Source organism: Mustela putorius, unplaced genomic scaffold (genome assembly GCF_011764305.1).
Source record: "Mustela putorius furo isolate JIRA1106 unplaced genomic scaffold, ASM1176430v1.1 tig00003845_pilon_pilon_pilon, whole genome shotgun sequence".
Classification (NCBI taxonomy): Eukaryota; Metazoa; Chordata; class Mammalia; order Carnivora; family Mustelidae; genus Mustela; species Mustela putorius.
The window spans coordinates 80,847,661-80,991,839 of NW_025421998.1; the positions used below are offsets into that span (position 1 = coordinate 80,847,661).

At 36.4% G+C, this 144,179-nt stretch overlaps 1 pseudogene; it reads right to left on the bottom strand.

Annotated features, from left to right (window-relative positions):
- Nucleotides 1-10,896: 10,896 nt before the first annotated feature.
- Nucleotides 10,897-112,709, bottom strand: LOC101680518 (annotated as a pseudogene).
- Nucleotides 112,710-144,179: the final 31,470 nt, after the last annotated feature.

Here is a 144,179-nt window from a genome sequence, read left to right on the forward strand (position 1 = left end):
TTTAACGACTGTGGTTTTTAATCTTATTTTCCACCAGAAAGTATTATTGTTTCTTCTATATGCCTTTTGTACATGCTTTTTCCCACAAGATGGTTAACTGACTGAGCCAGGAGTTCCTATATATTTTAAATATAAAGCAAATTGGGCAAAGTATAATAAAATAAGCAAACATTTTGTTCACATCCTGTTGTAGAAAGAAAGGAGATGCTTCTCAAAGTCAATCACAGTCAGGTGGTGTCAATGTATAGTAGCACAGAAGAGTCTTTAGGGCAAATATAGAAAATAGCTATTCAAGGATATCATTGTTTAAGGAATGTAGTGTGGATTGTATGAAAGCTAAGGATTTTCTCTACATCTATGTCCCGAGCCCCTAGGCATTCATGTCAATTCTCCCAACGTTGCAAAATTTTCATCACTAAACATGTGTCCTGCTATCCTTTCCTATTTTCATATTTTCCCCTCTGGAAAACTAAAATGCTTTAAGATTCAAAGACCAATTTCATTGTTTTTAAGAAGAGCTGAAGGATTTTAAAAGTCATGCTCAGAATTAAAATTTGGACATATATAGCCTTCATTTTGTTTATTCCTGGTTATCACCCAGATTGTTGAGGCATTCTGACAGGCATTCCTAATTTTCTTTTGATACTTATGTGGAAAAACACACTAAATAATCTTTTAATCCTTCCCAATTTTAACTAGAACCCCCTATTCAAGGGATGAGGAAAAAAAATAAATATGTATATAGTATCTAGATAATCATCTCAGGGTCTCTTTCATTTGTTTTGGCAAAACTAATAACTTACAGGACATACTTTCTTAGAATGGTAGTATTCTTTAGCTTTTCAACTGAGGTTTAAGCTCAGTTGTACTTAACTGCTCTACTAAATTCCCTGAAGAGTCTCAAGGAAGCATTTGATGCTGTATTTGATTTGTAGCCAAGCCATTCAGCAAAATTCTGTTCCAACATCCTCTAAGAACATGTAAGTAAAGTAAAGTAAATGTCTTTTAAGCTTATTATCAACAAAAGTGTCCTCATCTAATGCATTAGCAACAATAATAAAAACAAAGCACACTCAGATCAAAGGCACAGAGCCACAGGCCTTCTCTGGAAGCTCTTTTCGTAAATCAATTCATGATGTCTTTACTATGGAGTATCCAATTAACTGTAAATAAAACTCCAGACATGCTTAAAAATTGTCTCTTTCCCCAAGAAATGATGGTTAGAAATAGTTTCCTGATAGCAATCATTGCTGGCTTTTACTCTTTAGGACAAAAGGCCTGACCATGGTTAAAAGGTTTAATTTTTATGTTTCAGTGGTCACGAAGTCAAAAACATGGATTTATCTGCCATGGCAAAGATAGCTATAAATTGTAGTACTGGTGACGGCAATTTTTCCTCTGATACCTCAGGCCTAATGTAACTTTATTGCTACTTCTAGGAGGGACTTAGAGGCAATTTCCATTTTACAGTCTCTGTGAGTTCAACTCACAATCCCAAACAGCAGTCATTGCAGATTGGTGCATAATTTAAAGAAAGAAACATTAACATATGGATTGTATTATCCAGGCCGGCACTTGCCTCCCTGTCCTGGCTGCTTAATCTTCTGCCAGCACTAGCCAATCAATATGTCTGGACTGTCAGGGTCAGATTGACAAGGTGCTTGCTATGCCAATTTCTATATTGCATTCACTATTACCTTCACATAGGGATTTCACATTTCCCTGGTGGGGGTAGTCTCAGTATCAAAATGCAGCTGACACAAATGGTTTGCAAATAAACCATTTTGTAAATGAGAAGTCACTAATTAGAGATCCCTCTAACAGAGTGGGTGCACACATGGCATAATAGCCACTTTTCCCAGCAAATACCAAAGTTTTAAGAGTTTATAAGAATTGTTTCTGGGGGCACCTAGGTGGCTCAGTGGGTTAAAGCCTCTGCCTTTGGTTCAGGTCATGATCCCAGGGTCCTGGGATGGAACTCGCATCAGGCTCTCTACTCAGCAGGGGGCCTGCTTCCCTCTCTCTCTCTCTGCCTGCCTCTCAGTCTACTTGTGATTTCTCTCTGTCAAATAAATAAATAAAAATTTAAAAAAAAAATAATTGTTTCTGGATACCAGATTAATAATAGAGCTAGCGTATCTTGGCCATATCTTAAAGAACAATGTGTCCTTTATGTAAAGCGCTTTATAAATTTATGTTTATAAATTCATTTGTTAGAGAATGAAGGTACAGAACTATTATGTTTTCACTTCGAGTTGGATATGTGACAATATCAGCAGAGTAAATACCCAGCTGAAAGGGTCTGAGTAGAACAAACACTTAAAGTTGTTAAGATAGTATTACTATTACTAGGAAAATCTCATCCATTCTCTTAAAGCAGGTATTTGAAGGCATCAAATCATCTCAAAATAGAAAGAATGTGTAATATATGCTCATATTACATAAAATTGTGCCAAAGCTTAGAATATAAAGTGACTTATTCAACATTACACTAAGAATTTAACCAGTCATGTCATGGATGCTGGTAAATATCAGAACAGGGACCAGAACCCAGAAACGGGTGTGATGATAATTAATGTCCCATAAATGACTGGGACTAAAGGAGTATCTATTATTTTAAATATAAAGTTGAAGTTGCAAAAAAATTTCCACTTACAGGTTAGCCTAGTTAATTATTCTCCTTTGGTTCTAGCCATTGCTTATGTCAGATAAAAGATTTCTTAAAACATAGATCTCTATAAAAAATGATCTAAGATAGTTAACTTACCAGTTATCCTAAACTTGTTTCCCATCTTTATTGATGTTGCATTCGAACCAAATATAAAGATGCAAAGCATACAATTTACTCAACCATTCATTTACTTCATTTTCCCTGACATTTGGTATAAATGACATTTATAAATGTATTATATGTGATCTGCTTCTGTAATTCAATATTTGTGTCATGTATAGTGTTAAAAGCAGATGACAAACAGATGTGCAAACATATGAATAGTGAGAAAATATTGAGAAAAAACATGTTTATAAAATTCAAAATCAAAAGCTTTAATTAAAAGTTCAACAGATGCCCCAATCTGTTCACACAGTTTTGTTCTTTTTACTTCTTTTGGAAATTTTCAAAATGTTAAATTACTTTTAATCTCGGTGAAATTTTTATTTTTTGGCAGATGCAAATTTTATGTGTAGGTATAATTTTACATAATGCATTTGGATACTTTACTTCACTCCCACTTTCAAATGTCTCATTTTATTAGTTTTTTAAAATCTCCAAAGGTTTCAATTTGCCTTTCTAATTTCTGTTGTCTCGCATCCACATGTATTACCCAGTAGACAGAACTGTGTGTCTCATTAAGGAGCTACTCAGTAAGTGCCTCTGGAATCTGCTCTGAATTCTCCCCTTACACACCTTATGCTTCTGTGCCTTTGCATAGTAACTCATTTCTTTGTCCCACAGTCTAGAATGTTTTCTAAGAATTTTAGCACTCCAGATGCTAGAGCCGGATTGCTTGGGTACAAACCCCAGCTCCATGGCGACATCTTGTGACCTTGGGTAAATCTTTAAATTCCCCTTTGCCACAGACTCTTCACTTAAAAGCTGGTTCTAATGCCTGTAGCTTGCACCTACATCATTCAATTGTAGAGACAATTAAGTGAGCTATCAAATGTCATTTGTTGAGTCAATCCTCCATACTGGTGGTTATTCTAATTCTTATGACTCTGTTGTTTACCTTTCATAAACCTCATCAATTTTATTTTTTATTATTATTATTTTTTAGATTTTATTTATTTATTTGACAGAGAGAGATCACAAGTAGATGGAGAGGCAGGTAGAGAGAGAGAGAGAGGGAAGCAGGCTCCCTGCTGAGCAGAGAGCCCGATGCGGGACTCGATCCCAGGATCCTGAGATCATGACCTGAGCCGAAGGCAGTGGCTTAACCCACTGAGCCACCCAGGCGCCCCTACCTCATCAATTTTAAAATGTGGGTTTTATCTCCTTTATTCAATTTCTCATCACCAAACTAAACTGTGTATTTCTTCTTTTGAGCTTTAGAATTTGATTTTCCATTTACTCATTTAACATTTATGTAATGTCTAAAGTGTACTAACTCTTCTGCTGGACAGTTGTATAGAAATTAATTAGTTTTCTAGTTTTTTAATCTTATTTAAATTCAATTAATTGACATATAGTGTATCCTCAGTTTCAGATGTAGAGTTCAATAATTCAACAGTTGTATTTAACACCCAGTATCCATTATATCACGTGTTCTCCTTAATGTCCATCACCCAGTTACCCCATCTCCCCCCACCCCCCTCCCCTCCAGCAACACTGTTTGTTTCCTATAGTTAAGAGTCTTTTATGGTTTGTCTCCCTCTCTGCTTTTGTCTTATTTTTCCCTCCTTCCCCCTATGATCCTCTGTTTTGTTTCTTAAGTTTTCTGTTTTAAAGGACTCACAATCTGTATGGAATAGGGAAATAAAATGATCAAATGAAGTCAAATTTAGTGGAGACTAAATTGAGAAAGAATAAGGAAGTATCAAGGTAGGTAAGTTCAAACAGTTTAACAGGTCACTAATGGGAATATTTTAAGTGTAGATTTTTTAAAATCAAAGGTCACCTTATTAGCCAAGTGCCTGTTACCTATAGTTTAAAAGTCAAAGTGTCAAACATTTGGTATTTAGTATTTTATTAGTAACATATTACATTTTCCATTGTTGAAAGTATTTCTATTTTTATTTTCAGAAACATCTTTATAGTTATAATTTTATAAGCATCAAAAAAATTTTTTTCTTTTACTTTTTTTTAAGAGAGAAAGGGAGCAGACTGAGGGGGTGGTGGGAAGGGGCAGAGAGGGAATCATAAGCAGGCTCCATGCCCAACATGAAGCCTGACTTGGGGCTCAACTCAGGATTCTGAGATCATGACCTGAGCTAAAATCAGGAGTTGGATGCTTAATCAACTGAATCATCTAGGTGCCCCAAAGATAACTTTATTTAGACAATTTGTAACAGGTATTTCTAGGTATAAAGCTCTGTAAGAGTCTCATATTTTTCACATCTATGTCTAAAATACTTAGAATTATTTTTACAATACAGGTTTTTAACAATATTTGTAATCTTTTCCTACCATTTTATCAACACTGAAAGTTAATACTTAAAAGCTATTTTTCAATTAAAAAAACCAAAATGACGAGCTGTTTTTCTGAAGAGATAAAATTAATAAACTTTCAGCAAGACTCATCAAGAAAAAGAGAGAGGACCCAAATAAAATAAAAAAGGAAAGAGAAGTAACACCAATACCACAGAATACAATGGATTATATGAGGCTACTATGAAAAATTATATACCAATGAACTGGACACCTAAAAAGACACAGATAAATTCCTAGAAACATACAATCATCCAAAACAGAATCTAGAATAGAAAAATCTGAATGGTTCAATTACTAGTAACAAAATTATATCAGTAATCAAAAGCTCCCAAAAAATAAAAGTCCAGTACTAAATGGATTCACCGGTGAGTTCTCAACTAAATATTTAAAGGGGGAGTCAATACCTATTCTCCTAAAACTATTCTAAAAAAAATAGAGGGAAAGTTTCCAAATACATTCTATGAGGCATCACCCTCATACCAGATAAAGACACTACAAAAAAATAAATAAATAAAACTTCAGGCTAATATTCTTGATGAATATATTTGCAAGAGTCCTCAACAAAATATTAGCAAACCATATTCAACAATACATTAGAATGATCATTTACTACCATCAAGTGAAATTTATTCCAGGAATGCAAGGTGGTTCAACAGCCACAAATCAATGTGATACAATACAGTAACAAAATGAAGTATAAAAATCATATGATTTCAACAGTTGCAGAAAAAGCATTTGACAAAATTGAACATCTATTCATAAAAACTCTAAAAAGTAGGTTTAGAGGGAATATACCTCAACATAAAGGCCATATGCGAAAAACTCATAGCTAACACCATATTTAGTAGTGAAAAATGGAGAACTTTTCCTTAAAGATCAGGAACAACACAAGAATGTCCACCCTTACCACTTTTATTCAACACAGTATAGCAGTTCTAGCCATAGCAACCAGACAAGAAAAAGAAATCAAAGGCATCCGAATTCATAAGGAAGTAACTGTCACTATTTGCAAATGACATACTATACACAGAAAACCCTAAAGACCCCACCAAAAGAAACATGGTTTTTAAATTTAGTAAATTTGTAGGATAAAAAATTAATGTATAGAAATCTTTTGCCCTTCTACACACTAATAAGAAAGTAGCAACAAGAGAAAGAAAACAACTGCATTTATAATTGTACCAAAAACACAATATACCTAGGAATAAACTTAACCAAGAAGGTGAAGGACCTATACTCTAAAAACCAAAAAATACTGATGAAAGAGATTGAAGATGGCACAAATGGGGAAAAAAATCATGTTCATGAATTGGAATTAATAGTTGAAATGTCCATACTAGCCAAAGAAATCTACAGATTCAATTCCTATCAAAATACCAACAATATTTTTCACAGAGCTGGAACAAATAATCCTAAAATTGGTATGGAACCACAGAAGACCCCGAACAGCCAAAGGAATCTTAGGAAAAAAAAAAAAAAAGCTGGAGAACTCACAATTCTAGATTCCAGATAAACAGGAGAAAAACAAATTTTGTATATACAGAAGTTCCATAAAAATATGAGACAAAAGCAGTCAGGCAATTGTGGCTTACATACCATCCTGAGCTAAAAAGAAGGGGATAGGAGTCTGGAACTTCAAAGGGGAGGGAAACAATTCATAGGAAGATGAAAAGAACAAATGTTTGGTCAAAAAGTGTTTGCCATGTCACACAAGTATTTCTGATATAAGAAGTTATCTCTGGTAGTAGCTCTCTACCTGGTACAGAACACCCCTTGCCCCCACCCATACACACCATACATACAGCTAACTTCTTTTAGGCAGTTAAAGGAGATGGAAAAGCTTTTCCCAAGTATGCCTGGTCTTAACTACCTTCAGCCTCAAAACTAACCATATGCCAAAGTGGCACATTTGAATGGTGTATTCATTTCCTCCCATTACATGCTTTCTAAAGTATACTGTTCTACCTACACCTCTCTTTTATAGCACTGAATTGATTTTGGTTTATCATCTAATCTGAAAATTAGCATTTTGTTCAACCAGTGAATTAAGCCCATTGACACATATTAAACTGAAAGACATCTTCCATATTATTTTTATTCCACTATATTTATATTTTAAATAACACTACATAGATATTTTTAGTCAACATTGGTTTTCCTGTCACTTCTTACTCAAGTCCCTAAAACTCTAATTCTTGTGATAGTTTCTATTATTTCCCTCATATGAACAATGATAAAGTTAGGCCGGCTCTTCCTGTCCTCTACTGTGACTTCAGTTTGAAATTATTAAATTTGCATTTTCTTACTCAATAAACTTCTAATTTCATCACTTAATTTGCTATCCATATATGATATTATTTGACTCTAGCTATTAAGATAGACAGAATTTCCTCACTTTTAATATTTTCCCTTTTTGCCACAATATTTGAGGTTACATAATTTGATTTATCAGCTTACATTATAAACATTATACTGCTTCCCAGGATTTTTATTTAGTCTTTCCCCCACTAGAAAGAAAATTGTATCTGATGCTTATTGGTTTTCTTTTTGAAAACATTTTCCCAGTATTTCTTGGGTTTGCTGAAGTTTGTCCCCTAGGTAGGTATCCCTCTAGAAGAATTCACAAAAACATTTTTTAAATGTTTGCATATTTAAAATTGTTTAACTGCTACTATTATACTTCCCAAAATGCTTTGTGTGTAAACCCTTGAAACATAGTTTAGTTTCTTGTAAATCTAGGGTATTTCAGTAATTGTGTTTTGAGGATGTCTGTCAGCCTAATTTTTTCATCATTATACCTTTATAACTGACATCTTTGCTATAATTCCTAAAAGTACTTTTTCTTTTTCATTTATCCACTGTAAATTTAAAGGGGTAATATCCCTTCTTTCACCATTCTTGGTCAAATTTACTTGAGGAATAGGTAGAATTTCAATGTGAAGTTTCAAACATTTAATCAGGGAAACTTTGCTAAATTATAATTTTAAATATTTCTTTTTTCTATGTTATTGGCTTTAGTGTTCTTAATCAAGGACATTAGTGAAACATATGGCTGATTTCCCTTCCCTGATTTCAACAGTTTATAATATTCTTTTCTTAACATATAGTTATGACTATTTTCTTTTACTTGCTTCTCTCATTCCTGTCCTCCAAATCATTTGCTATGTTCATTTGTGTCTACTCCCTTTGTGTCCATCTCAGTTTTATCTCTTTTCTAGCAGTTTTAATTTTTTATATTCTTGAGTTCAGCCCACTCATGTTTTACTTCTTTCTAGTGCAATCTTTCCTATATGCTCAAGCATTTCTAAAATTTTTTTCTCTTACTCTATAAAGACATTTTCTTCATCTGTCCCCAGGTAAAAATTTGGAGGTAAATATTTTTTAACTGCCATTTGCCAATTCTGTTCCTTTTTACTTTTTATCATATGGTATGCACCTATAATCTTGGTGTTAATAACCTTTGAGTTTGTTGCATATTCTTGGATAAGCTAATTGCTGGAGTCCTTTGTTGGGGAATTATACTAGTCATTACTCAGAGGAGCTAGAATTTCACTACGCTGATTTTAGGGTTTTGTATTTTCCACCCAAGGAAGAGAGACTATTGAAAGTGGATTTCTTCAAACTCTTCTGGTTTTCCCAAAAATGTAGTTTTCTAGGTGATTCTTTGTTTAGTTCTGTCTTCTCTCCTTCCAGGATTAAATTAGCCAGGTGAGTCTTTCTCACTATACTGTATGCTCCCTCTTTACTATTAAAAATAAGGAATTGAGGTTTTATCCAACAATAATACCTCTCAACTCCAACAATATCCCTTGAAGATTCTTTCTGAAACATGCAATGCAGACATCCTTTCTTTGTTTCCATCCTTCTTTTAGTTTTTAAACGAAGTGTTATGGGCTAAATTTTGCTCTCCCCACCAAATTTATATGTTGAAGACCTACAGCAAGTACCTTGGAATATGAATATATTTGGAGATAGGCTTTTTAAAGAAGTGATTAAGTTAAAACGAGGCCATTGGGGGGGCTATAATCCAATCTGATTGGTGTCCTTATAGGCAGAAGAAATTCAGACAGAAACCAAGACAGTAGGGATGTGCACACACAGAGCACCATCTGTAAGCAAAAGAGAGAAACTTCCGATGAAACCACCTGTGATCTCAGTCATCTAGCTTCCAGAATTGTGAAAAAATAAAACTTCTTTTTAAGCTACCCAGTATGTAGTACTTTATTATAGCAACCCTAGCAAACTAATACATTTAGTCATGTTTCTAAGTTAATAATTCTAAAAACAATAAAATAAAATAGAATGAAAATCAAGGTGTATTCAAACTATTGATTGTATGTTGGCTATAAACACAGCCGTCCTCTTTGGTCTATAGCCATCACAAGTAAAAATGTCAGTTCATTTTTTAAAAAGAAGGTACATTTATAAATATAAAAATTAGTTAATAACCACTTAGAGTTTAATTGTGAAATGGTAAGCTGCTACTATGTATGACTAAGTAGAAAGTATTTCTGATTTTAAAAATATTTTTTCCCAATATACCTCTGAGGGTTCTATACTCTCATTTTCTTTTTTTTTTTTTAATTTTATTTATCTATTTGAGATAGAGTGAGAGAGGAAGAGAGAGAGCATGCAAGCAGGGGGAGCAGCAGGCAGAGGGAGAAGCAGGCTCTCCTCTGAGCAGGGACCCCGATGTGGGGCTCAATCCCAGGACCTGGGATCATGACCTGAGCTGAAAGCAGACACTTAACTGACTGAGCCACCCAGGCACCCCTATACTCTCATTTTCAAAGCCAACTCATGAGCAGTTTACCCAGATGCTTCTACATGGAAAATTCAATTATTTTTCACTGTCCTAAGACGAATGCTACAGGCTTGAGGTCAGGGAAGTCACTTTGTTCAACCTGAACTCTGAACTTCCCGCTCATGTCAGGAACCATAAAGCATAAGAGGAGCACAAAAAGAGTATTCTGGATCAGGGTCTCTGCAATCTTACTATTGACTCCCTGGAGAGATGAAGGAAATGGATATTATCTCCCCTATTCTTCTAGCTCAATGCAAACTACATTTGTGGAGCCATTAGCATCCCTAGGACTCTTGACAATGATGGTGAGCCCTGCAGTGTGTCAACAACTGTGCCTAGGAACAGGTATCACTTCAGTCAATGAAAATTTGTATGAAGAATATCTGTGGCTGTGGAGATAAATCAAGCAACCAAGGAACATAAAAAATATGAAAGGATGATGGCAAGCTACAAGCAGATTAGCACATATTTATTCAGCAGACAAAGGGACAGAGCTTAGACTTGGCAGGCCTTTTCTATAGAAAACCTCATGGGCTCTTCCCTCCAGCTATTCCCTAAATGAAAGAGAAGAACAGGGTTTTCTGAGAATGGTGGTCAGTCTTTAAAACCTCATTTTTTAAATACAAACCATCTCCCCTTTTTCCTTTATGATTAACTTTGTGGGGAGGGGGGTGCGGCAGGTAAAAAATTGTATTTTGCAGTTGTCTTTAAAGCCACAAAGACACTATGTTCTTCATCTAGAAACATTAGCACAGATAACTATATTTTTCTAGAAAATGATTATATATAGACCCTCTCAAGGAAAAATGCACATCACTATATGGTTTCAGATGAGTTGCTGGGAAAACATACCTGGACTGGTTCCTAAAACACACCCTAAGACCACCTTGCATCTTTGGGTTCAAAGTATAGATTATTGCCATCAGTATGTGTTCCTGCATTCTTACATATTTGAAAATACACATATAGATGGGTTTGTAACTTCATATTCTGTTGGTTCATTAGCAGGTTGAGCAGGCTGTGGTCTTTTTTCAAGTCCTTCCAGGAACAGAGACACATCATCATCAACATTATCATAATCATAGATTGCAAACTCAAGTCTTTACCAACAGTTCCAATGGAGACTTTCTTTGTAGTTAGGTACTATTCTGCAGGAAGTGTTTCTCGTAAGACATGTAGACCATGTTTAATCAGTTCATTCAAATTGCACTCCATAAACCCAGACATATGTCTCTCCAAGTAAGTATGAGATGATTGAGAGCAGGCTGCCATGGACATGGCTCTACAGTCAAAATAGTTGGCAGATGGACAGGTTTGGAAAATGTGAGGGCCCGTATCATCATAACCAGCAATAAGCAGTCCAACACCATATGGTCTCCAGCCATATCATTGTGTTGGTGTTTGGGTCTTACTTCCAATTAGAGATACAAGATGAGACCCAGGAACATGTCTGTCAAATACAAACCCAGAATCCAAACACTTCTGGCACATAAAATTACATAACAGTCCGGCATCAGAAGTAAGTCCCACAGTTGAGATACCAATATGGTTGTTAACATGGAGAATTATTTTCTGATGAGCTGTAAGCTCTGACTGTGCTCTCTTCAGTGCAACCAACATTGCATGGGTTTTTGATTTCAGACCAACCACAGCCGAACCTTGCTTGACAGCTTCCATTGCATACTCAATCTGATGAATCCTGCCCTGAGGGCTCCAAACTGTGACATTGTTGTCACAGTTTGTTGTGAGACACGGTTCTGGATTGGGTCCAGCTGCAGCCTCCTGCAGAGGTGTGAATTCAGGAGGGTCCTGTGATGAACTTTTTTTTTTTTTTTTTAAGATTTTATTTATTTATTTGACAGACGGAGATCACAAGTAGGCAGAGAAAGGCAGAGAGAGAGGAGGAAGCAGGCTCCCTGCTGAGCAGAGAGCCCAATGCAGAGCTCGATTCCAGGATCCCGGGATCATGACCTGAGCCGAAGGCAGAGACTTTAACCCACTGAGCCACCCAGGTGCCCCCATGATGAACTTTTCATAAGAATAAACATATAGGGAAAATTATCCTATTCTGCTGTTGATAGTGTGGACTAATTTCTTGGGGGAATTGCTATTGTAAGGAATTATATGCAATAATTCATCTGCTAATAAAAATTCACAACACAAACAAGTGTATCTATTATAGGGGTGCCTGGGTGACTCAGTCAATTAAGTATCTGCCTTTGGCTCAGGTTCTGATCTCAGGGTCCTGAGATCGAGGCCCGCATCAGGCTCCCTGCTCAGCGGGGAGCCTACTTCTCCCACTCCCTCTGCCTGCCACTCCCCCTGCTTGTGTTCACTCTCTCTCTGTCAAATAAACAATTAAAATCTTAAAGAATATCTGTTATAATAGCTGTTAGTGAAAAATATCATTAATGTGTGAATTGTGAGGCTCATTGATTTTTCCACATCAACAATCAGATCATTCCTCATTTATTTAAAAATTCTGTCAGTTACAGTAGTTCTCTTTCTTAATGAGTCTATTTCCCTGCTGTCTCATTAGGAGAGCGCAGAATGTAGAAAATAAAGTTTCTTGTGTTTTTGTGTTTATTTGTTTTTGTATTTCCACATCTTCTAAAATTCCTTAACAGAAGCCTGAATAAAGGTGTCCTCAACATCCATCTTCCTCACTTTTCCATCCATACCCATTACAAACATCTGTACATACATATCCCACAAACACATGTCCCTTATGGCTACATACAGCTCAGATCTTTCCAGACCTTACTTCAATAAATATGCAGCTAATAAGAGCTTGATCTAATCTGCCTTATTCAAATTGGAAAATATATTTTAAAATCCATGTAAGAAACCTATTTTAATAGAAATATAGAAATATCAAACCAGAAGGAAAAAAAGAATAAAAATATGCTGAACTTATATAAATATATTTATCATTAAAATATTCAGCATTAAAATGTCCATTCTTCTCAATGTGACCTATAGATTCAAGGTAATCATAATACCAGTATGTTTTTCAATATAAATAGACAAAGTAACTTTAAATTCATGCAAAGGACCTAAAATAAAAGAGGAACAAAGCTGGGCATCAAGTATACAGGAAATTTACAGTAATCTAAATAGTGTAATACCACAATAAAATAAACAGATGGAACAGGAATGTATTCACACATATATGGTTGGTTTACTTTTTAAGAAAGTGTCAGAGCAACTTGATGGAGAAATGAAACTTTTTAAACAAATGATGCTAGAAAACTTGAATATCCATTTGGGAAAACAAAAACAGGAAATAATTCACATGCCCATCTCATATCATCTATCAAAAATTAGTGTGATGTGATCATTGACTTAAATGTAAAAGCTAGGTATATAAAGCTTCTAGGAGAGGACACAAGAAAATAGAGTCATGAATCAGAAACAAATAATGATTTTCTTTGAAATAACCCAAAAGCAACAATTGATAGGTTAAACTATATAAATATTAAATCCTTTCTGTTATCAAAATACACTATTAAAAAAATAATGAGGCAAGGTATTAACAGAGGGGAAAATATAACATATATATCTGATGAAGAACTCTTATCATATACATAATGGAACTTTCCCAATTCAACAGTTAAATGACAAAAAAAAAAAAATCAATAAGGAAATGATCAAAAGACTTGAACATGCATTTTCCAAACTAAGAAAAGGGAAGTAACAATAATCACATAAACATGAATCAAATCAGGAAAATGTAAATTAAAACAATAATGAGGTAGTACTACTCAAACACCAGAAGGGTGAGAGGATGATGGACATCAAAAGTTGGTAAGGATAAGACACAAATGTAACTGTCCTATATTGCTGGTGGGGGGGCACTTTCTAACAAAAATAACCTGACAACATATTACTTTGAAAGTACTGTCCTACATGTTCATCCAAGAGAAACAGATGTCCACAAAAAGACTGATTATGGAAGTTCATAACAACTTTACCCATAATATTATAATATTCTTAAACTTAGTATTACACAAGTGTCCACCCACAGCAGAATGGATAGCTAATTGTGCTGTATTCATACAATGGAATATTAATTGTAAAAATTAGCAAATCACTGATCCATAAAACAAAATGGATGATTATCAAAGGCTTTATGATGTGTGAAATAGCTAGGAACAAAAGAGAACATAATGTACATTTTCATTCAGAGGAATTTCTAGAATAGATAAAAATAATCTGTGCAGAAAGTTTTTAAAAATGGTCACCTCTGAGGAGATATTTGTCAAGAACAAGAAACAAGAGAATAATAAGAGGGGATGAAATATTCTATATCTGAATAGGAGTTATTCAGATCCAGTTATGAAAAATATGAAATTAAACACTGGAGATATGTATTTTAAAGTACTTACATTTTATATCAAAGAAAATCTGCAAGCAAACATCAAATTCTAATTAGTAAGGCATGATTTTCAGTTTTGTTATGAATTCTAAAACACTTCCTGTATTTTTTGAGGTTAAGCAGATATAGTAGAAAATGGGAGCTAGATATATCACTACTCACAAAGAGAATTACACATAAAGAAAACCAGAGAGCCAGATTGTACCATGTGCTCCATGAGCCATGAGTTACAACTGGTGGTATTTACAATAGGTTCACAAGAAAAAATGACTATATATGTGTATGATGTATTTTTTTAATAAATTAATTTATTTTCAGAAAAACAGTATTCATTATTTTTTCACCACACCCAGTGCTCCATGCAATCTGTGCCCTCAAAATACCCACGACCTGGTACCCCAACCTCCCACCCCCCAACCACCACCACTTCAAACCCCTCAGATTGTTTTTCAGAGTCCATAGTCTCTCATGGTTCACCTCCCCTTCCAATTTCTCCCAACTCCATTCTCCTCTCTAACACCCCTTGTCCTCCATGATATTTGTTATGCTCCACAAATAAGTGAGACCATATGATAATTGACTCTCTCTGCTTGACTTATTTCACTCAGCATAATCTCTTCCAGTCCCGTCCATGTTGCTACAAAAGTTGGGTATTCGTCCTTTCTGATGGAGGCATAATACTCCATAGTGTATATGGACCACATCTTCCTTATCCATTCGTCCTTTGAAGGGCATCTTGGTTCTTTCCATAGTTTGGCAACCGTGGGCATTGCTACTATAAACATTGGGGTACAGATGGCCCTTCTTTTCACAACATCTGTATCTTTGAAGTAAATACCCAGGAGTGCAATTGCAGGGTCATAGGGAAGTTCTATTTTTAATTTCTTGAGGAATATCCACACTGTTCTCCAAAGACACTGCACCAACTTGCATTCCCACCAACAGTGGAAGAGGGTTCCCCTTTCTTCACATCCTCTCCAACACATGTTGTTTCCTGTTTTGTTAATTTTGGCCATTCTAACTGGTGTAAGGTGATATCTCAATGTGGTTTTAATTTGAATCTCCCTGATGGCTAGTGATGATGAACATTTTTTCATGTGTCTGATAGCCATTTGTAGGTCTTGATTGGAGAAGTGTCTGTTCATATCTTCTGCCCATTTTTTGATATGTTTGCCTGTTTCGTGTGTGTTGAGTTTGAGGAGTTCATTATAGATCCTGGATATCAACCTTTTGTCTGTACTGTCATTTGCAAATATCTTTTCCCATTCCATGGGTTGCCTCTTTGTTTTTTTTTTTTTTTTTTGACTCTTTCCTTTGCTGTGCAGAAGCTTTTGATTTTGATGAAGTCCCAAAAGTTTATTTTAGCTTTTATTTCCTTTGCCTTTGGAGACATATCTTGAAAGAAGTTTCTGTGGCTGATATCAAAGAGATTACTGCCTATGTTCTCCTCTAGGATTCTGATGGATTCCTGTCTCACGTTGAGGTCTTTTATCCATTTTGAGTTTATCTTTGCGTACGGTGTAAGAGAATGGTCGAGTTTCATTCTTCTACTTATAGCTGTCCAGTTTTCCCAGCACCACTTATTGAAGAGACTGTCTTTTTTCCACTGTATATTTTTTCCTGTTTTGTCAAAGATTAATTGACCATAGAGTTGAGGGTCCATATCTGGGCTCTCACTCTGTTCCATTGGTCTATGTGTCTGTTTTTATGCCAGTACCATGCTGTCTTGGTGATCACAGCTTTGTATTAAAGCTTGAAATCAGGTAACATGATGCCCCCAGCTTTACTTTTGTTTTTCAACATTTCCTTAGCAATTCGGGGTCTCTTCTGATTCCATACAAATTTTTGGATTATTTGCTCTAGCTCTTTGAAGAATACCAGTGGAATTTTGATCAGAATGGCATTAAAAGTATATATTGCTCTAGGCAGTATAGACATTTTAACAATGTTTATTCTTCCAATCCAAGAGCATGGAATGGTCTTCCGTCTTTTTCTGTCTTCTTCAATTTCTTTCATGAGTGTTCTGTAGTTCCTCAAGTACAGATCCTTTACCTCTTTTGTTAGGTTTATTCCCAGGTATCTTATGGTTCTTGGTGCTATAGTAAATGGAATCGATTCTCTAATTTCCCTTTCTGTATTTTTATTGTTAGTGTATAAGAAAACCACTGATTTCTGCACTTTGAAGCATAAGGAAAACTTCCAGACTCTTTCTATGAAGCCAGCATTACCCTGATCCCCAAACCAGGCAAAGACCCTACCAAAAAGGAGAATTTCAGACCAATATCACTGATGGATATGGATGCTAAGATTCTCAACAAGATCCTAGCCAACAGGATCCAACAGCACATTAAAAAGATTATCCACCATGATCAGGTGGGATTCATCCCTGGGCTACAAGGATGGTTCACCATTCACAAATCAATCAATGTGATACAACAAATTAATATGAGAAGAGAGAAGAATCACAGGGTCCTCTCAATTGATGCAGAAAAAGCATTTGACAAAATCCAGCATCCGTTCCTGATTAAAATGCTTCAAAGTATAGGGATAGAGGGAACATTCCTGAACCTCATCAAATCTATCTATGAAAGACCCACAGCAAATATCATCCTCAATGGGAAAAAGCTTGCAGCCTTCCTGTTGAGATCAGGAACAAGACAAGGATGCCCACTTTCACCACTCTTGTTCAACATAGTATTAGAAGTCCTAGCAACAGCAATCAGACAACAAAGAGAAATAAAAGGTATCCAAATTGGCAATGAAGAAGTCAAACTCTCTCTCTTTGCAGATGACATGATTCTTTTTTTTTTTAATATAATTTTTTATTTTTTATAAACATGTATTTTTATCCCCAGTGGTACAGGTCTGTGAATCACCAGGTTTACACACTTCACAGCACTCACCAAAGCACATACCCTCCCCAATGTCCATAATACCACCCCCTTCTCCCAAACCCCCTCCCCCCAGCAACCCTCAGTTTGTTTTGTGAGATTAAGAGTCACTTATGGTTTGTCTCCCTCCCAATCCCATCTTCCTTCATTTATTCTTCTCGTACCCACTTAAGCCCCCATGTTGCAACACCACTTCCTCATATCAGGGAGATCATATGATAGTTGTCTTTCTCCACCTGACTTATTTCGCTAAGCATGATACGCTCTAGTTCCATCCATGTTGTCGCAAATGGCAAGATTTCATTTCTTTTGATGGCTGCATAGTATTCCATTGTGTATATATACCACATCTTCTTGATCCATTCATCTGTTGATGGACATCTAGGTTCTTTCCATAGTTTGGCTATTGTGGACATTGCTGCTATAAACATTCGAGTACACGTGCCCCTTTGGATCACTACGTTTGTATCTTTAGGGTAAATACCCAAGAGTGCAATTGCTGGGTCATAGGGCAGTTCTATTTTCAACATTTTGAGGAACCTCCATGTTGTTTTCCAGAGAGGTTGCACCAGCTTGCATTCCCACCAACAGTGTAGGAGGGTGCCCCTTTCTCCGCATCCTCGCCAGCATCTGTCATTTCCTGACTTGTTGATTTTAGCCATTCTGACTGGTGTGAGGTGATATCGCATTGTGGTTTTGATTTGTATTTCCCTGATGCCGAGTGATATGGAGCACTTTTTCATGTGTCTGTTGGCCATCTGGATGTCTTCTTTGCAGAAATGTCTGTTCATGTCCTCTGCCCATTTCTTGATTGGATTATTTGTTCTTTGGGTGTTGAGTTTGCTAAGCTCTTTATAGATTCTGGACACTAGTCCTTTATCTGATATGTCGTTTGCAAATATCTTCTCCCATTCTGTCAGTTGTCTTTTGATTTTGTTAACTGTTTCCTTTGCTGTGCAAAAGCTTTTGATCTTGATGAAATCCCAATAGTTCATTTTTGCCCTTGCTTCCCTTGCCTTTTGCGTTGAACAGAATAGAGAGCCCAGAAATAGACTCTCAACTCTATGGTCAACTAATCTTCGACAAAGCAGGAAAGAATGTCCAATGGAAAAAAGACAGCCTCTTCAATAAATGGTGCTGGGAAAATTGGACAGCCACATGCAGAAAAATGAAATTGGACCATTTCCTTACACCACACATGAAAATAGACTCAAAATGGATGAAGGACCTCAATGTGCGAAAGGAATCCATCAAAATCCTTGAGGAGAACACAGGCAGCAACCTCTTCGACCTCAGCCGCAGCAACATCTTCCTAGGACATGATTCTTTATATGGAAAACCCAAAAGACTCCACCCCCAAACTACTAGAACTCATACAGCAATTCAGCAACGTGGCAGGATATAAAGTGATGTATTTTTTTTTTATTCCCAATTTTGTCTGCTAAATTTGCCCCAAACAGTGACCCAGCAGAAATAATGACCATATCTGGGGCCCCTGGGTTGTTCAGTTGGTTTAGCAGCTGTCTTCAGCTCAGGTCATGATCCCACGTCCTGGAATCGAGCCCCACCTTGGGCTCCTTGCTGAGCGGGAAGCCTGCTTCTTCCCTGCCCACTATTCCCCCTGCTTGTGCTTGTTCTCTCCCCCTTTCTCTAATAAATAATAAAATTTTAAAAAATCAGAAATAATGAAATCTAGCACCAAGATCTTGGTTGCTAAATGTAGTTTTTATAAGGAATAAGCAAGCTCCTTGGACATATGGCCAATTCCAGGGTTGGGACCAGGAACACAAGGTTGGCCTGGAATATCTTGTCCTATCAGAAAATAAAGAAGGGTTCTGAGAATGACTGGTACACAAAAATGAACATAAGGATTAGCTTAGTGGAACTTCCACTGACCAAAAGTAGAACATTTTGAACATTAAAGTAAATAATGATGGAAATAAATTATAACTCACTGCATAAAATAGCAATCTCTAGGCTTATGCCGTCATGAATAAATGAGTGAATAAATAAATAGAATAGAGGGGAAAATCTTTCAGCAAGATGCTAATTAAAATATATAACTGGAATGATGAAGTTCTAACATTGATTAAAGGAAGCTAGAAGCTCTTGGGTGAAAATTAATGAAGATAGGATATTTAACATAGTCTCAACATCTCTCTAAAAATTATTATTAATTCCAAATGGGGAAAATAGACTTGATTATAAAGAAAACCAGTGGCTCCATCATAACCAAAGTCAACATACCTCTTCAGACAAACCTATGTCATTTTCTTCCTAACATGATGCACTGAGAATGACATAACACTAGTTATGTGCTTTCCATGCCAAAAGTGCATAGCTTGCATCTAAAATGTAATGCTAGAGACAGAGAAGAGAGACTATAAATGATAAAGCAACTGGGCCACATGTTAGCAACTGGCTACTTTAGGTAAAGATTACGTGTCTTTATTTACAACAGTGTTACATTCCCCCAAACCCATCATAAACTGAAAATATAGAAAATCAAAATTATATGTAATATACCTAACCTACTGAGCCTCATTGCTTAGTGTGGCCTCCCTTAAGAGTGCTCAGATCAGAGGCACTTGGGTGGCTCAGTTGGTTAAGTGTCCCTCTTGATATTGGTTCAGATCATGATCTCAGGGTCCTGGGATTGAGCCCCAGGCCAGACTCCATGGAGTCAGTTTGAGATTCTCTCCCTCTTCCTCTACCCCTCCCCCTACTCACGTTCTTTCTCTCTCTCAAATAAATAAAATCTTCTTTTTAAAAAGTGCTCAGAACCCTGATATGAGCCTACAGTTGAGAAAAATCATCTAAGACAAAGACAATTTTATAATAAAATAGTGAACATTTCATGTCAATTATAATTTTCATGTTATTTATAGTATCTGAAAAAGAGAATGGTTGTGCCAGTACAAAATAGTTGAAGGATTATTGGTTGTTTACCATTGTGATTGTGTGGATGACTGGGAGCTGTGTCTGCTCCCATATTGCTATGGTCCTTCGTATTGCTAGCCCAGGAAAAGATCAAAATTCAGAATTTGAAGAACACTTCCCCTGAACGCACATTGCTTTCGCACCATCATAAAGTTACAAAATCATTAAGTTGGCCATCTAAGAAGTTATAAAATACCTATTAGCCTTTGTTTTTATGGAACTTAGGTTCTGTAGGGGTAAGACCCCAAATTATTTATGTCTATATGTATATTTGTATATGTGTGTATATATACATATATATGTGTGTATGTGTGTATATATACGTGTTTGTGTATATATATGTATGTATATATGTGTGTGTATATATATGTGTGTACATGTGTATGGGTATATATATCCAATATATGTGTGTGTGTGTATATGTGTGTGTATATATATCCAATATATGTGTGTGTATATATGTGTGTGTGTATATATATATATGTGTGTGTATGTGTGTGTGTGTGTGTGTGTGTGTATAGATCTAAAACAAGCCACTAAACTACACAATTTCAGATGAGGATAATTTCTTTATCTATGAGAGGAAGGAAAATGAGATATAAAAGAATACATATTCTTTAAAGAATAATATTGTTCTAACAGGGTTGATATCTATTGTCTTGGGGATAATCTGGTCTTTATAACCTAATGCTAAATATGTTATGCATAGTTTCTGCCTGATAAAACTTAATTAAATGACCGAAGGTAGTATACCTTAATATTCTAGGAAATATTCTTAATATTTAATATTCTAGGAAATCATTGACAGCACTTTGAATGCACCAGGAAATTATGTCAGGGTACCAATCTTAAAGTTTAAAAAGTCTGCATCCAGAATGGGAAAGCACTCTTTCCCGCCTAATTTCATTTTTGTATATTGACCTAGAAAAAGCACCTTAAATTTTACAAAGATCACACATTTCGCAATGAAAAATTATGCAGAAACTTTGAGAAAAGGGACTATTTGTTCTCAGGCCATCTCAAAGTGATGCAGGACCCTACTTAAATCATACCTCATTGTTTAGTATCACTCACCCGTTTCTTCTAACTGGAGAGTTAAAACGATCATATGAGAGGCTGGTAGCATAAGACAGATTACCATCGGTTTAACTTGCCATCACCCAGTTAGAATATAATGAAGGGAAATGGGAACAGAGGCTTATAAAATATTGCATATAAATAGGTGTTTAGGTATAGTTATGGAACAGAAGTAAAAACATATAAATATAGATGAAATCTTTTTTTTTTTTTTTTTAAGATTTGTTTTAGAGAGCATGCACGTGCAAGGGAAGTACAAAGAGATAGAGAAAGAACCTCAAGCAAACTCCCCAGTGAGCATGTTACTCCATAGGGGGCAGGATGCCATAATCCTAAAATCACGACCTGAGCCAAAACCAAGATTTGGGCCCTTAACCAGCTGAGCCACCCAGGTGCCCCGAAATCAGTTTTTATGTGCACATATATTAGATCAGTTTTATCTTTCAAATCTCCTACAGACTAAAAATATCAATCACTACACTGAAGAAATGAAAAAGACAGTGTTCAGAAAAGCAAATTAAATCCTGTCATACGTAAGTGACATTCCTACCATCCCACTAACGAAACACTGTTGCCAATATCTTCCCACCCACTTTCTTTTCTTCCTAGGAAAAAAACTCAAAACTGAAAATTGTATGGGGTGAAGAATGGTGGTTTTTTTTTTTAAATTTTTTATTATTTTTTTATTTGACAGACGGAGATCACAAGCAGACAGAGAGGCAGGCAGAGAGAGAGAGGGAAGCAGGCTCCCGGCTGAGCAGAGAGCCCGATGTGGGGCTCGATCCCAGGACCCTGGAATCATGACCCGAGCCGAAGGCAGAGGCTTTAACCCACTGAGCCACCCAGGTACCCCAAGAATGGTGTTCTTAATGGATACTGAACTTTTTTTTTTTTAAGACTTTTATTTATTTATTTGACAGAGAGAGAAAGAGAGCATAAGCAGGGAGAGTAGTGGAAGGAAGAGGGAGAAGCATTCTCCCGGCTGAGCAAGAGAGCCTGAGGCAGGACTCGATTCCAGGATCCTAGGATCATGACCTGAGCTGAAGGCAGATGCTTAACCATCTGAGCCACCCAGCAGCCCCTGAACTTTATTTTAATAAGTTAAATGATACAGAGCTTAAATTGAAGCCTGCATTAAGTGATGAATAAATGATCCGTTCAAAGATGGAAAGATAGTATATTATATTTACAAAAACCAGTAACTACGGTGCTTTATTTTCTACCTATTCAACATCATGAACTAGGAAGCTATGCCAATTTAACATTTTTTATTGATTCTAAATGCTATTATCTTCCACTTTATTACATGTTTTGGATAATGGAGGGGGAGATCTACTTACCTATCTACACACACACACACACACACACACACACACATAAAGTTGCATAAAATACAGGAAAAAATTAAAAGGGAAAAATCATTTATGGTTTGGTTTTAGGTCTTTTATATCTCTATGCATGAAGAGAAGCTGAACAATGCTATCTGAAGAGAATATCGTCCTATAATAAAGCAATCAGATAAAAAAGGAAAGTATAAATAAATCATAACTAAATCATAGTTATTCTGATATGCACGTTTTGTAATTCTTTAAGTGTATGTTGATGGAATTATTTCAAAGGGTCACAGACTTTCATCTAAAGGATTTAGAGATTATATTCCATATATAACAGCAAATATAGATTCAGAATAGAATTTGGGAACAAATCATTGTTCTCTAAAAATAATGAGGTCTATTGCATTATTAACTTCAAACACTTCATTTTTACCTAAAAAAAAAAAAATCCTTCTGTACTGAAGAACAGCAGAAGGTGAAATCTTTAATCCAGTTATAATACAAAAGAATAAATTGCAATATGTTATCAGCATTTCTCAGCTTCTCCTTGATGCTGTTTTTATAGCCCATTGTTCAAATTTTTTAAAATTTTTTAATTAAAAAAATTTTAATTGCAAATGGTTTTACATGGTTTGAAATATAAACTAAGTTTAATTTGGTCTTGGAAAAGGAAAATCCTTGTTTCTTATATATTAAATGTGTTGCCATTATAGTGAATGGGATTTTTGATACAGGTATTGTCAATTAGGGAAAATCTTTTGTTAGGCTAGGGAAGAGAAATGAGGTGGGAAACCTATTCTGGCAAAGATAACTCCAGAGTTCTCCTGGACACAAATAGTTTGCCCAGGTGACCATGTCTTAATGTGTAAAGTAGATTAGATTTGCCATGCCTGCTAGTTCCATCTTTTTTTCCTTCGAGGAGTTGTGACAGACAGTGTATGGCCTGTGGGGGATTGTTCGTATCCTCCCGTTGGTGATATCTGTCAATGTATCTTGTTCCTGTTCCCTGGCTTGACAGGAATCTGCATCAGGGTTGAGAATGGTTGGGAACCTAGCCCATTTATGCCTGTCAGCCTCATTGACAGGTAGACACTGGAGCTGCCCCCTTCTGTGTCATCTAAGCTCAGTTTCTAGGCACACGAGAACAGGGCGTTTTCTTTTCCAAAGAACAAAGGGAAACCCATGACACAGAACTGTGACACTTCAAATACTGCCACTCTATTCTGGTATGTTGCTTGAACAGACTGTTCCTCCAACCATTCCCAGCTTTGTTCAGCACTTAAACAGCATGTAACTATAAATTAATCCTCTTGATTCGAGAATACTGAGCATTTCACTATACACTGTATAGATACGTACTCAATGGCTAAAGGAGTCCTCCCCCAAACTTATCCCACTATTAAACCCCTATCTTAGCTCAGGCTGCTGGAATTGGGGGGCTTAAACAACAGACAAAACTTCTGGAAGCTGGGAAGTCTGAGATAAGGTTGCCAGCTGATTCAGTTCCTAGCGAAAGCCCTTTTCCTGGTTTGCTGGGGACCACCTTCTCACTATGTCCTTACATGGCAAAGACAGAGAGAGAGCTCTATTTTTTCTCTTTATGAGGACACCAACCCCACCCTCATGGCCTCACGTAAATCTAATCAACTTCCAAGGCCCTCACCTCCTAACATCATCACTTTCTGAAGTAGGGTTTTGACATATAAATTTGAGGGAGACATAAATATTCTGTCCATAACACCCACACCTTATTTTAAACTAGTCATTGAAACTGACATTAGTATTTAACATATCTAATTTATTTTGTGTAAGGATATTAATTATTAGATCATGGCAATTCAATTCAGTTTTTGTAAAATGAGCTATTTGCTCATTAGTTGTGTTCAGTAGCATAACCAGCATTCTTTAAAACACTCAGTTATAAATGTGGCAGAATTGATTATTCTCCAGTTTCTATTACCTTTGCAATGTGTATATTACAATATAGCTTTTGTTATAAAAAAAAATCTGCATGTTGTTTACATGTCAATTTCCCTGTTATACTTGGAGCTACTTAGAGGGCAAAAAAAACTTATTAATCTTTGACCACCTCGTTTAGGACAATTCATGGAAGATGGTAGGCGTGCCCAGTTAATGTGTACAGGATATTGAATGAATGTAAGCTTTATCAAATATATAATGTGGAAAAAAAAGTATAACATGGAATTTAGCATAGGTTTATCATAATTATATAAATTATAATTATGGTTTTGTAAAATTTCTGTTCACATTTGGATGAAGACTGAAAGAACAGCAGGGAAAATGAGAAGAGCGTGAGTTGTTGGAGATGGTAAGAATGATTCTTTTTATGTTTTTAACTTGTTTATATGATTAATAAGTCATTTTGGCAACAGGCAATATGTAGGAGAAATGCTAGCTATGAATATTATATGAGATATAATGAGCTTCATCTCTATATTATTTAACTGTTTCTATTTCCTCAAGATCAGCTTGGTGTGATTTTTTTCCTCTTGATCACCTAGCCAATAAAATTGTAACTATCTAATGGATATGAGAATACTCTATTTATAATGAACATTTATACTGACAGGCAATGGATTTTTAAAATATCATGCTTTCCTAAGTGTGTACATAATTGTTAAATTTGGAAGTTCTACCATATTTATCTATAAAGATATATATTGTATAGTTTGTAAAGTTGTAGCTTAAAGATAATTATCCTTAGAACTATGTATTGCATGATTTTGTGTTAATATAACATATGAAAGTATTTATTTTTAAAAACAATATGCAAAGCATTACTTTTTTTGGATTTTATTTACTTATTTGAGAGAGAGCAGAGCAAGAAAGAGCATGATGTGGGGCAGAGGGAGAGGAAGAAACAGACTCCTCACAGAGCAGGGAGCCCAACGTGGGGCTCAATCCCAGGACCCTGAGATCATGACCTGAGCCTAAGGCAGATGCTTAACTGACCCGTGTGCCACAATTTTTAGAGTTATTCTACATAATCATAACATGTAATATTGCATTATATTATAATATGATGGGGATAAGAATTCAATAAATCGAGTAACTACAAAAATGCTACCATGATTGAAAGGTTTTACTTATCCTGACTGTGACAAGTACTGCATTTTGAGAGCTGCACAAGGGAAGGAGCAGGGTAGGAGCAGGATAAAGCACAGCAGAGGACAGATACGAAGTTATAATTTGGTGATGACATGCGTACACATGGGTCTTAAAATTAAATCACATCATGTTGCAAGTATGTGTTTTTCCTTCAAGAGTTCTATTTTTTAACTTAATTTGTATTATATTTATGGAGAATAAAACTTAATTTGCATGTAAAGAACCGTGATTAATAACATCCACTAATATTTTATTGAACATTAAGATCTAGCGTAATAACATATGTCATTCTAATCCCTTAGCTCTTCCATAGGTAAGTACAGTGCTATGTGTATTTTTGAGGTAAGAATTATGTTATTTGGAGGAAATTCTAGTCACATAACTCTGAGTAACAGTAGAATGGTATTAAATAGATCTTTTCATCCAAATATTTATATTTATGGTTACCTTTCTTCCTTACATATTTTTTTATTTACTGTTGCAGGATATATGTTTTTAGTATTAAAATTTTAAAATTACATGTTTTATATATGTTATATTATTATATAATAGTATTTTTTAACAATAAATTATGTAATATATAAGAAATGCATAACACTCAAATTATAGTTTATTCATGTTCATTTATAAATTTTTAGCTCTTTAATGAACTTGATTTCTTAAATAATCAATTGTGGCAAAAAAGAATTATTGTCTTTTTTACTCTTTTCCCACTCCTAATTCCAAAGTCCTAATTGACCTTTTCTCAAGTCATTGTTGTTTCAATGATCAGAAGAGCAATTATAATCTAAGGATGATTTTGATCAATTTCCTGATAAGTTAATAGGAGATTAAAATAAATGTACATGCATGTTGATAAATTCTCCGAGCCTTCCTCCTTAGCTCCCACCTCACAGAGATCTTGACGGCATCAACATTGGCATGCAGGAGGTACTGGGAGTGATTTCATGGCTCTGTCCCAATATTGCCTATCATGCTGCACAGGGATTACCATGCACCTGAGAGTAATAACAAAGGCTTAAAGCAATCACATGCTTGGCCCAGACAGTAGTGAATAAATCGTGATCACTCACTGGAATTCAGAAACAAAATACTATGGAAATTTTAACTTCTATATGTAAAAACTATTTACAAGACAAAATAGTACATAACACATAGAAATCTGCTAAAATAAAAAGAAATATATATTTTTAAGATTTTATTTATCTCACAGAGAGAGAGAGAGATCACAAGTAGGCAGAGAGGCAGGCAGAGAGAGAGGGGGAAGCAAGCTCCCCGCTGAGCAGAGAGCCAGATGCAGGGCTCCATCCCAGGACCCTGAGATCATGACCTGAGCCGCCAAAGGCAGAGGCTTAACCCACTGAGCCACCCAGACACCCCAAAAAGAAATGTTATCTTAATTACCTTTTCCTTTTATAATCTTAGCATTGTTTGAATTTCATGTTAATTTCTTGAAATACATTTTTATCAGTAAATCAATGACTAAGTAGGTATTCACTTTGGTTCATTCAATTATATTTTTGAGTACCAAGCATTGCTCCAGCTGTTGAAATTACTTGGCAATGAAAAACAAAACAAAACAAAATAAAACAGACAATCCCTGTCCTCATGGACCTTACAAGAAACCATAAGTAAGGGGTGCCTGGGACTCAGTTGTTAAGCCTCTGGCTCAGGTCATGATCCCAGGGTCCTGGGACTGAGCCCCACATTGGGCTCTCCCTGCTCCAGGGTCCTGGCATTGAGACCCACATCAGGCTCCCTGCTCAATAAGAAGACTCCTTCTTCCTCTCCCTCTCCCCCTGCTTGTATTCCCTCTCTGGCTGGGTCTCTCTCTGTCAAATACATAAATAGAATCTTTTAAAAAAAAAAAAGGAAAGAAAAGAAACCATAGCAAATAGAAATAAGAAGAATTCTATATGTCAGGATTTGATTTATTCTCTGAAGACAATGAAATTGGAAAAGGACATTAACAGTGACAATTTATGTAGGTGTGCTTTTTACAAAAATTAATCAGAAAAGATCTCTTTGATAAGGTGATAAAAGCAGAAGCCTAAAAAACATGACATTAACCAAGCAGGTATCCAGGAGAAGAAAGACAGCACTAAATCCAGTGTGACTCGAGCAATATGAGTGAAAATTGGAGGTGTAGTCAAGGGACAGTGACTTCTGATTTTGTAGGTCAGGAGAAAAACATTGAATTTTACTCTACATAAGATGAGAAATCATATGAGGTTTTGATTTCAAATATTGACTTTCATTTCTAAAAGATCATTCTGACATTGATGTAGAGAAATTACAAGAAAGGATAAAGTTGGAGCCTGGAGACCAGTTAAAGCAGATAGGAGAGTAGCCTAAACCAGATCGGCAATAGTGCTTGGCATGCCTATTAGCCCAGTGGAGAGACTGAATAGGCAACTAGCTTTGCTTTTGAAAATTTTGGGAGCCTGCTTCTCCATCTGCCTGCTACTCCCCCTGCTTGTGCACGTGCTCGCTCTCTCTGACAAATAAACACAATCTTTAAAAAGAAATAAAATATACTATACACACACACACACACACACACAGGGCGGTATTCCTTCTGTTCGTCACTATGTGTTGTTTCTCTTTCTCATTCCTTTTTTTTTTTATTTATTATTATCTTAGTCACCACACAGTACTTCATTAGTCTTTGATATAGTGTTCCAATCCTTTTCCTTTTCTATTTTTTTTTTCTTTCCCCACTTATTCTAACTCACCCACTAGTCTCAAACCAAAAGAACAATCGTGTGAGTAAAAGACATTTTGTAGCATGTTTTTCCTTCATATTTTAAGGTAGGCATATATGTCAACAATCTGGAATGTGGAGGACACAATCACAATGCAATTTAAGCAAAAATAAAACCAAATGCAGCAAAATATCCAGTCGGCAGCCTGTGGTAAAGAATGTAGAGTAAGATCAATGCAAGAAATTCTCTCAGCAGTCCAGGTAGGAACATTTATGAGGTGAAGTGCCTTTACTATTCCAAACATGTGGTCAAATGATACAACAGTTTATGGAAAGCAATTAAACAGCATGCTTTGCAAAAACTTATAAACATTTTAAATTTTGTGAGTGGGACAGTTACATTTCTATGAATATTAATTATATATTTCTGTCAATGACACCAAGAAGCTGCTTGGTATTATTTCAGTTTAAAAGGTAAAGTGCCCAGATTGGTAAAATGCTATTTAAGAACTAAGACTATATCACATGTTTACAAAATTACTTTGTTTAATAATATTTAAATTCTATTGGTAGGAATTATCATGTAGTGATTATTAACACAGGTGCTGGGTGTTCTAGTCTTTGTTAGAACTGATTTTCTCCCTCAGGAAAATAAATACTGTTATCACATGAAATATAAAAGAATGTAGTTTCAATAATAAACATAGTCTTCTCTGTTTTTATCATTGCAACTCAGACTGCATTTAAAGGATGTCGACATAAATGCATGTTATTTAACTCAGTCTTTATGCTGTTTACAAAATAGGATAACGTATTACTTGAAGATTAAAACTTAAATATCATTAAACCACTAAAATATACAAAGATGTTTCGCCGCATTCTGTACAAGTTAAAGAAACAATTCCCTGTTCGCTAGAGTTTATGTTAAGCAATGGCCACATCTATATTCAAATTTTTAGTAAATTAAATATTTACTAATTATGGAAATGATGCTATTAAAGTAGAATTTGGATGAAATTTAAAACTATAGGAATTTAAAACTGGAGTTACTTATAAATTATTTATACATAAGATTTAAATATGAGAAGAAACTTTAAGAGCTTTAACATAATTTTACTTTTTACTTGAACTTTGTGAACTACATTTTTTCTTTTTAAATTAATTTCAGTTTACTTTGTTATTTAGCCTAAATTCAAGCTGAAAGAAAAGTATATCCAGGGCACCTGGGTGGCTCAGTCAAGCATCTGCCTTTGGCTCAGGTCATGATCCCAGGGTCCTGGGATCGAGCCCTTCATCGGGCTGCCTGCTCAGTGGGGAGTCTGCTTCTGACTCTCCTTCCTTCTCGTGCTCTTTCCCTCTCCCTATCTCTCTCAAATAGATAAAATGTTTTAAAAATATTTTTTTTAAAAAAGAAAAGCATATTCAATAAAGTTGATGGTTGCACTTACCCCTGGAGTTTACTTTTCTTTTTTTTTAAGATTTTATTTATTTGATAAAGATCCTAAGTAGGCAGAGAGGCAGGTAGAGAGAGAGGAGGAAGCAGGCTCCCTGCTGAGCAGAGAGCCCGATGCCTGGGACCATGACCTGAGTCAAAGGCAGAGGCTTTAACCCACTGAGCCACCCAGGAACGCCCCCCTCCTAGAGTTTACTTTCAATGTAAACTCCCAGGCGCAGAAGATGTTGGGATGCCATTCTTTCTTCCTTAAATTCTTTTTTTTTTTTTAAAGATTTTATTTATTTATTTGACAGAGATCACAAGTAGGCAGAGAGGCAAGCAGAGAGAGAGAGAGAAGGAAGCAGGCTCCCCACTGAGCAGAGAGCCCGATGCGGTGCTTGATCCCAGGACCCTGGGATCATGACCTGAGCTGAAGGCAGAGGCTTTAACCCACTGAGCCACCCAGGCACCCCTCTTCCTTAAATTCTTAATGTAGTTAACCTATAATTGTAATTAACCTAGATTATATCTCTAATTATCTAGAACTATGTTGTTGAATAGGCCATCACTACTCACTTATGGTCATGAGTACTTGAAAGATGGACAGTCAGAATTGAGATGCACTGCTAAGTATAAAATACACACTGGATTTCTAACATCTTGCAAGAAAAAAAGAATATAAATTATCTTGCTAAAAATTTGATACTTATTTTATGTTGAAATATTTTGGTATATCAGTTAAAATACATATTATTAAATTTGAATTTACCTGTCTCATTTTACTTTGTAATATGGCTATTAGAAAATGTGAATCTGAAAAATATATGTACTCTAGCAGGCTGACATCTAAGATAGCTCCCAAGAGCCCAGCCTCTGGTATACATACACCTTCCTGTTATCCAAGTAAGCAACAATCTAGATGTTGCTCTGAAGGGATCTTACAGGTGTAGTTAATTAAGACCCCACGTCTGCTTGACCTACTACATGAACCCTTAATTTCCTTTGCTTGCTCATAGAAGAGGACATCAGAGATGTTCTTTGGCTGGCCAGGGAAAAAAAGCAAACATCATTGCCGTGAAATGCCTATGGGAGTGTCTTACCTCAAGTTGCCATAACAAAACACCATAGATGAGGTGGCTTAAAGAAAGGTTTTTCACGGTTTTGGAAGCTGGAAATCTGAGATCAAAGCTCAGTCAGGTTCTGGTGAGAGCCCTCCTCCTGGCTTGCCAGTTCACTTCTTTCCATAAAGCCACCAATCCTATCAGTTTAGGATCTGGCCCTTATGGCCTCATTCAATCTTAATTACTTCCTAAAAGCCTTATCTTCAAGACAGCCACGCTGGAGGTTAGAGCTTCAACATCTGAATTTAACACAATTCAGTCTATGGCAGGGGGTCACGTGGCAAGGAACAGCCTATAGTAGCTGAGAGCTGGCCCGGCTTATACCTAGCCAGACAATAACCCCCATTCTACGACCTCAAGGAAATAAACCAGTGAGTTTGGAAGAGGATCCTGATCCCACCTTGGAACCACAACCACAGCTGACTCCTTGATTTTAACCCAGTCAGACCCTGTGCAGAGTATCTAGTCTACCCACATCCAGATCTCTTACCCACAGGATTACAAAATAAATCAGTTTCAAGTGGAGTTTATGGTAATTCCTTATGCATTAATAGAAAATAATACATGCAGCTCATATTTTGGCTTCTACTGTATTTTATTCAAGAGTAGTTATCCAACAGCTACGGCCTGGTTAGAGAGCTATAAAATTTTTCAATGATTTCCTAAACTTGAAGTTCAGCAAAAAAATGGAAGCGGCTTCTTCCTCAGTATGGGGTCTGCCCTGAATCTTTTCTTCCTTTCTCCCTCCCTCCTTCCTTCCTCAAACATTTATCAAGTACACTGTATCTGCCAGATGTGAGATAGTGACTGGGGACTGTAAGCTTGAAAAAGTAATGTGGATTCTGTTTAAGATTCATTCTTTCTCTCCCTCTCCCCCTTCTCCTCACACCCCTGTCTCTCTCTTTCTAAAACAAATAAAAAAAAAATAAAAAGTCATCATCCTGTACTCGTGGAAATCAATGTATAAAATCTATGTTTGGATGTCATGAAGTTAATATTTGCTTTAAAATTTGTATTTTAAGATATGGTTGATTGTATTAGCTCACCTTTATATCCGAACTCAAAAATCACTTCAATTATAAAAATTCATTATATTTAGCCAACCACAGCATATTAAAATGGCAAAAAAAGAATCATATTAATGGAGGAAACTTAAGCACAGCAGCCTTCTACAGTAGTCTAATATTGAGAGTCTGCTGGACAATCAAAATACTTTCAGGGTTTTAGGTGCATGAAAACTAGCCTTGAAGAAGCTATCTTCCCCCCGACTGCCTTACCAGTAAATTTCTTAAAATTATTCCAAGAGCTGTAGAAAATGTCTCTGAAATTATCTGCTTATGCCAAAAGTCATGGGAAGAAAGAAATCAGCACTGGCAGTTTTGCCCATTAATCTATCAAATGAATGCTGAGATGTCAGAATCAAGTGATAAATACCTAAGGACGTGTGCTTCAGTTCATTCCTTCGAAGAGAGAAAGTAGCTTGAAGACGAGAGGTTAACAGCCTGAAAGTCTGTTCACCTTTTCCCTGAATTAAAATGAGGTGCTAAAATAAAAGCAACGGAAAACAATGAAATCTTAAGTTATTGCTGTTCATAGGTCTCTATTCATTATACCAGCATTCTTCTCTTCCAATTTTCCTATTTTAGAAATATTTTTTTCATCGAAAATATTTAAGAAACTCATTCTTAGATTAAGCTATTATAAGGAGTGTTTAAACCCAAGAGCGTCCCCAAATTGGTTTATGTTACATGTTTCTAAAACCACAAACCCAGTGATTACATATCAAACTTTCACAAGGTTACTTCATTCCACTCTGCCGAGATGGGAAATTATCTGCTCAATTAATTGCCTTTCCTAACCCTCACTGAGGCTGTAGAAATAGAAGGGATTACAAATGTGGAGGTGATCATAGCCTTGGCTAATAAAGATGACAAGAACTAGGCATCACTAAAGCAAAAGAACAATCAGATCTACAAAATTCTATCTGCAGAATTAGTATGAAAAGATGAATTGCTCAAAAATAAAAAATAAGAACAAAACTAGGGATAGTAGGATGACTTCCTTGCATCGGAATGGAAATCCACAGTCTATTCGTTGATATAAACACAGAAAAGACAAAGCTCTATAGAAAAGTGTTTGCAAGGTGTTCTTGAGAAGCGAGCCCAGAGAGCAAGAATTTGGCAGTTTCTACCACTACTGGGCAGAGTAGACCCCTTAACAAGGTGGTGAATCATAGCATCATTGTTCGCCTTCAATATTGCCTGGATGTTTTTCATGGAAATTTGCCTCCATCTTTCCCCAAGACCAGACACTAGAAGGAGAGTGTCTGCATGTGTGGGTATGTATTTTATGTATTTCAGATCTTGCCTTGATGAAAAAAAAAAAAAAAAAGAGTTTCACCAGGGATACAAGTAAATAATCTGCTCACAGGGAAGAACTCACTTGCTAAATTAATTAGTCTTCTAATTTATACTTCATTTCCTTGTAAATTCGAATATCCCATGGCAGTCTTCCTTTGAATAAGCTTTGGCAGAGATAATGCCATGTGTTTAAGACATTTTCCTGAACTCAGAAAACTGTACTTAACACCTTTGCAGTTCAGCAGGTATAAGTACTTGCCTTCATCCAGAAAAACTCTATCAAAAGTGTCATATGTCACTTCCATGGGGCTGTGAATGTCCTCTGATGCTCAGGGTCTACCATTCCCATGTCATGTGGTACAGGAAGGTCTTGTGTTGTGAAGACACAGGCACGAAGACCATGCAGAAGGACAGATCCCCTGGAGAGTGGCAGAGCCCTGCTATGGACATCCCATGTGATTCAGAGACCATATTACTGTAAGTTTCATGAAAAAGAGAAAAAAATGTGCTGAGAAACTCGCTGCTCATGGTAGAATGATGAACAGAAATAATAAAACCAACAAGTTGGCAATAGCATAAACAATGGACAAAAAAAAAAACCCAATTCTACTATAAATAATTCAGTTAAGCTATATTGTAACAAAACCCATGATGAGTTTGTAGATGGATATTCTTTTTCAAACCCCTTCATTACTTTAATGAATGACATTAATTAGATCACATGTAAAGCATTTTTTAAAAATGATCTAGCATCAATTATATACATGTTTTTATAGAAGACCAGGAATGAAACTGGTTTTGTTTTTCAAGTAGACAGTTACATTTTCACTAGATACAAATAAGTTTCACTAAATGTCATGAAATTTCTAAAGACTAGGACTCAGGGAATATAAAGTACTGAGGTACGGGGAATGTACTTTCACCTGGAAAGTACTTTATTTTAATAAAAAACTGTTATGTACGGAGGAAAAGACTTTCCCAAATAACAGTGATCAATGTAAATATACCAAGCCTTAAACATTAACTTGTAGTATTTCATAAAAAGTCTTTTCTTCCCCTTTGTCAACATCTGCCTTCCCACACAATGGCTAAGACTTGATATTTGTATTGCTTCTGGAAGATTTTAGGTGATTGTAAAGTCATGTTAATTTCTGACCCAACTGAATTGTGCAAACAAAATATGATGTTTTGTGTAGTCACTTCCAATACCATTATAATGCATTTTGGCCATAAATATTTTTAGAAGTCTGTATTTATTACCTTTTTAAAGGCACCAAATATACTCCTCTTCTGCCATCTTGATAATGTTCTTTTTTTGATTTTTGGGTTTTTAAAAAAGATTTTATTTATGTATGCATGAAAGAGAGAGAGGCAGAGGAAGATGCAGAAACAGGCTCCCTGCTGAGCAGGGAGCCAGATGTGGGACTCCATCCCATGACCTGAGCTGAAGGCAAACGCTAAACCGACTGAGCCACCCAAGTGTCCTCTTAACAATGTCCTAATGGAAAATACGTCCATTACTATATATTCTCCATCATTATATTAATTCCTTATTATTAGAAATGATTGGTATACATGATAGAGTGGCTACTCAGGGAAAAGAAAAGGGTGGGATTATCTCAACTCCAGAGCTTAATTTTATGCCCAATTACCTAAAATTTAAGCATATATACTAGTACCAACTGTACAGATTATAAAAATCTCTTACATTAAAAAGCATCATAAGAAAAATAAAAAATAACCTATGAACATGTGAATAAACTACTTGGAACACATACAGAAAAATATCTAAAATATATAAAAAACATCTACCACTAATTGGGAAAAAATGCTTATTATATAGTGTTTATTTTTTTATTTTTTTATTTTTTAAAGATTTATTTATTTATTTGAGAAAGAGAGAGAGAGCCTGTGGAGAGGGGCAGAGGGAGAGCGAGAGAGAGAATATCAAGTAGACTCCATGCTGAGCAAGGAGGCTGACATTGGGTTCAATCTCAAAACCCCAAGATTCTGACCTGAGCCAAAATCAAAAGTCAGACACTTAACCAACTGAGCCACCCAGGCACCCTGAAGCATTATGGATTTTTAAAGATGGAAACCATGGTATGATTGGCTGTGCTTTTATAAAGGATTCTTTTTTTTTTAATATAATTTTTTATTTTTTATAAACATATTTTTATCCCCAGGGGTACAGGTCTGTGAATCACCAGGTTTACACACTTCACAGCACTCACCAAAGCACATACCCTCCCCAATGTCCATAATCCCACCCCCTTCTCCCAAACCCCCTCCCCCCAGCAACCCTCAGTTTGTTTTGTGAGATTAAGAGTCACTTATGGTTTGTCTCCCTCCCAATCCCATCTTCTTTCATTTATTCTTCTCGTACCCACTTAAGCCCCCATGTTGCAACACCACTTCCTCATATCAGGGAGATCATATGATAGTTGACTTTCTTCGCCTGACTTATTTCGCTAAGCATGATACGCTCTAGTTCCATCCATGTTGTCGCAAATGGCAAGATTTCATTTCTTTTGATGGCTGCATAGTATTCCATTGTGTATATATACCACATCTTCTTGATCCATTCATCTGTTGATGGACATCTAGGTTCTTTCCATAGTTTGGCTATTGTGGACATTGCTGCTATAAACATTCGAGTACACGTGCCCCTTTGGATCACTACGTTTGTATCTTTAGGGTAAATACCCAATAGTGCAATTGCTGGGTCATAGGGCAGTTCTATTTTCAACATTTTGAGGAACCTCCATGCTGTTTTCCAGAGAGGTTGCACCAGCTTGCATTCCCACCAACAGTGTAGGAGGGTTCCCCTTTCTCCGCATCCTCGCCAGCATCTGTCATTTCCTGACTTGTTGATTTTAGCCATTCTGACTGGTGTGAGGTGATATCGCATTGTGGTTTTGATTTGTATTTCCCTGATGCCGAGTGATATGGAGCACTTTTTCATGTGTCTGTTGGCCATCTGGATGTCTTCTTTGCAGAAATGTCTGTTCATGACCTCTGCCCATTTCTTGATTGGATTATTTGTTCTTTGGGTGTTGAGTTTGCTAAGTTCTTTATAGATTCTGGACACTAGTCCTTTATCTGATATGTTGTTTGCAAATATCTTCTCCCATTCTGTCAGTTGTCTTTTGATTTTGTTAACTGTTTCCTTTGCTGTGCAAAAGCTTTTGATCTTGATGAAATCCCAATAGTTCATTTTTGCCCTTGCTTCCCTTGCCTTTTGCATTGCTGCGGCTGAGGTCGAAGAGGTTGCTGCCTGTGTTCTCCTCAAGGATTCTGAAGGATTCCTTTCACACATTGAGGTCCTTCATCCATTTTGAGTCTATTTTTGTGTGTGGTGTAAGGAAATGGTCCAATTTCATTTTTCTGCATGTGGCTGTCCAATTTTCCCAGCACCATTTATTGAAGAGGCTGTCTTTTTTCCATTGGACATTCTTTCCTGCTTTGTCAAAGATTAGTTGACCATAGAGTTGAGAGTCTATTTCTGGGCTCTCTATTCTGTTCCATTGATCTATGGGTCTGTTTTTGTGCCAGTACCATGCTGTCTTGAAAGGAACAGAGACCATATACAGTAACAGTCACCTTACAGGCAAAACAATGGCACTAAATTAATATCTCTCAATAGTTACCTTGAATGTTAATGGGCTAAATGCCCCTGTCAAAAGACACAGGGTATCAGAATGGATAAAAAAACAAAACCCATCTATATGTTGCCTCCAAGAAACTCATTTTAAGCCCGAAGACACCTCCAGATTTAAAGTGAGGGGGTGGAACAGAATTTACCATGCTAATGGACATCAGAAGAAAGCAGGAGTGGCAATCCTTATATCAGATCAATTAGATTTTAAGCCAAAGACTATAATAAGAGATGAGGAAGGACACTATATCATACTCAAAGGGTCTGTCCAACAAGAAGATTTAACAATTTTAAATATCTATGCCCCCAACGTGGGAGCAGCCAACTATATAAACCAATTAATAACAAAATCAAAGAAATACATCAAAAATAATACAATAATAGTAGGGGACTTTAACACTCCCCTCACTGAAATGGACAGATCATCCAAGCAAAAGATCAGCAAGGAAATAAAGGCCTTAAACGACACACTGGACCAGATGGACATCACAGATATATTCAGAACATTTCATCCCAAAGCAACAGAATACACATTCTTCTCTAGTGCACATGGAACATTCTCCAGAATAGATCACATCCTCGGTCCTAAATCAGGACTCAACCGGTATCAAAAGATTGGGATCATTCCCTGCATATTTTCAGACCACAATGCTCTAAAGCTAGAACTCAACCACAAAAGGAAGTTTGAAAAGAACCCAAATACATGGAGACTAAACAGCATCCTTCTAAAGAATGAATGGGTCAACCGGGAAATTAAAGAAGAATTGAAAAAATCATGGAAACAAATGATAATGAAAATACAACGGTTCAAAATCTGTGGGACACAACAAAGGCAGTCCTGAGAGGAAAATATATAGCGGTACAAGCCTTTCTCAAGAGACAAGAAAGGTCTCAGGTACACAATCTAACCCTACACCTAAAGGAGCTGGAGAAAGAAAAAGAAAGAAACCCTAAGCCTAGCAGGAGAAGAGAAATCATAAAGATCAGAGCAGAAATCAATGAAATAGAAACCAAAAAAACAATAGAACAAATCAACGAAACTAGGAGCTGGTTCTTTGAAAGAATTAATAAAATTGATAAACCTCTGGCCCGACTTATCAAAAAGAAAAGAGAAAAGGCCCAAATAAATAAAATCATGAATGAAAGAGGAGAGATCACAACTAACACCAAAGAAATACAAACTATTATAAGAACATACTATGAGCAACTCTACGGCAATAAATTTGACAATCTGGAAGAAATGGATGCATTCCTAGAAACATATAAACTACCACAACTGAACCAGGAAGAAATAGAAAGCCTGAACAGACCCATAACCAGTAAGGAGATTGAAACAGTCATTAAAAATCTCCAAACAAACAAAAGCCCAGGGCCAGACGGCTTCCCGCGGGAATTCTACCAAACATTTAAAGAAGAACTAATTCCTATTCTCCTGAAACTGTTCCAAAAAATAGAAATGGAAGGAAAACTTCCAAACTCATTTTATGAGGCCAGCATCACCTTGATCCCAAAACCAGACAAGGATCCCACCAAAAAAGAGAGCTATAGACCGATATCCTTGATGAACACAGATGCGAAAATACTCAACAAAATACTAGCCAATAGGATTCAACAGTACATTAAAAGGATTATTCACCACGACCAAGTGGGATTTATTCCAGGGCTGCAAGGTTGGTTCAACATCCGTAAATCAGTCAATGTCATACAACACATCAATAAAAGTAAGAACAAAAACCATATGATACTCTCAATAGATGCTGAAAAAGCATTTGACAAAGTACAGCATCCCTTCCTGATCAAAACTCTTCAAAGTGTAGGGATAGAGGGCACATACCTCAATATCATCAAAGCCATCTATGAAAAACCCACCGTAAATATCATTCTCAATGGAGAAAACTGAAAGCTTTTCCGCTAAGGTCAGGAACACGGCAGGGATGTCCATTATCACCACTGCTATTCAACATCGTACTAGAGGTCCTAGCCTCAGCAATCAGACAACAAAAGGAAATTAAAGGCATCCAAATCGGCAAAGAAGAAGTCAAATTATCACTCTTCGCAGATGATATGATACTATATGTGGAAAACCCAAAAGACTCCACTCCAAAACTGCTAGAACTTATACAGGAATTCAGTAAAGTGTCCGGATATAAAATCAATGCACAGAAATCAGTTGCATTTCTCTACACCAACAGCAAGACAGAAGAAAGGGAAATTAAGGAGTCAATCCCATTTACAATTGCACCCAAAACCATAAGATACCTAGGAATAAACCTAACCAAAGAGACACAGAATCTATACTCAGAAAACTATAAAGTACTCATGAAAGAAATTGAGGAAGACACAAAGAAATGGAAAAATGTTCCATGCTCCTGGATTGGAAGAATAAATATTGTGAAAATGTCTATGCTACCTAAAGCAATCTACACATTTAATGTAATTCCTATCAAAGTACCATCCATTTTTTTCAAAGAAATGGAACAAATAATTCTAAAATTTATATGGAAGCAGAAAAGACCTCGAATAGCTAAAGGGATATTGAAAAAGAAAGCCAACGTTGGTGGCATCACAATCCCGGACTTCAAGCTCTATATAGTGTTAAAAGAAGACAAGAGATATGTCTAGGAAAAAGAAACAAATCATAAATGAATAATAAATATATGTTGGGTAAATGAAGTTAAAACCACAGTGAGGGGGCGCCTGGGTGGCTCAGTGGGTTAGGCCGCTGCCTTCGGCTCAGGTCATGATCTCAGGGTCCTGGGATCGAGTCCCGCATCAGGCTCTCTGCTCAGCAGGGAGCCTGCTTCCTCCTCTCTCTCTGCCTGCCTCTCTGCCTACTTGTGGTCTCTCTCTGTCAAATAAATAAATAAAATATTAAAAAAAAAAAACACAGTGAGATAGCTTTTAATATTAAGCTATTATAAGGAGTGTTTAAACCCAAGAAAATGAAAAAGTCTGAAAATATCATGTATGAATGAAGATGTTAAGCAACTCTGATTTTCATTTATTTTAATTAAGATAGCTAAAGTATTAAATAATTCAATGAATTTAAGTATAAAATTATTTTAAATTACTTAAATGATCAAAAATAATTAAAAGTAAATTATAATCAGACTGTTCTTACTTGTTATCAGCAACAATGAACATAGACTACAGTAATCCTTCCACATCCTTCAATATTTTGAAGAAAATGATATAAAACTAAGAAATTATTATTGATATAGGGACATCATAAAAGCAACACATTTTTAGACAGCCCTATACACTTTTTAGGAATTATTTGAGGCGTAATTTTCTAAAAATGTGTCAATAAAGAAACTAAGAAGGGTAGAAATACAGAATCCGGCTCAGGAAAGGAAAGACAAGATATCCTCGGCTAGCCATTCTGCAGAAGGTTTAGAGGGATGGCAGTTTAGGTAAGAACTAGAAATGGAGGATGTGAGGAGGGTGGGTCGTATAGGTAATCGGGATAAAAAAAGTAGAGTTTCATAGATCCCATAACTTCAGGATATAAAGGCTTATTACTTAATAAAGAAGAAAGGAAACTCAGAGCGGAAGGGGAATTTACAAAAGAATTATAGGCCAAAGAAAAAGCACATTAAAATGTTCCCTGTCTTAGCAACCGATAGAATGCCAAGAAAAGTGAATCTATTTAAAATTAATTCTACACTGCTTCCTCATATCAGGGAGATTAATCCCACTTACAGCAGTATTTGATTAGAGGCACTGACCATATAAAAAATACGTATTACTGGCTTAATTTTTCCATGACCATAATGATGTAAATGCTATGTGTTGTTTTAAAAAAATTGAATTAGCCTAAGAACAGAGCATATACATCTTGGCGTCTGATTTTTAGATTAGAAGGTAAATGACATCAATCTTTAAAATGCAAAGGTAAGAGAAGACACAGAACTAAAAGTGGAGTATAATGTAGAACTGTTACTCTTATTTTAGATGGTAATCAAGAGAACAATAAAGAAAAAAACAAAGGAGTTAGTACATTTTCTAACAGTTTAAGATAACAGGAATTAAGAATCCCATTAAACTATTAAATGTTATTCATCTGCTAAGAATTGAAAGTGAAGTAGAAAATATCCCAAAGAATTATGTAAGTCCTCCTCTCTTAGAGAATGAACAGATGTTGTATAAAGTTACACATAAAAATTAGAGATATGCAAAACAAAACAAAACACAACCAACACATTGGTTCCAAAGTACCTAATTTAGAATCTTTGGTAGCCAGTCTTTAAGATGGCAGCCAAAATTCATACTTCTTGGTGTTCATCTTGTTGTGTTGTTTCCTTCCAACCCGAATAGGGTTCATATATAGAATAAAGTATCATGCAAACAACAAATTGGGACATTCAAATATACATCATAAAAGACATTGCAGTCTATACCTTGCTCTCTTGGGTCACTCACTCTGGTGAAGCCAGCTGCCTCCGGGTGAGGACACAAAGCCCTGTCAAAATAGCCTTGAGGTGAGGATCTGAGGTTTCCTGCCAAGAGCCATCATCAGTTTGCCATTTACATCGTTAGTTAAGGAAGCACCAGGGGTCCCAACTACTCAGTTATATCCCCAGCTAAAAATAAAATGTCATTTTGCTATTCTTTGATCCACATCAGGTTGATATCCTCTCTTTGTCCCCGGGAAAGGGGATGACCGAGACAACTAAGGGTCTAGGTATACATGAATCTCTAAAAAAAAATTATTCACCTCACTCTCATATTTATTTCCTAAATGTTTCAGTATTAAAACAGCATTTGCATTTCTTGATTGTCTATAAGTGCAATGAGCTATTTATAATGTATTGATATTATTTTATGTGATACTTTAAAGTATATTTATATATGAAGTGAGTATAAGCAATTATTTTCATTATGAAAATTCCAAAATTATTATTTTTAGATATCTTCAGAATAAGTTGATTTTTTAGACTTTATTTCATAAGAAATTGAGCATTTTACTTTCAAATTCTGAAACAGTTTTTATTTATAGTTATATATATTTATATATTATATATTTATAATTATTTATTTTATACATACCATCAATATTATTAAAAGATGTAAAAGTTGTTATAACTATTATAGAAATGGAAATGTATTAATTCAGGGTCACTAAATAATGAGAACAGAGCTCCTCACTTTGCAGAAATTATATATTTTGATGATAGACAAAAATCTATTTCGCATCCAAAAATATCATCAAGGATACTTAGGCTGAAAACTGAAAGATACACAAGAAACAACAGTACCACTAAGAAAAAGTAGGACAAAATAAAGCTTTCAGTGCAAACTGAGAAGTACGAAAAAGATTCTAGAACTGTTGCTTCTTTCTTCTTACTAATCATATTTAACTACTGTAAATAACAATTCTAAGAGGTTTCCAATGTTATAAATGACTCAAATATTTGAAGGTAATTTAGGAAAACTATGGTTAAAAAAAGTATTCACACACAAAATTAAGCCTAATAAATATGGAGTCTATGAAAGTATTTATTATTGAGACTAAATATGGAACTTGAGCTCATATGAGGTTAACTCCAGACATTTCCACTTGGAAGTACAACAGAGCTCTGAACAATTAATGCTTCCTAAACTGTAATTTGCTACTGTAATGCTATCTCTAAATTCCTTTATCTTTTGCATTATCTTACATTAAATAATGAGAATTGCCTGTACAGGGTGCCTGGCACATATGATTTCCCTCGTTTACAACATCCAATTAACTTTGAAACAATCCAATTTTATCCATCAGAAGTGTCATTCAGTTCAGATTCAGTGTCCTTTCTTTCTGGATTTGGATTCCCACCAGATCTTTCTACCTCCAGAAATACCCACTGCAGAATACACAGTCCCCAATTATCCTTTGAAAGCATGAATATGATTATACCATCCTCTGATTAAAACTCCACAATGATTGTTTATTTTTTCTAAACTATTTCTCTTTGGCCAAATTCCTTAATACGGCTAATGAGTCCCCTTTTGTCTTCATCCCACACTTTAACAATTTAAAATTGACTTGCAGTTACCCAAATGTGCAATACTGCATCTAATCTCAGATTACTAATTTCTGCCTACAGTACCCCTCAGTCAGTCCACTCCATTGGACCTTTTCTGTGTGCGTGTGCCTGTGAGAGAGAGAAACAGACAGACAGACAGAAAGGTGGGGTTGGGACAGGAAGAGAGAGAAAGAAAGAAATAGAGTTTCTAATTCTTGTATGTTTGGTAAATGTTTCTATTGGCAGAATATGAGTTCAGTAGATTGAGTCAATCTCCTTGTCCTGTTTAGTTTTCAAAATTAAGTTTTTATTATGCATTGCTTTATATTTGTGACTTTCCCTCGTGTTGTTCAGTCTCTGCCCAAGCTACTACAGCCAGGCTCATTTCTATTTAATTACATTTAAAAATTGTTTTGAGAGAACTAAACAAATATCCAGGTTTATTTAAATAAAATATATTCTTCAGATATTGAGGCAACTTCCCCCAGGAGCTCAGTGGTTTTTAGAACATTTTGCAAATACACAAGTAGTACATAATGGCCCCAAAATATGGAATGACCAGCAGGTCGAAATATCATCTTATCCAAAAGAGATCTTATTGACTTAAAATTTTAAAAAGCTTGCTATAGTACAAATTGATCACACATTAACTTTGTGATATGTGGCCTTCTATAGCAAAGGAAAAGAAACTGTTAACATTATATGACATTCTGCATGGGACCAATTACATTTAAGATTCAAAAATAACTTTTTGCAACCTTCTCAGAAGATCAAGATACAAAATATCGCTTTATCTAATTATTCCGCTGTTATTAGCCATTATCTTATAAACTTTTCCTGTAAGTTTCCTCTTCAACTCATGTCCTCTGTGCATTATCCTAAGGTCATAAATTTCACAACCTTACTACCTGAAATTAGTTCCAACATTTATTTGTCATAACTCCCCAGCTAATTTCTAAACCTAGATGAATTCACAAATACACTGTCTCTGGTCTGGTCTGTGGTCTTAAATGCAGACCTTCAAAATCTCTGGCCTGAGAATTGAAATAGCTTTCTAAACAATTAATATTTTCTGTCCAGTCTCAGTACTGCAGCAACGTTAGCATTCCTAAATGCTATACTAATCTCCCAATATGCCTTTATTTATTTATTTATTCATTTATTTTTTAAAGATTTTATTTATTTAACAGAGAGATCATAAGTAGGCAGAGAAGCAGGCAGAGAGAGAGGAGGAAGCAGGCTCCCTGCAGAGCAGAGAGCCCGATGTGGGGCTCGATCCCAGGACCCTGAGATCATGACCTGAGTTGAAGGCAGAGGCTTAACCCACTGAGTCACCCAGGCGCCCCAACAATTCTTTACTATTTTTTAAAATGAAGCCCAAACTTTTAATCAAGGTATACAAAAATCCCTTCATAATTGGTCCCTAGGCAACATATCCAGAATTATTCTCCCCTTCATTCACCTCCTTACACTCAGTCCTCATACACAATTAATTGGTGTTCATCTTTCCTGGAAAACTCTGGTATTAAACAAAATCTTCAAACTTGATCACAATGCTTCTCCACCCACCCTACCTCATCCCACATGAGCCCTTCCTTTTTCTGTTCTCTTGCATATTCTGGAAGTCTCTACCTAAACTGGGCTATTCTTACTGTGATTTTCCCACATTAAATTTTATTCATTCAACCAATGCTACCCTGTCCCAAAGAAAATATAACAAAAAAGATATACAAATTAATACTTCATTATAACTGTCTAACAAAGGAAATACATAGAGGTTTATAAAAGCATGACAGACATCAAAAAAACATTTCCTCCAGATGACAGGAGCTGAAATTTAGTCAGTCTCTCTTTATCACCAAGGACAAGGTCTCAATTAATATTGAATTTTTAAAAATCTGAAGTGGGGGGAGGAGTCAGGATGGACGGAGAAGTAGCAAGCTGAGACTGCTTCAGCTAGCCTGAGATCAGCTAGATAGCTTATCTAAAGATTGCAAACACCTGAAAATCCATCGGCAGATCGAAGAGAAGAAGAACAGCAATTCTGGAAACAGAAAAACAACCACTTTCTGAAAGGTAGGACCGGCGGAGAAGTGAATCCAAAGCGACGGGAAGATAGACCCCGGGGGGAGGGGCCGGCTCCCGGCAAGCGGCGGAGCAACCGCGCACAAAATCAGGACTTTTAAAAGTCTGTTCCGCTGAGGGACATCGCTCCAGAGGCTAAACCGGGGCGAAGCCCACGCGGGGTCAGCGTGGCCTCAGGTCCCGCAGGGTCACAGAAGGATCGGGGGTGTCTGAGTGTCGCAGAGCTTGCGGGTATTGGAACGGGAAAGCCGGCCACAGAGACAGAGCCGACAGTAAGCTCGCAGCTCCGTGTTACCTTGAACCGGTCTCAGGCTCGGTGAGCTCGGAGCGCGGCCGGAGGTCAGGCAGACGGGAGTAACTGGGCGCTGTTCTCTGAGGGCGCACTGAGGAGTGGGGCCCTGGGCTCTCGGCTCCTCCGGGCCGGAGACCAGGAGGCCGCCATTTGTATTCCCGTTCTCCGGAACTCTACGGAAAGCGCTCAGGGAACAAAAGCTCCTGAAAGCAAACCTGAGCGGATTACTCACCCCGGCCCCGGGTAAGGGCGGTGTAATTCCGCCTGGGGCAAAGACACTTGAGAATCACTACAACAGGCCCCTCCCTCAGAAGATCAACAAGAAATCAAGCCGAGACCAAGTTCACCTACCAAGGAGTGCGGTTTCAATACCAAGGAGAGCAGCAGAATTCCAGAGGAGAAAGCCAAGCACGGAACTCATGGCTTTTTTCCTGTGATTTTTTTTAGTCTTGCAGTTAATTTAATTTTTTCTTTTTCATTTTTTTTTTTTTCTCGCCTTCGGGTAAAATTTTTTTTTAACTGTTACCTTTTTCTTTTTTAACGATTTTTTACTAGTTTATCTAATATATATATATTTTTTTTACATTTTTCTTAGGTGTTTTCTTTTTTAAAAAATATTCTTTTCTTGTCTTTTCTTTCTTTTTTTTTTTTTCTTTTTTCTTTCTTCCTTTTTGAACCTCTTTTTATCCCCTTTCTCCCCACTCACGATTTTGGATCTCTTCTAATTTGGTTAAAGCATATTTTCCTGGGGTTGTTGCCACCCTTTTAGTATTTTACTTGCCCCTTCATTTACTCTTATCTGGACAAAATGACAAGACGTAAAAATTCAACACAAAAAAAAGAACAAGAGGCAGTACCGAAGGCTAGGGACCTAATCAATACAGACATCGGTAATATGTCAGATCTAGAGTTCAGAATGACAATTCTCAAGGTTCTAGCCGGGCTCGAAAAAGGCATGGAAGATATTAGAGAAACCCTCTCGAGAGATATAAAAGCCCTTTCTGGAGAAATAAAAGAACTAAAATCTAACCAAGGTGAAATCAAAAAAGCTATTAATGAGGTGCAATCAAAAATGGAGGCTCTCACTGCTAGGATAAATGAGGCAGAAGAAAGAATTAGTGATATAGAAGACCAAATGACAGAGAATAAAGAAGCTGAGCAAAAGAGGGACAAACAGCTACTGGACCACGAGGGGAGAATTCGAGAGATAAGTGACACCATAAGACGAAACAACATTAGAATAATTGGGATTCCAGAAGAAGAAGAAAGTGAGAGGGGAGCAGAAGGTATACTGGAGAGAATTATTGGGGAGAATTTCCCCAATATGGCAAAGGGAACGAGCATCAAAATTCAGGAGGTTCAGAGAATGCCCCTCAAAATAATAAGAATAGGCCCACACCCCGTCACCTAATAGTAAAATTTACAAGTCTCAATGACAAAGAGAAAATCCTGAAAGCAGCCCGGGAAAAGAAGTCTGTAACATACAATGGTAAAAATATTAGATTGGCAGCTGACTTATCCACAGAGACCGGGAGGCCAGAAAGAGCTGGCATGATATTTTCAGAGCACTAAATGAGAAAAACATGCAGCCAAGAATACTATATCCAGCTAGGCTATCATTGAAAATAGAAGGAGAGATTAAAAGCTTCCAGGACAAACAACAACTGAAAGAATTTGCAAATACCAAACCAGCTCTACAGGAAATATTGAAAGGGGTCCTCTAAGCAAAGAGAGAGCCTACAAGTGGTAGATAAGAAAGGAACAGAGACCATATACAGTAACAGTCACCTTACAGGCAATACAATGGCACTAAATTCATATCTCTCAATAGTTACCCTGAATGTGAATGGGCTAAATGCCCCTGTCAAAAGACACAGGGTATCAGAATGGATAAAAAAACAAAACCCATCTATATGTTGCCTCCAAGAAACACATTTTAAGCCCGAAGACACCTCCAGATTTAAAGTGAGGGGGTGGAACAGAATTTACCATGCTAATGGACATCAGAAGAAAGCAGGAGTGGCAATCCTTATATCAGATCAATTAGATTTTAAGCCAAAGACTATAATAAGAGATGAGGAAGGACACTATATCATACTCAAAGGGTCTGTCCAACAAGAAGATTTAACAATTTTAAATATCTATGCCCCCAATGTGGGAGCAGCCAACTATATAAACCAATTAATAACAAAATCAAAGAAACACATCAACAATGATACAATAATAGTAGGGGACTTTAACACTCCCCTCACTGAAATGGACAGGTCATCCAAGCAAAAGATCAGAAAGGAAATAAAGGCCTTAAATGACACACTGGACCAGATGGACATCACAGATATATTCAGAATATTTCATCCCAAAGCAACAGAATACACATTCTTCTCTAGTGCACATGGAACATTCTCCAGAATAGATCACATCCTCGGTCCTAAATCAGGACTCAACCGGTATCAAAAGATTGGGATCATTCCCTGCATATTTTCAGACCACAATGCTCTAAAGCTAGAACTCAACCACAAAAGGAAGTTTGGAAAGAACCCAAATACATGGAGACTAAACTATCCTTCTAAAGAATGAATGGGTCAACCGGGAAATTAAAGAAGAATTGAAAAAAATCATGGAAACAAATGATAATGAAAATACAACGGTTCAAAATCTGTGGGACACAACAAAGGCAGTCCTGAGAGGAAAATATATAGCAGTACAAGCCTTTCTCAAGAAACAAGAAAGGTCTCAGGTACACAACCTAACCCTACACCTAAAGGAGCTGGAGAAAGAACAAGAAAGAAACCCTAAGCCCAGCAGGAGAAGAGAAATCATAAAGATCAGAGCAGAAATCAATGAAATAGAAACCAAAAAAACAATAGAACAAATCAACGAAACTAGGAGCTGGTTCTTTGAAAGAATTAATAAAATTGATAAACCCCTGGCCCGATTTATCAAAAAGAAAAGAGAAAGGACCCAAATAAATAAAATCATGAATGAAAGAGGAGAGATCACAACTAACACCAAAGAAATACAAACTATTATAAGAACATACTATGAGCAACTCTACGGCAATAAATTTGACAATCTGGAAGAAATGGATGCATTCCTAGAAACATATAAACTACCACAACTGAACCAGGAGGAAATAGAAAGCCTGAACAGACCCATAACCAGTAAGGAGATTGAAACAGTCATTAAAAATCTCCAAACAAACAAAAGCCCAGGGCCAGACGGCTTCCCGGGGGAATTCTACCAAACATTTAAGGAAGAACTAATTCCTATTCTCCTGAAACTGTTCCAAAAAATAGAAATGGAAGGAAAACTTCCAAACTCATTTTATGAGGCCAGCATCACCTTGATCCCAAAACCAGACAAGGATCCCACCAAAAAAGAGAGCTATAGACCGATATCCTTGATGAACACAGATGCGAAAATACTCAACAAAATACTAGCCAATAGGATTCAACAGTACATTAAAAAGATTACTCACCACGACCAAGTGGGATTTATTCCAGGGCTGCAAGGTTGGTTCAACATCCGTAAATCAGTCAATGTGATACAACACATCAATAAAAGAAAGAACAAGAACCATATGATACTCTCAATAGATGCTGAAAAAGCATTTGACAAAGTACAGCATCCCTTCCTGATCAAAACTCTTCAAAGTGTAGGGATAGAGGGCACATACCTCAATATCATCAAAGCCATCTATGAAAAACCCACCGCAAATATCATTCTCAATGGAGAAAAACTGAAAGCTTTTCCGCTAAGGTCAGGAACACGGCAGGGATGTCCATTATCACCACTGCTATTCAACATCGTACTAGAGGTCCTAGCCTCAGCAATCAGACAACAAAAGGAAATTAAAGGCATCCAAATCGGCAAAGAAGAAGTCAAATTATCACTCTTCGCAGATGATATGATACTATATGTGGAAAACCCAAAAGACTCCACTCCAAAACTGCTAGAACTTATACAGGAATTCAGTAAAGTGTCCGGATATAAAATTAATGCACAGAAATCAGTTGCATTTCTCTACACCAACAGCAAGACAGAAGAAAGAGATATTAAGGAGTCAATCCCATTTACAATTGCATCCAAAACCATAAGATACCTAGGAATAAACCTAACCAAAGAGACACAGAATCTATACTCAGAAAACTATAAAGTACTCATGAAAGAAATTGAGGAAGACACAAAGAAATGGAAAAATGTTCCATGCTCCTGGATTGGAAGAATAAATATTGTGAAAATGTCTATGCTACCTAAAGCAATCTACACATTTAATGCAATTCCTATCAAAGTACCATCCATCTTTTTCAAAGAAATGGAACAAATAATTCTAAAATTTATATGGAACCAGAAAAGACCTCGAATAGCCAAAGGGATATTGAAAATGAAAGCCAACGTTGGTGGCATCACAATTCCGGACTTCAAGCTCTATTACAAAGCTGTCATCATCAAGACAGCATGGTACTGGCACAAAAACAGACACATAGATCAATGGAACAGAATAGAGAGCCCAGAAATAGACCCTCAAATCTATGGTCAACTAATCTTCGACAAAGCAGGAAAGAATGTCCAATGGAAGAAAGACAGCCTTTTCAATAAATGGTGCTGGGAAAATTGGACAGCCACATGCAGAAAAATGAAATTGGACCATTTCCTTACACCACACACAAAAATAGACTCAAAATGGATGAAGGACCTCAATGTACGAAAGGAATCCATCAAAATCCTTGAGGAGAACACAGGCAGCAACCTCTTTGACCTCTGCCGCAGCAACATCTTCCTAGGAACAACGCAAAAGGCAAGGGAAGCAAGGGAAAAAATGAACTACTGGGATTTCATCAAGATCAAAAGCTTTTGCACAGCAAAGGAAACAGTTAACAAAATCAAAAGACAACTGACAGAATGGGAGAAGATATTTGCAAACGACATATCAGATAAAGGACTAGTGTCCAGAATCTATAAAGAACTTAGCAAACTCAACACCCAAAGAACAAATAATCCAATCAAGAAATGGGCAGAAGACATGAACAGACATTTCTGCAAAGAAGACATCCAGATGGCCAACAGACACATGAAAAAGTGCTCCATATCACTCGGCATCAGGGAAATACAAATCAAAACCACAATTAGGATATCACCTCACACCAGTCAGAATGGCTAAAATCAACAAGTCAGGAAATGACAGATGCTGGCGAGGATGCGGAGAAAGGGGAACCCTCCTACACTGTTGGTGGGAATGCAAGCTGGTGCAGCCACTCTGGAAAACAGCATGGAGGTTCCTCAAAATGTTGAAAATAGAACTGCCCTATGACCCAGCAATTGCACTATTGGGTATTTACCCTAAAGATACAAATGTAGTGATCCAAAGGGACACATGCACCCGAATGTTTATAGCAGCAATGTCCACAATAGCCAAACTATGGAAAGAACCTAGATGTCCATCAACAGATGAATGGATCAAGAAGATGTGGTATATATACACAATGGAATACTATGCAGCCATCAAAAGAAATGAAATCTTGCCATTTGCAACAACATGGATGGAACTAGAGCGTATCATGCTTAGTGAAATAAGTCAAGCAGAGAAAGACAACTATCATATGATCTCCCTGATATGAGGAAGTGGTGATGCAACATGGAGGCTTAAGTGGGTAGAAGAATAAATGAAACAAGATGGGATTGGGAGGGAGACAAACCATAAGTGACTCTTAATCTCACAAAACAAACTGAGGGTTGCCGGGGGGAGGGGGTTTGGGAGAAGGGGGTGGTATTATGGACATTGGGGAGGGTATGTGATTTGGTGAGTGCTGTGAAGTGTGTAAACCTGGTGATTCACAGACCTGTACCCCTGGGGATAAAAATATATGTTTATAAAAAATAAAAAATTTAAAAACTCAAAAAAAAAAAGAATCTGAAGTGAATAAGCCAAGTTCACAGAAAATGCTACCCTTAAACAGAATGTCTGAAAAGAAACATTATTTTTTTTTTAAGATTTTATTTATTTATTTGACAGAGAGACATCACAGGTAGGTAGAGAGGCTGGCAGAGAGAGAGCGAGAGAGAGGGAAGCAGGCTCCCCGCCGAACAGAGAGCCCAATGTGGGACTCGATCCCAGGACCCTGAGATCATGACCTGAGCCGAAGGCAGCAGCCTAATCCACTGAGCCACCCAGGCGCCCCAAGAAATATTATTTTATTAACTGTGCTATGTCTGAATGGTGGCTAGTGCAGTGCTTGGACCCATTTTTTTAAAATAAGAAAAAAGAAGTTACTCTCTTAGCAATGGTATTTTTTCAGTTTTGAGTTACTTTAATCTGTTACAACTTTAGATATTTATTTTTGTCTTTAGAGGCTTCATTTTAACACTGTTAGCCTTATAACACTTCATAAAATGTAGAGAAAAACTTATTTATTTTTCTAGTGCTGATTTTAGATTGTGTCCATATTGCTTTTCCATGACTTGCTTTTTTTAAGAGAATAAGTTATCCCACCCGCTCTCCCCCAATTCCCCAGCTCTTTACAAGAGAGCAGTACAGCATCACTACAAGCCACTAATGAATACTTCTACGATATGGACTGATGAGCCATCGCACCTTCCCTGAAAGTACGGTAAGTCTTAGGATTTCCATGATGGCATGATGATTATATACATGTGATTTAAATTTCTGGCACAATGCCAAACTTAAAAAAACATGCATTTGTTTAGTTGTAATCATAAATACAAGAACTATATTCAAGGGACGTCTGGGTGGCTCAGTGAGTTAAGCATCTGCCTTCGGCTCAGGTCATGATCCCAGGGTCCTGGAATCGAGTCCTGCATTGGGCTCCCTGCTCAGCAAGGAGCCTGCTTCTCCCTCTGCCTGCTGTTCCCCTTGCTTGTGCGTTCTCTCTCGCTCTGAAAAATAAATAAATAAAATCTTTAAAAAAAAAAAGAACTATATTCAAAATTTTTATGCTATCCAAGTTATTTCTAACATTCAACTGGTAAGTTCAGCATCTCATGATGCATGATTACAGACTTAATTACAACTTCTTTCTGGGGGGGTCTCACTGTATTTCCTAGTAAACCAAACTTATATTCATGAACATTACAAAGGAGATAAGGAGAGGCAGATGTGTGTGGAGAACCCAATAGTAAACAGTCACTAAATATACTTCTGAACAGAAGACAAGTGAAAAGATAAATTTGTCACAGTAGTGGTATAACTGCTATGCTTTCAAAGAAATAAGGTATTTATCTAGAAGTTTCACAAACGTGCTGTGGCTTCCACTGAATGCTTTGCTGTGGTTGTTTTGCTACCTACTCAGCACGTAATTTTGCAGGACTCTGTTCAGTACTTGGTGATAATGACGCTTTGAAGTGAGGGCAGTAAACTTCCTTTCACTCTCAAGAGTATTTAAACAGGAGCTGCTTCTTAGTCTTCTGAGGTGGGACCTTTTAAAGCTATCATCCTTGGGGGAGAGTAGTTATGCTACGTAATGAAATTACATCGGCCAGACCCTAGTGAAGTAACCTTTGATTCTTCAAGTAGAATTAATTTTTTTTAAATATCAAACTGATATAACACTGAAAAATTACCCCCATGTTTATACATACCATGTTATATGCAATGCATACTATTAAACTTAAAAGCCTAAGCAAAATCCAAGATTGAACCTGGGATAGAAACCAGAATCGGGTCAGGGATGAACAATGAAAGGATGACTAGGCTGCGATGCACTTAGAACAGTAAACTGATCATCTGGGGTATGTTTTATTGAAGCAATAACAGGACCCATTACCTCCAGATCTCTTAATTCCGTAACTCTATAGATTCTAAAGGAATGTGACGGCCAGTAGAGACTAGATCTTTGTTGTTCATCTGTGGTTCTGTCCTACTCAGCACAGCATCTGGCACATCAAAGAATAAGCTATTAAAAATATTTTTGGAATTGTCTTCTGTAATAAAAAATGAGACAGATTTCTTCATATCAATTATATGCTAAATTATGTCCTTTGTCCACCTGTTTCAGTTTTCCTTAAAAGAGATTGCAGAGGATATATAACATTTAGCTTTTTCTTGAATGTCCTAGGCTAGTACTTCATATGAAAGATTTACATGCTTCAGCTCTTTAGTAAGTATTGGAAATTATGAAGACAGTGTAGTGAAATGTGATAATCATCAGTTTTAAAAATTAGGTTTATGTGTTGACTTTATGACAAACCAGTTGTATGGCAATTATAGCTACTCTTGAGAGCAGATGTGCATGAATATTTTATTATTATCTTATTTAATACAATTATATAAATGTGGCAATCCACTGTACTCTTTGATTTTTTCTGCTTATGCAATATTTCAGATGCTTGGGCCTTTCATTCTACAGATCACTGGATTTTTTTTTAAGACTTTATTTATTTATTTGACGGACAGAGATCATAAGCAGGCAGAGAGGGAGGCAGAGAGAGAGGGAAGCAGGATCCCCGCTGAGCAGAGAGTCCGATGCAGGGCTCGATCCCAGGACCCTGGGATAGTGACCTGAGCTGAAGGCAGAGGCTTTAACCCACTGAGCCACCCAGGTGCCCCCCACTGGGTTTATTTCTTAATAATGATTTGATATCAACTCACTTAAATTTAACCTATCTTTTAAGATTTTTTTTGTTCTGATTTATCTTTAGCAATTTATAAACTTAGGAATGAAAATGGAAAGGGAAGTATGCCTTTAAAAATGTATTACAAAAGAGTCTAGTAGTTTAATTTTTGTCTCATATAAGTTTCACATCTTGCAAAAATCTGTTGAAAGTACATAATGGCAGCTAAAGTGTATAATATAGGTGAGCTTCAAAGAAGTATTGTGCTTTATGCTTTAAGAATCTGAAATGTTTAACAATACTATTAATATTTCACAAGAAATGTATGACAAAGTGTAAGACTAACTTTTCTCTAGTAAATTAATAATTTGTAGATAGAAGTAACTGTTCACAAATATACATATTTCCCCTTTATTCCCTACCACTTAATGGCTGTTATCCTAGTTTATTTTCTGTATTAACTTTCATTTTTTAAATATCTTTGTATATCAGAAAAGCAATACATACACAAATGTATACAAAAAAGTAAAGAACTCATTACCAGCCTCATTATGATTCACATAGAAAGCTTTTACTTGTATATATCTACTTGCTATGTATAAGTTTGGAAATATCCTTTGTAATTTATGTATACTTTCAAAGCAGGAAATGAACAACCAAAAACTGCTGAGTGATTATTTAGGCCTATATGTGATTAACTTGATCTTAATTCAGATAGCAACTCATTAAACTATGTAGCATACTAATAAATGGAAACATTTCTGATTACTTACAGAGACACTATAGCATATTTATAATACACAATAATGACACATTTTAGCAGCTTCCAACAAAGCGGTCCAATTAAATTTGGCTTCTAGGAACTTAGACTTAATTCATTTTACTGAAGTCCAGGGAAGATGGTAGAATTCAAGGATCCTAAACTCATGCCTCCCACAGATACAACTAGATAACACTCATATCAGTATAAATAACAACAAACAACCCATAGACTGACAGAACAGACTCTCCACAGCTAAACTAGAGGAGAGGACACATCAAAAACAGTAGGAAGAATGGAGACACAGCATCAGCACAGAGTGACCACTCCTCACCTAGCTTGCTAGCAATGCACCCCACCCTCCTGCTCTTCCGTGGACTAGCCCCCTTCAACCCAACCTCAATAGCTCTCCAAATCAGTGCCAGGTATCCTCCCATGGCGGATCTGCAGAAACCTTGCTAACAATGTATGCCACACTCCTGCACTCTTCTGTGAACTTAGCAGGAATATATTCAAAACAGCTATGGGTACCCTCTCCCAATGTACACTAGTGCAAATCTTGCTAACACTGCATGCCCCATTCCTGTGTTCTCCTGCAGACCTGGCCCCCTCCCAATCTGCTCTCAGCAAGAGTCCATCCAAAGTAATACTACAAGGGTGGCATTGTGCAGACAACACCAAGAGGGTCCAGCCCCACTCTAACACTCTAACCCTGGCCACAGGGAAAGGGGAAGATAACCACACACACCAGTTTAACTGCAGTCCCAGCAGTGGGCTGAGGGAAGACATCTTGTCTTATTTCAGGCCCCACACACCAGTGAAATCTTTTCAGGGGACAAAACAGGAAGAGTGCCCTGCAGTTCAGTGTACCACAGGCCTGGCAAACATCTGGTGTGACTTAGTTTAAGCCCAGAGCAACCCAAGACTGTCCCATTAACAACACAAGGGCCAAACCCTGCCTGCAACAGGCAAACAGAACCATTTCAGTTAACTAGACTGAAGGCAAACATGACTCAGGCACAATAGTAGGGTACACACAGAAAACACCACTGATGTGCCAGGTTCTGGTGAACCAGGGACATTGCACTACCAGACGTCTTCTTCATGAGGTGACTACTTTCAAGAAAGAGACACAGTGTAAGACAAAATGAGGAACCAGGATACTACACTCCAGATGAAAGAACAGGACAAAATCACAGCAAGAGAGCTAAATGAAACAGAAATAATATGTCTGATAAACAATATAAAATAATGGTCATATAGACACTGGACTTAAGAGTGGAGGACTTCAGTGAGAACCTCAAAAGGAGACAGAAAACATAAAAAGAACCAGAGATATAATTAAAAGATATAATTAGAGGGAATAAATAGTAGACTAAAGCAAGCATAAATGGATGAGCAACCTGGAGGACAGAGTAAGCAATCATGCTAAACAGAAGTAAGAAAAAAATATTAATAAAAATGATAATATATTAAAGCAACTCAGTGACACCATTAAGTGTAATAACATTGCATTATAGGAATTCCCAGAAGGAGAGAGAAAAGGGATAAAAAAAAATGTATTTGAGGATATAGCAGCTGTAAATTTCCCTAATCTGGGGAAGGAAGCAGATATCCAGATCCACGAAGCACACAGAGCCCCCAACAAAATCAACCCAAGGAAGTCCACATCAAGATACAGTAGTTAAAATAGCAAAGTAATGATAAAACAAGAATTTTTAAAGCAGCAAGAGAAAAGAAAACAGTTATACACAGGGAAACCTCATAAGGCAATCAGCTGATTTCTCAATAGAAACTTTGCAGGCCACAAGAAAATGGCACAATATATTCATAAAGCTGAAAAACAAAACAAAACAAACCCACATCTAGGAATACTATATCCAGCAAGGTTCTCATTCAGAATAGAGGGAGAGATTTAAAAGTTTCCCAAACAAAAGTTAAAGGAATTCATGACCACTAAACCAATCCTATAAGAAATGATCAAGGGAACTCTGAGTAGAAAGGAGTAAGAAAATTAAGAAGCACAAATCAGTAAAATTAAGTATATTCACAAAAATCACCTAAGAGATTCTATTACAAAAAATATAGACTTTTAAAAAGGATATACAGTATAATACCATATACCTAAAACATGGGTGGATGAGGGGAAGGAATAAAAATTTAGTGCTTTAGGATAGGTTCAAATTTTTTATAAAAAATATTTCTTAGAGAGAGAGAGAGAGAGAGAGAGAGAACATGAGTGTGGGGTGGATGGGAAGACTCTGTGTTGAGTAGGAGCCCAACCAGGGCTTAATTTCATGCCTGAGATCACAAACTGAGCCAAAACCAAGAGTTGGACACTCAATAGACTGTGCCATCCAGGCACCCCAGAATAGGGTCAAACGTAAGTAACCATCAACTTAATAGAGACTGCTATATGCAGAGGATATTACATATAAGCCTAATGGTAACCATAAGTAACAAGATGGCAATCAGTACATACCTATCAATAATCACTTTGAATGTAAATGGACTAAATGCTCCAATAAAAAAATAGGGTGACAAAATGAATGAAAAAAGCAAGACCACTCTATATGCTGCCTACTGGTGACTCATTTCAGACCTACAGACACATGTAGATAGAAAGGGCAGAGATAGAAAAAAAATTATCATACAAATAGAAGTAAAAGAATGTGAGGGTAGCAATACTTCTATCACACTAAATAGACTTTAAAATAAAGATTACAACAAGACACAAAGAAAACATAATACATCACCAAATAGATCTAACAGATATATTCAGAACATTCCATGCAGAAACAGAATACACATTCTTCTCAAGTGCACACGGAACGTTTTTCAGAACAGATCACATGATAGGTCACAAAATAAATCTCAACAAATTAAAAAAGATCAGAGATATACCATGCATCTTTTCCAACCAGTGATATAAAAATAGAAATTAACCATCACCACAAGAAAAGAATCTGAAGCAATACAAATACATGGAGGTTAAATAACATTCTTCTAAATAATGGGTCAACCAAAAAAATCCAAGAGGAAATCAAAATATACATGGGAACAAATAAAAATGAAAACACAATCATCCAGAATCTTGGGAGACAGTACCCCAAAAACACATGACCCAATTAAAAAATGGGCAGAAAAATATGAACAGGCATTTCTCCAAAGACACACAGATGGCCAATAGACATGTGAAGAAAATGCTCAGCATCAGTCCTCATCAGGGAAATGCAAATCAAAACCACACCTGTCAGAATGGCTAAAGTCAACAACACAAGAAACAAGTATCAGCAAGGTTGTAGAGAATAAGAACTTTTTGCATTGTTAGTGGGAATGCAAACTGGTGTGGCCATTGTAGAAGACATGGAGGTTCCTCAAAGAATTGAATCACCCCATGATTCAGTTATTCCACTACTATATATTTATCCAAAGAGTATGCAAACACTAGTTCAAATATATGCATCACTATGTTTTTTTGCAGCATTTACAATAGCCTGAATGTGGAAGAAATATAAGCATGCATGGATAGATAAACGGATAAAGAAAAAGTGATATATACATATAATGGAATATTACTCAACCATAAAAAAGAATGAAATCTTGCCATTTGCAACCATATGAATGGATCCAGCAGGTATGATGCTAAAGGAAATAAGTTATTCAGAGACAGACAAATAGTATGATATCAGTCATTTGTGGAATTTAAGAAACAAAACAAAGACAAAAGAGATAAACCAGAAAACAGATTCCTGACTATAAAGAACAAATTGGTGGATACTGGGGGTATGGGGGGTGTGTGTGAATAAGTGAAGGAGATTATGAGTAAACTTGTCATGATGAACACTAAGTAACGTACAAAATTGTTGAATCACCAAATCATATCTGAAATGAGTATACTCTAAAATTTAACTGTACTGGAAATTTAAAAAAAAGTAAAAATTGATTCATTTCATTGTTCACTTGTCTCTGAAATCCAATTTTATGAAGAAACGTTTAGTAACTAAAACTGAATTTAAATTTTTGTATGAAATATAGAATCACATAACTATTTTTCTGTTTGAGGGAAAGAGAGAATGTGCACATACACACACTAGAGAGCAAGAGGCAGTCGAGTGGGGGGACTGGCAGAGGGAGAAGCAGACTCCCTGATGAGCAGGGAGCCCAAAGCAGGGCTCCATCCCAGGACCCCAAGATCATCACCTGAGCCAAAGGCAGACACTTTGAGCACCCCCCAGGCACGAGAATCACATAACAATTTTAAAACTAATCTTGTAGAATTACATTTTATTTATTCTCTGAAATTAAATTTTCAGAGTATATTTTCTTCAGCATCATATGAAGAATCCACCTATATTAATTTTAACCGAAAATAAGCAGAAGAAATAGTGTAAATTGTATCAAGCTTATTAATAGCCACTCATGGTGTTTGAATTTAAAATGATGAAAATATCTTCAGTTTCCATTGTTGCCTGATGTAATTAGTTTGGTCTAAGATACAGCATGACGCCTATTGAAAACTTTAAGTTTCATTCCATTTCAAATATATATTTTTAAGAGTTTATCTATTTATTTGACAGAGACACAGCAAGAGAGGGAACACAAGCAGAGGAAGGAGAAGCAGGCTTCCCGCCAAGCAGGGAGCCCAATGCCGGCCTTAATCCTAGGACCTTGGGATCATGACCCAAGCCGAAGGTAGGTGCTTAATGACTGAGCCACCCAGGTGCCCCTCAAATATCTTTATTAATACATACTTTTATATCCCTTTCCGTTTTTACTGGAGAAGCATTATAAAAGTTGGTGTATGTTCAAATCCTTTATTCACTCCTGAGGAAAAGATCCTTCACCTTAAGTAATAGGTGAGAGCCAAACACAAAACACAACTAATAGGTAACTTTCAAATCCATTTAAATATATTTTCATAATGGTTTAGATAAAAAATACAATTACCTAATTTTTATCATCAGTTGTTGAATAACAAATCCTTTCAACATAATAGCACATTCATTACTTTTAAGATGTTTTATTGTTTTAGTTATATTTATCACTCTGTATGTTTGAGGATAATCCAATTATTTTAATTATCCTCTGTTTGCAATATATTACAGTTGCTTTTATATCTTGATTACTTTATAATAAAAAGTAACTTTGCGTTAATGTATTCCCGGAAGAATCCAACATTTTTACAAAACTTCTCAAAAAGTATCAAAATCTCCTTAAACCTGATTATTTTCCAAAAAAAAAATTACATCTTAACTATATTCAGTGTGCCCACCAAGAAATAGGACTTTCTGCATTATTAAATCCTTTGGGTTTTGTTTTTTAGCAGTTTTTTCCTAATAATCTTCAACATGATCAATAAGCTCTATCATCTGACACAACCTTATTTTATGCTTGCTGTTGAATCTTCCTTGGACTACAAATTATATCTTAAAACATTTCTGTATTAACTCCCAGTGGTTATATAGCTTTCGATCACAGAATTTGACATTGTCACATAATCTGTGGCTCATCTGCTCTGAAACGTGCTTATGCAAAATACTCGGGATTTACTACTCCATTACACACAGATTATGTCCCATGGCCCTCCAGGTATATGAATTTATTCTTACCAATTTTTTAATAATCTATGAATGTGCTTAGGTTTATTTCATACCTAACTGAATATTTTAATTAATTCCAATAAAACTTTTGGATTCAAATGTTATCAAGTACAAGTTTGATAACTGTATCTCCCACTTTCTCATAATTACACTTGATACATAACACTGGTCAGAACTTTCAAAACGATGTTTTATTGTGAAATCTGGAAAATAGAAACTTGTGTAGGATATTTTTTTAGTCCACTTCTTTGATGTGACAAATTACCTGTAAAATGACTAAACAAAACATAGGATGATAGCCACGTGCCAAAAACACTCTGAATAATGTATACTCTAGTGCAGATGAATTTGACTGAGGAAGGGCTGATGGAACACCAAACTGGTGTGGCCATTGTAGAAGACATGGGGGTTCCTCAAAAAATTGAATCACCCCATGATTCAGTTATTCCACTACTATGTAGTTATGATTTACATGGAAAATTTAGAAGAGACCTTATCAAAATTTGAATAATAGATCTCGAAACTTTGAAAAAGAGATACTAGTAGGTCTTAGAAGGGATGGAGATCTTGGCTATTTATCAGTAACCAAGATAAAGCAAACTAAAGACTATGGTACCTAGGATTAGCAAAGTACCAAAAATAAACCTACAGCTCAGTGCTGCTGAATGCATGGAGAAGTATTCAATAACATTCATTGAATTTAGGAATATACATTGTTGATATGGATGGATAGCAATATATGTTAGACTAAAAACATTGTTCTCTTATTCTGGTTCCATCATTTTGTTATTACTCTTGCAAAACACTAAATTCTAATCTCATACAACTCACAGATCCAAAACTTATATGGCCTCCCACATGTCTCAAGACTGTTCCATGGCCTGCATGTCTACGTAATTTAGTACAACAGGCACCCTACTTTTATGGCCAGCAACTTCAGATTATCCCATATAGCCTATTACTTTGTTAAATTTGTCAAGCATTTTTACATTGCACAAGCATTCTTGTTCTCAAATTCAACGTTATAATAAAATTTTTATCCAGTCTCATTTTTAGGTTGATGTCAGCTCTACCTCAAAAGGAAAAAGTGAAATGTCAATATCTGTTTAATATCCACAATACATTACATTTACTCATCATTTCTCCTTAGGCTTCTCTTGTTATGACAGTTTCTCACATTGCTCTTTTCAACGACCTTGACAGTATTGAGGAGTACAGGTCAGGTGTAATAATTATAGAATGTCTCTCAGAGGAATTTGGCTCATGTTTTTTTCTCATGATGAAAGTGGTGGGTTATGGGCTTGGGGGATGAAGATCACAGAGTTAAAATGTCATTTTCATCATATCACATCAAAGATGTCTATTATCAACATGACTTAACGATGTTGATGCTGATTTTGAACCCCAGGCTGATGTAGTGTGTATCAGTTTCTTCACTGTGAAGTTTCTCTATTTTACTCCCCTTCCATGCTATGCTCCTTAGAGAAAAGGCACTATGCACAGTCAACTCTTAATAAGTGCAAGTTATTCTCACCAATTGCTTTCCCAAATATCAACCAGATCATTAACATCAGTTTGAACATATTTAAGTGTCTCCCAATTGGATATTGTTTATATGCATACATATACACAAACACCACACACTGAGATTTCCCTCAGCCATTTCTTTCCTTCTCTTCTTCCAGACATCTTGGAAGGTTTTCCCAAGGCTCCACCTTTGTTAATTTTTTTTTTTTTTTTTTTTTTTTTACTTTGAGAGAGAACATGAGTGATGTTGAGAGAGAAAGAGAGAGAGAGAGAAGTAGATTCTCTGCTGAGCAGGAAGCCTGATGCAGGGCTGAATCCCAGGACCCAGAGATCATGACCTGAGCAGAAGGCAAATGCTTAACCAACTGAGCCACCCAGGGGCCCCAGGCTCCTTACTTTGAACATGTGCAAAGGAAGCCATGCTCCATTGAAGGATGAATGAAATAAACCTTTAAATATTTCCATTAGCTATAGTAAACCATATCCCAACTAGAAAATTTTTGAAGATGCTGGTCATCTCTCTTTAGCAAACTAACACAATCTCATAAAAAATAGTGGTCACAAGTTATTCCCCCATGCCAAAGAAGTTTCTGTCAATAAATGATCAGCCTGCAATGTATGGTATAGGCATAGGGAAAGAAAATTATATCAGATAGTTCCTGAGAGAATATCAGCATATACTACTCAAGTATTTCTAGTACTTTCATATTTGAATAATGGCAATTCTAAAAAGACTGGCTAATTGCCAAATAAATTACAAAACGGGGTGCACTACTAATTGTGGAAGAGGAGAGAATTCGCACAATAGAGTGGAGTTGAATGGACTTGAAGAAAGCTATCAAATAAGTCATTCTTATAATCTCATTTGCTTTGAAAATATTGTCCTGCATTTATATTTTCTTCTGGGATTATATCTATGTATGATGGTACACCTGGTTTACTTCAATTCTTTTAGTTTACTTCCTATGTGCATGGCTCTAGGGTCAGTGCAATTAAGGACACTGCTACTTTTGTTCACCAAGAGATTAAATTTAGAAATTTAGATTTCTTTTCCTCCTTCCCTCCACCTCTTTTTCTTGCTTTATTTCTTTTCCTTTTCCTCATGTTCTCTTTCTTCTCTTCATTCTTTGCTTTATAAAATACCTTTTGACTTAAATTACAAGTTTTTTTTTCCCATTTGTTAGGATGTACATATATTTGTAGCAGGATACCTTTCTTAATATGTGATCTTGCATAGTATAGAAACTGAAATCCTTCTACCTAGCAAGAAAAAATAAAACCATCCCACCTAGAAAATACTTGTTCTAAAACATTCATTGTAATGAAGTTTCCATCCATGGAAAATATTTATTAATTAATTCATAATGAATTTATTCTGTCCTAACTCATAGTGATTCTTACTTAGCTTAAACTGATCACTTTTTAATCTCTTTACTTTGGATTTTTTCAGCATTTGATTCCACAAGGATTTTAGTGTTTATTTTCTGTCAATAGCTCACTTGTATTTCTGGTATTTTATTTCTCTGATAAACAGAAAAATCTTTAAATATTTTTCAACCATTACATGCACAATTTTCTTTATAGCTAAACTTGATTTGTAACATTATACGTTTGTTGAAATCGTTAAACATTGTTTCCAAAGTCTCACTTTGGTTTTTTTTTTTCTTTTTTTGACAATGCATGTAGACATTTTCCTTCCCGTAGCTGACCACAATCATTGGAGACCTGACTGCTATAGAATATCATTTTTGATAGTACTAAGATATTATATAGGAAATGTGGGTTAAAGTAATATTTCTGACACTGAACTGTGATTATCTGTGGATTGTCTGTTTGAGAACATGAAATAGATTTTCTAAGCTTTTTCTATTACAGTACATAAGACTCTGACTTTCATCTTAGATAACTGAAGTAAAGAATTGCTACAGATCACATTACTCAAAAGAAAAATTTTTTTCCTCATCGGGGTCAAAATATTATTAAAGTAACCTAGACAAGTACCTATGATTGCTTTTCTGCTTGCTCCCAGGAGAGTAAGCAATGTAAATATGTTTTATTCCAACATGTCATTCATCTAGATCTCAGGCTTCTTGTTTATTTTTGTCTGTAAGATAGGTTCACATCAAATTACACATATGAAGAATGCTTCTATTAAAGTCACAGCTCAAATGTTTTATTGTAAAATAAAATGCAGCTCTAAAAATAATGTTTTTCTCAGATAGCAAAAAAATTGGCAAAATGACAAATTTTATATTTCTAAAACCACTGCAAATTTGCAGTTTAACGTTGAAGAATGAAAGTTTAAATTTGGAAATACAATTTTAAGGATTTAGTGATGCATTTGCATTTGTCAGATAGCATTGATAAACAAATGCTTATTTACAAATGCTATAATTCTGAAAATACTTTTTAATCAAATTATGCTGATCTGAATTTAAATCATGTAGTTTTCCAAAACACTCAAGATATGTTTGCATATATATATATATATATATATATATATGCACACATATATGGTAATTACATATTACTATGATTGTACCTGTATATTAGTGATTATGATGCAATTCAACCAAAGCTATTGAGAAAAATACTAGCATATTAAAATGTGCCCCTGCTTGTAAATATTTATCTTTAAAATTTAACTTTAAAAAATTATTAAAATCTACACTTATTCATTTTTTTAAAAGATTTTATTTATTTGGCAAGAGGGAGTATGCACATGTGTGAGTGAGCAGGTACTAGCAGGGGGAGAGGGAGAAGCAGGCTCTCCACCAAGCAGAGAGCCTGATGTGGAGCTGGATCTCAGGACCCTGAGATCATGAACTGGGCCGAAGGCAGATACTTAACAGACTGAGCCACCCAGCTGCCTCTACAATTTTAAATAGGAGATCATTTTATATGATCAATATCCTTTATATATATTTAAATTAATTGTTCAGGAACATCTGTTATATTTATTTTGTTTATAAAGCCTGTCATTAGTTATGGACAAAATAAATCCTACTCTCAAATTTAGGATCTTTTGGGTGAGACTGAACATACACTTTTAGAAGGTAATACCTACTAAAGAGAGAGCATATAAATAAGATACATCATTTTCTTTCAAATTAAGTACATTAATGCTAAGTGAGTTCCATTATCAGGGTAAATTTAATCAAGATAAATTGTTTTTATAATTTGTAATTCAAAGCTGCTAGGACATTGTACATTTTATACTTAAAACAGACTGGTTTAACGGGCATGTCTTAGTCACCTATTGTTCCAGTTATCACACAACCAACCTCTCCCAAACTCAGTAACTTGAAACAGCAAATGGATTGCCTCCAACACTGTGTGTGGTCTGACTGGCTTTCATGTAGGCTGCATTTCATCTTGGATGCAGGCTTCTAGTTTGGGTTCCCACGTGTTTCTACAGTCTCCTGGGAGCAGCAGCTAATTAAAGCAGGGTTTTCTCTTTATAGGTCACACGAGTCCAAGCAGATAAGCAGGAGCATGTGAAAACTCTTAATGCCTCTGCCAAATTGACAAAGTGTCACTCTGTCAATAGCCCATTGACAAAATGGAGGTATGACAAAGTGCAGAAGTACTGTGTCTCGCGGACCGGGGAGGCAGCTCACACAGATGTAGCTACCTGGGCAGTGGTTTTGTTTCGATGAGCCACTGTCAGTAAGAAATGGATTATTCAAGTCGCAAGCACAGTGCCTCAGAGAAAATAGTTTCTGGAGTGTTTCACTTTACAAAATCAGATTCTTTGAAGTGCCATCCAGCGGACTGGGTTGTTCACTATTTGTTTGATGTCAACATATATTCTCTAAAGATAATAAAAGGATGGAGGAAATGAAAAAATAAAAACCACATAGCTAAGTGGTTACATGCGGTTTCCAGGGAACAATCAAAAAATGATTTGTGTTCGTTAGCATTTTTCACAGACGTCTTCTGATCTGGAGCATTTCTTTACACTCAGGTAAAACAGTCTGATGATAACGACCGCATTGCAGCAGAAACTTCAGAATTATTTAACCTGCTTGAAAATATCTGACTAAAATATACAGGACACCAAAAGGTCCATGTAAGTAGCAATTACCTGACATTCGGGACTTGAGAGGGCCTTTCCTCTGGAATGTTGTACAGCCAAGAAAATTAGGAATACTGCCATCAGTATAGTCTGTAAAGAATCTGTAAAGTAGAATCTGTAAAGTTGAATCTGTGTAGAAAGCTTCCTTAGTGAGTTAACTGGTTTAGGTATGCATGCTAATCACCTACCTCGATGCTGTAGTGCTGATCTATACGCGACGTGAGCTATGTCAGAAATAGGTTTCTGATGCTTTAATTTTAAAAAGAGAAAGAAGGAGAAGCATAAAGTATACTATTTGGTTTGTGATCAATCACAGATTTCACATAAGTGGAAGGTTTTTTGTTTTTTTCAAGTGAAAAACTGCTCTCTTGTCTCCGATTTTTAACTTTTTTTTTTTTTTTTTCCTTCCAGCATCATTAGTCAACAACACACGGCCAAGGGTTAAGTTCTGACATTTGAAAGGCCATTATAAGACCTTCACCTCTGTGAAAATCACTGTAGCTACAGATCACAATCAACTCATGCAAGTGAGACCGCACAGAATGTTGTCCACGAGGGTGCAATTTACATGTTGAAAAGAACGTGTACTTCAGTTGAAGCCATAACGCTGCAGGGTTTCGAAAGCAGAATTAGAAATGGCAGCCTAAGGGACAGATGTGTCATTTTGACCACTGGCTGGTAATGTCAAGATTTCTTGTGAAAGGGAAAAATCATTCTTTGATAAAATTAAAAAATAAATATGCTAAATGTTAATGAGCAAAGAAAGATTAGAACACACGTATAATAACTTGAACTAAATCGTTCAATCCTATGTTTAATGTGTACTGCATGCCTTACTTTGATCGGCACAAAAGATTTAGAGCATGATAATCCATAATAACATGGGCATAAGTATAAAGAGTATAAAATTTATATGAAATGTAATTCTTAGTGAATTTGAGGTTGTTTCTAGCATCTGGCTATCCTGTCTCAAATATTGATGATTTGATTAATTAATGGCACTTAGTAAATTCTATATTATACTTATTATCCCTTTGGTCTGCTCACTTCTTTTTATAAACCATTTGCTCAGTTTTTAAAGCTCTCTCTTTAAAGCATTTTACTTTACCAGTTAATGAGTATAGCCCAGGAGTAAAATAATACTAGCTATGCACATTTAAAAAATAGTTTGGAGAAAGAGAGAAAAATATTTGATGAAAACAAATGGGGAATTTTTTTTTTAAGATTTTATTTATTTGAGAGAATGAGAGAGAATGAGTGGAGTGGGGTAGGGGCCGAGGGAGAGGGAGAACCAGACTCCCCGCAGAGCAGGGAGCCCCATTTAGGGCTCAATCCCAGGACTCCAGGATCATGATCTGAGCCTAAGGCAGATGCTTAACCTACTGGGCAACCCAGGTGCCCCAGCATGGGGAATTTTTATTAGGAAAATCTTAGTAAGCCAATTTTAAAAAATTTAAATTCGATTATTAATATAGAATGTATTAATAGTTTCAGAAGTAGTTCAGTGATTCATCATTATATAATACCCAGTCCTCATTACATCACATGCCCTCCTTAATGCCCATCACCTAGTTACCCCATCCTTCCAACCCCCTCCCCTCCAGCAACCCTCAGTTTGTTTCCTATGACTTAGAGTCTCTATGGTTTGTCTCCTTCTCTGGTTTCATCTTGTTTTATTTTTTCCTCTCTTCCCCTACAATCCTGTTTTGTTTCTTAAATTTCACATATGAGTGAGATCATATGGTGATTGTCTTTCTCTGACTTATTTAGCTTAGCTTAATACCCTCTAGTTCCATCCACATTGTTGCAAATGGCAAGATTTCTTTTTTTTCTTTTTTTTTTTTTTTTTTTTTTTTTTGGTGGCTAAGAAGTATCATCAAGCCAAGTTTAATATTTCAATTGGATTATTTTAACTAATGTTAAAAAGAAAATCCCCAATATTAAAATACTAGATTTTTATTAACTTGTAAATAGCACATTTTCTGATGCTGCATAGTCATTGATCTGTGTCATATTTTGAAATGCACTGTTATGATATAAAAGTGTATCACTTTGATAACTAAATAAAAAGAGAGAAAAATAGCTTTCCTCAGTCCTCAAAGAACATTTTCCTTTTTATAATGCCAAATAAGGATTTCACAAACCTGACTGGCCAAAATTGACATTTGGGTTTGAATAATTGTTTGCTCTAGGGATTTTCCTATATATTATAAAGAGTTTAATAGCACGCCTGACTCTTTCATTGCTAGATGCCAATAGCAGCCACACAAACATGATAATCAAAAATGTCTCCAGACAAAACCAAACACTTCACAAGGAGACACGACTGACCCAAGGTTAGACTCACCTTTGCTAAGTGATAACATTTAAGAGGCATTCAATAAGGATATATTAGTAAGAATTTTAAGTAAATTAAACTGAACATTAGGTGGTTATTTAAACAGAGTTCACACTTACTAAGAAACATTTCTTACATCTGCACATAGAATATTTATACCCTATATGTGACCTATTATTTCTGAGAAAAATATCCAGACATCAGAATTAGCTTAATATTAACTGTGAAGTATTTTTAAAGAGTTAACATGGCATGTGTGTGGGTAGGTGAATATTTTAGATCTGTGTTATATAGATTTGGCAAGCTTTATATTTTAATATTTTTTTTCGGCACAAGAATAAATTAATATCCTCATATTTGAAAAATGTGAACACTTATGTGTGATTTGTAAATATGAATGACAATATTTTATATTAAAGTTTAGGCGTAAGTCATTTGCAGATAAAGTAATTTCAAATGCATTTACCATATAGTGAGAAGAACTAATTAACATATAAATGCTTGATGTTTATACATTTAAAAATAAAAGCAGAAACTGGGGTACCTGGATGGCTCAGTCATTAAGTGTCTGCCTTCCACGCAGGTCATGATCTCAAGGTCCTGGGATCAAGCCCTTCATGGATCTCCATGCTCAGCGTGGTGCCTGCTTCTCCCTCAGTCTCTGCTGTTCCCCTACCTGCTTATTTTTACTCACTTACTCTTATGAATAAAAATCTTTAAAAACAAATAAAAATTAAAGCAGAAATCTTGTTTTACACCCTTTATCAAAGTCCAACCTGCAAGGTAATTTGGATGACCAATATTTGGTGAATGATGAGTATCTGTTTGTTTAATCAATAGACTGCTTTAAATTGACTTCATTGTGCCCATCACAAATTCTACAAACCCAGTCATCTGCTCAGTAAACTTTTGGCAAGTCCTCTTCAAAGATGAAGGTGTGCAAAGTCTGAATACCAAATCATAAGACAAAGTCACCAAACAACAATATAATACCAACTACATGTCTTTGAGTTCAACGTGATGATTGGAGGAAAGTAAAATTAAGAGGCTTGTGAGAGTATAATCATTATCTTTCCTACTGTCCAAATAATCTTCTGAATTTTACTGTACTTCCATTGTCATATTTAAATTATCCTGGGATTAATATGTACTGGAAAAGGAATTCCGGATAGTCATTAAAGATACGGTCTTGGAAAGGAATATTGGGTCATTGTTGGGAGAGAACGACACAATTTATATATGTGTGTGTACATATAGATATGAATTATTTTGAGAAATAGGGAGCTCATTCCTAAGCAAAACATAAACATAACAGATAGTGAGAAATTATCTCTATAGGTAGCATTTAGCTATAACTAAAAAGTAAAATATAGGAAATTTATGATAATTAAACTTTCCTCCCTTTTATTTATGAAAAATATAAGTTATCTTGTTGGTTTTCCACTTTGGGTTCATTACTAAGATGATTACTTAAATAGTCACTTCACTTTCACTAAATACAAGAGATAAAATTATTTAGCTGAGTTATTAAAAATTATCCAGTTTGATCCCTCACTTTATAGTTGGGAAACTTGTATCCAGGGAAGTTACTTGACTTAAAAGCTATGGTCAGCTAATGTCTGGGATAGAAATCTAGTGTCTTAACTATAGGCTCATTGTTCTCCATAATAGCACACTTCAGGAATCTAAAATAGCAGCCAGAGGACAAGACAATGAGTAAAGATAAATTAAATTATCCTCAAATCAGACATTAAGAATAATTTATATGTATAAGAAAGATAGGCAAGGGAAGGTATTGACCACTAATCCATGCTAGTCCCTATAAAAAGCAATTAAAGTGACATAGTATGTGTATGGGCAAAGGATAAGTGGGAAATCTCTTTACCTTCCCCTCAATTTTGCTATGAACTTAAAATGGCTCTAAAAAACTTTTAATTTCAAGGAAAACTGCAAGTCATTTCTCTTAAAATTATAGTAAAGCAAGTAAAATAAAAGTAACTAGAATCGGAGGCAAAATATGTGGTAAGTCCTCTTAATAGCACTAGGAAGTATAAGCTAAGTTCAGAGAAGGAACATAATCACGCCTACAGAACAGAAAGACACCAATGATCTAAAATCTTGGAAGGGATTTGCAAACATGGAATGGTAGATATGCAAGAGGGTGATTCAGTGGAGGAAAAACAACTATTGAACTATGGCCCTATTCCTTAATTATTCCATGACCATAGGACTTTATTGCTTATGTAGAATTATCAGGTGTCATGAACTCTACAGAGGGCTTAGAATAGAATGGAACCTAAACCTCGTATTTTAACATAGCAATAGCTCCAAGTTTATGAGACCCTACCAGGGGGCAGACACTGTTTGAAGTTTATTGGTATGTAATGAACCACCCTCTGACAAAACAATCTATTCTTTTTCATGGTTCTGTGAGTTGATTGGGTCTAGCTGGGTGGTTCTTCTGCTCCATGCGGTGGGTGTCAGCTGTGACTACAGTTGTCTGGATGTTCAATTTAGCTGCAATATCCAAGATCACTTTCTCATATGGTTAGCACTTGGTATTGGCTGTTGGCTGAAAGTTCAGTGGAGGTTGTGGAACTGAGCACTTTGATTCCCCACCATTCACCAGCCTTCTACTTATGGTTTGAACTTCCAATTGTACCGAGACTATGTACTAATAAGACATAACCCAAGCATGTGAAAGTAGAATTTTTTTTTTCTTAAAGATTTTTAAGTCATCTCTACACCCAGCGTGGGGGTCAAACTCACAACCCTGAGATCGAGTCAGATGCTCTACAGTCAGTCAGCCAGGTGCCCCCAAAACAGAAGAAATCTTAGAGCCCAAGTTCAAAAGTAATACAACATCACTTTTGCCACATCCCATGTGTCAAGGAGATTCAGGACACTGCAGAATCTTAAAGAGAGAAAATAGATTTCACCTTTTAAGGAGAGGAAGATACACAGCCATCTTTAATCTAACAATCTTATACTACTCCAATCAGCACTCACAACTCTTAAATACTCAAACTTGAAGCACAGAGAGGTTAATACACAAATTTTCCAGTTACCAGAACAAAAAATTAGCAGAACAAAGTAATTAAACAAAGATACTCTGGCACAGAGGATTACAAATAGCATTGATATCATGCTAAACACAAAAAAATACAAACTATTTCCTAATGGTAAGTCAATTTGATATTTTCTGGTATATGGAATTTCTTTCTCTAATTACAATTCTAGCCAACAGGAGTCCCAACTCAATTTTTTTGTTTGTTTTAGATATTGTGATGTTTACATGTCCCAAAACTAAATATTGTTATAGTGGTGAATTTTCAATGATCTGTTGAGCACTTACAGTTCTTTAAATACAGAAACTCCATTACATGGATAAAACAAGAAATATCCATTGCAAAATTCTTTAAAAAAAAAAAAAAAAAAGCACATTTTCAGAATTTTGAAATGTTGTCACTTTCTTTACACAAAACTGAAACATACAGAATCTGTGAAGGTGCCACAGCTTTCAGAAATTAAATCATGGATTTCAGGATATTTTGAATTCCCTCAACATAAAAATTAATGCAAATATGATACCACTGTTTACCATTAAATAAGGTGATTTTTATAGTTTTCAAAGTTTATACATTCACTTCCTCACATTCAGCTCAACCTATCTAAATCCTGCATTTTCTCCAGTACTTTGTGTCTCTTCTGCGTGGGAACGGTCATCCAATGTTCACAATTATGATTCAGATGTCCATCTTGTATGCTCAACGGGGACCTGGTCATAAGCCTATTGGAGCCTGGATGGTAGTTCATGGTTTGTCAGTTGATGCCACTAACACATAATGTCCACATGGCTAGAAACTTGATCTTATTATTTTATCCCCAAAGCAGTTTCTTTAGCTACAGAGTTAAGTCTGGCTTTCATGTTACATCTTCAACAGACACATTCATTTTCTGTCTATTCTGCTCTCTTTTCTCGGTACTTGTAATCTTTTCTCTCATAAGATCATCTTTTTTCTTAAAGGATCTCTCAAGTTATCCTTTATGTTGTTGTTTCAACTGTCTGCTTTGTAGATTGTAAACTTGAATCTCTAAGGAATTTTTTTTGATCTGAAATGTATACTCTCGTTTTTCACAAGTTTACTTTAGAATTAAAATCTCCCATTCTTACTTTCCAATTTTTCACAAAATGAGTTTATTTTCCTTATGTTTATCTTATCATGCAGTAATTTCATGTCATTTCATTTGTAAAGTTTAGTTAGTAGTGCACAGTAGAGTCTTTCTAAAAATTTAGTTACTTGTATAACTAAAACTATTAAACTGTACTTTTTTGTACTGGAGAGGTATTTGTGAGACCTGTATTTCTTTGTGTTTTTATCCCCCAAATGAGATGAGGTTCATAAAGGATTTTTTTTATAATAAATGTATATTATTGTCTTGTCTTTCTGTCTCTCTTGTCTTTCCTGTATTCCAAATGATTCCAAATGATTGTTTCCTTGTAAATATTCCTTTATTCTACTGGTCATGTGTCTTCCTTTTAAGGAAAGAGAGATAAGAATACTTTTGAGTTCTTTTTAGAAATAGTGTATTCATTTCACAATTAGTATATTTAATATTTTAAAAGGTTCAGCTTAATGTTTGAAAAGAAGTAGACAGACTCTTAGGTGAGCTTGTATATTCTGGTTTTCTGTCTTTTCCTTCCTTCTCTCCCTCAGTACCATTTCTCGCTTCTCTTCCTACCTTCTTTTCTTCCTTTTTTTACAAAATAACACAACTATAAATGCAGAGCTCCAAGATCAAAGCGGCATCTGAGTATATTGTCAGCACGCAGTATATTCTGTATTCACAAAGTATTAGGAATATTCAACTTCTCTGACTGATATTTACTGTAAAGAAAGGTATTTAAGTGACTAAGAAAATTGCTTAAAACAGAGCAAAAGGTATAAATTGTATATGTTATTACACACCGTCTCAATATACATGCTCAAACATACCTACAGAAAAATTCTCTATGATTCAAAAGAACATCTAATTAACTTAATTTCTTTTAAACTTATTTCCTTTTCACAACTTGTCCCCAGAAGCTATATATGTAATGTCTTATGATAATCTCCAAAATGAGCGATCATTTAACTTGGGTTTAATATGCCATTGGATAATCAAAAAAATATTGATTGCCTCGCTGTACAATCTACCTCAATCATTTATCTCTGATTTGGGCAAAATGCTTAAGATCCACATACTTCAGTTTTCCTTATACATAAAATAGGGAAGCTGAAAGTAAGTACCTCAGGGTTTTGGTGAGGACTCAATAGGATAGTTCATATATTTGAATTGTGTCTGTCACATCTGTAATTGTTTGACAAGTAAATGATGAAGACGATTATTAGCTAGGCTTAAATTCCATGCCGTCTAATTTCTGGTTCTCATTAGTGCATACCATTTGTTCTCACTCATTCATATTAATAAGCTAGCATATTTGAGTTTTGCAAGGGCAGGTGTAACAAAGCACCATGGACGGAATGGCTTAAATAACTCTTTTCTCACATTTCTGGAGGCTGAAATTCCGAGCTCAAGGTGTCAACAGTTTGGTTTCTTCTGAGGTCTCTCTCCTCGCCCTGTGGATAGCGGTCTTCTTCCTGTGTCTTCACATATATACCCTCTGTATATATCCGCATCCTAATTCCCTCTTATTATAAGGGCACCAGTCATAGGAGGCCAGGCCCACCCGAATGATCTCATTTTAACTTAATACCTCTTTAAGGACCCTACCTCCAGAGGTGCCTGGGTGGCTCACTCAGTTAAGTGGCTGGCTCTTGATTTGGGCTCAGGTCATGATCTCGGGGTCCTGGGATCCTGCCCTGCATTGGTATCATTGTCACCTAGCTCTGTGCTCAACGGGGAGTCTGCTTCAGGATTCTCTCTCTCCCTCTACATCTTCTCCCTCTCTTCCTCCCACTTGCTCTCTTTCTCTACAATAAATAAATATTTTTTAAAAAAGACCCTATCTTCATATACAATCACCATTTGAAATCCTGGGGGAGTTAGAACTTTAGCACATGAATCATTTTGGGGGAGGAAGTAGACCTAATTCATCTAAATTATATTTGACATCATTTTATATTTTTGAAAAGTACTAAAGTTGCCAACCTTAAATTATCATGCTTACTGTCCTCTTTTTGTTTAGCCTTATTCTTAAGGAATAAGTAAAAAATCACAAATTCTATAATTTCCCTAACAAATACGTTTGAGTTTACCTCAAATATAACAAAAAAGGGAAAGAGAGTCAATATGTATTCAAAACTGAGATACAAGGAAGAGAAGGCTCAGAGGGCTTTTGAGAGTTTCATATTTCCACCTCCTGCAAAAATATGACTGCTCCTCACTTGTTCTCAAACTAATAAAGTGTCTTCTATGTGAAAAGTTTCATCCAGCCATTTGCTTATCTCTCTTAAGTGTTCATTAAGAAATACAAAATTTTGTAGTAAAAAAAAAAATCTTTGAAAATTCAACAAATTACTAAAAATTGAAAATAGAAGTGTTAAGTTTTTAATAATGTTAGTTTTTATTATCCTGTAAATATCAATCGTTTCAGGGAAGCTACCGTTCTTTTTTTCAGAAGACATCACATTATTCTGACCACAAATGCCTCCTTAAAATCCTTTTCTACAGTGAAGTTAAATTCAATATTGCATTATGGAGAATGGGCTTCACTTTCAGAATAATTTAGACAATAGCCATGTTCCTCTAATATATGAACCTTTAGAACTTCTGTTCCTTTTAAGAATCTCACAGAATTTGAAGATAGACAAGAAGCAAATATTCTTATCTGTATTTTGCAGATAGACCAGCTAAGCTATTGAGAGTGGCAGGAGTAGCCTAAAGTAACAGAAGAATTTTTTAAATCCTCTATTCCTTTGGAATTGAAACCTTTCTTTTTTTCTTTCTTTTTTTTTCCCCCCATTTTTGGCCCCTACTCCTCCCTCAAACCAGCAAAACTTTTTCTTTGCCATATTGCTTCCAGGTGTACAACACTATGGAACAGTATCAAAGAAGTCCAATGCAGTAGCTCTAATTCCACAAAGAATTCAGAAATCACTACGATTGTCTTTGAACACTATCGGCTGAGGGTCTGAGATACGATTTTGCTATCTCTGCACACCCCATTGCCCACTAGGACTTTCTGAATCAATTTCCGTTCACAATAAAATATTGTTTTTCAGAGATCTTTGATGTTTGAGTAAGTACAATATCAACAAGTTTCAGAATAAATGGCACACAGCCAGTTTAATTTAAGGAGATTAAGAAAGTATCAAATACACTGCTTTATTGAAGTCAACTTTAAATTCCCCAAATGGCTCAATGTCCATGCATATGCCTGAAAATAAGTTTCAATGAATCTAAAGCTACATGGTAAGCAAAATATTTGAGAAAATGATTTATAAGGCCATTTCTTACAAATGCATACCTCTTTGGCCTATTTCTTTTCTGTTTTTATTTAAATTCCAGTTAGCTAACATAGAGTATAATATTAGTTTCAGGTGTACAATATACTGATTCACTGCATCCATACAATACCCAGGGCCACCTTGACAAGTACATTCCTTAAATCCCCACTGCCTATAGCACCCATCCCCTCACCCACCTCCCCTCTGCTAACCATAATTTTGTTCTCCATAGTTAAGACTGTTTCTTGGTTTGCCTCCGTCTCTCTTTGGTATGAATATTAATGATGCACTAGCTGTCAGTTTCACCACAGTGAGTAATGGTTTTGTGTGATAACATGATTGAGAAACAATTAAAATAATTGAAGTACTGGGCAATAAAGCAATAGGTAGACATTACTAATTATTAGAGTTGACCCAATATGACCTTTGTGATAGGTATATGCCAAAATGTCTTTGTTAATTTCTTTCAAAATCTTTTATATTCCACTCAACAATTAAAGTAGCAACCTTGCTAGAGGTATAGGATTACTCCCAATTTCTTTCAGTAATAAGAGCCTAAAGGAGGAATAGGGGCATGTTGCCACAATAACACATGCTTGTCCCCAACCCCTTTTGGTTCACATTGTCCCACGAAGTTTACCAATGAACACACCACTTTTCTTTTTACTAGCAAGGTAGCTACCTATTCCCATGCAATCACCTTTGATACAGTTTTATTCTTTTGAGCTGACCTTTTACTAAATTAAATATGGGCAAAACCAAACAAATTTAGTTGGGAGTAAAACAAACAAACAAACAAAACACACATATAAAGTATACACGGAAACAGAATGGGAGAAAGGGTCTTCTTTATTTCTAGGAAATAAGGACTAGAAAACTAAAAATTTTTCATCACTAGAATTTAGTCAAGTTTATTTAAATGTTCAGTTGCTAAAACATATTTAAAGTTTTCTGTATTAACTCTAAGGTTTGAAGGAATCATAAATATCAATTTGATTCCAACTCCCACCCTCTGTCTTATATTGTTGAGTTTAACCAAATTGTCTCATTTCATTGTTATGATGACTGATAGGTATAGATCCTCAATATGTCTGCCTCATTAATAAATTCATACATAAATTCCAAATCACGAGTTTTATCTTCATCAAAACTATCTTATGGACTATAAGTCTCTGCTTTAAAAACATACAAGAATGGCACAGACGAACTACAGTGAAAAGTCAGATAATCTACCTGATTATAACTTTTCTTGAACACATCTGAGACCTGAGGTCACACAGAAACTATTCACCTGAAGGGAATATGTTCATCTAAGGGAATATGGCATCACCAAGGAGGGATGGGACAAAAGAATGGATTTACCTGGGGCAGAGCACAGCAAAAGATGCAGCCAACTTACAAGGGAATTACGTGAAGCCAACTAAAATTGTTAAGAAATCGCTGAAAGTTGAACACAGGAGAACATGAAAAAGGAGAACCCTTGGAACAGAACCCAGGAAGAGGAACTGATGTTGGTGTTGTCACACTTCTACCAGCTGGAGTGGCTGGTAAACCCTAAAAATTCAGGACATTTCTACATGGAATCACGTGTCTTGATTCTTCTGGCCAAACAAAAGTGCTGTTTCTTTGATTCCTGATCACCAAAAATAGGAACCCAGAGACTATTAGGTTCTTTGATGTTGCAAACAATGTGGACTCTGTGACTGATGATTTGCCAGTTAGAGCCTCCAGTGGAACAGTGCCTCCACCAGGAGGCACACTTTGAAAATTAGGGCTTGTGGCTTCTCTGGCATAACTACTAATTACCCTCATTTTGAAAGGCAACTACTAGTTCAATACTGAACACACTTATCAAAACTGCACACTTACCCCATGGAGGACTTGGAAAACTCTTGCCTCATGCTCCCATTTTGGGGTTGGCGAATTCAGAGTCAATGACTAACAAACTGGGAAGAGGCTCCAAAATCTTCTGTTACCGCAGAGAGATTGTATACTCAAGAATGCAGTCATCCTTCTCGGAAAAAACGGTCTTCCACTCTGCCACCTAAGGCAAAGCTACTAAAACAGGTTCTGTAGAAGCCAGATTTACCTAGTGGTCTCCGAAGCAACTACTCAACTCTGATGTTGCTCAAGAGCTACCACAGATTATACACATATGAATGAGTGGGTCTGTGTACAATAAAACTTTGTTTACAAAAACAGGTAAGCACCCCAAGATCCAAAGTTCAACTCCTGAACTAATTACCTGGTCTGGGTTCACTGCCCTTTCAGCAAAGCAAAAACTCCCATCTAGAGCCTAAAACAGACATGGGTAGAACTCATATTCTTTTTTTTTAAGATTTTATTTATTTGACAGGCAGAGATCACAAGTAGGCAGAGAGAGAAGGGGGAAGCAGGCTCCCTGCTAAGCAGAGAGCCCGATGTGGGGCTCTATCCCAGGACCCTGGGATCATGACCTGAGCCAAAGGCAGATGCTTTAACCCACTGAGCCACCCAGGTGCCCCAGAACTCATATTCTGAGGCTGCTGACAATGGTTTAGTTTTGTGTACCAATTGGAAAAGCACAAGATGGAAAATTATGGAATTATTTGGTAGTAATTTAGATAGGATTAGTAAACTGGACAATAAATCAAGAATATTTATGCAAGGAAAAGAGAATGATAAAACTTCTTAAGAGACACAGGAGGCTTGCTAAAAATGTCTCACATGCATGCAACTGGAATCCCAAAGAATAGGAAAGAGAGAATTGGTGTCATCAATATTTGAAAAATATTGATTCAGAACTTACAAAAAATGATAAAACACAGGGAGCCCTTTAAGAAACTCTCTGGATTCCAAGCAGGATAATTAAAAGATAATCTCCAACCAGTCACATGATGAAAAATCTGCTAAAAACTAAAGATTAAGATAAAACTCTTAAACTTGCAGGGGGCAGGTGGGGAAGGCACATTATGTACAAAGCAAGAAAACATACAAACTGACTTTTTCATAGAAACCATAAGAAAAGACAATTGAATGTCCTCTTTACTCTATAATCCACTGTTTTCTGTTTCTTGGGTACTCCTTATGGAAGATTAATCTTTTCTGAGGTTTGCTTGGCCACAGATAAGGAGGGACATGGAAAACATGCTTTTATGGGAGAGTAACAGCAGGATTCTATACTTCTTGGTGAAACTCTTGCTTCACATAACAAGAGTGTTAAAGCCTTGTCAGTAGTCCACAGCAACATAGAGAAGGACTTGTTGCAATTCCAACCAATGAAAACAAACCCTACACACTCAAATGTCCACATTTGGGGAAACAAATTTGATGAGGCCACGTGTGTGGCATATCCAGACTTAATTCTAACAGGCCGTCTAAAATCAGACAATACAGATGTGGAGCCATATGTGGTGGATGGACAGGTGTACCTTGCAGAAGTCTCCAATGGCCTTCACAAGCATTATTACTGGAAACCAACTTATGGAGAGGTTTGCAGGTACTCACCTAATGCAGATTTTACTCTTGTACCAGTAGGTGGACATCTATGAAAAGCAAGCTCTAAAACAATTTTCACATATTTGTTTTATGCTAATATTTTATTACCTATTAAATTTTTCTTTCATAAAATATGGTTCTAGACCCAAGGATCAGTTCAAGTCTCTCAAAGTCAGCCAATTTGAATCCAAGATCTTGATACTTAGCAGTGAATTTCTCTCCAAAAACAGAGCCAATTCTATATTTGATTACAGTTTGCTCCATGAGCCGATAGTTCTACACATAACTGAGAATAGTCCTTCCTTCTAAAATTATTTGCAGGTAACTTGAGTTTGTCCAGCTTCCTTAGGAAATACAAGCCCTTATTTTCTTCTCCTTGAGCAAATTTGCCTTACTGGAAAATAACTTAATACACTTAATTATTTTAATCAGAATTTTGAAATCCAGACCATCACAGGCTATTTTGCCATTGAAGCTAAATTTTAGTTATGCTTTTTTATGAAAATCATTTATTTTTAAGTTTTATTTTTCTGGGATAGAATATGTTACAATTCTGAAAGTCTGACGGTCTAGTTTCTCTATATTCCCTTTAAACTTGCAGACTTGCTGATTGGGAGATTGAATCAGAATTAGCCAATCAAGACACTCCATTACAATTTGTTTCCTAACTGGTTTGTTAGAACTATAACTTCAAAGTTACAAAATACAACATCCAAATATTTGCAGGCAAAAAATTTACCAAATGTTTAACCACAGTTAATATGAATTCACATTTTGTCATATTTTTTCTAGCCACCATTAACAGATTTCTCTCCATCAGCCTTCTGTTCCCAAAGTCCAGGATCTAGAAGTTTATTTTATTAGGGTAACTCCACTTCTATTTAGGTCAGCCAGCTCCTGCTAGGCTAAACTGCAGTAACACGTCAAAATTGTACAATGCAGAAATCTCACAAAGGTTATCACTTGCTCACAATATGTGTTTTTTTGTACATCAGCTTTGGTTTGTTCCCATTGCCTGTATGTCCAATAGGGCCTCTGCTTCATGTATTTATACCATTTCGGGATATTGGCTAAAAGCATATTCTGGACCTGGGACGTGACGTCATCATGGCAGAGCAAAAAAGAGCACAGGGTGGTAGTTATTAATACTTCCAGAAGTGGCCTTAGGAATTTATGTTTACATTGAACTGGTCAGAACAAGTGAAAGGGCCACGCTTGCTATCCGTTAGAGGAGGCTCTCTAAAGGCCCCGGACTCAACACCCACTGTAACTAGAATATGTCACCCTCGTGTTATACTCCCACCTAAATATGCATGTTAAAAGCTATAAATATTTTAAGTACATATAAGAAGAGTATAATGTCATAGAGTCCTTGGCTGTAAGTAGACAAATTAACAGATAGCTTGCATCATTTATCTTCAAAGACAAGCCACAAGATCTACAAGAGGTTTTAGAACCCATATTCCTACACAGATGTCCAAATAAGACTTTTTAAATAAGAAAAGTTCTATTACACTTTAAAGAGGCTGCTTAAATAAAATAAATCCTATCATCTTACCGATTACAATATAGCATGCATCAGGACTCGCTAACAGCCAATTAATTAGCTTGCTTGCTGGAACTCAATGAAAAAATAACTGAACTGGCATTTTCAGAGATTGCATGGATTTCTCCAAGATCTCTAGCATAAAGAACTTACTCTACAGAACATAATGAAATCGGTGTACAGCACTGAAAGCTAAGATGCAGATGGAAATTCAGAGGTGATTTTAACTTGAAAGCCAATTATACTACTCCACTGCCCCATTTTTACCTTCAAGGTTCAAGGATACGTTTTTTCTTATTTTACTATATAAAGCAGAAAAGACACGCAAAATACTTGGAAAGAGATATATAAATGAGAAAATAAATCTCAGATCCACTCCTGAAAAATATTAAGGAAGTATCTTATTTGCGGAGGATCAAAGCTTTAGAGTATAAGACCTTTTCGGTGAAGTCATTTTCACTATAACCTTCAAACCTAAGACATCTGTCGTTAGGGACTAGAGAGAATGGGATCAGCCTCAGCAACTTTAGAAACACATTCTGACACATGTAGCGCAAACCATCCTCCTCCTCCTGGTGACTTAAAGCGAATGCGCATCTGGCTGTACCAAGGGGCAGGGGGGACCACAGCAGCAACGTAACCACCAGCAGTGTTCATAAATCACTCGGCCTACAGGATAAGGCTCCACTTCTATTACTAGCCTAGGACACTTAAAAAATATAACTGTAAAACTAAATTAAAATGTTTCTTTAACTCTAGGTTATTTTGTCATCTTAATTCTGTAACGGTGATCTTCTGATAAACACCGATTTTAATGCTTGCCATTCAGCACGTGGCTGAACTGCTGGTTGGTTGAACCTTCACAAAGTTCCAAGCCGATTCACTGCGTACTTATAATTGATATACATGCGCAATTAGTGTGGCTCTCAATACCCTTTTTTAACCTTCGTATTTGTCAAGAGTGTTCATGGGCAAGTCAACAATATTCTCTATCTACCACTGCCTCACACAGTTTTTCTTTTATGTCACATCTTACTACTTTTCCCCTTTTTCTTCCTGCCCATCCAACTCATCTTCCTGCACTTGGCTTAATAGGCCGTGGTCTTAGAACCTGGGTGCTCAATATTTCTTTTGGCTAGAATACAACAAACTTTCCCAGATATTTGCTTGGTTTTACACTTCACTTCCCTTAATCAAATTCCATATGCCAAACGAGATTGACCCTGGCACCTAAAGAAAACCTCTGCTCTCAACACTTATTCCCCCAACCCTTATCTATAATTTCCAAATTTATACTGTATGTATCGTCTGAATTACACGTTTTACATTTTTGTTATGTTTATTGTATATTGCCTGCTTCCTCTCCCATTCCAAAATAAGTTCTTCAAGGGCAGGGATCTTAAACTGTTTTGTGCCTACTGTGTAGTAGTTTTTCAATAAATATTTCACAGTGGAGTGAGTGAGCCATAAACTAGGGCTCTGAGTACTGGAGCATTGGAGATGGTGACTGTAACTGCCCATAATTCATCCACTCTAAAGAGCTTAATTCCCTATAAACACTCTAAAGCTGCAAGAAGAGCTCCTATGTAGATGCCAATACCATAGATTTTATACCAATACCCATCACTAAATACATTCTTCAACAAAAAGAAGGTGAAAGATCCTATCTAGGCAGGGATTTCCCCCTGGGTAGATGTGCACTAAAATGTTACAGTGTAAACAAATTCAGGATGTGATGGCAACGATTGAATTATTTTTTAAGTTACCATATCCTAAACTTTTTCAACAGCAATAAAGTTGTTATATGAATCCAAATCTTCTCTTTCACGTTAGGGGAGCAAAACCCAAAATGAAAACAAGTTTTTTTCCCCAGTTAAATGATATGAAAAGAGTTCCTCCATAGATCACAGGCATGCTACATTGATTTATGCTAATGATAGTAATAAAGTAGAGCCTGTTTTTATGATATTATAAAATGACTGAAAGGACTACTTATCTCCTCCATGCATATCTATCATAACTTGAAATGAGAATTTTAGTTCATAGAAAAATGTGGGTCCATTCACAAACCATTCACTTTCAGTAATTGTAGATGCTGCCCTAATGTTAAACTCTTTATTTTATGACAGACCAAGTTAGCAATACAACTGTATTTTTCTTATCATGCACAATTTGTGCATTTCTTACAACACTGAAAATCGATATGGAAAAGCTCTGTGTCTGTTGTGTTCCTTTCTAAAACAAAGGGTCAACTGGCAAGGACTCTCATAGTTATCACAAGTTAAATCTGAAACAATTTGATAAATTTTAGCTTCACTTGTGTTTTCACATAGAAACTTCCAATTAGTTTTGTTTTTTAAATGAGGAGTTTTATTTAGAAAGTGATACGATGTATGCCAGTACATTCTGCTTTTGTAACCCATAGGCTGTCTCATTTATGCATATTATTTAACCTCATTTATCCATAAAATTAGCATAACATCCGCCTCATAGGACTGTCAGGAGATTGAAATGGAGTAAGCCTAAGGCACCATGCATTAAATATGCAAAACATCTTAGTTGGTACTCAAAATTAATTTAGGCAACTACATATAAAGTTTAAAGCAATCCTTTCAGCCTCCATTGTATAGACCAGAGCATAAATCCCTATGCAGGACAAACTAGAGCATCAGGAGGAATTGACAAGTCAACTCAGTGAATTTTTCTGTAAGTAAATAGAACCACATGAGTAGATTCAGACAAGGAATATGACCAGTGCCTCCAAAAGACTATTTTATGATCCCACTAATGAGCACCAGTTAACATCCCTCCCACCAAAAAAAGTGGGAAGACCTAAATAGACATTTTTCCATAGACAACATGCAGATGGCCCACAGACAACATGAAAATATGCTCACCATCACTCATCATCACGGAAATACAGATGAAAGCTGCAATGAGTTGCCACTTTGCACCCGTCGGAATAGCTAGAATCAAAAAGACAAGAAATAACAAGTGTTGGCAAGGACCTGGAGAAAAAGGAACCCTCAAGCACTGTTGGTGGGAATGCAAACTGGTACAGCCACTGTGGAAAATAGTATGGAGGTTCCTCAAAAAATTAAAAACAGAAATACCGTATGATCTAATAATTCCACTACTGTGTATTTATTTCCCCAAACCCCAAAACTCTAATTTGAAAAGAAAAATACACCTATGTTGATTGCAGCATTATTGACAATAGCCAAGATATGGAAGCAACCCACGTGTCCAATGATAGATAAATACACACACATACACACACATACTCACTCACAATGAAACATTATGCAGCCATAAAAAGGAGGAGATCCTGTCATTTGTCACAACATGGATGGATTTAACGTATCCTAGGTGAAATAAGCCAGAGAGACAAATACCATATGATTTTGTTTATATGTGGAATCAAAGCAAACAAAAAGCAGAAACATACTCATATATAAAGAGAACTAAGGTTGCCTGGGGAGAGAGTGGGGGGATGGGCAAAATGGACGAATGGGAGTGGGAGATACAGGCTTCCACTTGAGGAATAAGTCACAGGGATGAAAGGCACAGCCCAGGGATGTACCTGTCAGTGGTACTATAATAGTGCTGTATGGGGACAGTAGCTACACTTGCATGGAGCGTAGCCTAACATATAGAGTTGCTGAATTACTATGTTGAAAAATGTACACTGTGTGTCAACTATACTTCAGTAAAAAATACTAACTTACATATGCTACCATTTTTGTAATCTCTAGGGACAGAAACTTTAACCTTTATCTTTCTGTCTTAATAAGATTTATTATTTGGGTATGATAAGGCCAACAAAGCAAGTGAGACCACCACTGGAGAGAGTTTGTTATACTACCAGATCTCCACAGAGAGAGTACATATAATGCCATGGTGGGGAATAGACAACTAATCACTGGGGTTGGTCCTAATGTGGGTGGGGTGGAAATTACCAAATGACCAAAGCAATGTGGGCAAGAGCCTTCGTTGTGCATTTCCTCAGGAAGCAGCCAAGCTAGTCTGAATAATTTTCAGCTGGATCTGAGGCATTGGGACTGTCCTTGGTTGTTTGTTACCTGTCCCAGGGTAGTTAGAGCAGGTGTTGAGTGACCCTAAGTGTGAGAGCCAGAGGGATGTGGTTGGGAATGTGGACTTAATTGACCACTTGAGGTAGTCGATTCAGTACTTCTGATGAGTTGTATAAACATTATCTCTAAGTGAAATAATAAAGGGTAAATATAAAGTATTAAATTATTGAGTGCTAGGTTGCTTGGTAGTGATTATGCAATTAGAATTCTGAACCAAGGGCAGATAGTTGTGTTGAAAGGTGACTGAGGGAAGACTATAGATAAGCTAGGACATAAGAGGTGCTGAGAAAGAATATCAAGAAATAGAATATGAGAAAGAGCAAAAAGTCTTAACAGAAGACAATATAAACTTATTACAAGAAAATGGAAAGTTCTTCCTTCTGACAGAATAAAACTACTTTACTTAAATTTAATGACAGAAGGGAAAAAGTCGCCATTTGGCAACCATCACAAAAACAATTGACTTAGGCAAGAATGAAAGAGTGTAACACCAGTAATTTTATTTTATTTAATTTTTAAGATTTTATTTGTTTATAGCTGAGAGAGAGAGTGAGAGAAGGAGAAGCAGGCTCCCTGCTGAGCAGGGAACCTGATATGGGGCTCGATCCCAAGACACTGGGATCATGACCTGAGACGAAGGTAGACGCTTAATGACTGAGCCACCCAGGCTTCTTCTTTTAGAAGAAATAAATTATGTACACATTCTCAAAATACTTTCCCATGAGATACTAGTAACAAAGGAAAATACACTAACTTCATATTGTAGAAAACTGACAGATATCATCTAAATCAAGTGATCAAAGCAACCTTTATTTTTCAATGACCAGTTATTAGTATTCATAAAGGGCATCACAAATTAAGTGTACATCTAAAATTGCTAGAGAACTTAAAATGGTAGAAAATGACTAGCATTATAATTCTGAAAATGAGCAGATATGTAAAAATGTGGTTCCCTTGAATAATTTAGTTAATAATTAGTAATTTGGACATTCTTTTTTGAGAGAGAGAGAAAGAGAGGAGGAAAAGAGGGAGAGAATCTTCAAGCAGATTCCCTGCTGACTCTGGAGTCCAAGGGACGGGAGGGGGGCTTGATCTCATAAACGATGAAATTATGACCTGAGCCAAAACCAAGAGTTGGATGCTTAACCAACTGAGCCACCCAGGTGCCCTAGACATATACTTTTTTTTTAATGTGCCATTTTAACTCAGTTGATAGACAATGACCTATTTATTATTATTATTTTTTAATCTTTCAGGGCAACTGTTAGAATAATCCTTCAGTTTCCTTTGTTCATTTTCAAAATTTTTTGAATTTTTTCATTGATTTCTCTTTTAGATTTCAAGAAAGTGAAAATACATCAGAGGAAAACTACTAAGTCTAGTTATGTACAATTGAGTTAATTATGCTTAGAAGCAAATTAATTTAACTCTAGTTAAATCACAGCTTTGTAGTATTTTCATAAAATAAGACAAAATAGGAAAAAAAATTCAATGAAACTGCATGGTCCTCAAATAAAGAAAAATAGACACTTTAATTGAGGTGACAGAAGGAGCAAGATTTTGTTACATCAGTTACTGCTTTAAGAAAAATGATTAACATTTCCACAAAGAGGAATGCGCTACAGTTAACAAAAGGAGTCAGATTCAGTAAGAATTGCCTTAAGACCTATTTCAGAGGAGAATGACAGATCTAGGAAAGTCATGATACAATTAACTAAAAAAAAAAAAAAAAAAAAAAAAAAAAAAAAAAAAACACACACACACAATGAAATACATGTTTATCCCAAAATGGTGGAGATATTTAGCTCATTTTAACTTTAAAAAGAGAAATGAAAAGTGAAGGCAAGGACTAAAAGACATGGAGAAAATTAAAAGCAATGAAAACCTTATACAAACTAGGTATTATTTGAAAAAAAGAATGTCAGAATGCCCTAAAAGTCATTTAGGGCTTAGCTAATTTTAAATAAACATATTTGTTGAAACCCCAGGACTATTTTCAGTAATTTAGAAAGAGTAGGGAAATGTATGGAAACTTCACAGAAAAGACTGAGATGTGTAAAGAGTCCAAATCACTGAAACACATTTCCTTATATGTTCTAGCTCAATGGAAATAAATTGATGACAAAATAGAGGGTAATTTTCAACAGTGGGAATTCTGATCTCCTGATTTTTAGTGGGGTTTGAGGGTCAGACTTTGTCCTGTGAATTTTCTCTAATAGGTTAGTCACAAGAATATGGTGGGTATATAGCCAATGAAACAAGGTAAAGAATTAAGAAAAGGGGACGCCTGGGTGGCTCAGTGGGTTAAGCCTCTGCCTTCGGCTCAGGTCATGGTCTCAGGGTCCTGGGATCGAGCCCCACATCGGGCTCTTTGCTCAGCAGGAAACCTGCTTCTCCCCTCTCTCTGTCTGCCTCCTCTCTGCCTACTTGAGATTTCTCTGTCAAATAAATAAATAAAATCTTAAAAAAAAAAAAGAGTTAAGAAAAGGAGAATCACCTAAAAAAAATTCCATAATTAGCTTTTCTCTACATTGTAACTGAAATTTTTCATGCCACTTTATACACCAAAAGATTCTCGAAAATTCCCACTTTTGAAATACTCTCTGATTTCTGTTACAGTCCTCCATGCAAATTGGCATCTTCTAGGAATACTTTCCTGAATATTATGTATATTTCAGAAGTTTCATATAGTTGATTATATATTGTATTGTCTTCGTTCAGACGGTCATAACACAAACACAGCTTGGGTCACTTAAATAAACATTTCTTTCCAATTGCTGCACCAGAGGCTGATGCGCCCAAGACAGAAGCACTGCAAATCCTATGTCTGGTGAAAGCCCAGGTGCTTGTAAATGACAGTGGCCTTCCACTGTGTCCTCACATGACCGAAGAAGGCACTAGTCTCATTTTAAGGACAATAATTCCATCATGGGGGCTCAATCCTCATGACCTCATCTAAACCTAATTACCCCACAAAAGCCCCAATTCCTGATAAGCACAGGAGTTTTGACCTACTCTTTTTCCAACCTAGGCCAGTTCACCCCTCCTTAGGCAGCTTGGTCTCCCGCTCCCGGGAGGTCACCATATTGATGCCGAACTTAGTGCAGACACCCAGTTGGCATAGAGCACTACAGCTCACAACTCCTGGGCTCCAGCGATGCTCCTGCCTCAGCCTCCGGAGTAGCTGGGACTACAGGAGCCCACCACCACACCCAGCAAGCCCTAATTCCTAATAGCATTCCAATGGATACTAGAGTTTCAACAACATATAAACTGGCAAGGGCGGGGGGGGGGGCGGGGAGGGACATGAATAATAACAAAGAAAATTCCAAATTGATGGACCATCTATAAAGCTATTTGCTCTTTATCTCCGGGTTTAGGGTTCGTTACTCATATACATACGTGGATCAGGAATTACACCTAATTGAAAATTTATTAGTGTAGACAGCAGATTGTTGGAAAATGAATGTTTATTTTCTTGATGCAATATGTGGTTAATGTTTAAGCTAATAAGACGACAAATAAATGGATTGTTATGGAGGCTGGAGGAATAGAAGATGCTAGATGTGGGAGCAGGTTTATGATTTTTCCCCCCCCCCGGGGAATAAAACCCTTTAATTCTCCATTGTGAAGAATTTCAGTAAGAGAAGTTGTTAGACAAATGGTTATATTCTAGAAAGGTTGACCAAGTATGTCATGAAAATGGTAATTTATGAAGAAAATTATTGCTTGATTCTGTGTGACTAAGTGGGAGAATTTTTAGATTTCAAACATGAAACTGTAAAAAGAAAGACTAATTATTAAGCCAATTACAGAATACTATAATTTCAGTTTGTGGAATCACTGGCATGTCAGTTTGCCTTTGCATGAAGTACTGAATTTAGATCACCATTATTGTTCATGTAACTTCTTCAGAATGCATCCCAACTCTCAAATTCAAATGCTAAAACATGACTATCGATGCAGGTAGTACTTATTTCTTGGCATTCATGCTCATTTCTGAAGGTGACAAATTAAGTATTACGATTCTCATTGCCCTTAGAAAAGATAATATAGAATGGAGGGAAAAGAAAAAACAAAAGCCTCCGACTAATTGGCTTTGGAAACCAACTGCTTTTCTTTGTCCCATTCTTACTACAAAATAAAGTCAACATACTCTGTCATTATTTTAAGAGAAATAGAGTCTCATGTAAAACAGAATTCAGTTACTTTAATTGTGCCCCAGAGAAATATAATTTATCTATACTATCAAATCTTTAAAAATCATAATTCTTGATACATTTTTAAAAGGATTTTACTTATTTATTTGACACAGAGAGAGAGAGAGACCACAAGCAGGGGAAACAGAGAGAGGGAGAAGCAGGCTCTTCACAGAGCAGGGAGCCTGACATAGGGCTCTATCCCACAACTCTGGGGTCATGACCTGAGCTGCAGGCAGACATTTAACGGACTGAGCCACCCAGGTGCCCTTTGATACAGTTTTATAGTCAGATAATCTTGACTATCATCAGATCTCTATGCCTCTGATAGAACTTCCCTACTAAAAATGATATTTGTCCCTATGTTTTAAATGATCATTCCTCTTAATTTAACATAAATAATATGGTAACAATGAAAAAAAATGGATGTTCAAGTACTTCCTTTCTGATATCACAAAGTGCTTCAGAATCATGTGTGTCACCTGCCCCAGTTATAGTATTATCTTCAAGAAGCCCTGGTTTCTTTTATTAGAGAATGGTGATGCGAGGTGCTAGATGGGCACATTGCTACTGTGGGATGGGAGAATCATTATTTTTTTTAAGATTTTATTTATTTATCAGAGAGAGGAAGGAGAGCGAGCGAGCACAGGCAGACAGAGAGGCAAACAGAGGCAGAGGGAGAAGCAGGCTCCCCGCCGAGCAAGAAGCCTGATGTGGGAATCAATCCCAGGACGCCAGGATCCTGACCTGAGAGGAAGGCAGCTGCTTAACCAACTGAGCGACCCAGGCGTCCTTGGGAGAATTATTTTTAACAATATAAACATGTCTGGGCTTAGAGACCTCAAAGATGGAGGAAGATTTACTTCATTCCTCAGAAGGATTTGAGAGTCTATTCTCTCACATACCGTTCTGTAAACAGGAAAGTCATCGGTAAATTAAACAAGAAAAATCTGCCTCCATGAGGCTCATAGTCTAATAGCAGATAAAAGCAAAAAATATGGGCACCTGGGTGGCTTAACTGGTTAAGAACCAACTTTTGATTTTGGCCCAGGTCATGATCTCAGAGTCATGAGCTCGACACCTGTGTGGGGCTCTGTGATCGGTGCCGAGTCCGCTTGTTCCTCTCCAGGGCTCCTTTATGCACTCATACACACTGCTGTGTGCATGTGCTCTCTCTCCCCCTCTCCAATAAATACATAAAATCTTTTTAAAAAATAAGCTAATGACCCTTAAAGAACTTTCCCTGTCAGGACATACAGTTCTCCCTCATTAATAAAAAAGCAGTAAGCACATGAATAATGGTAAATATAAAAAATAAAAATTCAAGAAAAGTAAAAGCAAAGGATGACCCTATTACAGAAAGTGACATTTGAACAAAGTCCTTTAAGGTGAGGACTGAGACCTACATACGGGGTTGTATGTTGATTACGAACATCACAATCAACAGGGCAACTATGAAGGTCATCAGTGCAGAGGACAGACCCCAAATCAGTTGATCTGAATAACTGTAGTTAGAGCTAAAAAGGATTTTAATCTCATTCCTAGGGAGAAATAAGAGCACACAACAAACCTAATGACACTAAGATAGAAATGAGCTTTGTGTGATACACAAAGATACAGGAAAAGAAAAACAAGTGTAAACCCCATTTTACCAATTAGTGGGGAAGCAAACAATATTGTCAACAGAAAGGAAAGGGTTAAAAAAAAGTCAGGTCTTCAAAGCCCAACTAATGAGTAGATTATACTCTACCATTGATAGGAAGCCATTTGGGAGACATAAAGGAATTACAGGATCTAATTTATCTTTTTAAAAAATCACCCTTGAGGCTGTGAATATTAACTAGAGGAGAGGAAAACCCCCATTTCTGCTTTCATCCCTAATATAACAGCCCAGCCTGGACCTCTCTTACGAACTTATCAGTATATTCTGCTGCCTCTTATCTGCTCCCCTTGGAACACTAACAGACATTCCAAACTTACCTTGTCCACACTCAAGTCCCTGATTGGTCTTCAGGACATTTCCTTATGCAGTAACTTTCATTCATCCACTCCCTACCACCAGGTACCAATAAAAAGAGTTGTTCTGACCCTGAGAAGAGGATCGGTGGAATCCCTAAGAAGTTATAACTACAAGCTGAGCCTCCAAAAGCTTAAGGCCAAAAATGAAATCACATATTGAATTCACTTTAGATTGAAAAATCTGTGAGACTCTCATCCTAAGCCAAAGAACCTCCGCATGTAATTTCCCAAAGAAAGCCAGCATCATACAAGGGAACCAGCTTCTTTGGAAACAAAAATAGAGTAGGAATAAGCAGAAATGACAAAATAGAACATAGGATGATAAGCAGTGGGATTATCAAACACAATGACAAAACAATACCTAATTAGTTTTAAGAGACAAAAGACAAGATTGAAATTACTTGCAGGGAGCAAAGCAACATAATGACCTAGCAGATCTGAAAAACAAGAATCAAAACAAAAACAGAAAAACAGATTCAACTTTTGGAATGGAAGAAAGTAATTGAAACTGAAATTCAAGGGCAAACTTAGGAGACTGGATAGAGTGAACAGAAAATTACTGAACTTTAACAGAGGTTTAAAGTAATTATCAAAAGAAAAGTGAAGGTTAATGAAAATGACATCAAGAATAGAGTGGTATATAAAATCAGTTCTAGAAGGAGAGGAAAAAAACAATGTAAAAATTATTTGAGGGGCGCCTGGGTGGCTCAGTGGTTAAGCCGCTGCCTTCGGCTCAGGTCATGATCTCGGGGTCCTGGGATCGAGCCCCGCATCGGGCTCTCTGCTCAGCAGGGAGCCTGCTTCCTCCTCTCTCTCTGCCTGCCTCTCTGCCTACTTGTGATCTCTGTCTGTCAAATAAATAAATAAAATTAAAAAAAAAATTATTTGAAATTGTGACGCCTCAAAAAATTCCCAAACTGGTAAAATACATTAACTGATCCATAAACACCAGCTGGTTTTGTTTTTTTTTTTTTTTTTAATCCATACCTAAGAATGAATAGCCAATTTCTCAAAGGAGACCACAGAAATCATGAAAAAAGTCAAATAGCTATTCAATGCACCAAAAGAAAACAACTAGTAATGGGACTCTCATATCTAGTACACTGTGTTTTAAAATTGAGGGTGAAATGAATTTTGAGAAAAAGAATATGCTACCAGCAGATGCTTATTAAAGGAAATTCTAAAAAAAAGTTCGATGAGAGAAGTGTTCCAAAATGGAAGGCCTGAGATGTAAGACTATATGAAAGTTGTTCAGTAGGTTTTTCCAAATAAACAAGTTGTTTGTAGAAAACAAATACATTAAGTAAAAATTATCTTATTTTTAACAAATGGTATTTTCATCTTTAACAACAAAGAATTCCTTGAAAAATAACATTAAAATACATAACAAAATAACAATTTAAAAAAGCAGAGTTAAATTGCCTTAACTTTTTCTGTCAACTCCTAAAAGGGTAGCAACAATACTGATTACATTTGCACACTGGTGAGTAAGTAACGCATGCTATAATGTCTAACAGAACTGCCAAGAGAGGGAAATGCAATGTGCGATGGAAAAAGCAGAAGAGGACAGAAATGAAAAACTGCTCAGAAATCCCCCAAATATAAATGGATTAAAAAAAAAAAAACAGGACAGGAAAAACAGATAACATTACTTCTAAATAAGTAAATGTTCCAGAGATTATGAGAAAGAACATAAAATACCCAATTAATTGGCATTTTTACAGAAAGACATCATAAATGTCAAAAGCTGAAGGCAGAGGTAGAGGTTCATGTTTTATAGCGCCTGAAATATACACAATTTAAGGACCTCTAAGAAAAATAAAAACTATCAAGGTAACATTAGGAACAAAAATGCACCCTTATACAGAGTGAGAAAGTAAAAACTTTAAACATGTACAAATATCACAAATCAAGGGAAGTAACATCTTTATTATTACTGTGTATTATAATTTATTTTCATTATATTACAAACATAATTTCATCTTACTCTAGCATGGCTGTTATGAATATTAATTTAAAAAACCTTTCAGCTTTACAACTGTTAATAGTTATTGATGCTCTTTATTTTCCCTGCCATTTCTGGCACAGTGTGCTTATTTCTAGGAGATGAGCCTTAACCTTTGGCTCATATTTTGATCCTCTTTTTCTCCCCTGAGACCACCTATCCTTAGCTAGGAAGGAGATCCCATATTGTTCCTCTATTAATATCAGATAAAATGGACCTAAAGGCAAAAAGAATTTCTATAGGTATAATTTATCAGCAACCTATTAACAAAATTTGTATGCACCTGATGATATCATCTTAAAATGTATACAATACTGAGAAAACTATAGACAGTAAGGGATATATCTACAACTATAGTGGCAGAATTCAACTGCTAGATCAAATACAATAAAAAAAAAAAATCAGTAACAAAAAAGTTGAGCAACATGATTATCAAAGTCAACCTAAATTGCAGGACACACATTCTTTTCCATTTCATACATAACACTCAAAAAAAAATTCATATACCAGATTATAAAGAAAAATTCTACATGGTCCATTTTAACAATATTTGAAGGTAGTATCTACCCTGTTCCCTTCCAACCTCTCCATCTCTCTCTCTCCCTCACACACACACATACACAATTTTTCATCACACTCCAAAAAAAGGTGGTTTTAAAAGAAAATGACAAGCTTTGAAAAAAGGTGGTGGCATCTTTAAAAGTTTCTGATCCAAGAAAATCAATTACTTATCTATTCTTTTATTGAAATCATTTGTATTATTTGTTGATGGAACTAATCTACCTAGAATAATTTCTATAAGAACCAAAAATCTTGTATATTCTAATCCAAAGACTTAAGATAGGAAATGGTAACAGACATCGTAGGGACCAAAAAGTCCATTATTATTCACTTCAGCTGTTCAGAATCCCAGCTGTGATCTAGTTAATCTGTAAGACCATTGCCCCAGGCATATACAGCGTTCCTGGAAAAACTCCCTAGAACCCCACTTCAAATCTACTGCTGCCTGAAACAGCCAACTGTTTCATTTTAAAGATTCTAGTGATTTTTAAATTGCCTCTATTAGAGAGGGAGTAATTGGCAAAAATCCCTATGGGTAGTGGCTGGGAAAAAGTTGTCACCGGTAATAGCAAGGAATTACACAAAAATGCCAATGGATTTTCTGATTGATGGAACTGAGATACAACTACAGTTTAATACGTAAGGATGCTGATAACTGGATAAAAAAGAAGATCGAGGCACAAGCTATCCCACATACACATGCATGCCAAGGTTGGGGGGTCATTTAAAAGTAGTGTCAGTGTCTCTGCTTTTTAAACTATGTCACATGGTAGATAGATTAAATCCATTTCTGGCATCAAGATCCCAACATCTACACGAGGAAAGTTATGTCTTTTCATAAGTAATACTTTTTCATCTTTTAAAATACACTTACTTTCAACACTATAGTAGGAAAAGAGTGTTCAAGAAATCTGTGCCAAGACTATGGACATTATCAAAAGCAGGAAAACAAAACAAAAAAACTTTGGGATGAGTTGGGTGCCTCAACAAAAATGTACATCCTGAATATTGCAACAACCTTCATTTCTCAAAAAGCACATGCGTGTACACACACACACACACACAAGTTTGAGCACAACTAGTACTTAATTTTACATACCTTTAGTGTTCTGCTTCAAATATCTAGCAACACAATGATAGAACCATTTAAGATCCAGGATTTAATATTTTACTTCTGTTGACTGCTTCTCTTTGCTGTGGATCTTGTAGTTTAAGAAGCAGTTATACAATATGATCAGGGTAGTATATTAACATTTAATTTCTTGGCTATAAATATAACCTAAAAGAGTAAATAAATTAGTTTCTGCCAAGATTCCCTAAGTAATGCTGACATTAACAAAGTAAATATATCTTTGTTCCTAGCACATAGCAGGCTTTCAAATGATGTGTTTGCATTGAATTTTATTTTCTATAGTGAGAGTAAATGTGTTTGGCAGATTAGCAGTATTGGGCTGTTTTCCCACTCACAGTTTCAACTCACAACCCTTCTAAAGTCACTTCATTGTATCTCCCTTCTTTGTGAGTTTCACTGTCAATAACTCAAATTGGTCCACTCTGAAGTCTAGCACTACTAAGGAGCAAATCAAGAAATGACAAACGCCATTCATCAACCTGATAGTTCTTACTAAACTGTATTTTCTGAAGAAAGGGAATTCTGAAAACTTTTTGTAAATGGACACTTTTCCTTAGGTAGAAACAAGGGACCTGATCCTTTAGAGTTCTAGGACGACATTTTTTATGTAAGGCATATCACATTTTTTCTTTTTCTTTTTTATCTTATCCTCTTTTGATTCATGGGGAGGGGGATTTTTATGAGGACAAATATATCTACAGGAATCCTATTTGATCAGCCTTCCTCTATTCAATGAGCTCTCTTGTCACTTCTCAGATGCCTGGGTACCAGGCTGAGAGCCGAAAACCCTGTCTGATTGGCAGGCTCCATGATTGCCCTGATGTCCTGTGATACCTCTTCAAGATGTTGTCACCTTGAATCCATATATCACTAGTAAATACAAGAACTGGACTGGTAAACATTTTCTTTTTCCCCAAAGTCTTTCCTCTAAGTGCATTAATACTGGAAATGTTCTATACCTCTACAAAATATATATTGACTAATCTGTACAAAAGAGAATGAATACCAACCACATTAAGGTAGATCTCACCAAGATTTTTGAAAAACATTTAAAAATATAATATTGTATAACTGTATTTATTTTTTAAAAAATCTAAACTGATCTCTAGTGCTACAAATGAGGAATTACCCATGGAGGTGGGTTATCACTTCAAGAAGGCAAGAGGTGACCTTCTGGTAGGTAATATTTTTTTTCCTTGACCTAGGAACTGATTTAATAGTAAGTTAATTTTCTTTACAGTTAATTTCAAAGCAGAAAGTTATTCAACTATTCAGCATCTAAGTAGGTACACTTTGGATACTGAATTTTTTTTCTTGTCACTAGGATGCTGTTTACTAAATATGTAATTCAACAACGCTTATTTTTAGAAAGAAATATCATCATTTGCAGAGTTTTCATATTCTTAAGGACCAAATGGCTAATTTAGATATAGTTATTGCTAGTTTCAGCATCTTAATTTTATACAAAGATGGCATATTTGGGAGCTAACGCAAAAGCTGTGATACATGATAAAGGACACAAGTTAGGAAATGTCAAACAAAGAAAAGTAATCAGGTTTCCTTTGTAGTCATTCGTATTTGAGGGACTGTTACTTGCCAAAACCTTCTCTTGGTTTTCATTACTTCAGTTGTCCTAATGATTTCTATTCAGCAGTTGAATAGTTAGGTTCTTAATAGGAAAATTATAAACAGGATTTTATGTATGAAAAGAAACAAGAGTAAATTACTAAGTTAAGTCAATTACAATTAATTCCAGATTTATAAAAGAAAAACTAGAATGGAGGCCATGGTTTTTATAAAGTAATGAATAAGAATAATTTTTGTGTATTTAGCTCCATTTTTTCCTATTATAAAAAATGTCAAGGAAAGCACTTTTAATGCTTCCTATTTAACACACTGTGCTGGGGCTGCATTTAACATCAATTTTCTGTTCTTTACTGTAGATGTCATTTCAAAAGTATATGAGATTATTTCCCATACATAGGAAGGTAAGTGATCATTTATTCTTAGTAGAAAGCCAGTAGCAGATTTTTTTTTTTTTTTAAAGAGACATTACTGCAGAAATGGAGTCTTAGCAAAGCCAACATATACTTGGTTTTTCTCTCTTAGGAAATGGAACTTTTGAGTTTTATTTGCTCAAGCCAATGCTACAGAGCATGGCTCTATATTTCTCCATTTCTTTTCTCAAGAAAATGAAATCACTGAATATGAAAGTACACTGTTGGAATCTTTAACAGAATCTTGTCTTATGATTTTATAGAACCACTTAGATTTGATTCTTCATTCCAGAACTTTTCCCCAGAAACTTTGACATCTTTCTGCTCTTCCAATTGGGGCGCCTCCCTATTTTCCTCAGAATATGAAATGTCCCCCTACTTCCAGAACCTGGTTTTATAACAGAAAACAGGTGATAAACACATTCAGTCTCTGTTTAAGAAACCACACCAGGGATCTCATCTCTATAATTTTGGTGTGAGAATCTTCATGGACCTTCTCCCCAGTGAAACAGCAATTAGTGAAAATTATAAAAATACCTAAACACTTGAAGTGTCCGAAAATTGTCAGGACATACAGTGACTAGAGAAACATTTATTTAAGAAAATCTACTGAATCAGTAAGAACGGTAAAGGGACATGGCATTTCAACAATGACTCACCCACCTCTACGCATGTTCACCATGATGGAAGCTCTACTCCAAATTGATTCATTGTCCCTGAGCAGTTCTGGATTTTAACTTCCATAACTCATTTTTCTATCTCATTAGATAAAAGTTAAAGGGTATTATAGCTATAACTTATGTGTCACCTGAGATTATAGACAATGATTGTATTTTAAAATTGATTCAAATTGCCTGATTGCTCACTCATCAGAAATCTTGCTTGGAGGAATGTTCCATTTGATTGGCACTTACCATGAGTTAGAGAAAGAGTACTATCACAAGAAATCCTATCTGCAAAAGATTTGGAGTTTGAAATAAAGAATTTAAGAAGTACATAGTCACACAACCATGTGCATCCATTGCATTTGAGCAAATAAAAAAATTACCAGAATATAAATCATAGCTTCCATCATGTTTCCACTGCATTTTTTTCATTCATTCACCAATGACTATAGAACTATATGATCCATAAGATTCTAAGATCTAAAAGAACACTGGTCAATGTATATTCAACATTAAACAAAATGTCTAAGAGACTTTACATCATTAGCACTGATGACTTTGCCTGAAAACTTTATTATCTAACCAAACCCTAGACTTCTAAGAAGTACCTCAGTGTGACAAATTTATCAAATTAATCAAAAACAAAGTGGTGATGCAACATGGGGGCGTAAGTGGGTACGAGAAGAATAAATGAAAGAAGATGGGATTGGGAGGGAGACAAAACATAAGTGACTCTTAATCTCACAAAACAAACTGAGGGTTGCTGGGGGGAGGGGGTTTGGGAGAAGGGGGTGGGATTATGGACATTGGGGAGGGTATGTGCTTTGGTGAGTGCTGTGAAGTGTGTAAACCTGGCGATTTACAGACCTGTACCCCTGGGGATAAAAATATATGTTAATAAAAAAATAAAAAACTATTAAAATTCTAAAAAAAAAAAAAACAAAGTGACTTCTATTATACATGCAATTTAAAATACATAATATTTTAGGTTTTTAATCTCAGTTTTTACTCATAAGTATGCACTGGGCACAGAGCTAGCCATCCCCATGTCAGGGACCATTTTCTACTACAGAAGGAATACTTAAACTGTATTTGTTATTGGTCTTGAAAAAAATTCAATTTGGGTTATTGATACCTCCGTATTCTATGTCAAAACAAAGACCTCCTGTCAAAACAAGCAGGTGGCCAAAACAGATTGCAGATAAATTAACACAACCTATAACTATGAGATAAAACATGATAAAATTTCTGTATAAGTCAATAAAACAGAATAGAGCAGTACAAATATTTTTCTATGAAACCTCATTACAGCTCTAACAATTGACTTGTTCTCAGAGTTTCTTTGATATATTCCATCACACAGCATTGGTTCCAGGATTTTTCCCCCCTTGGATTTTTAACACTAATGATTAAAGTTATTTAAAAATCAAGTTATCTCCTGAATGTCTTGGAAAGTTGAGAGTAACAGGTCTTCTCAGTGCCCTCCCCCCAAAAAAAGAACCAGGAAAATACTGCAGATTCCCTGAATTATTGACTACATAATTCCTAAGTTTGGATGAAATCAAGAGCCACAGTTGTGGGATCAGAAGCACTGCAATATAATAGATTCTAAAAACACATTATTTGGGAAATGAATTAAATGCAAAGTTAAGTAAGCCACTGTATGAAAATGCTAGGATGAACTATTTACATGGGTTCTGTGTGAATCACCAACAACCAGACTTCTTTCCCTTAGTCGTCTTCTAAATCACCATTCCTTTGTGCTAATGAACAAATTATTTTCCCATTTTGTAGCCTTCTTATCTACAACATTAAAGCCTATCCATTCTTACTTATCCTACAGCTCCCAAGTAGAAAGCGACCAAAGTCACTTTCTATTTAATCTAGCCTGCTGTAAATATAAACCCTTGCTTGACAATTAACCAAGACATTGCTATCTCTTACAGACACTATAAAATCCCTCTTCTTAGCAGCTTGCAGGAATCAGAATAGAAATATCATGTGACAAATTGCATGTTTGCAGGAAGATGAGGTTCAGTTATAATAAATGTAAAACCTACCACCTAAGAGATAGGCTATAGGCAGAAAACAGATTCAGAGGAACACTGCCTAAGCATCAAAGTTTACAAGTAACAAAAAATAGTAAGTTATGAAAATAACAAAAAGACCTTTTGAATTAGGTTTTATAATGCTATGGAGAGACTTAGTTTCTGTTTTAATTCTACAAGCAAGGAATCACTTGCCCTGATTTCTATAAACACTTTTATGAATAATAGTTAATATCGATGGCTTACAATCCCACTTTTTTAAATGTAGTTAAATGAGGAGTAATCTTTTTGGTAGAGGTAATGAACACATCCAAATTGCAAACTGGTTGAACTTTGACATGGCATATATTTTCTTTTATATTTATGCCTTAGAACCAAGGCTAGCTCATGTCTGGTGAATTGCTTTCCCTTCAATATGTTTTTACCTCTTTAAAGAAAGGAGCAGGGGAGAGGGTAAGAAATAACTCTTGATTTAAAAACAAAGTGTCAATTTAGGCACAAACTTCTAAGACATTGGTTTCAAACCACATACAAAGTAATTATTATTCTCAGTAACGCCAAAGTACAGCTTCAGAGGTCCCAGATAAAAATTCATTTTACATCATAGGATCTTAAAGTAAAATATTTGCATACTGTTTCCTAAATGAGTTTAAGTTTTTCACTTTTGAGATTAAATTCCTTTATTCTTTTTTTTTTTTTAAAGATTTTTTATTTATTTATTTGACAGAGAGAGATTACAAGTAGGCAGAGAGAGAGAGGAGGAAGCAGGCTCCCTGCTGAGCAGAGAGCCCGATGCGGGACTCGATCCCAGGACCCTGAGATCATGACCTGAGCCGAAGGCAGCGGCTTAACCCACTGAGCCACCCAGGCGCCCTAAATTCCTTTATTCTTAACATCTAAAAACATAACAGTTGATAACCTTGAACTCAGCTAGTTTATAGTAAAAGAATTATTGAAAAAAATTCTAAGCATCTTCTGCATAGTTTTATATAGGTTCTATAATGTTAACTATCAAAGTATAATTTGAAGTTTTGAATTTCCTATTGTGATCCTTCTCACTGCTTAATTTTTAAGATTTGATTTATTTGACAGAGATAGAGAGCACAAGTAGTCAGAGCAATAGGCAAAGGTGGGGGAAAAGGAGGCTCTCCACTGAACAGAGAGCCCAACACCGGGCGCCATTCCAGGACCGTGAGGTCATGACTTGAGCCAAAGGAAGATTCTTAACCAACTGAACGAGCTACCCAGATGCCCCCATCTCATTGCTTTAGAAGAAAAAATTAAGTTGGGGACCCTGTGATAGACCAACCAATTGTGTGGAACGTAATATGGAGTATGGATCCCTTTAGATGGGAACTGGCAATAGTCTTTATTTCAACAGTTTAAAGAGCATGGATTTTCCCTAGTATATCCTTAAGGCTTATGATTGCTTTTAAAATTAAATCTTATTTATGGAAACAGTTCCATCTTTCTGTTTAGAGAACAATAAAAATTAATTATATCCTGTACACGTGTATGTACTTGTGTGTAAAGAGAGGTGGGAGAAACATATCACTCACTACATTGTTTTCAATTGTCTTAAAGAGAATTCTTCCTTGTATAATTGGTGCTAAATAAATGTTTGATGTATTGTGTCTACCATTATTTTATACCCAGATGTATAACATGCATAGGATGCATAGGATCCTGTAGTAGATAGATTCAGTTAGCAGCTTTTGAACTTGCTTGCCCATCCTTGGATGCTCTTCACCAGGTACCTTGCTTTTTTACTTGCATCTCTGATGATTGTCTCTGGATGAAATGACACCTTATCCGTGAGACTTTCCCCGACCACTGGATTAAACATTTTAGCATACCTCATCCATCCCCTGGTTGGCTTTTCCTTTCTCTGTTTTATCTTTCTCCAAAGCACTTCCTTCACAGAGATAATTTCATGTTTATTTTTTATTTATTGATTGTCTTGTCTTCCTTCTATTGAACACAGTGTGTAAGCTTCATGAAGGGGTTTGTTTTTGTGTGTGTGTGTGTTTTTTTTTTTTTTAATGAAATATGGATCTTCCTCAACTTACAATGGGGTTACATCTGGAAAAGCCCTTCATAAGTTTTATATATTGTAAGTTGATAATGCCTTCATTACACCTAAACTACTGAACATCATAGCTTAGCCTAGCCTAGCTCAAATGTGGTCAAAACCCTTACATTAGCCTATAGTTGTTCAAGATCATTTAATACTAAACTTATTTTATAATAGTGATGAAGATCTCATGTAATTTACTGAATACTATACTGAATGTGAAGAGAAGAATGGTTTTAAGTGTACCTGTTCTTTGCTGTTGTGATTGTGGGGCTGATGGGGAGCTGAAGCTTGCTGTCACTGCCCACCACGAGCATATAGAACCACATATTGCTAACCTGAAGAAAGATCAACATTCAAAGCATGGTTTCTTTTCTTTTCTTTTTTTTTTTAAGATTTATTCATTTGTCAGAGAAAGAGCACATGCACACGCACGGGGAGTGGCAGAGGGAGAGGAAGAAGCAGGTTCCCCACAGAGCAGACAGAGAGCCCACTGTGGGACTCAATCCCAAGACCCTGGGATCATGACTTGAGCCAAAGGTAGATGCTCAACCGACGTGGTTTCTACTGAATGCATATCACTTTCATATCATCATAAGTCAAAATGTCTTGTGTCAATCGTTAATCAGGGATCACCTGTGTATCTTCAGAGCTGACACTAGTTTGGCACATTCCATAACTATGTTTGAATGAATTCTATTCATCTTATGCAATCACTATTGTTTTATAACCTCAACCAATAATGTGAAGAACTACCATAACTCTCCCAACAGTCCCTTCACTTGACACAAATCTTTCTTTCTTTTTTTTTTTTTTTTGAGATTTTATTTATTTATTTGACCAAGAGAGATCACAAGTAGGCAGAGCAGCAGGCAGAGATAGAGGTGAAAGCAGGCTCCCCACAGAGCAGAGAGCCCGATTCGGGGTTCAATCCCAGGACCCTGAGACCATGACCTGAGCTGAAGGCAGAGGCTTAACCCACTGAGTCACCCAGGTGCCCCGACACAAATCTTTCCTTATGCTTTAGCACTTTTGGGTTATTTACTCTTTATCCCTACAATAGCCTCCTTCGTCATTACCTTATTTCAACAGCAACACTTTCCACTGAGCTCGCTATCTTTGTTGTGTAATGCTTTACCTGCAATGCTCTGCAATCATTTCTATCGTGTTTTCCTCCAGTGCTGTCCTTTTCAACAAAAAATTCATAACTCCTTTGTTGCCACAGATAATTTGCTGCCTTTCTCCCTGACATTTCAGCTATATATTAAGCTTTTTGATAATTTTTGGTTACAGTGCTTTTTTGTGATTATAGTTGAGGTATGAGAAGGAAAAGTCACAAATACACAGTCCAAGTGAAATTCCAGGGAAGGAGCAATTTGAATTCTACATTACTGTTTAACCATATGTCTATCACACTAGAGAACATTAGCTTCTCAGATTTTTATTCAATGAAACAATCAGTTTGGTTTGTAAGGAGTCAGTCTGGAAAGCTCCAAGTGCACTTATTTCTTAATGTTTAATTGTATTGTGTGCGGGGTCGAGCCGAGCAAAACTCAATGAATTCATTGATCCTTTCCAATTCCTTTCTTTCCCACTACATTCTGATCAATAAACACTTTTCCCACTTTAACTCCAAAATCCCCTCGAAAGAGCAGCACATAATTTTTGGAGTAGTTTCTATCAGGTCTTATAGACCTTTCGAATTCTTCAATTTTATTTTTCTTGGCTTCTGGAGTTTGGGTATAAGTTTGAATGACATTGAGGAAGACTGACAGGCTGGACCACTTTCCACTGGATTATATATATACTGTTTTAGAAAGATAGCCATTCTGATCCCAGGGCCGTTTTTATTCTATTTTTTTTTTCTTATTCACATCTATGTAATTATTTGTCAAAGTTATTAAGTGAGCACCATGAGTCTACAGATTTGCTGAAAGAGCAATATGCCAGCAGCTTTCTCCCCTACACCATCAAACAGTGGCCTTTAGCTTTGTGGATGCTATTTCCAAATGTTACCAACCTATCCAAGATGACTCTGGATGAATTACCCTCTCACATACAAAAAGCAGTAACTCACTTTGTACCATATTTGCTACAATCCCTTCTTATGCTATCTTAGTTATAATCCTCCAGCAACTTTTAAATGAAAATCACTCTCTCAGGGATTTATTTTATAAGAACTATGACTCTGGTTACTTGTTCACCTCCTTCCAAGTATTTCAAGGACCTCGTGAATGTAAAGCAATATGCTGTAGGCCATGTGGATGTAAATAATTATTATACAGGCTTTGTGTTTACAAAGAGCTTATGGAATAGACAGGAAGATAATTTATAAAGGAAAAAAGCAACAATGAACGGTAGGGTACTCAAATGCCCAATAACTGATACTATTAAGTGCTTTAGGTGTTCACAGGAAGAAATCACTAAATGAGTGATTTTAAAAAATTTAAATAATTGAGTTACAGGAGAGGCCAAGCAAAGTGAGAACATCTACATAAGAAGGGATGCCTCATCAACAGTGGAAGAGCCACAGCAGAGGAGCGGTTCTCAAAGAATTACACTGGAATAGGCAGAAAGGAATGACGTGAACATGATAGATGGAAGGGGGAAAGCATGGTGAAAATGTTATTCGTACTTAGTGCAGAGTGTAAGAGAGACTACCCTAGCCAGAATTTCTGCTGAGATATCTTAGGTAATAAAACTGGGAAGATAGATATACCAACCTGTTTCTAGATTTTCATTGATTCAGCTCTTTTATACTATCTCCAGTATCCCTAAAACACAAATTGAGCCATATGTGACAACTTCTCCTAAGTCCATCCTTAGAATACTTTTCTCAAAATGATGTTCGTGAAGAGGAGGACATCAGTGTCCTCCAGCAATAATATCAAAGCCTTTTAGGGTAAGGAAGGCCTCCACATCAAGGATCAGACATTGGGTGTAAGAGCTTGTGTCAGGTGAAGAGGATGTCCAGGCAGAAGGGGGAGCCCAGCAGAAGTCTATATGGTAGGATCATAATCAATATAAATTTCATAATATAAATTAATTTCATAATATCATAATCTATTTAAACAATAGGGAACCAAGTATTCTCAGTATAATTAAAATATTGGCAAGGAGTATTTATATAGCTTCAAATACCGATTGATAACAAAGATAAAATTAATAACTCGACAGGGGAGAAGCCTGGCATGTATTGATCAAATAATCCAAATGGATATTATCAATAATGGAACAGGTCAAAATTGGGTGCCACCTGATCAAAGCAGTAAAAATCACATGGAATCCTTTCTGTGATATTCCTACCAAGGATATATAAATTAAATCTAATTTTGAGCAATATCAGATAAACCCAAATTGAAGGACATGTCATAAAATATCAAATGTATAATCTTTAGAAGTATCAAAACCAATCTCCAGAATCTTTCATCTTGTAAAACTGAAACTCTATATCCATTATACATTAGCTTTTCATTATTCCCTCTCCCTAAAAAAAAAAGTATCAAAACCATGAGAAGCAAGAAAACACTGAATAACTGTTCAGAAAAGAAGGAGCTTGAAGGCACATGATACGTAAAGTCAGCACAGGATTCTGAGCAAGATCCTTTCCTTACAAAGGATGCTTTCGAAGAATCTGGGAAAATGTCAAATGGGATAGGCATATCATACCTAAAATGCTAATTATAGAACATTGTTAATTTCCTCACTATCAGGCTTTGTATTGTGATTATGTAGGAGAACTTCCTTGGGTGTATGGAGTGCATACTAATATACCTGGGGGAGACAAGATTTCATATGGGAAAATGACTCTAATTGGGGGTGACAAGTTCTCGTATGGGAAAAAGACTCTTAAGATGGTCCAGGTAAAAGAAGTCTGAACTGTATGGGCAAATTTTCTGTAAATCTGATACTTCTAGTAAATGAATTTTGGAGAATATTACATTATAAAAGAAAAAAAAGGGGAATACAGCTTTCAATTTGAAAATTCCAGATATAAGAAACATGGATTAAAAAGACAAAGACCTCAGGATTTTGGATGCAAATGGAATAGTTGATCTCATTGTGAAAAACAAAACATCTCCATTTTTGTGACAGAAGATTTTAATAGTCCGCACAAGAAGCAGGCAGGAGGAGAGCAGAAGGCAACAGCTAGGAAGAAGTAGGGCACACGAAAACAGACTGAAGATACTTCTCCTCCTCCTGGATAGAGCCAATGGTTACCTTGCAAGTGGAGTCCCAGGACAACAGGCATTATTGTATCTAGTGATGTATCTGAATAGAATCATTTAACCATGGGCCTGAACGAATGTTTGGGTCTTTTTATTTGCATATTTACTTTAAAAAAAAATACTACTGCATTTTTGTTCTTACACTTTTACAATTTGGGAACTACATAAATATAATTTGTATTATCAAATTAGAATTGGTTACAACTGTTTCTTAGGGTAGTTATGAATTGCTTAGGCCAGGTAAATTAATAGAAATCAAGTTAATCTTTATTATTTTACAGAAGTCTAATAGGATTTGATATATAAGACAGTGGACATCTCATTTATTTCAGTTTATTATAAAAGGGAAGGTGGAGTCTGAGTAGGAAATTAAGTGCAAGTCATTAATTAACATTAATACTTCTCTTTGATAAAATCGAAAAAGAGTTATGTTTCACAAAATATAATGAAGAGGCCAGATAATGAATGTTTTATTGCTATTGAGTTGTCACAGATCTAAAGTGCACTGACTTACTGACAATCCCTTCATAAGTCCCATACTTCTATAAATTAAGTTCTAATGAGTCTTATCATTGTATTACCAAGTTGTCATTGTTCTGTGTGATAAAAATCTGGAATATACCATGCAAACCAATATATGGAGAAATTCAAGTTCAAGAAATATAATGACTTTTTCTTGTCTCTATAGTGTGCTGCCAATACAGTTCAGTTGTCTGGATTTAAGTAATTGATTCCCTATTGCATACAACATGACATTTCTCTCTATCTCCCATAAGCTTTTCTATTGATATACAAAAATCCATTCCTCGTATTTACTGAGTACTTAGAGTGAGCAAAATACTCTGTGATGGACTACAATTATATAAAATGTGTAAGACATCGATCATACTCTAAATATCTTAAGAGAAAGACAGTTTATAAATTTATGCAAAGAATAGATTATTTTCAGATCATAAAACTTACAAGTCACATGATGTATAAGTTGGATCTTAAAGAAGAGATAGGATGTTAACATGTAGAGAGAGAATGTTATCCTAAAGTTGGAAAAGATAAAATTAAGGAAATTAAGTTGTAAAAAAAAAAAAATTGGTCAGATCCATGAGGCAATAATTTTGTTCTTCAGTTTGGTTGATACGGTAACATGAAAGACTAGGAGAAACTATGTTCAGAAAGTTATATTCTGATCAGAAATTAGAGGGTGTCACATATTAGTGTGTTGCAATTTATGCTGATGATTTTGTGAACTTACTGGTGTGACAATTTATGTTCCATTTCAAAAGATCAGTTGAGTAGCTATTAAATACTTGGGAAAAAGTAACAGATGAAATAGATCATTGCAACCATATCCCAACTGTTCTAAGTGTGAGATACCAGGCTAACTTAAGTTATAATTTTTTTTTAATTTTTAATTTTTTATAAATGATTTTAATGAACAAGATGGACCAACTAAAACATATCACAAAGAGAGGATAGATGGAATGTGGCAGCTGCTTGAATGTGGAACAAAAATGTGATATATCAGCCAAGAATTTATAGAGCTTTTTTACCTGAATGACTAGGAGAACAGTGATACCACTAAAAAAAAAAAAAAAAAAAAAAATGGATTCAAAGCAGAGGTTATTCAGAAAGAAGACAGTGAAATTTGAGTATTATTGATTTACAAGTCCCTTGAATATGATGTTCTTACTGTCCCTATACAGCAATGATTTTGTATAGGAACCCTCCCCACTCCAAATATGGAAAGGGATGATTTTCAAGCTGATGCCCTATGAGAAATGGATTGCCCTTAACCAACCAAAACTGCTTTATTTTTTCTAAAGATTTTACTTATTTATTTGACAGACAGAGATCACAAGTAGACAGAGAAGCAGGGAGAGAGAGAGGAGGAAGCAAGCTCCCCGCCAAGCTCAGAAAGCCCGATGTGGGAATCGATCCCAGGAACCTGGAATCATGACCTGAGCTGAAGGCAGAGGCTTTAATCACTGAGTCACCCAGGTGCCCCCCCCCCCCAACCTTCTCATCAAGTAGAACCCATGGCCAAAATTGGTAAAACTAGCTGCAAAATTCAGACATTTCCATTTGAGGACTGAGGAAAGCAAATGAAAAAATATTTTTATTTATAACTCACTATAATGCATACTAGTAATAGTTCTGATATTATACAAAAATGTTTTAGAAAAAATAATTCCTTGGGATTAAACATTTTCTATTACCAGTATTAATTTTTACACTGGACTTTTGTAATAAGGAGGTTTATCCAAATGATCTGTGTTTCCATCAACATCCACAGGATATTGTGATCTAGACCTTCATTCTGAATGTGTCTTCTCCTCCCCCTTCAGGGTTGCCAGTGCCCTTGTGTTGGTGAAGGTCACCCACGGGTAAGATGGAAATAGTCTCCTAACTTTACCTAGCAACTTTCTAAACCTAACACACCGTTCTAGTTCTCACCCCTATACCCTAGAAACACATTGAGACACCATCATTTCAACTCCACTGCAGGGCCATATGTGGATTCTGCCCAATTCACAGAAATACAAAAATGGAAAAGATAGAATTTAATGGTCTTATACATAAAATATTGGAATTTTCAGAGAAAACTCCAGAATTTTAAAAAACAAAATATGTCCTTGGGAAATTCTGATACCAGTATTTAATTCAAAACCATAACTCCGAATATTTTCAGAATCAAAATGGTGGAATAAAAACCTCCAGTGGATCAAAATGACAATATCAAAACTAGCTAAGCAGACCTCTCTCTATATTGAATTCTCCAGACACTTCTCCACTGAGCTGAATTCTGTTTATTCATCAAGGGTCAACTTTAATTTCACTTTCTCTATTGTCCTCTTCTGCTAACCTCGTATTTGACTATGCACTCCTTTTTGTCCCAGCCTCAATTTACCATAAATGTATTCATGCCATATTTGCAATTAAGTTTCATGTTTGAATTAAAGGTTTATTTGAAATACGGGTTGGTTCCTGCATTTTTTTCATTTTGGGTAATACATGGCATGTTATAGATGTTTAAGAAAATGAAAACTGAATCAACAAACTAATTGTGGAAAAGATCTTCTCCCACAGTAGAAGAATCAGAGAAGTCATATTTTAAATCCTAACAGTTTATATGTATTAGGAAACTATAGAAACTCTAAATCATAAACATAGAAATCAGGGGGGAAAATGTATGCATGGTTTTCACGAAGGATTCTTATTGATGCTCATTTGTGGATTCTGCCTTTGTGAATTAGCTTATTCACTAAACCTTATTTTCAACCTCAAAATCAATACCTCCCCCCACTTCTTCATTTATGGACATGCACATGAGCGGAAAAGTAAAACATCTGGGGAACCAGGGTGCAAATTCTCAGCCGAGGTGGAACAAGACAATTCTCCGCCCTCTTGTTTCAAGTCTCTTAATGTAAACAAGCATCCTTTCTCAGTCTATTTAGTGCCACATTTTTCACATTTTTGTAGGGATGTTTTTATGGTTTCACTATTTAAAATTGTCCCCATGAAGAAAGCTGAACTGCTGTCTAGCATTTTTAAGTACAAGAAGGTTGGGATATGCCTCGCACAGAAAATGTGTGTGTTCAGACCTGAGTACTATTGTTGGTGAGTTCAATGTTGATGAATCAACAATATATACCTAATTACATATATACCTATCACATATATATATTAAATAGAGTATCTTTGAACAGAAACACACATGAAACAAGGTTAGATATTAATAATTCAAGGAAAATGTTGCAAGCAGAGGCTCAACTCTCTTTTTTTTTTTTTAAGATTTCTAAAATTTATTTGACACAGAGAGAGAGAGGTCACAAGTAGGCAGAGCAGCAGGCAGAGAGAGAAGGGGAAGCAGGATCCCTGCTGAGGAGAAAGCCTGATGTGGGGCTCTATCCTAGGACCCTGAGATCATGACCTGAGCCAAAGGCAGAGGATTAACCCACGGAGCCACGTAGGTGCCCCTCAACTCTTTCTTTAGGAACAATAGCTCAGTATTCACTAATTCAATTGTTCATGGTGAATTTATAGACCTGAAAACACTGATAATTAACTGCAATTTGGTACAGAAGCCCCAGATTTAGAGAAAAGGAAAGAAGAAAAAATATTATCACAACGAAAGAACTCTCCACCTATAGGCTGGTGCTTCTGGTTTTAAGAATAAGGAATAGTTAGCCTCCTTGGGTTGAAGAAATAGAAAAATGTAATTTTAACTGAGAATGAAGCAAGAGAATAAAATCTTTTTTTTTTTTTTTTTTTTTGGCAATTTTAGAGCCAATATACATGCTTTTCAGTCCTAAAGTGATGTGTATATTTGGTCCTTCCTACTGAAACAAATACAGTATTTTATAAAAGATGCTTTCAGATGGGCTTCACCTTCTCATGTCTGGAGCCCTTATGGAAAGAGGAAAACATGTTACAAATGATTTTATAATAGCTGTGCTGGATGGAGACGGCAGGGCTTGGCAGTGAGGGGGACACCTGTTGATGGCTGGGAGAGCTCAAGTGTTTATGCTCACTCTTGTGGACAAGGGTATCTGTATGAGACATATGCAAAGAGAGAGGTACATGGAGAATGAGATGCAGGAGGTGACATGGAGCAGAAAAAGGAAAATAAATGATATGTGATTTTAATGGTATGTACAGACTCAAGATTATAGATATTCCCATCAGATACAGATCTCATTTCTGAATATATCAGGAAGTAGACCTTATTTAAAGGAAATAATATTTTTGTGCATGTCGAAACATGTTTATACATGCATACATATGCATGTATTTCAGGCATTACTAACAAAATATACCTACAAAACAATGCACAGATCTAAGTACTTATTTGTACAAGCTTTAACACTTGCATACATTCATGTAACCACTACACACTCATACACTTCTGGTTTCCAGTCCCACGTGCACAGCATGTAGAAGTTGTCACTCTGTCTCAACAAATAAAAAGCCAACAGACTGAAAAGTCAATATCTTTTTAGTTCCATCAGAAAAGGGAAGACAGTGGGCAAACCACTGTCCCTAACATTAAGGAGCAGAATAATATAGCTTACTAGGGCAGAGACTTGTGAACAGAAACCACTGTAGGACCAGTGCCAGATCAGGAACACTTGAATTGTATTTGGCAAACTGCTAGAGGCCCAGAGTGGACAATTCCAAGGGTTAAAAACTTTAGAAGGACTCAGTCCGAGAGGAGGCCACAAAAATACTGTAAGATCTATCTCCAGGATTTTGATGAAGTTTCCACAGTAAATATCAGGTAAAAAAAAAAAAAAATCTTCTTGTGTTTCTGGCAGGGAGAGGGAAAAGGAGCCATTTTGAAATATACCAGAGTATTCTATTTTTAGCAAGCCAGGGACCTCAAGGGAAATTAGTTAACCAGATCCAAACCTGCTGGGGCATTATCAGAATCTAACCCATGTGGGGAAGGGAAATACTCACCTCCAGCTTTAGCCTTCCACATGGGGAAAAGGGAAATACTCAGTCCCTCACTCAACCTTACCATCCATTCCAGCCTGTGGGTGAGAGGTACCTGTGACACACATGTGAAGCTCATAGTCCAGAGGCACAAGATCACGGAGAGACTGAGACCTAGCCATAGCAGTGTAGCTTCCTCTACCCAGCACCTGCCCCAACACATATTACTAAAGGCCTGTTCACAGCAGTTCCTTTGAGCCTGTACGTTTCTGGCTTTCAAGAAAATGTTACAAAACATCTCAAAAGGCAAAATACACAATTTAAAAGACAGAGCAAGCATCTGAATCAGACATGGCAGGGTTGTTGGAGCTATCAGACTGGGATTTTAAAACAACTGTGATTATTATGCTAAGAGCTCTGATGGATGAATCACCATGCAAGAAGAGATGGATAATGTAAGCAGAAAGCTGGAAACCCTAAGGAAGAACCAAAAAGAAGTGCTGGATACCAAAAACACTGACAAAATAAAGAATGCCTTTAATGGACAAATTAGTAGACTGGAAGCAACCTAGGATAGTATCTGAGCTAGAGGATATATCAATAGAAAACTTAAAAACCAAAAAGCAAAGAAAAAGTATTTAAAAAGCAGGACTTAATATCCAAGGACTTTAGGACAACTACAATAGGGACACTAGAAAAAGGAGAGAAAAGAAAATATTGGAATCAAAAATGATTAAGAATTTCCACAAATAAGTGTCACACACTAAACCACAGATCCTGGAAGCACAGAGAACCCCAAGCAGCACAAAAGACAAAAAGCTACACTTAAGCATATCACTTTCAACTAATGATAAAGAAATAATCCTGAAAGAAGTCAGAGGCAACAAAACACATTATCTACAGAGAAATAAAGGATTATATCCGACTTCTCAGAAATCATGCAAGCAAGACAGTAGAGTGAAATATTTTAAGTGTTGAGAGAAAAACTCTCAACCTAGAATTCTGTACTCTGCAAAAACTATCCTTTAGCAGGAAAGGAGAAATAAAGACTTTCTCAAATATAAATTGAGGGATTATTACTGACAGACCTGTCTTTGAAAGACATGTTAGAGGAAGTTCTTTGAGAGAAGAAAAATAATGTAGGTCAGAGACTCAGATCTAATAAAGTAGGGAAGGGTATGAAAGGATCATTGAATGTGAATAAGGACACCTAGTTGACTCAGTCAGTTAAGCATCTGACTCTTGATTTCAGCTTGGGTCATGATCTCAGGGCTGTGGGACTGAGCCCCATATTGGGCTCTGAGCTCAGCAAAGAGTCTTCTTGTTCCTCTCCCTCCACACCTTTTCCTCCCCTTGTTTTCTCACTGAAAATGAATAAAATCTTTTTTTCAAAAGAATAATTGAGAAGTAAAATAAAAATTTGTATTTCCTTACTCTAACAGCAAGTATTTCTTACTCTACCATGTAAGTTTTTTTCAGCTGGATATCCTTGCCTTCCATTTGGTTATTTTACAATTTCCATGCGCTTGCTAAAGTTTCGCATTTCCGTCTCCATATTTTCTACCTTTTCCACTTTTATCTTAGTAATTCAAATGCCTTTGACTGATAATTTCAACACCTGGCCATCTCTAAATTTGCTTCTAATTGACTTTTCTCTTGAGAACAGATCATATTTTCATGCTTTATCATGTCCTCTGTCATCTTTGATTATATTCCTAAAGTTTTAATTAAAGGAACAGTAGATACTGAAGTAACAACATTAACTTCTGGAAGGCGGTACTCCTCCTTTTTTGCCATGTTGCACAGGGACAGCCGAATCAATCTCCACAGGGTCTCTGGGCAACTGTAATTTGACTAACTTTACCATTAACTTTGTTTTTTTGCGGGCTGGATCATTATTTTCCTTTCAGGGGAGCCTGACATCTGAGCACTAGTGAGATTCCAGAAAGGTTCCTTTGTTTCACAGCTGAGTAACATGTTTTTGTGTGTGTGATAAACCCCTCCAGGTTTGAGTCACAGGAGTACTCTGCTCTCCAGCTGTGCACCTTGGGAAAGTCCTTTCCCACAACTTCCACGGTCTGAAAGCCCCCACTATGGGAAAATCCCGAAGGGCTTAGGATTGCTTATCTTTGCTTTCCTGCTGTGCTTTCATTTTGTATTTGGTAGTTGAAATTTCAGAGTGTGTGTGGGAAGGGTTTTCTCTGGGATCTTGCCCTCCATTCACCAGGAGACATCCTGGAATAAAAAGAACCTGCAGTCTGTCTTATGTGTGTCTCTCAGCTCTTCTATCCCCTTGTCCCTTGTCCTGGGGGAAAGGAGGTTGCACTTAGGTGAAGCCCTACGTGCCTCATGGGAAAACTTTCTCAACTCTCCTCTCTTGATGCCTTTTGATAGACTTCCATCTGAATTATATAAATATCCATGAGTAAGAGTTGTTTACTGATTGCAGACTAGTTCTCTTGGAGGAACTCCTCTGATACCCAATCTGGGACAAACTCACAGGAGACTGCTAGATGGTTGTTAATTTTTAATGTTAACTGGTTTCTATTCCCTCTACGCCCCTCTACTAGAACTAATGGATTCCTCTTCCTTTTGCAATTCTAGCCAGATTAACAGCCTTGCCTCTATGACTGGTTTGCACTTTCTAGAGTTTAATTCATAAAGGAATCACTGTCTTTAGCTCTCTGATAGGTTTTTAAAAATTGCATTGTAGTTTATCAACATTTTGTTGATTGTTAAAATGCGGCAGATCGTCACATGGAAGTTTCCATTTTCAAATTTAAAATGAAAAGGAGTTAAAAGTTTTAAGCATCTTGAGCATAAGGAATAACACAGAGTACATTGGGTGAAGGAGAGGAAAAGGGAATTGGGGGAAATAAGAGGGGGGGATAAACCATGAGAGACTGTGGACTCAAATAAACTGAGGGTTTGGGAGGGGAGAGTGGGGGCTTGCAGGAGTCTGGTGGTGGGTATTAAGGAGGGCACGTATTGCATGGAGCACTGCGTGTGGTGCATAAACAATGACTTTGGAACACTGAAGATAAAATAAAACAAAATAAAATTTTAAGCATCAAAACATTTACTTTTAGAGTGCATCATGAAATAGCCTTTAAACACTTTGAAAGGAGGGCTTGGAAATACCATACCCTTACTTCATTGATATGAAGGAAGTAAGATTCCTAAGGATCTACTCTAATAGTTGTTTGTATCTGGTATTTATTTTCTCATTGCCCCAGATCTGAGTTCTGCTTCTTGGTCCCAGGTCCCTCGACGGCATACTTTGTTTGGATTGCTAACTTGAAACTAGAATCATGACAGATATAACCTCTAGGGTTCCCCTCAGCTTGCTAATTTGTAGCATGTTTGTCACATTCAAGACTAATATCTGCTCCTTGAACATTAACTCAGGTTCAGAACCTTGTTGTGAAAGCTTACAATTGACTCTGCATCTTCTATCAGTCACTGGAGAGCACAGTGACAGTTTCTTCCTCTTCCATGTAAGAGTGGCCTCCAGTTATAAGCAGTGGGGTATAGGTAATGGAGAAATAATTGAATCTTAAAACCCAGCACTCTCTAAAATCTGAGCACCTGGATGGCTCAGTGGGTTAAAGCCTCTGCCTTTGGCTCAGGTCATGATCCCAGGGTCCTGGGATAGAGCCCCACATCAGGCTCTCTGCTCAGCAGGGAGGCTGTTTCCCCCCTCTCTTTGCCTGCCTCTCTGCCTACTTGTGATCTCTGTCAAATAAATAAATAAAATCTTAAAACAAAACAACAACAAAAAAAAGAAACAACCCAGAACTCTCATTTACCAACAGCCACAACACAGATGTTTCATTATTTGGGAGCACTTACTAGAGACTCTGAGGCAGCATCCCTCTTTCTCCTACACATTTGGTTATACCAGGAGACTCTAATTTCCAGGTTTCTACTGGAGTAGGGAGAAGGCAATGCATAGGAGAACCCATTCATACATATTATACTGCTGGAAGACAACTTAGAATTTCCAGCAGCACTATGCAATGCCATAGAATATTCACCCACAACATTCAGAGTCTGATAGATGACAGGGACAGTGACCCACGATAATATACATCGACTCATTTCTAGAGAGCTATCCTGGAATTATTCTGGAAGCTATTCTGACACTGTAGATACCATCCTGTGAAGAACTCTAAGGTGCCTGCATGGTGTTCTGACCAAATCTTCTGAATATTCCAGCATTCTGAGTTGGTTGGTCTTCCATTTATGATACAGTTATAGCTAGTGTTTCATCCTCAACTTCTTGAGGCTATGGTTACCTGGTTTCCTCACACACTCAGGATTATGCATGCCCCTGGAGCTGGTGGTATATATGAATGACTCACTGATATCTACAGAAACAATTTCCCTTTCAATTTAATAAAACTTAACATAGAACCCAATTCTACAATGACAATACTCTATGTAAATTCTCCCTCTGAAATGCTCAATCCACTAGAGAACTTTGTCCTCACCCTATGCTGAATCATGAACACAGGCACAGAGGTATGTATAAATTTAAGTTAAACTTCAGGATCAGAGTACTCCTCCAAACGTAAGACAGTGATCAACTTAGAGACAATATTCTGAGGCTAGCTCATCACACTTTAACGTACTTTGATTCAAAAAAGTCTTGCAGATAAATCAAATATGTTGAACTGCACAGAAAGAAAAATATTAACTCAGTGATGTCTAACATCACATGTATGCACCTTTGCTTTATGCTGGGATTTTTCTGGTTGTCAGCCCATAACCAATCTCCATAACCAATCTCCTTAACTACTACACTTCACATTTCTATTAACCCGATTTTTTTTTTTTTAAATAGGCTCCAACATGGGGCTTGAACTCACGACCCTGAGATCAAGACTCAGATGCTTAACCGACTGAGCCACCTAGGCACCCATCTATTATCCTAAAATCTAAGGTTTCCTGATGGCTCCCATCTTATTGGCCACTCCTATTCTAAGAATTCTGAAAAAAAAAATAAGTGATATGCAGGGGAAATAACTTAAGACATGCAAGCAGGAGGATTGTACTAATTTTTCCAATGTGTCTAATGCTCTTGGTTCTTGCCAACTCTTCCCTTTCCCACTAAACATGAGCATGAGTCATGCTGCAAACAATGGATTATCCCTTCTCTATCTTGCCATGCCAATGTCCCATCAGCTCTGTGAAGCATCCTTCTTTATAAAGTTAGGTCTTTATAAAGTTAGGTCTCAACTGTATCCTGAAACCTCATCGCTATTGAGGAATGTGATGACAAATATCTGGTAGTATTTAGGACCACTGTAGTCTTCCAACCAGAGTTATATGCCAGATCAGTGTTACCAAGCCTGATTTCATTGTACTTGGAGTGATTTTTCAAAAGTTTCTTTGGCCCTCAAGTAAATATTTTATAAGCCCAACCACATACTGATTCCAGCTTAGACTTAAACTGGGTCTCCTATTATACATTTATTTTAAACTCCTCCATTTAATAATTATTTGTGTAACAATTTTCTCTTTCTTACTTGAGGATAGGATCCTTAAGGCTTGAAGATAAGCCTTAAGAAATCTTAAGGGATATCTTTATTCATCATTGTATATCAAGTTTAAGGGCAATTTGTTGTACATGGTAGGTAGTAATATAAAAGTCAGAGAGAGAAAAAAATGAGCAGGGAGGAAAGAGAAAAGAAAGCAGAAAAAAAGGGAAAGGGGTAGGGTAAGAGACAGAAGTAAAGTTTAATTTTTTCAAAATCTTCCATCATGAGAGTTAAGGTTTAATAAAACAACCTAACAATGCTTACAACAAAGCCAAGAAAATAATGGAACATTTATAACAAAATAAAAACTTTCCACTTGTAAAACTGAATGTCATCACAAGAAGAAAGCAATAGCACTTCAGAATTAAGCAACAGAGAAATCTTTAGAGATAATCAATGAGACCAAAAAATGCCATGGTCTGTCAGATTTATATCATCCACTAAGATAAATGAACAAAATCCTGACTCCTAGTTCCTTATGTCAGTCTATTAACTAATATTTCTTAACTTTTTGTATCATTTATAAAACTGATTCCTTTAGGATGTAGGTATGAAGTGAAATCAGCTATTAAAACACCATATACTCCACTCCTACCCACATCTGAAATTATATTTCCTTGGGCATATTTTATCCCTTTGGCAAGGAAAATGGTTAGGGGTTATCCCTGTCAAGCAGATCCCTATTGTTTTATATGAAGGACATGCTTCCCAAAAATGCTTCCTATTCTCTAGACCAGTCACTACATGCTTACTAAAATGCATACTGTCTCTTCCTCTTCCACACATAGTGAATAAAAATCTGATACTGAGAAAAAGTTATCTTTATGAAAATGATTTCCAAATGATGTGAGTCTTCTGGCTCTTATCCTCTGAGCTCTATATTGCCCACATCAGTCACAATCCAAAAACCTGATTGCTTGGATGTCACTTCTAATGTATTTAGATATCATCAATGTCCACCCTGTTTCCAGTTCCTAGTGTGTTCATATTTGGCTGGGCCCACCGATGCCCAAACTCCATACTCACCAAATTCCATTTTTAATGCACTAACCAGATAGTTCTATCGAGCCATCTGAAATATGTGAGGACTTAGTTCTTTACTCCAAGTACTCCAAATGCATAACATAACAAATCTGAGGTCTATTTAATGATATCTTTGAAAGACTAATAGGGAGTTCTTTTGCTACAACTAATGCTCAGAATGTACCTTCTCCTACAGTGAAGCCTCAGTAGATGGAGTCTACATCCAAGATCCCGCCAGTCCAAAAGCTGGTCTTCATTCTGTACTGAACCCCAACACAGTAGAATCAGCCTGGCCAGAGAAGAGGCCAAACTCAGAACGGGTCAGGATCGCCCTTTCTCAGCCTCCTTGTACCACTGTGTGAGATGCCTTTCTCCTTTCCAGTAGTAGCTAATAATTGGTTAATGTGATAAAAATTCAGAAGAACTCTTTTGGATAATGTTTTAAAAATCTTTACCAGATTTATTTTTCTAATCCAAAATGAAAAAAGCAAAGTACAGTGATAGGTCTTTTTTCATTTAAAGATGGATAGTTGGGTTATTATTTCTTTGAGGTTTTAAAGTTTGAGAAGTCAAAAAAGCCATAGGGGAAAAAAAAAAATACCAGGAAGCTGGGGAAAATATAAAATGAATAATGATGATCTTTGGAAAACATTGCTTTTAGAATATTTTGTAATTTTATTCTGGTGATCAAAGGAAAGGTGCTTTGTTACTCTTAGCATTTTGTGTGACATTGAATGAAGAAGTCCCTGAGACATCCAGGCCCATGTGTGAGCTGCTCAGGCTTAGTAACTGAGAAAATGGCCTTCCTTTTCTGAGCCCCATTTTCTTTACATATAAAATACTGTGTACAGCATTAAGTTCACAGGTTGAGTAGAAGAGGTTGAATATAAGAACAGATAAAGGGTGATAAAGGGTGAAAAAATATTTGGAATCAAGTTAGAATCATGGGGTAAAGCAATCTTACCACGTGGAAATAAGTATGTGGCTCACTTACTGTTTCTTTCAAATGAATGAAATACACTTTGTCCTATTTATTTTTTGAGCATAAAATTAAGGATTGGAAGAGATTCTGTGGAGGTAGAAACGATAACAACTCTAGGATGTTATTAATAGCAAAGCATCACTATTTCCTCACATGAGATTGAAGGTGACCGCAGGTAGGGCTCCCGCGGGAACCTCGGTAAATTACAGAGTGAGAACTATGTATTCTTCATGAAATCCTCTGTACCTGAACAGAATTCCTGTGCCAATTTGAATGCTACTTGCAACTAGTCACTCTAGTTCAGCAGAGGGTTAACCAATCTCACTCAGTTCCTCCTCCTTTTACAACATAAAGGTTGTTTTAGAGATCAGCTGACTTTTAGCTAGAGTAAGTACAGCAGCAAAACAATGAATGTTGTTGTCTGGGAAATAAAGAAATGCAAGAGGTAATCAATTTCTTCCAATCTTCATTTTGCTCACCCACTTGATTTGAAACCACATATTGCTTCTCCCAAAATTAACAATTAAGGTATCTCTTCCAACTCAACAAACATTGCACTGTACTCTCAATTTTGAGTAGATTGAAAACCCCATCATGAAAGATCTTCTGAGGCATCTATATTTAAAATAACAGCATTTTCTACTTAAGCCAGCAAAGTTAAACACATAGAAATAAAGAAATTGCTGAAGAATGAGCTCTCTGGTGTAAGCTATGGTTAACTATGTGCATATTTATTCATTTATTTTACACAATATGCTCATTTGTTTCAAAAGTAGGCAGTCCAGTTTCGGTGTCATCGTAAGCTCAATTTGGTTTTACTTCCTTACTCTGCTTTCTTGGCATCTGCTTTTATGGAAATATAGCTGGTCATTAACACAGCTTTGCATGCCTTACAACTGTGTTGTTTTTCATGCAAAATAGACATTTGTAAAATAATTACAGATGGGAAAGTATGCCCCATGGAATTTTTTCTTCATTACAAAATTATCCTGTTCTGATGGTTTTTACATCCACTTCATTATAAGGGGAGAACACAGGGAAAATAAAATATTTCCGTTATGATAGCAATCTTCAAAGTATTTGTTGTTACAAAGTGGGAAGTGATGAATTATGTATATATAAAAGGAATGATTTTGGAAAGATCTAATAAATTACTTCCAATCCCTCTCCTTTTTACCACCCTCTCCATTCTCTAAGAACAACTTCTCTCAGCCACATTTGAGGCTCCTGGTAAGATTCCAGAGGTTACAGTCATGGTGGACTTGGCAGCTAAAATCCAGAAGAGGAGGATTTGCCGTATTGTTTAGTTATCCCTGTATCCAGCTTCCCTTCCATCTTTCAGTAGGATAACCCTGAGATGGATATTCTTTATAGAATAAATAATAATAATTTCAGATCCTTTAGCCTTCTCCACCCTGCCATAGGTCCCAGAAAAATGATGTCTATGGGCTTTATCAGTTGGAATTCCTTGCCTTCTAACTCCCTGCTAGGTTTAGCCATTGGGAAGCGCTAACAGATGACTTCAGAAAAGAGAGTGGTTGAGGATGTAACTGCCTGAGGCCATCACTTCTAAGGCTTTGTTTGGCCATATCTGTGACCCTTCTACTGACGTTCACAGCTCCTCTTGAGCCATACTTTCCTAAAACTTTTCTTCTTCGCAGTTTCTGGTAGCTATTCCTCTTTATCAATTCAAGCCAAATGGTGGCAATGTCTTCAAGTTGGAATTAGCTTCAAGATACCATCATCCTTTCTTGGTTTCCTTTGCTAATAATATATTATATGTAGTCCCTTTGTTAAGTTATCTGATCATCTATTTCCTCATCTACTCCTACTAGGGTTCTGTAGACACAGATGCACAAGAGGACTGAAATTTGAGTTCCAGGAGGATAGACTGTTAGCCCTGGAAAGGAGTTTCACACATTCATGATGAAAATGGAACTCAAATATATTAAGTGTTCTGACCAAGTCACAGAGCAAATTAGCTGAAGAGATGAGACAATAGCCGAAGTCTTTCAAGTCCAACTTTTATTTTTAACCTCAACATCTGTATTTGACCATCCAGAATCCAAACATGATATGCATTTTGCTTTATTTCTTTTTCTTGTTTTTAAATGTATTTTTTGAGGAAGATTCATATGAACACTGGAAACGAAAGAAGCAAGATAGAAGTCTATCAAGTTTGAGGAATATGTTGTAAGGACACTGGTAATTGCATTTTTAAACTTTAGTCATTAGAAATATTCATGCTAGCATCCTCCAGGTTATGCTGAGAACAGATTCTGAGTGCCGAGTAAATTCTGTATCTAAATCATTTAATGCACAGCTGTCAATATCACATTAAAAAGGCTCATTACTTCATGAATGGGCTCAGGAGGAGCTTCAAATCTATTTCACTGATGATAATAACATTTCTATTAGATGATTGCCCTTCCCAGGATAGACCTTAAACTCCCTGAAACTACGAAAAATTTCACTTTTCTCACTTGTAACCTATTTTTTAATGTCTTCTAGATGTCTACACACATTTCAAGCGCTTAAAGATTGCTTCTAAGAAGAACCCACAGCACCTTTTATCGCCACTCATATAAAAATACTTCTAAAAAAGAATTACAATATAATTACTTTGTGCCTTCCCATGGGCAAGGCAGCATGGGCAAATGAAAATAAATTATTTTGTAATCTGATCAGGGAGAAAACTGTCTTTTAATTGGCAACCACATTTGTGTATGTACAACTAATTCAACAAACCCAGGAAAGACAACGTACAGCGCGTACAAGCAATTTATTGAGCAGTCCTCAGTAAGTTATGTTTTACTTCTCAAAGCTTTTCCTAATGGACAAAAATAAAAACAATATAACACACTGTGATTTTATCATTCTAATAGAATAATTCAATTGCTAAATGTCATTTGGTCCAAATTCCACAAGCGTCAGTCATACAGAGATATCTAGAATTTCACTCTGAGGATCACAGAAAACATCTGCCCTAGAATATAAATCAGGGGATGATTTAAAAAAAGGGGTCAGCTGATTTTACTATATTCAAAGAGGGTGCACAGTAAAATAACCTACATCTATGGTAGTAATGAATAACCTCAGGCCGCAGGCTCCATAAAAGCTCTAATAACTTTGAATCTGGCTTTTGGTATAATTTCAAACAGCCTACATGCACATACACATCAAAAAAAAAAAAAAGATTAATGGGAAAAATAAGCAATCAGTCAGTCCATCAGTATGAAACAGCTACCAAAGATAGGAAGACCTAAAGGAATGAATGACACAGCACGTTTTTTCTGACAAAAGGAGGGTCACTGTAATGGTCATTCTCAGGATCTGGCTAAGTGTGATATGACCCTCATATGCATTAGGCTAGACTTCAGGATCCAGGAAGCCCCTGAGCATCAGGTACTGACTGGCCCAGAAACCAAAGGGTGATGGCAGCAGACCCAACTGATGTTTTCCTCAAATCATATGGTTTGGACCTTTACATCTCAGCATAGAAAAGCAACATGAAAATATGAAAAATAGCTAACATTATGAGATTAGAGGTTCATCTTATTTATCTCTGTATTTCCGGTACCCATCATGGTGCGATTAAATGCTGGTACTTCTAGTCAAGTCATTAAATGATAGATTGCATTGAATTAACTAGAGTCTGCCCCTTCACTGCTAGGCATCTGTTGTACAAACTTGAAGAAGTTGTTTCACCTCTGAGCTTCAGTTCCAACACCTGAGGACTGGGACTTAAAATAGCATGACCTCCTGGGGCTTTTTTACACTCCAAGAATGAAAAGAGATAATGTACATGAATGTACTTTTTGGACTTTAACAGATTAAAGATGGAAGGCTTGTGTTTGTGGCTATCTTAATATATTATGGGTTAAAAAGGAGTGCTAATTTTGTCATTGGCAATATTCTGGTTCAAATATGGTTAGATTTATGTAACAATTGTTAGGTTTAATTTTCCTCAAGAGATTTAATAATAATTTCATGAAAAAAGACTTGCAGATGCTTTTATTTTTAACACCTGTGACCTTATTATAGAAGATTTCTCATCTTTCCAACATAGATGAGAGTTCCACAATAAGGATGCAAACAGAGCTGTGAAATCTAGCATTTCAGGACATGTCTAAACACAGAAGAGGTTCCCCATGGAGGTCCTACTGGTAGAGAACCCATGGAACCTTAGCAAGTGAGAAAATGAACACATTTTTTCTTACAATAAGCTCTTATTGTCTATGACAGCCAATCTGGGACAGAGACAAGAAAGGAGTGGTTTATATAGCACAGAGCAGGGCAGTCCTGCAGCTCAAGGGACTTCTAAAATAAAGCTCTTTCTTAATAACTGAGAAATTTCTAGAGGTGCTATAAGCAAATTTATCCCTGCAAGAGAATGAGGTCCTTTCTCTTCATCTCTGAAAAAAGTTACAGCAACTCGTGTTAGTGAGGATAGAAATAACTCTTGTCAGTTGGCAAACAGAAAAATAGCTACAGGAAGTAAGGACAGAGGGGACAAAAAAATCAACACTTGAGTACTGTTCAGTACTACTGGGATAAGAAAAATGGTGGGGTTCCTTGAAATATATGTACTTCTACATGCCCCAAACATACAAATCTTTGGGGTTTAGAAATAAGAAATAAGAATTATTTAAATCATAGTTTATTCACAGACCACTTCCAGCATTCTTCATATTCTTTACACTTTATAATAATAAAATGCTTACTTTTTTAAAAATACTGTAGTATCATTTACAAAAACTTTAGCTTTATAACAAATGTTCAAACACTAGACAACACTAGCAACATTATTGGCTACTTTTTGAACCATCCTTGGATCTCCTAACAAGGTTAAAAGTTTTATTTCTAAAATGTATTACTTCTTGAAACACTGTTACAAGATTTATATAAAGTGTACTATGCACATAAACTTAAAATCTATTAGCAGGAATGACTGTCCATCAGCAGAAGACAGGACTACTGTGAACAAACACGTTAGTCAGAAGCAGCTATGATCAAGCTCGGCTCATTAAGTTGTGACTGATTGTCTGTTTCTGTGCCAGTTTTTAGAAATATCAGCTTTAACCTTTGACTCTGAAAATCAGCATTTCCTGTTATTGCTTTAAACTTGACATCAGTATTTTCTTTCAAATCAGGAATGTCTCTTGGTAGACTGTCAGGCTTTAATCCTTTCAAGAAAATTACAATACTTTCAGGCTCCCAATTTCTCAACTTATTTTTAAAAAGTTAGATGTAGAAAAACAAACTTCTGGAGAATCACGGGGGAAGGGAAGACATCTCTGCCTGGAAATCCTATGCAAGACCATCTTCCCCATGTCAATAAATGGCAGAACAGACAGGCAATATTTAGAGTTGTAATCTAAGCACAAGTTCTTGATTTCTTGTTTTCCCTATTCCCACACCAAGTCTTCTCAATCTTACTTTAAATTAATTCTGAACATATCATCTCTCTAGCTATAAGCCTACCACTCCCACCTCTCCTTGCCATGACAGAAGAGTCTTAGGTAGACTTCTTGCTTCCATTTCTGATTCTCTAAAATCAACTTGCCACAGACTACTCAGGTCAAAAATTCAAAACATAGCTAAGCATGGAAATACCAAGATCTAGACTATCACAGTTCCAATCTCATCGGAAGTCCAAAATTCATAGTTTGTCTTCCCAATTCCTAATAGTCTATTTTTCCAAACCCATCCCATACTGTCCTCAGCCTAAATTCCAGACCCACTGGCTTGCTGTTTTCCAAATACTCTAAGCCAGCTCTTTGAGCTTTTGCTTTATTGAGTTTCTTCTTAAATTGCTGCTGCCCCATACATTGGCATACAACTCAGGAATCAGCTAGAAAGTCACCTCTAAGTGACTTCCATGGCCACTCCACCTATGGTAATGCACCAGCTACCCTGAATGATCCCACGTTGTTTCAATGCCCTGTACAGTATGCATCACCATGTTTTCTTTCATCGCCCCTTTTCACCTTTCCTTTCCCCCCCTTCTCTTTCTTCCATCTCCTTCTACTAAAACAAACTAATAATGCAAACGCTCTCCATTTTTACAACAGTGCGTGGCATAGTAAGTTCTCCATAAACGGTCATTGGATGAATGACTATATGAAGAAAGAAATGAAGGAACACCTTAGGTCATACACTAAAAATGAGCTTTAGGGGTATTTGTGTGGCTTAGTCAGTTAAGCATTGGACTCTTGGTTTTGGCTCAGGTCATGATCTCTGGGTCATGAGACAGAACCCCGCATAGGACTCCATGCCCTATGGGCATTCAAATGTCCTTGGGCATCCCCCAAGGGCAGCATCTCCTTGATTTTCTCTCTTCCTCAACTTCTCTCCCACTGTTTCCTGTCCTGAATATAATCTCTCTAAAATAAGCAGGTCTTGTTAAAAAAAAAAAAAATTAAGAAGCTTTAGTTTTCTCATTTTCTAACATGATAATACAGCTTTTCCTTTGAGTTGTTGTGATACTATATAGGATTAGCTCATGAAAATACTTATACAAACTGGTATGAAAATGGAAGATTTTAAGGCTACAGAGAATATTAAGAAGCTATAAACACAGCTACATTTTAAATGTAAGCCAAAATCTAGGAAAAATTTATCACGTATTTTTTAGATTCTTATTACTTTTTTTCTAAGGGGTAAAATATTGGGAGTTGCCAAAGTTATTTACCCTAATTTAGAGATCTAGACTTCATTAAATAGAAGGAAAAGCAAGAGAATTACTTTGCATTGAGTACTGAAAGCATACCCCAAATCACGTTAAGATTTCCACATATTTTACATCACTGAGAGGGGTGTTGTTAGTTCAAATCATAAATAATTTTAGCCCTGGAAACATGAGGTCTATAGGTCACCAAATCAATTGCTTTTTCTGCCACACCACTTTGCCCACATCAGGGACTAGAAAAATAGTCTAACACAGAAGCCAACAATTTTGTTTGAGGTTAAATGTTTAGACAGCAGTTCTGCCTATACCTTTTTCAGAAAAGAACTCTACCATAAATACCTGCTAAGCGGTTATCAGATCCTAAGACTCCATATCACCCCAGCGCCCTTCCTCAGGTGTGCACACCCTGCCCAAGAAAAATCGTCTATAACTGGCTTTAAAAATGTAGAGGAGTCAATTAGATTTCTTTCTTGGGAATTTGAATTAGAAAACCAGAAGCCAGTGTTGGTTACCTAGGGGTTTTGAAGCAGATAATTTATGAGGTCGAGTCTGGGGGAAAAACAAAATTTATGAAACAGAATCAGGAATGAGGTTGGTGCCCTAGCAAGCTGCAGTTACTCACAAGCTGAGACTATTAAAGAATAGAATTAATGAATTAGGAAAAAAGACAAAAGTGCAAGGAACCCACATGCTGAGACTAGAGAGAACATGTAGTTCTTAGGAAGTGACAAGTGAACCTTGGATTTTCTACTACTTAGTTTCAGTCCCTGTAAGTCTGTGTCTCCTACCTTTGGAGACAATTATCTGCTATCTTTATAAGAAAATATATTTCCCCTTCTTTTTTGTGGACTTAGCTGCAGAGTCCTTCTTGAAACTAAAATGACCGTAACTAGAACAGATTACATTGCCTGAAAAAGCCCATATGTGTGTGTATGTTTATAGAAAGTTTGTTTCACCTCTAGGTAAGAGTTTGTTTTATTTTTAGATATGCTTTTATCTGCCTTCTCTGTTGGAGAAAGGAGAATAAATCTTGCTTGTAGGAGCTCTTACTTTTAGGAAAGGAAGCAGTTCAAAAATAGAATAGAAAACGAAGGAAATCATCATTTGTTTGTTACCTCCTCCCAATGTCAGTCCCATAACCTGAAAACTCAGCCTTACATAACGAGAGCCACATCCATCACATGGCTACAATTGCAGAAGAAATTTAGTTTTGCAGGAACAAGCAATTAACACAAATAATAGCAAACGAGGATCCCTTAACCAGCTTAAACATACCATTTTACACCATCACAGCATTCAATTAATGCAAATATTTATTGCAACTATTAGTGTTCCATTGACTTAAACTAAGCATCCTTTTTCAAAATGAAAGCCATGCAAATCAACATATGCATTTGTAACTTACAGCCCTGATAGCCCAGCTTAAGTCTGAATAGGAAGTACTTCATGACATAGAAGGGTACAGACAAGACTATGGTTGATATTAAACAGAAGGATATTGTATCAGGCTAATTCAGAAAAAGTCTACAAATTATATGCCAGGACTCTAAAGGAATAAGATTAATGTCCTTATAGGACTTAATAAACCCAACTTAATTATGTTATAGTCACACTACTATAACCTCAGACTGAATTGCAAAGTGCTATTATTCTGGTTTTAATAAGAAGTAAAGATAGAGGGCACCTGGATGGCTCAGTGGGTTAAAGCCTCTGCCTTCGGCTCAGGTTATGATCTCAGGGCTCAGGTTATGATCTCAGGATCCTGGGATCAAGCCCCGCATCGGGCTCTCTGCTCAGCAGGGAGCCTGCTTCCACCTCTCTCTCTGCCTAATTGTGATCTCTGCCTGTCAAATAAATAAACATAAAATCTTAAAAAAAAAAAAAAAAGTAAAGATAGGTTTTCTGAGTGTGTGAATGTTTTTAGTTATGGCTATACAGATGGTAGTTGGGTTTCTGGATATGGATGGAAGGAATAAAGCATGCAATACAGATTTAAGTGTTCAAGCAGGAGGAGCAAGAATTGTGAAACATTAGCTCAACCCCTACACAGGGGTAAAGTCGTTTCAACAATTTTATTCTTCAAGACAATCAATAGTCTCCCATTTGCCAGGGACAGAACCTCAGTTCTCATTAGGACTTTCTGTAAATACAAAAAGGGCTATGTTCCCATGAACCATGTACTCTGCTAGTTCTGTGGTTCCTCTGATCTGTTGTCCCTCATTGTCTCATTAATTTCTTCTTAAACCTTGATGATATCCTGCAGGTCACCATCCAGAGGCTACTGTCAAAACTAACGCTGATCCCTCCTATAGTCCATACTCTTTGGTGGATGGTCTCCCAAAGCAAATGCAGAAGCACTGAACTCTGCTCTCCCTGCTGTCACAGTCAGGAATGCCACCAGATCTCCTGTCTTGGCTTCCCTTTCTAGCCAGGGAGAAGCACTTTCATTATTTCGTGATGTGGAAAGGGACGGGCCAGCCCATGGGCGCTGCTTCAGAGAATAACCTAGCCTACAAGATCCCCCCCACCCCCCACCATGACGTGGATCAATGTTCTTTCAGAAATTCCATCGCCTCTTGTTTCACTTTGCCTTTTTTCATGGTACCCTGAATCCATTAAGTTTATCTACATAGGATAATATCCCTCCTCCTTGAGGGTAGTAAGTTCTAGATTCTTACCTAGGGGGCTGTCATATTCCATACAAATAACAGGCGATATGATATAGAGATTCCTAAGAATACCAGGATTGTTAAAGATGCTATCTGTCTGTAACAACTGAAAGACCTGTGCAATGGAGAATGAGGTTCTAAATAAGACTTAACGTTGCTTAATTTCACCAAATGCCCTGAGTATCACTGTTACGTGCAGGCAAGACACTAGAACCTAGGTAGAAATTTCTGGTTATAAAACACATTGGTAATTTCATATCTCCATGTAAAATATTGCTAGTTCCTTTCCACTAGAGGTGACAAAATGCAAAGTGGAGTATTTGAGGCTTTAAAGGTCAAGGAAGAATATTCTTGAAGTGGACCCAGTTATTGAGAAGTGAAGACAGGAGTTAGATTTCTTCTGAAGTTTCTCATCCTTGATTTCTTCTACTTACATTTTTCTCGGAACTTATATTAATGCCGATGAGAATTTTTGGCTCTAGTACTGAATCTGGGTAGGCAGCAGCTTAGCAAGTACTTAGTAAGTTTTTTAAAAAAATTGTCCTTTTCATGATTTGGCTGTTGACATTAACCAGTTGTGTTTGTGCAAAAGTTGTCAAGAACCTATCAAAGAGTATTAACTAAGTTTAGAAGTAAAATAATCTTTTAGTGTACAAAATATACAGAGATATTAATTAAATACTTAACACTGGACTCTTGAATCAGCAATTTAAGATGTCCTTTGCTTTCCTAAAATACGGTCTTTCACAGACTTTATAAAAATGTATTCTATTCCTCCTAAAATCTTTCCCTCTTGAGTTCCTTTTCATCCTTACTGCCACCACTATTTCACCAACCTCAAGTTTCATGTATTCATGTTATATTTGAATGTGCTTCCTTCATATTCAGTAAGGTACCAAGTCATATTTAGAAGTCAATTAAAAAATAGTTAACATTTTCCTTATCCCTGCCTTCATTTTAATTGTAATTTATTATTTTGAATTTAGTCTGTCTATACCATATGCTGATTCTTCCTCCTGGAAGACTGTACCAGAGGCTGGTATTGCTTATAGCATATGTACAGTGTTTTATATTCAGCAGATCCTCCATAGAAATTTAGCTGTCCTAACCAACTCCATTTCTTTCCTCTTTCTCATAAATTTTCAATCCTGTGTGTTACCACCAGACTGCATCTATTGTGTTATCATAACATTCCTTACTACACAACCTTGCCTAGAGAGGTCAGTCAAGATTTCTCTTCCGGGTGCCTGGGTGGTTCAGTTGGTTGGGCACCTCCCTTCAGCTCAGGTCATGATCCCAGAGTCCCGGGATCGAGTCCCGCACTGGGCTCCAGTCCTGCACTGGGCTCCCAGCTCCATGGAGAGTCTGCTTCTCTGACATTCTTCCTGTTCGTGCTCTTGCTCACACTCTCAAATAAATAACATCTTAAAAAAAAGAAAAGAAAAGAAAAGAAAAGAAAAGATTTCTCTTCCAATCTTTCAGTCTTGCCGAAGTCAGGACCTACCATACAAACTAAAACTCTTATTTCTCCTGCTTCCCAGCAAAAACTGCTCAGCCAAGTCAGTCCTAACAATCCTTTCAAAATGGCAGGCTTATGCCAGACTCTGTTCCTCTATTTTTCCAAGAGCAGCTTTCTCTCTTCAAGTTTATCACTTAAGACCCACTTTTCTAAGTATCTTCTAGACCAGTTCCAATTTGCTCTTTGGGGTATCATGCTTAATCACATGCTACTTTATAATAGTTTCATCATTTGCTGTCCCAATAAAAGTTTCTCAAAAGCAGGGATTGGGCCATGCACTCTAAGTTTAACAGAGCCTTACAGCTGGAAATAACCTTGTCAGAGCAACTAGATTAATCATTCCATTTTACAACCAGTAAATTTCATATAGTAACTACTTTTGTGGGCACCATAATGTATGGAATTCCTGAATCACTATGTTGTATAACTAGAACTAATGTAATGTTGTATCAACTATGCTTCAATAAAAAGTAAAAATAAAACTAATAAATCTGAGGCTCAATGTTAATTGACTTAAAAGGCTATTGGGCCTTTAGTAAGAGTTGGTAATAATATCCAATTTAGTCTCTGTATATATGCACAGCATGTGTTCTCTATGTTATGTGTGTGTGGACATACATGTATATAAATGTATAAGAATATAGGTCTTCTCAGGGCACCTGGGTGGTTCTGTTAAATGTCTGACTTTGGCTCAGGGTCATGAGATCGAGCCTCATGTGGGGCTCCCCACTTAGTGGGGAGTCTGCTTGTCCCTCTTCCCCTCTCCCTACTTGTGTTCTCATTCTCTCTAGCTTTCTCAAAATTTTAAAAACACCCCCTCTATGTGGATTGATATTTGTACCATATCCCTCAATCAACTACTTGTGAAATGTCAAAGTGTGAATGCAAGTGTTCATGTCCTTGAAATTTATTTCTCAACAATACCAACAAAATACCCTAGCCTAATTACACACCACTTTTCCTAATACCAGCAGTTTATGTTGACTAGGTCAGAGCCCAGTGTTTTTACATATTTCATTTTATGTTCATCTCCTTGATTTGCATTTACTGGATGCTCTGTAGAAAGGAAAGGATATTTATCTTCTCAATGAAATAGTCTTTAAAGTGGACCAATTTCAAAATCTCCTGCTGTGACAGGAACCCCCACCCCCCAAAATTAAGGTGAAAGTTTATAACTTATTTACAAATAAACTGTTTTCTAAGGAGAATGAGAACTCAGATATCTTGAGTAAGAGGATGCGCATATGGAATTGGATTTCAAAAGTGGAGAGAAAGCTATGAAGCTAGAACTAAGAAAGAAGAGATGGTTGGAAAGCAGGAATGTAAAAAATGAAAATTTGGGGAATGGCTAGGTGCTGTGTGTTGTAATCCCTCTTTCCTTCTTGAATCAATCCCTAAGATCTTTAATAAGTTAATCTTCTAAAACATTACATTTTGAAAATGCAACAGAAGTGTCAATAGGGAAAGACGTAGGGTCACAGGCACATGTGTATTCCTCTGGAATAGCACCATCCTGGCTACATTTTATGTTTAAATATTTATTGCTTTTAAGACTGGCAAAATGCTATTTTAATTAAATTTACAAATGTTAAATATTTTAAGGGCATTTTATGGAAACATATATAGATGTTTCAATGATTAAAGAAAATTTTTCATTTGGCTAAAAATAGGAATAAAATTGACGTTTTCTGAATAAAACAGTTCTAAAATAAAAACTGAGCTTAGCAATGTTTTCATAGGGTTTTGACAAGTCATCAGATGGTACATTAGTTGATGAGCACAATTTAGATGTAGCAGAAACATTCGAAAATGTTACAGATGAAAATCTTCAGCTCAATTAATTGCAATATATTTCTTACCTAGTATGTACAAAATGTAAAAGCACCCAGTGACTCCATGTTTTTGCATATTTAGTGATTAATAGTTCTGTGGGGAATGAAATGGAAATCCTTGGGATGATCCTTACCTCTTTCCAGATACCTGAAATGTTTGTGGTAATATTTTCTTCAGAAAATATCATACTTGCTTACTATTTAAACTTATTGCTTGCAATCTCAGATAAACCAGTGCCACAAAGTATTCTGTAAAATACTCTTACTTCAATTTAATTGATTTGGAAAAAATTTAGTTCTTAAAAGTTTGAGTTTTGTTTAAAGTTGGCAACCGAATGTGTTAGCTTTTAATTGTTGCTTTAGCCAATCGCCACAACTCAAATTTGTTATCTTAAAGTTTGGGAAGTCAGAAATCCAAAATGAGTCTTGCTAGACTAAAAATCAAGATGTCAAAGGACTGTGATCCTTTGAAGTCTCTACAGAGAACCTGTTGCCGGCCTTTCTCAACTTCGAGTCTGCCTGCATTCTTTGATTTGGGGTCCTTTCTACCATCTTCAAATATTTGACTCTTCTGCATCCTTCGTCCATCTCTAAGGAAATGGTGTTTACGTTGGCCCCAATAAAATAATCTGGAATAATCTCATTTCAAGATTAATTGGTCGGCAGCCCTAATTCCACATGCCACTTCCTTCTGCCTTTTGTCACATCAGCTAACATATTTATGGATTTCAGGGATTAAAGCATGGATATCTTTGGGGACCACCACCAGCTACTAAGAAAACTGAAGTTGCTTCATTTTGTAATCTCTGTAATTTTCAAGCATCTGTAGTTCATTTTTAGATTAATATCTTACCATAAAGTCTACCCCTAGAGTCCTATAGAACATGTTTTATGTTTGAGTAGAATTGATCTTTTCTTGTGTTAAGAAATCTGGTATCACTCAAATTTGGGGAGAGACCATATGATGTACCAATCCTAAATGCATTGTTTGCATCGTCCACTTTGTGAAGACTGGCTAGGACCCTACGATAATATCCATGATAAGAGAATGCCCAGAGATGGAGAGATCTTTTTCTACCTCCCCCCCCCATCACTCTCAGCTACACAAATTATTCTGTAAATGTCAGACTCTGCTTTCTACAATTCGGCTTTAAAAGATTCCCCTCCATTGTACTGAAATTTAACAACCACTGAGCCAAACAATAAATCTAAGCATTACAGGCAAAAGTAGCTCTCAAAATAATGGAATTTTAGGATTGACTTAATAAACCCACTATATTGTAGAAAGTTTTTACGATATTTGTTGTAATACTGTATTTCATAACTGGCATTTACAACTCACAACTAGAAGAACAAATTCAAATTTTTGTCCACATTGAATTTATATAGTTCAATTATGCTTAAAATCGGACATTACTCTCTAAGCATGTGTCTTTATAAGATTTAGAAGGAATTCAATTTGGAGTGAATTACTGTTATAGAATAACTTTGTACTAAATGTCTTTTAGTCTAATATTCTGTATGTTCTATAAATGGCCATCGGGGAATGACTGGTTAAAAGTATTTTTGTGAACACTGATTTACCAGAGGTGGGTGTACAGCATTCGAAGGGGAATCACAAATTTTCCCTGTGGTTTCTCGTTAGTTTAGTTCTATAGTAAGATATTATTTGACCTAAAATTTAGAAGATCTAATAGATGATGAAGCCTAGATTAGAGGATGCTAGTAATAGTTGACAATTTCTAGTATTTTATAGACCTGGAATAAGGACTTACACTCAGGTCTGGTTTTATACTCTAAACTGCTGTTAATTACAGGTGTGGCCTCAGACTTCCATTTTCTCAACTGTAACTATACTAGGTTGAACTGTACAGGTTGACTTCTACACAAATTTGATACAGCAAATATATCCCTATATTTTCTTACAATAAACTAAACATTAAAAATATAGTATATAATACATACAATATAGGAAATAGGTGTTTATCAACTTATCAGCAAGGCTTCTAGTCAACAACAATGAAGTTCTTTGGGAGTCCAATGTATACATGGATTTTTTGACTGCACGGAGGGGGTAGAGTACCCCACATTGCTCAATGGTCAACTCTATCAAGAATGTGATTCATCGAAGATTCCTGGGGGATTAACTGTAAATATGGGTGCTTAACATCACATGTGTATTTTCCTTGACTCAATGAATTATATTATTTTTTCAAACAAAACATTCCACCACTGTATTTTGTTAGTCTGTGGAAAACTAGGTACAAATAGTAACCCACATAGATAAAGAGTGTATCTGGACTCTCAGATCTATAGAAGAAAGAAACTAGTCCTGAACCAGTCTTCCCCTCAAACAAATGGAGGGGGACCCACCCACAACTCTGCCTGGAATTTATTATCAATGGATCAATATTTAAGAATTTTTATGTACTATTTTTCAAATATTTTTTCTCCCCTCTTCGTGTCCCTTCTTCTGGGTTCTTAATTACTCGCTTAATATTAGGCCAAGAAACATTGAAAATAAATTTATTTCAATCTTTATTCTGAAGATTCATATTTTAAAAGAATCATGATTCATTCTAATGTTATTAACATAACATTTTAATTGAGGGTGTGCATTTGATTTCATTTTTCTGTGACTTTAGTTTGTAAAATTTCTATAGACTTTTGTACCTGATCACTTGATAAGCTTGATCACGAAAAATATTTCAAATATTGTATATTTTTCAGTTCTTATTCTTTGGGGTTTTCTATGATCTATTGCACCCTTAACTACAGAAACTTTTTATAGCTCCTCTCTGTTAATTCTAATATCCGTGTCAATTATCTTCTCAATTTTTATCCTTCTTGATAATGGATTTTCCTGCCTGTGTATGGTAACTTGTTATATTTTGTACCTAACAAGATGCTTTTACAGATTCTGAATTTTTGTTTTCTTCTGAAGATTCAATGTTGTCCAACGGGCAGGTAAGTTATTGGTGTTTCACTTGATCAAGTGGAGATTTGTGGTCTGTTAAGTTGCATTTATTTTGGTTTTACATCTGGTTCTTGGGAAAAATCTTTTCTGGGGTATGGTCTTTATTCCCAAAATGGAATCCTTCTAGGATTTTGCTGAAAGCCTGAAGTGTTAAAATACACCCTCTAAATTTGACATTTGAACATCTATAGCCCCAGAACTTGGAAGCTTTTGAATAATCTACTCTATGCCTTAGCCTTCCAGATGTTTTTCTGTATCCTTTGGAGACATCCTCCTGTTTTATTCAAGTATTGTATCACTGCCAGTATCTACAAGAAATCCTACAGCAGCTTTATTACCACCACCAAAACACTGGAACTAAGATGGTTATCAATAGATGAATGAATGAACACACTAGTACCTCCACACAACATATTATTCGGTAAATAAATGAAGTCTATGAAAATACAGGGATGAATCTTAAGTGAATATTGCCATACAAAAGAAACCCATTTATAAAGGCTAAATACTGTAGGATTCCAATTATATGGAATATTAGGAAAGGCAAAACTCAAGTTATGGTAAAAAAAAAAATCAGTGGTTTATGAGAGTTTGTCCTGAGAAGGTGGGAGAGAATTTAACAATTGAAATAAAGAAGATTGTGTAGGGTGGTGAAGCTATTCTGTAGAGGAGTGTAATGACTCATCTAACCAGGCATAGGTCACAATCCACAGCACTTTACTGCACAAAGAATGAATCCTAAGATATGAAGACTTATAAGTCCTTTAGGAGGTTGGGGAATCCCAGGACGGAATGCAGAATGCAATAAAGTCATTGAACTGTGTTACAAATTCATGAAAAGACTTCACTGAAGAGTGTATAAGTAATGTTGGAAATGAACTACATAACTACAGACAAAAGCAATTGTGTATTAGAACCATACTTGAGTTGATGGAGTTGTTACCACCAGGGTACAGATAATTGATAATGGTATACATGTATACTGGAACTCAACAATATTCAGGAGATGGCAGGTGCCAGATGTCTCAATGTTGGAGAGGGAGGTTACACACAAGCAAGGTAGAAGAATCTATAATGGTACGGGTGGCAATGGGTCAGAGTTGGAGACATATGAGCCCATGTTTGTAAAGTAAATGAATGGTTACATATAGAAGCATATAGAAGCATTTTCATATATACATTTTCATATATTACATATAGAAGCATTTTCAGATATATGTGTGAGTACATACACCTATCTGCTTGCTCATTTAAGGGTGCCCATAAGAAACTACAGCCCTGTAATAATGAACACACTTAGCATATAGTTTTTGGTTTCTAATATTATTCAGGTTTTAAAAACCAGGGTTCCTTGGAAAAGTCTACAATATACAAGAGGAGCCTGTGGCATTTTTGTAGTGCCAGCGTGAGAAAGTGCTAAAACAAAATATAGGATAAAGATATACGATAAACATATGTCAAAGACACTGAAGCCAACTGAAAGAGAGCTTCTACTGGTTATTGCTGGAACCATCTAGCATTATGAACAAATGGAGAACAGAAGTCACCTATGCAGAAAAACTCCAAATGCGTATGTGGCATTCCATTTTCAAAGTGGTGAAGTATTCTGAATGCCTGACTTTAGTATGAACTGCAAATACTTCCTGGCAAAGAGTACCATATGGAAAAGGAGGCAGGAGGGAAGTTCACAGTGGACAAAGCTGGTCTACCTCAAGCCAGATGATCAGAGTTAACAATAAGTCATGCACTTTCAATGTGACAGGACAGGAACAACATTTTATCTCTGAGGTCTTCCTCCCCAAAATACAGAACACCAGTATGATCATTGTGGGAGAGGGATCAGAAACCAAAACAAGTAACTTTTTTTTTTTTTAAACATTTGACCAGGAATCCTCAAAACACAAAGTCATTAAAAAAAAAAAAAAAAAAAATCTTTTAACAGCCAGAACAGAGATGCCAAAGGAGATAGGATTACTAAATGTATTGAGGGAATTTTAGAAACAAAACAAATAAGTTAATATTCAGAATTGCTTACTTTTAACCTAAGGTCTATGTTATGTCAGTTTACTAATTATGACAAATGCTATACTAAGGTAAGATGTTAATCAGGGAAACTGGGTGTGGGAGTAGATAAGAGCTCTGTATTTGCTTTGTATCTTTTCAATAACTCTAATATTCTAAAATAAGAATTCTTTACATGTAGATTTATAAAGACCTTCTTTCTTTTAATACTGAAAATAAAATAACACATCTAATTGCCAAGTACAGAACAGCCTTACTGCTTTACACCTCTTACATGTAATCAATATTTATATATGTGAATTTGTAAATGTCAGAGGACTATTACTTAATTTTATTAGACGTTCCTCACCTGCTCTATGCAACAGTAAGACTTCTGAGAATCATGCATCAGAACAAGAAGAAAAGCAAGGAAATGGATGTTTGGCACTACCAAAAAATACCGCTTTATTATAAATGCATGTATTACAGTCATACTAGCAGAAAAAATATGTTTGCAAGTTAATATGCCCTTATGCAAAGAATTCCTCTGCTCATATCCTCCCCATACTCCAAAGGACAGTCTTGGCAACAGTATAAGACGCAAAACTTTGTGGTCTTAGGTGAACCCTCCTTCTTGGGACTGGAGTCTACGAGTGAGAAGCAGCATTGGTTTCCCTTGGGCTTAAACGGTATTCATTATGAAAGTAGACATTTATAGTTGTCAGTTGTACAGTGTTTGCACTGAATGTCAGACCTCATGATAGAGTGTTGATTTTAACATAATCTCAAAAAAAATTTTTTTTTAAATTTGGGGCATGGAAGATCCTCTTTTAAGCAGTGCTATTCAAAATCTGTTCCATGCCTTCATTCCAGTGCATGAACTTTTGGCAACTAGGTATTAAGAGGCAAGTATGGAAATTAAGAATAAGCACATAGAAAATTTTGTTGTGATTTGAAATTGCTATTTTATAAAAATATTTATCCACAAGGGATTAAAAATAGGACTTTACTCTTTGATCACAAATAATGAAGAGCACTGTTCTCAAGCATAGGGTCTAGGGTAGATGATCCCCCTTTCCCAGAGTCTAAATGTGATCCTCAAGGTAGGGTGCAGGGGTGAGAAGGAAGAGAGGAAAAAAGAACCACAGATGAAGATCACCTTTGACCTTCTTAAATTCTTTAAGAGGGGGTCAACTTCTACTCTCAAAGAGCTAAAGATATTATTTTATCTCTTTTTAGTGTTCCAGCATTCATTGTTTATGCACCACACCCAGGGCTCCATGCAATATGTGCCCTCCATAATACCCCTCCAAAACCCTCAGTTTGTTTCTTGAAATCCACAGTCTCTCATGGTTTATATCCCTCCCCAATCTATACTTTCAAGGCCGTCCCAATCAAAATTCCACCAACATTTTTCAAAGTGCTGGAACAAACAATCCTAAAATTTGTATGGAACCAGAAGAAACCCTGAATTGCTAAGGAAATGTTGAAAAAGAAAAATAATACTGGGGGCATCACATTGCCTGATTTCAAGCTTTCCTACAAAGCTGTGATCACCAAGACAGCATGGTACTGGCACAAAAACAGACACATAGACCAGTGGAACCAAGTAGAGAGCCCAGATATGGATCCACAACTCTATGGTCAGCTAATCGTTGACAAAGCAGAAGAAAAAAAAAATACAGTGAAGAAAAGTCAGTCTCTTCAATAAATGGTGCTGGGAAAATTGGACAGCTATGTGTAGAAGAATGAAATTCGACCATTCTCTTATACCATACACAAAGGTAAACTCAAAATGGATAGAAGACCTCAACATGAGGCAGGAATCCATCAGAATCCTAGAGGAGAACATAGGCAGTAACCTCTTCAACATCAGCCACAGCAACTTCTTTCAAGATAGGTCTCCAGAGGCAAAGGAAACAAAAGTGAAAATGAACTTTTGGGACTTCATCAAGATCAAAAGCTTCAGCACAGCAAAGGAAACAGTCAACAAAACAAAGAGGCAACCCACGGAATGGGAAAAGATATTTGCAAATGACGCTACAGACAAAGGGCTGGTATCCAAGACCCATAAAGAACTCCTCAAACTCAACACACACAATACAGATAATCACGTCAAAAAATGTAAGAAGACATGAACAGACACTTCTCCAATGAAGACATACAAATGGCTAACAGACACATGAAAAAATGTTCATCATCATTAACCATCAGAGAAATTAAAATCAAAACCACATTGAGGGGCACCGGGGTGGCTCGGTGGGTTAGGGCCTCTGCCTTCGGCTTGGGTTCTGGTCTCAGGGTCCTGGGATCGAGCCTCGCATCAGGATCTCTGCATAGCGGGGAGCCTGCTTCCCCCCTCTCTGCCTGCCTCTCTGCCCACTTGTGATCTCTCTTTCTCTGTCAAATAGATAAATAAGAATTAAAAAAAAACACACACACACATTGAGATACCACCTTATACCAATTAGAATGGCCAAAATTAACAGGACAGGAAACAACAAGTGTTCTAGAGGATGTAGAGAAAGGGGAACCCTCTTCCACTGTTGGTGGGAATGCCAAGTTGGTGCAGCCACTTTGGAAAGATATTAGTTTACTTTTCCATGAGCCTTCAGTGAACTAATCTTATAAGTCACGTTCACAAAACGCTTAACAATTAACTGTGGGAAATATATGGGGAACTAGAAACATTTCATCCTGTGAACGTTAAGGAAGGAAAATACAAGGCTGAACTATGTGATCACAAGATTAGTCATGCTTATTTTTCACGGATTGATTTTTGGATTACTGCATAAGGATAATGATGATACCTGAAGAAATGTACTGATGTCTTTTCATATATCGTGAATTGGAACTATAAAGAAAAACATTGATTTTTTATTTATGGCCTGTGATGTATTAGGAGTTCTTATGATTTCTTACTTTGGAGAATTTAGTTCAGCTTTTTGAAACTACAGGTAAACTTCCTCTGCCCTTCTATACTACAAACATCAGTTTTAATTTTGAAATGTGTATGATGGCATATTCATTTTTAAACTCCATTTATCTGTTCATATAAATACATATATTTTTAAATATTTTACTGGACAGAGAGAATGCACAAGCAGGGAGAACAGCAGAGGGAAAGGGAGAAGCAGACTCCCTTCTAAGCAGGAAGCTCTATGTGGGGCTCACCCAGGACCCTGGGATCATGACCTGATCTGAAGGCAGACACTTAACTGACTGAGCCACCCAGGTGCCCCTCATATAAGTGTATTTATATATAGACTCCCCATTTGTGATTCCATGTTACTGCCTTGAAAGTCGCTACTCCTCACCTCTGCCTGTGGGGTACTACCTCTGCTAGGTTTGCACTGCTCAATCCCAGAATCTCACATTTGTTCTTCTCAGGTTTCATTATGCCCAGGATAAGGTCCTTGGTCTGTATCTTAGTTTGGGTTGCTTTAACAAATATACTATAGACTGAGTGGCTTGAAATATATATATATACACTTCCTCATACTCCTGCAGACTGGGAAATTTAAGAGCAAGTTGTCAGCAGATCTAGAGTCTGGTGAAAGTGTATTTTCTGATTTGTAGAACTTGCTGTGTCCTCAGAGGTTGAGAAGGAGTGAAAAGGGGATGGGGAGGGTGGGAAAACAAGCACTCGTGTGTTTCCTACAAGGACACTAATCCCATCATGGGTGCTCCATCCTCATGACCTAGTTACCACCAAAAGGTCCCCCTACTTCCAGATACTATGTACATCGATGATTAGGATTCAATATGTGAATTTTGAAGGGACACATTCAGTTCATAGCATTATTTCCCTGGCCAAACATAATTCATGTCCTTCTTATAAGTAGGATATGTTCATTCTATACCCCCCAAATATTAAGACTTTAGGAGTTGATGTGAAGATTTAAGTACAACATCTCACGTAAATGCCATCTAAATCAGATAAGGATGAAACTTAAGGTATGATTCTTCACAAGGCAATAAAATAAAATAAATAAAATAAAATAAAATAAAATCCCTCCAGCTGTGAACCTATGAAACTAATTATGTGCTTTCAAAATACAATGATGACCAGAACAATTCTTACAGATTTTAATATTATTTTACTCTCCCCTTTTCCTACATTTCCATGGAAATGTGTTTGTGAGCTAGTCACAGTTTCTCTTGTAATAACATATATATTTTACTATAATTAGTGCCTTGAGCTAAGAAGTGCTCAATAAAGATGCTGAGTTGCTCTGAAAAAAAAAAAAAAATACAGTGATGAGATGGATGGGAAATGGACTTTATTCCAAAAAGGAGAAATATGAAGAATGGGGTGATTGGTCCTGAACAAGTCTAAAACCTGATGAGTCAAACTCCATGAGATCTTAAAACTTGAGAACCATCATCTTTGTCTCAATTCTCTGCCTTTTAGATCTACTGAGGTGACAATGTCACCCCCACAGATCAGAGGGTACTATGCAATCCTTGTTTTTGTGCATGGACATTGCTCCTCTTGAGATAGAGTTGTGCCCTTGAGGCTCCAATAGGTTGCCTGACCCTACAGTTTCTGTTGGACGTCTAGACAGTAACCCCAATGATCTGAGTCACTCTTGGTGTCCTCCTTCCCTTAATGAACAGCACATATTCACAGGCTTCCTTCATTCCATCTTGGTTTTGGTTTCCTTTAGTTGCAACTGACTGTATCTCTGCTGGTAGTCCCATCTCTGTTCCTAGGGACTCTCAAGATTGTTGATTAAGGCAATGGTATGCACCCACACCAATCTCCTTATCAAAAGGTCATTCTATCACATCCTTAATGTTTTCTTCCAAACACATTGTGCTCATTTTTTGTAGTATGGAAAATTTTAAGTATTTAAGCTATGGTTTCCTTTTACTTAATTTCATTTTCAGTTTATCCCCTGCATTTTACTAAATAGTCAGGAGGACCTAAGCCTCAAAGCTTTGCTTAGAAATCACATCAGCTAAATATATAGTTTCCCTGCTCAGAAATTTCACCTTCTATAAAACACAAAAACCATGAACACCATTCAGCCAAGTTCTTTGCCACTTTATAATAAGGATTGCTTTTTCTCCATTGTCCAGTAATAGGTTTCTTGATTCTGAAATCTCATCAGAATGGCCTATACTATATTTCTCTAATGTCTGCAATAATGTGTTCTATAAGATGGAAGCCTTTTCTATAGTTATCCTCTGATCTCTTACCAGTTCACCTTTAAAATTCCCTTAATGGCTTTCTCTAGCATGTACCTCAATACTCTTCCAGCTTCTAATTATGACCCAGTTGCAAAGCCACTTCCACATTTTTAGATATTTGTTCCAGCAGCATCTTACTTCTTGGTACCAATTCCAGTCTTCCTGTACAGGCTAATCTTAAAAAATACCATAGACTGGGGACTGGGAAGTCCACGATCAGGATGTTGGTTGATTCAATGTCTTATGAGAGCCCACTTCTGGTTTTCAGTGGTTGTCTTCCCATTTATCCTCACATGAGGAGAAGCGGAGAGACACGCCCCACAACAGTGCTTGTGTTTCTTCTTCTGAAGGCACTAACCCCATTAGGTGGGGTCCACACTTGTAATCTAATTACCTTCATTGTCCTCCCTTCCCAATACCCACACACTGGAAATTAGGAAATTAAATTTTAATGTATACATTTTATGGAAGCAAACATTCAATCTATAGTTGTCAGTATACAAAAACAAAGATAAGTATTATTTTAGGCTAACTATGTTCAAAGCAGCTGAACTAATTGTTACATCTGGTGATGAAGCAATAAAATATACAATTCAAATCCCTCAGAGTGAGAGTTCTCATGCTCATGCATATGGAGATGATTTTGCTCACTTTGTTCTATATAATTTTTCTATCATCAGCCTTATGTTAGGGGTAAAGGTCTGGCTACAGACCTCTTACCAGGGATGACGGTCACTTGAAATTTAAATGCTGACAGCATCACTTAGTGTGATGACTACCATCCTTACAATTGGTAGAAATAAAAATTCAAGGGAAAGCTGGGTGAAAGCAAGATATTTCACTAGGATTCTTGGCCATCTTGTAAAGGAATTAGGGACAATATCAAATGAGATAGCTCTACGTAAGATTGTATACAGGTTCCATACAACACTTTTCCTACCCTTTTCATTTCTCATGGTAAAACCCACCTGAGGGCCCTAATTACTGATTAAACCAAAGGAGGGATTTTTTTTTTTTTTTTGACTTGGGTAACACTTCCGCTCTAATATGACCATGTTCTAACTTATCTTTACATATAGGGGTGGGAATGAGGAGAATTAAGTTGTCAAGTGTTATCTTTTATTACTGTAAGATTAATTTCTTCTTAAAACAGTTCAGTATGTTATTTCTTCCAAGGCTATTGGACCTAGTCAGTAGGTCAGGCAAGCTAATAGGATTTGAAAAGGATGAAGCAGTCACCCCTTACAAACTTTGCCAATGGTGACCATTGAGATAAGCTCTAAAGAGGTGAACATGTTAAGTCATCTTTAGGGGAGGGGTGAGAAGGTATACATGACTGGAAAAGACTAAGGGAAGAGTGGGAGGAATAGAATTGGAAACAGAGCTACTGACAACTCAAGCTGTTTTGTTGTTAAATGGGGCAACTCCAGTAAAGGAATTCAATTAATATAGGTTTGTTAGATCATCCTAACAAAAGACTTGAGCATCTATTTGGTCACATACACTAAAGCTGAACTATTCTCTGGCCAGGTTTTTAAAAACAGTTCATAGATTACCCATTAACTAAAAATTCAGCCAGAATCATTCTCAACACAATACCTTATGGAAGTTGTTTAATGTATCCATCAATCCTTTATTTCTTCTTCTTTTTTTTGGGGGGGGGCAGGGACAAAGTTAGCTTTTGCTCAATACCTTGTGTCCAGTCCCCAGTATCAGTGGCTATACCAAGGTATAGTGTCAAAGTCATCTTTTGCTCTTGCTAGCCAAGAGACCAAAAATGATGAGAGAAAAAACAAGAACTGAAATATTCAGTATCACCTTCTCTATCACCAGTAAAGCTGGAACCTAGTTTCTCTGAACTTCAGGTTAAAAGAGAAGCCTGAGCTGAGGAAGTTTAAAAATATATTTTATTTGAAGGGGGTGGGGAAAATATAAATGGGGGTGGGGCAGACAGAGAGGGTCCAAGAGACTCCCTGCTGAGCATGGAGCCTAATGAGGGCTGGGTCCCAGGACTCCAAGATCATAACCTCAGCGGAGGTCAGACACTTGACCAACTGAGCCACCCCGACATCCCCAGAAAAGTTCTATTGACAGATACCTGACGGGTGAAGCTGAAGAGTTTGCAAACAGAAGAAAGGACAGGAGCGTGATAGCCCAGCTAAGCTTTGAAAGGGAGCTTTGGGGATACAATGAAGAGTGTGTGAAGAGACTACACAGAAGGGATTTTTCTTTCCCTATTTCTCTGTCCCCTGTATAGATGTACAGAGGAATAAGGAATGACTATCATTTGTATTTTAAAAGGGTTTGGTCAAAGGAATGGGTGTTTCCCAGAATATTTTAAATTTTTCACTTATGCAAAAGCCTGATTCTAATCTAATTTTCACTGTTAGTGATGAAGCATCTCATGAAACATTTAAAAGATGTGGTCTGTTTCCCCAGAGGATATATAATTCAGTCAGGACTAACATCAAACAATGAAGAGATATTTCTATCTTTTGTTGCTTTAGTTATAAAAGTAAAAAGCCAACCTCAGCTGTTCAAAAATACCCAAGTGCTGAAGGGAATTGTTAGAGGGATGGC